The 144,179-nt window shown below is 33.6% G+C and overlaps 2 protein-coding genes across 2 annotated transcripts; both read left to right on the top strand.

Moving 5' to 3' along the window:
- The first annotated feature begins 25,111 nt into the window (after window positions 1–25,111).
- On the top strand, window positions 25,112–71,071 carry LOC118197147 (protein bicaudal C homolog 1-like). The gene is made up of 19 exons (XM_035368643.2): window positions 25,112–25,355; window positions 27,272–27,315; window positions 32,410–32,479; window positions 32,916–32,995; window positions 37,749–37,907; window positions 39,650–39,703; window positions 39,879–40,121; window positions 42,829–43,095; window positions 44,721–44,778; window positions 44,920–44,993; window positions 52,070–52,265; window positions 54,863–55,072; window positions 57,145–57,280; window positions 60,686–60,891; window positions 61,819–61,961; window positions 66,107–66,200; window positions 68,389–68,531; window positions 69,720–69,816; window positions 69,897–71,071. Exons 1-19 carry the CDS (start codon window positions 25,148–25,150, stop codon window positions 70,028–70,030), a joined length of 2,616 nt encoding a protein of 871 aa, XP_035224534.1. The 5' UTR covers window positions 25,112–25,147; the 3' UTR covers window positions 70,031–71,071.
- A 17,084-nt stretch (window positions 71,072–88,155) lies between these two features.
- LOC118197148 (mitochondrial inner membrane scaffold 1) lies at window positions 88,156–108,303 on the top strand. The gene is made up of 3 exons (XM_035368645.1): window positions 88,156–88,364; window positions 100,919–101,219; window positions 107,827–108,303. The coding sequence occupies exons 1-3, from the start codon at window positions 88,268–88,270 to the stop codon at window positions 108,101–108,103; spliced, it is 675 nt and encodes a 224-aa protein (XP_035224536.1). The 5' UTR covers window positions 88,156–88,267; the 3' UTR covers window positions 108,104–108,303.
- Window positions 108,304–144,179: the final 35,876 nt, after the last annotated feature.

Here is a 144,179-nt window from a genome sequence, read left to right as displayed (position 1 = left end):
GGTGTAAGGAATATATTGTTTTCTGTGTTAACTGGAATTTAAGACAATTTTTTTTTCGTTTATCGCGTTTAACCGGTTAATTTCAGTACATTAATACTAATTTATATTTTTAAATGAATATATCACGTTTAACCGGTTAGTTTTACACCTACATGCTTATTATCTGTGAATTTTTACTACCACATGCTTAATATATTGTTTTGTCTGCTAACTTGAATTTACGTGCACTAAAAATCACGTTAATAAAATATCACGTTTACGGCAAAGAATCTGTTTACGGCTCGGCTCATCGTCGATGAACCGCGAGCTTTACGAGTAAAAATGCAACGGCGCCAACGGGTTCTTTCCCGAAGCGCCAACGGGTTCTCTGCGGATGAAAATTATATTCCCTAATATTATAAACTAGTTTATTTCATATTTAAAGGGAAAAAATTCCCAGCGTACCCATACATTCTTCGATTTTTATACCGGATATTACGTTTTAAAAAGGTAATAAGATTATGACAGACATTCCGATTATTAAATTGAAAATTACAGACACTACATAGCAATAAAACAAATAAACATATGTTACAGGTAACCTTTTAAAACTGATATTTTATTATCTACTTTTCATATACTATGGATAATACTTTAGCTACACTCCTTGTAATTTAATTGCTTTTTCGCTCAAATATTTGAAACCAATCAACATAATCCCCCACATTCAAAATTATTATGCTGCAGAATTCCTAAAATAAATAATTATATACATATATCTTACCATCTTAGGTATTTACAGATTAATAAATGTAATAGACTGTAAATAATTTCATTTAAAAACAGACAAAGTAGATAAAGTCTTGTTTTGCACGAGCTAAGTCTTTCTGCACTGATGGGTGAAAAATCAAGCTTAGGTGCGAAGGAAAGGGCAATTTTGTATTTTAGAGGAGCGAAAAAAGGTACTTTGTACTCTTTATACGAGTTCGAAAGCCCAGGAACAAAAAATAGGACAAAATAAAATTAAAATAAATGGCCCAAAGTAATGAAGGGGAAAAAATAAATTAAAAAGGGCCTGAAAGATGTTTACCAATGACGAGTAGTATCGGTTATCTGACTCCATAACTGAATGAAAGAGCATTGATATAAAAATATATTTTATTATACACACAGGAATGAGTCTCGTACCGGGAGCGATCCTTTCACTCCAACGGCGTCGGCCAAAAAGAGGCTGTAAGGTGAGACAGAAGTTGGGACACAATAGGACAGCAGTTGAAATATTTTGAACTGTGTTCACAAATCGAAAAGCTGTTAAAGAATTCTTTATCTGCTGAATTACCAGAGAAGCGCAAATTTAAACTGCCGAAGATCAAACTAAAGAAATTCAACGACTGTTTGAGTAATACCAGCTACAACTCAACTCTGTTTTAGGTTTTATGTTTTGAAAATAAGTTCTATCGTTTCTGTAAGAATAACTGCATCTAAAATTTTTGGAAATATCTGCAATTAAAGTGTTTTTTTCACATCAAATCCATAGTTATTTTCGAATCCTTTAAAATATTGGCATCCGTGGGACAGGACTATGGATAATTTAAAACGGGAAAGAACACAATTACGGCGATATTTCACAACTTCTTTGAAAGAAGTGGACACTGTTCTAAGAGATGAAGCAGTAAGTAAGATTTATTTGATATCTGTATTTAATATATTTAGCGATAAAGCTGACAGATTATTTCAGTTAGATGAAAAAGTAAAATGGCTAGAAATGGAAAATTTTAATGAAGATGAATTTTCTAATGATATGGATTTAACGGAAAGCTATCGAAATCAGTGGGTTGCTATGAAAACGAAAGTTGATTTAATGTTATCAACCACTGCAAGGAAGAGCGATATTTCCAGTGTAGTAAATGAAACCAAGCGAAATTTCCGTCTTCCTAAGTTAGAATTGAAACGTTTTGATGGTAATATTAAAAACTGGCTAGGATTCTGGGGACAATTTAAAAAGATTCATGATGATGATAGCATTGATGCAGATGATAAATTTCAGTATCTTTTACAAGCAACTGAAGAAGGTTCATCGGCTAGAGATTTAGTTGCAAGTTTTCCACCATTTGACGAAAACTATTATAATGCTATAGAACAGCTAAAATCTCATTTTGCTAAAGATGAACTATTATTTCAAATTTATGTTCGTGAACTTTTAAATCTAGTTTTAAGGCAAGCGAAAAGTGGCGAAAATTTTACTTTGCGGATTCTTTATGATAACTTGGAGACTCAGCTGCGAGCATTAGAGACTTTAGGGGTAACGTCTGAAAAATATGAAGCAATGTTATATCCTTTAGTAGAATCAGCTCTGCCAGAAGCTCTTATCAAGGAGTGGGAACGCACACATAACCGTGTAGAAAATAAAGACAAGATGAACATGTTATGAAATTTATTAGAATTTCTTCGTTTGGAAGTCGAAAGTGAAGAGCGATTACAACTTGCTCGAGCAGGGTTTGTGAATGACCAAGTTGAAAAATTTAAAACGAAAGAAAAAATTCCTGCTGCAGCTTGTATTGTATCTAATGAAAAGCAAAGAGCTGAGAAAAATGACAAACATTGTTTATTTTGTAATAAGTCATTTCATAATACCTCAGAATGTTTTGAGGCTGCCGAGATATCATTGGAGGCGAAAAGGGAAACATTGAAGAAAAGGAGAGCTTGTTTCGTCTGTTTGAAACCAGGACACAATTCTAAGATCTGAAAAGCTTATTTAAAGTGTATTATATGCAAGAAAAAACACCATAGCATTATGTGTCCAAATATAAATCAATCAAAACAAGACAAACAATCTGAATCGGATGCACAGGTTCTTTTGTCACCAAAAAATCTCCAACGTTATTGTTAACTGTATTGGTGAAAATCATCAATGGTGACAAGTCCGGAATCGTTCGTGGATTATTTGATACTGGTGCTCAGAGATCTTTCATACGAAAAGATATTGCGGAGAAACTAGGATTGAAACTTGTAGATCAAGAAATGATGAGTCATGGACTTTTTGGGGGCAGTGAAACTAAACAAGAGTCCCATAATGTCTACAATATTACATTACAAAGCTTGTGTTCAAATTTCAAGAACACTATATCAGTTTTGGACGAAAAGAAGATATGTGGTGCGATTCCAAGTGTAGAAGGTCCTGATATTTATCCAATTTTGAAAAGGAAAAATATACGCTTAAGTGATAAAGGAGAATATGTGCCTGAAATAGGTTTATTAATAGCAGCTGATTATCTTGGCGCATTATTGACTGGGAGAATTGAGCCCATTGATAATAATTTGGTAGCTATTAAAACAAAACTTGGATGGACGCTTCAAGGTAAACAAAGATACTACTCAAAATCTTTGGAGAGTATTGTATATGCTAATAATTTAGATTTGACGGAATTATGCAGCCTAGATGTCATCGGTATAAGATGTCCTGCAGAAGTAAAGTCAAGGCAGGTAACCGATGAAGAAACGGTAGATTTTTTCCGTAACACTATTAAAAGAAACGAAGACAAAAGATATGAAGTATGTTTGCCATGGAAAAGTGGACGTCCAGAATTAGAAACGAATGAGGAATTAGCCACTAAACGGTTAAGGTCAACTACCAAAAATTTCATAAAATCTGGACATTTAAGAGAATACGATGATGTGTTTAGTGAGTGGGTTCAGGATGGAATTATTGAAATTGTAGATAAAGACGAGAAAAAGGGACACTATTTACCACATCATCCTGTGATAAAAACTAATGCAACAACAACAAAAATTCGTCCGGTTTTTGATGCGTCGACGAAAGATTCCAAAGGAAATTCCTTGAATAATTGTTTAGAAAAGGGCAGAATTTATTAGAATTGGTACCCAAATTGATAATGCAGGTTCGGAAAAACGCAATTGGCGTAACGTCAGACATCAAAAAAGCATTTTTACAAATCAGTTTGAATCGAAGGGATGAAAGTGCCTCTACGAATATGCCTCTACGCCCTGCAGCTAATGCTTCAGATTCTAGTGAAGATGATAATTCATCACCCAAAATCCCAGATTTTGTTACTAGAGCTGGTCGACGTGTTAAAATTCCCAATAGACTTGATTTATAACTTTTGTTGCAATTTATAGGTATCCTACAAATTGCAAGGTGGGAGGTTGTTTGAGTAATACCAGCTACAACTCAACTCTGTTTTAGGTTTTATGTTTTGAAAATAAGTTCTATCGTTTCTGTAAGAATAACTGCTTCTAAAATTTTTGGAAATATCTGCAATTAAAGTGTTTTTTCATATTAAATCCATAGTTATTTTCGAATCCTTTAAAAACGACGGAGCAAAGGAAATTTTGACGTTTTGTAGCCAGTTCTCGAAGATCCATGAAGATCCGATGATTCCAGATGAAGATAAATTCCAGTACCTTCTGCAAGCAGTTGTTCCTCAGTCCAGAACCGCACGAGTAGTGGAGAGCTTTCCGGCAACAGCGTCGAATTATCCGAAAGCGATCGCCCAGCTTCGAGAGAGGTTTGGAAGAGAAAATTTACTTGTACAGATATACGTAAGAGATCTTCTGAGCATGGTTATGTGTAATGCAAGCAGTGGACGTGTGAAGACGGATCTTTTTACTCTTTACGATGATTTAGAAACCAAGGTTATAGCTTTAGAAAGCCTTGGAAGAACGCAAGAGAAGTATGGTGATTTCTTGACGCCTTTAGTTGAATCCTGCCTGCCCGAAGAATTAGTTGCTTGGGAGAGAAACATAAATTTAAAAGAAGCATCTCAACCTGATGACCGATGCCTTGAAATTTGATGAATTTTATGAAAAATGATGTGAAAGGAGAAAAAATGGTCGTCTCTTAAAAAGTCTAGAAGTGACGTAACTGAAACGAGTACATTAGCTAATAAGTGTAGACTAGAAAATGCTTATTTAATGACTCTACTAGCTAAAATTAAATTTAAGAATATTGAGCTTAAAGTACGCACAATACTGGATACAGCTTCTCAGCATTCGTATGCCAGTAAAAAATTAGAGAATTTACATTTAAAACCATTAAGGCAAGTTAAATTGAAGCATTCGTTATTCGGGAAAAGAGAAACGCAAGCGCAGATTCACCATGTTTATAATTTGTGCATTTTGACATTAGATGAATCCAGGGGCGTAGCTAGAGGGGGGCAAGAAGGGACATCTGTCCCCGGCCGCAGAATCCAAGGGGCGTCAAAATGATATTACGACATTTTAGAATTAAATGTTTTCCATCCTTGGCAAGCAGTAGGGGGCTCGAAATCTTCAGTTATCCCTGGGCGCTGAAAACCCTAGCTACGACTCTGGATGAATCTTTCTCCTTTCAAATCGAAGCAATATCAGAGAGCAAAATTTATGGCACAGTTGCCAAAAGTAAACCATAGTAAAATTCTTAATGAACTGAAAGATAGAGGCGTCAGTTTGTCTGATTTGGGTTCCTCAGATCGTGAGATCGGTCTGCTTTTGGGAGCGAATATTGCCGGAGCTTTATTTACTGATAAATATGTTCTGTTGAAGTCAGGATTATTTTTGATTGAGACTTGTTTGGGACATGTGTTAACTGGGAAGCATGAGTCATTTGGCGATAGCAATGATGATACTGTTTTGAATGTAATTTCGTTGTATGTTAATAATTATTCGGTAAATGATTTATGGTCTTTAGAATCCATATGTATTTCAGATTCCATAGAAAATAATAAAATGAATTTAGAACATTCTAGAGTTTTGGAAGAGTTTAAAAAATAATGTGAAAATTCTTTCGGACAATAGATATGAACTTTATTTACATTTAAATTTGATATGGTCGATTTGCCGACAAATAAAAATTTAACATGGAAGCGGCATAAAGTGATCTGCCAGTGAACTCAAGATAAAGCATTTTTAGAAGAATATACTACGATTTTCTGGGAATGGAAAAAAATTGAATATGATTGAAAGGGTAACTGATAATATTGACACGAGGCATTTTTTACCTCATGAAGATGATGTTGATGTTAATGATGATGACAATGGCGACGATGATGATGATGTAGATGATGATCCAATCGTGAAGAATAATGAAGAAACTGTGCAAAATCAACTGAATAAATTTGAACAAGGACGTGCTGATCAAGCAAACGAGACAACGCCTGCTAAAAGTGCAGAAATTCCCAAAGAACAGAAACATAATTTAAGGAAAATACTTATCTCTGACATTCCATCTGACACTACAATTTCTCAAATTACCGAACTTTTTCCAAAAGCATATCAGATAACTCTTAATTTATCACCTGTACATCCAAATGCTACCATCAGTTACATACAGGAAAAAGATGCAGTTGAAGCTTTCGGGACAACAAAGAATGTTAAAAATCTTGGAAGAAAAATTACTGTTTCATACTTTTTAGCCGCTTCCCGCCCAAAGAAAAGCCAAAAAAGAGTCTGGAAGTATAAACGATGAACATTTAAACGGACTTCAAAGAAAATGAAATTACTGCCACAGCCAAATGATGAAAAGGCTGCATTATGCATTGAATCTCAACGGAACCTCCTCCATTTACAGCAAGCAAATATACGACAGTATAGGAAACGTCGAAAACCTGCCTGCAAATATAAACTTGGAGACCAAATGCCAATCCAACTTGGACTTCGACTTAAACTTGGACTTAAACTTCATCCCAAATTCTTCGATCCTTATAAGACAACGAAAGGACATCCATCTGATGGCTACGAAGTACGAGAGATACGCCATGAAAGCACCATTATCCTATCAACCTCTACTGATCAGATGAACTGGTAGTGCACAAAGTTATCATTCGCCGATTTTTTTATTCACTTTTTCTGTTTTTCCCCTCTTTCTTTTCAGATCCACCCCGATCTCCGGCCCCTACTGATGTTTCCGATATATGTGACAGTTCTAAGATCATAAAGACACGATCTGGTAGACCTGTTAAGATGCCACTAAGATGATAGACTAACTTGATAGACTTGAATATTTTGAGTAGCTATCCAGCAACTCAAAGGGGGAAGGACGTTGCGAATGGTATCACTATGCCAATGAATCAAAGGCTAGATAGAGACTGACGTCATGGGACGCCAAAGAAAAACGAGGAGTTCGGTTCAGAGAACTAAGGACGATGTTTGCACGATATACTTATATAGATATTTCTTATTCATTTAACTTGTACAAAAGTGTAAATAAACCTTCTCCTTTGAGTTTAAAAGATTTGAAGTGCTCCATCTATAATAAGATAGCTGTTAATTTGTCGGGTAGATGACTTATGCATCCTTCCTGAGCTAGCCATTGTTTTGAAACGTAATGCATTATGTAACAACATTCTTTTAATAATCCTACTTTACTACACGCATATATTTTTACTAATTGTATAAGTGTTCTGTTGCCACTTCCAAGAAACAAAACTAACAATAATTATTAGTGGCCCAAAAAATTAAGTAAATGAATGTACGTATCAAATACAAACTGCATGTCATCTGAAATCCAACAAGTGTAAGATATGTTAGTGTATGGTATGTATAGTTTTCATGTAATATGCAGTGTTTTATTAACATAACTGCGTAATATGTGTTTGAAATAGTCAACAAAGGCTGTTAAGATAGTTATAAATTTTCCCTGTGCTAATTTTTGCGGATACCATGAGCCACGTTTTATTTTATTTTGGTACACTTTAATAGTTTAAGGAGTCATGATGGCTGCCTATGTATGTAACACTCTTAAAAATCGGAATTTCATGGTAAATAACACTTTAACAAAGCTAATGCAGCCGATTCTAACGAAACTGAAATTTCTGCATCTACAAAAAATTTTTTTCATGTCAAGAAATTCATTTTCTCAGATTAAATGGCAATCAAATTAAAAGTATTACAGTTTCATAGTATTATTTTATCACTTGGCTGCCTGGAATGTTTGACAGTGAATCTGTTTTCTGATGAAAATGTACTGTTCGGTTTGGTTTCTACAAAGAATCCGTCAATGCAAACTATAAAGTTCAATATCCGGAGTGTCCAAAGGTTAGCGACGAAAATTTTAAGAAAAGACTAGCAGTTTATCCTATAAAAGCAAAATAACTTTTGCTGACGAAACATTTAACTTTTCTCAAAAGCAGAAAATACAAATAATTGTGTATCAAGTAGGAAAGAACTTTAAAATTAAAATTAAACCATCAGGATTTTTAAAAATCATAAAATGGTACATGTCATAATTTCCGTAGCGTATCAGTCACCAATTGTGAGTGATTTAAAAATTCAAAAGTTAAGAGTTGGTTTAAAAAACTCATATATTTACTCTAGCATAAAAGTGAATGTTGCATAAAAATGGATAGTTCCTTCACATAACAAAAGCTATTCGCAAACTACATGCTATTTACTATTGTGGTCCAAATGTGTGGCAGATATTTAGAGTTGCCGTAATTCTCCAGCATAGATGCGGGATGTTAGGCTAAATAAATAAAACATTAAAAAAGTGGGTATGTTATGGTTTAATTTACTCTGATAAGAAATCAATAAAGCAATCTATAAGATGAACACGTAGAATAATAAAAAGACGTAATGCTAAAATCTTTTTCGGGACAATCATATTACTGCGTGCGTACGGGTTCGTGATAGATTGAATGCACAAGTCTGATAAAAAGTTAATAAAATTTATTCTTATCATAAGAAATAAAAACAAAATGTTGAAATTTTTCCTCAGATATAGTCGTACCTTATCGCAATATCGCACAGTAGTTATATTTTAAACTACTAAAACGCTAAATAGAACGCAATCCAAAGGACAGAGAAAGCTAACCCAATCTCACCACGAATTCGCTACAATCAATAAATAACTAATGAGATTTAATTAAGTAAACAACTACTGAGATTTTTTCTCCGGCTTTTATAAACTTTTAAATCAGTCACTTTTGAGTCAGCTTCTCGTAATTTCTCGAGGTTTCTGGGAAGCAAAAGAGTAGAATTACAGATACAGCTAACGCACAATTGCATTATTTCAATTTAAATATAAATTAAATTACGACATATCTATTTATTAAATACGTGTGCTCCTGTATTTTTACTTTATGGGCGTACCTTTCTCTTAAAACTCGTCACGCGCTGCATTACGTAGGAAAATAAAACAATATCAAAAACAGCTAACTATATACAAAATCCGTAACAATATTTTAAAATAGATTTTGCTTTCTTAATTATATCATTATATTTTTTCTTATAATTATAAAATTGTGCGCTATCATTTTAAAGTTGTAATGTGAAATCAAAATTGTTTCACTTTTCTCCAAACGACAATCTATTTCTTTGACAACCTTCAACAATAACCTTCTTTCTGTCTATTTCAACCTATTTCTTCTATTTTCTTACCACGAACGTATGGATCTTTATTTCTATTGTAAATATGCAGTATTGCATCCTATTTCTTGCTTTTCAGGAAATTGCTTGAGAGTCATCCAGTTAAACGTTTGAGATAATTATAACCATTTCTCAATACATTCCACAGCGGTATCTAAGAAATAGCGTGTTTCGAAAGTTATCGATAACGTGTTTTGGAAAGTTTCCACTATAGTTCTGCTTTCGGAATCAAGCTCTAAAATATTCAAAACATTTTTTGCCGCCATTCCAATAAAATTTGATTTTTTACCTTTCTGATCACATTTTATTTTATCTCTTCTAATACAGACTTTGCTTTTAGGACTGTGATATTTGATTTTTCTATTGTTTTAAGGGATCATACTTCCCTTAAAAGGCTAAAACGTCGAGTAAATTGGACCATTTCAAACTACTGTATCTCATAATATATAAACAGGAAACAAATAAATTTTTTACAGAAGACACTTAAAATACTACTCTATCTGAAAATGTGACTAAGCTTATAAAATAGGAAAAAAATTATTTAATAATGCTGAAAACTATATGGCACTTTATGTAATCTGAAAATGTAATATCAGCTTGCGCGCAAGATTACTCTTAAATTATATGCTTTTTCAAAATATTTTCACCTGTAATATATTTATTATAGTCTTATTATACTTTTGAACCTTTAAAATTTTAAATATATATAAATTTTATATTTTTTAAAAACAGTGGTTTTATGTTACTGAAAATAGCATACTTTTTATTACTTTGAGAACACAGAAAAATAACAAAATGTAAATGGAAATTGTAAATTTTAGGTTCAAGTTGTAGCAAATTACATATTGTATCTGTGATACAACTTTCATTAGAATATATTGAATCTTTCAATTGTTATGATGCGCGCAATAATGAAAAATCATGTTTTGAGAAATATGACTTTAAAGTTTTTTTTACCACATATTACCTAATAACCATTATTATTGCACCTTAATTTTATATAAAATGAAAAACTTATCACCTGATATTGTTTTCTTTACTTATTTTGTATTTGATAGAAATTTCAACTGTTTACACAACATTCACACTAACACGACAATTCATGTCGTGATGTAAAATTACACCGAATAGCAAAAATGCACAAAATATATCAATTCAGATTCATCATATAATAATTATACACACACTATTAGCATTAAAATGCTCTTGAAAGGTATGTTACTCCTTCAGCTTTATGAGTTTTTTAATTTCACGCAGTTTTGCATGACGCTTGGCGCGACGAGCATCAATCGTACGAGCTATTACTCGTTTCTTCGAAGAAGTTACACGTTTATAGTCACTCCTGAATTGTGCAGTAATGCAATTAATTCCAGAGTGTATATTCAGGTATCTCAGAGTAGATAATCTACCCTTTCTACCATCATTAAAAAGAGTAACTGCTTCATGAACTGCTATTTCTGAGATGATTCTGCCACTATCAGATGTCTTTGGACATATTTGCCAAATCAAGGAGTTCAGTGACTCATTTGGATTTTGAGTATGAGCTCCAAGACAGCGTTTTAGGAGGTCTGGATGCGACAGTGAGTTGAAAACTGGTTTGATCACATCCATGACTGCCAGTGGTAAGGTTTCTTTATGGCGAAAATCATTCACAACCCCTTTCGCCGAAGCAATTTGGTACTTGCACCATGAGGACTCACCAGTTGGACAAAAAGTATGTAATGGGTCACTGTCTGTAGATCGAATATGAAAATACAAAGCCCAGATAGCATTTCGCACATCTCTCAGTGAATCTGCATGTTGGCGAATTGCATTTCCATAATACAATGACAGTCGGCTGATTGCACTATCTGTAAGTCGACCTTTTCCAGATAGACCTTTGCCATCTGAAATTTTCGTCCCTTATAATAGGCTTTCAGTTTACGTAAGCGAGTGCCCATCTTCTTCTGGATGTGCCCTACACACTCTAGTTTTGACACAGTCACACCTTCATATGGTTTGCTTTCTGTTATGGAAAGAAATGTTTTTGAATCCCCATCCCCTTGCACTTTGAGACCTCTGAAAAATTTTAACCATTCCGACAGCTTCCATTTTGGCAGATGAACCGAAATGATTTCTCCTGCAAGTGAGAGAATGGGTTTTTCTGCCCCTCATCAAAGGCTTCACCAGATCGAGGACCCTTCCACAATTCGCATCCTTTACATGCTACGGATAAAACCTCTACGTCGATAACTTTTCCATTCTTCAGCACCAATAACCGTACATACACCAATCTGAGATGTATGGCCTCTTGTTTTCCAGGTGCCATCACCACTTACACTTATGTCTGTAGAATTACTGAGTGATATTTCTTCTGCTGCTGCATTTTCATGCTTTCAATTGCAGTCATTTTTGTTGCATTATTGATTAAGTTACAGATTCTGTCATAAGTTTTTTGCATCACAAGAGGATCTAAATCCATTATTCCACAAAATGTTTTCAATGGTTCAAGATCTTGACCAATACAACGCATTGCATAAATTATAGAACGATTAATTTCTGCAATGTTCCTTTTCTCCTCAACAAGTTTAGTGTTGCTTGTCATCACAACATTTTTGCATGCTTGACACGTCAAGATCATTCTGGAACACAGACCTGCAGATCTTTTCGCAGTAAATTTTATTTACCATGGCATACCTTACACTTACACACAGTGTTTTCTTCCAAAAAAGAGCACAGAATATTTTTATCGACAATCATGTTGCCATCAAATCGATTGCTTTCACTTGAAAAATCAATGTCTGTTACATTTAACTTTTTACAAGAAGCACTTGTATTTAGTTCATCTGAATTTCCAGGGAAACTATATGCAGCTATAGTTTCACAAATAACAGCTTGGTTTGGGGAAGAAATAGAAAATCCATTATTTATTTCATTTAAAACTGTCGATTTGCCAGTTCCGGTGAACTGGTTTCCATGAAATTTGAGATTTAAACGCATTGAGCTGTGAATGTAAGAAACAAAAATAAGCTTCACTGACTGGATCATCAAATTCTTTTTCTAAATCATTAGAGATCGCCAAATTAGTTTTTGGCAGTCTCTAACGGAAAAAAAAAAAAAAAAAAAACTTTTAATGGCTGCTACAGTTTCAGTATTCTTTCAATAGAGGGTGAAAGTGATAACATCTGGGCCCAACGTAGATGATAAGTTTTGCACTCATATTGCACTCTGTGGGCAACACCATATTCTCAAATTTCTTTAAATTTTTCAGACTTCACAAAGTAAATGCTAAAGTACTTGAATATATTGACGGCTACTAATTCACATCGACAGTCAAAACATCAGAGGCTACTGATAGAGTGTTATGCAAAACTTGCACTGGACATGCTATGCATTTAATGGTTTAATTTACTCTGATTTTTACTGAACATGCAGTCTAAAAAACACTTTATTTCTTCCAGCTCGGGTTAGGACTCCGAAGTTAGTGTTCGTATTATTTGAAAAAAAAAAAAAAAAAAAAAAAAAAAAAAAAGCGATAATCTTATTCATTGGAATATTCAGAGTTTCGAGAAATATTCTACAATATTCAGCGGTTGTTTCAGAAGGATCATTACATAAAGAAGCTAATTTTAGTAATTTGGATTGCTGTCCTTTTTTTTTTTTTCATTGTGAATTAAATTACTAAGGAAAACGTCTTTTCAGCATTATTTTTACTGGCATCTGTAGCTATTCCGAAAGAAATGACGCCTCATTTAAATCTTTCACACATTGTTGCACACTGTCAGGGCGAGTATATTTTTCATGACTGTCGTGCTCTTAATTCTGGCAGCAGTATATTTAGTGGCTACTTTTGTGTCAGCATACTTCAATTCATTCGGTTTAGTAGTACTATCTAACAAATTAAATGATTGGAGGTGACATACTATACTGTTCGCCATAGTCAATTCAGTAACCGCATTTGAAATTCCTTCTTTCGAATATTTCTTTATCATAACACTAAAAATAATTATCTTTATAAATTGAATCGGTTTTAGTATTTGATTTATGATGATTTGTAGCAGTATGCTTTTGGACGTTGGATTTTCCATCATAACGGCAATATAAGAGTTACAAATAGAACATGGGACTTGAAAAATTCACTTCGTCCTTTTTCATAAATGTACCATTTTCGGTATATTTATCTTTAACTCTCACACAGGATTTTAGATCCGTCATGAAGACCGGTATTTAAACAGCATTTATTAATTGAGTTTATAAATTACTTATTGTAATCTGTATTTTCATAAACATACATTCATTAAGATGATATTTACATTCTTGAAAAAAGTAAGAAAGCAAAATATCTTAAATTATAAGCTAATATATGCCAAGTAGCAAAACTTCTGATGACCGGATAAAGCCGGTCATAACGCTCAGAGGGTTAATATGAGACTCCGTTTGGCATCTTCTATTATGAGCATAAAAATGAAGTTACGTAAAAGAGATTCGAAGTGCGGGAGAGAGAAATTATTTATTTTATCAAACACACGTGAAACAAATTAGCATTCTCTGAGTAATAATAGTTGAGAATGACTGAGAGATCCATTCGCGCAAAGCATTGCCTATTTCAATAGACTTTCAACAGCTGCGAGACTGCCGCGCGCCAGTAGTCTCACGCAAAGCTTAGGGAGAAAACGAGACAAATAGTAGTGCGAAACTGATTAGTGAAGTACGGTGACAGTTTTCCCGTATATATTAGTTGTAAGGCAATCCTATAGATATTTAATATTTCAGTACCCAGATGTTTACCGATCTCACTGAATTCTCGTTAATTTTCGGGAGATTGGTAATAAAAATACATACTTTCGTGCGCAAAATTAAGAGAATCTGCATATTATATCGAATTTATGAACAACTAAGGGACAGATTTTTAAGGAAATTTGGTAGGAATATATCTTTATGACAAAGATATATACCACTGAAAAGTCCGTTTTGTACGCATAATTATTAATACAGCTCATAGTGCAGGGATACTCAAAAATCCACCCTGTGATATCGAACTGATAATGAGTTTAATATGAGGTGTGATCCCCTATCACACCCAAACAGGTTGCGCAGAGTGACGTCATTCTGAACAGGAGGCAGTTAAGGAGTCTTTGTGGCCAGTGGAGTAGCGGGCATAACTGGCGCCCGGGGCAAAATACCTTTTTGGAGCCCCCCCCCGAAAAAAACACTTCGCTACGCCACTGCTCGTGGCATTCGTTCCCACTCCTGTAGAAAGGCAGTTTTCAACTCGGTGATGGTTCTCGGAAGGGGATGGCGAGATGAAATTGCGCTCCAAAATGCGTACCAGACATGAGCTATTGGATTAAGGTTAAGGGCTCTGGCTGGCCAATCTATACAGGGAATACTCTCACTTTCCAAGTAATCGTCGATAAGTTGAGCCATATATAGATAATTATTGTCGTCCATTAATAGGAACCCAGGACCAAGTGCTCGTCTGAACAACGGGCTTTAAGATCTATATAACATATAGCAGACAGGGAGCTTTTGTTAAAAACATTCAGGGATATGCGTTGGTCTAACACAACGCCTGCCCAAATCATTACATCTCCATCACCGTAATGATCCTTTTCCTTGATGTGGAAAGAATGATATCGTGTTCAAGGCTCTCTCCACGTACATGTACGCCAAGAATCAATGTTCAGGCTGAATCTTTACTCATCTGTAAAAAAGCACGGTGCTCCACTGAAGAGTAGTTGTGTGCATCACGCTAAATGCTCTCTCTTGTGTGCTGCAATGAGCGGGACGCAAACAACAGGTCTACTGGCATACAGCTGTATCTTATGAGGCCTTCAGAGAACTGTAGACCGAGAAACTCGTATTTCAGTGGCACTATACAGCTCACGTGAGAATGGTGAAGCTGTAGCAGTCGTGTGTCGCCGCGCTGAAAGTGCGAAATAATAGATCCTCATTCGTTGTGGGTCTTTGTTGACCTTGCCAAGATCTTCTTGATATGGATACAGTGTCCTCAAACTGTTGCCACAAATTGCAGACCACACTGAGCATTGCATTTACCTCTAATCACCTGCACTTTGCGATTGGCCTGTCAAAAATCTACTGACAATTCTCCATCTCCTTCTGCCATCCATACGTTCGTGGTTACTTATTTCGCCTGATACCTTATAAAATCTACCCAACTTTTGCGAGTAACAAGGCGAGAGTTGTGAAGAAGTACGAGTAGTTGTTGACACCTGATTATGGATCAGGCAATTTGTATCTAAAAATAAATTATTTAGCATATATAAATAGAATACTTAAAAGAGAATCGTTATTCAAACTTATATTTGAACTGCTTTTAATTTTAAGCTACATCATATAAATTAAAAGAACATTCATTTTTAAAATTTTCTCATCCTCCTTACCAGAATTAGCTTCTCTCTTCATGTTACTGCTTAAGGAGGGCTTGAAGTTCCTGAATGGTACTATTAAGAAATTGGGTACTTAGAATCATCCCGTCGACCGTAAAATTATCAATAAGCAGCGCGATTTAACACAAGTTATAAATATGCTTGACGTCACAACGCACTCATATCATCTGCATTTTCAACTGATTCTTGGTTTAGGTGAAATGCATTCACTGTTAATGGGCACCCGTAGCGTTCTAAACAGAGCTTTCCGTAAAATTCGAATGTTTAAAATTGAAATTGTTTTTCATAAGATATAATAAAAATTTTCAACGGGACTAATAAATCGATAAAAGCCTTTTTACGAAGCGGGTTGTGTACTTCCGCAGAAGTGCCCATTTGCTGGATTTTGCAGAGAGAGTGGATTTATTGTAAGAGTTCCAGATAAAAGTACGGCTCATAATTACGGAGGAATCTTTCAAGCAACATTAGCAAATGGTTAAATGGTAGCCAAATTTCAAGGGCGTTGAGATAATACATAAGTACAGAAATTTGTTCATTTGTCTGTTTCTCTGTTTTTGTTTATGCATATTTATTTTGTATTTACGCTTCGTTAATATAGAAAGTAAAACAAATTATTCCTTGTTTAACGTGGGTGATATCCAGAGAGCTTCTAAGTTCGCAATGCGTAATCAACATTATTATGAAGAATATTTTTTGGTCTTTATATTAGTTCTGCAGGGGTTCATTTTGGGAGGCATTCATTATACGAGGCATCATTAAGATCACCATCAAAATCTCTGATTTTAGTGTGAGCGTAAAATAATTTTAAGTCCTATTCAAGTAAGAAAATGCATCTGCAAAACTTAAAAAAAAAAAAAAAAAAAAAAAAAAAAAAAAAAAAGGGTGGGGGAGAATAAATAATTGATTATTTTTTAATCTTGGGTGCTCTCCTTGTCTCAGATAAGGGTAATTTATTATCCAGAACCTATTGTAATCCAACCCTTTTGAAATATAACATCAAATTCCTGAATTATTTATATTAATTTTTTCATTTCCTGTTTGCGTAGCTGGTAACATATCGGAAATATAACTTCAAAATTTTGAATGCACCAAAGACAATTCAAAAATTTAAAAGTTTGTTGATACCTCTGTTATTCTAACAAGCTAAATAAATTCTGCTGCAGGAAGCAGGTAATGAAATCGCGGCTATTTCTTCATTCGAAGCTCTAGATTTCATAAGTAATTTAAATTAATTTGGTACGATCCGATAAATAATAAGATCAGCGGTTCCCCAAACCTTTTGACTAACGAACACTTTTTAATTTATCTATCTGAACTTGGCAAAGGACTCGAACACTATCTGCCTCAAGGAAGGAATGATTTCGTAGAGGTGTTTCTCAGGGAAACTGGCTCGTACACATGTTACACATGGAAAAAACCATGAATACGTTCCTGCAGCCAGCCCATTTGCGTGGATTCTGGCACCTGACTGAACTACCAGTGTTCATTAACTTTACTGCTAAACTCGAAAACGTTTTAGAATCAATTTCTACGGTAGAGCTTTTTGGGTCTACTTTACGTTTTACAAATTAAAGGCACTTAGGAATAATGTTTAGGGGTAATAAAGAGGATATAGAGCGTAAATGAATATAAAGCAGCGGGATATATAAGCGATTACCTAATGTCTGCGCATTAAAATTATACTTTAAATATTTTGAAATTTACAATAATATTTCAAGTTGTTCTCAACCCGCACTAACGATATTGTCAAATCTTGGGCTTGCATAAAAGTTCTTCCAAAACTGAGTAAGTCAAACCATTTGTATTATAACAAATTTTACATTACTGGTGAAAGCAGCAATAAAAAACGATCATTACAATAAACCCAATTCCTCCAATTTAATCATTACATCCAGTTCAGCTCAGGTACATATCCGTTCATTACTTATTATTCGAAATTTTTATTATATCTTAGGGAAGAAATTATACTAACTCTCGTGATGGAAGCAGAGTGCTCTACAATGCAACAGAGGTTTAAATAAAACTTAAAATGAAGCATCAATGCTTAATGAAACGTATAATGGGTGCATTGTTTTGCACAATTTCATTATACAGTTGATGATTACCGTAGGCAAATATATTTTTAGTTTTGCATTTAAGGGGCTTTGTTTCGTTTTGTTTCCTGTAAAAGGAGAGAATCTCGCTTTACAGACATATAAGAGAAACAGGGGAATAACCCTCCATTTAGGTAAAAATGTCTGTAATTTGTATATTATGAACTTAAATTGCGTTATTTTATTGCTGTTTCTAAATGAACAAATATAAAACAGAATGGCAGGACGTTACACATGATAATTATAACAATTATGCTTAAAAATAGTTTTACACTGAGTGCTATCACTCGAACATGTAGGGAAAAACCGCTCATTGTAGCGAATAACTCCGTTGATTGTTCAGTGCCCTTCAATAATTAATATCACAACTCATTAGAGTTCTTTTATCTATCGTTTGAAGTTTCTGCATCCATTCATTATACAATCTACCTTCTGAGCTTCCAGCATAAATTCAGAAAAAAGCAGGGCAGTTTACTGTTTTTGTTCTTTACTGTACATCAGAGAAATCAGTTAATTTTAAATAACTTTTTAAAAACAATAATTTTTAAAATTTATTGTTTCTTAGGATGTTAAAAAAATTCTTTCTTTATCTTATCCATATGTTAGAGTTGGCTTCTAAAATAAACAAACATTGAAATACACATGCTGCTAAATGTATGCCCGTTTCATGACAATCGCATTCTTTGATCTCCACCCCCGAAAAATACCCTTTTAGCGAAAATCGTAACAAATAAAACTTTTGGGGGTAAGTAGACATTATCATTATGGAAACAAATTGCTCAGCCACATTCGGAATTAAATTAAAAGATTTCCGACTTTTTTCTTCTCGGTATTTATGAAGAGTTTTTCACAACAAGAAATTTCAGAATCCAGAAGTTTCTTCACATTTTACAAGATACTTAATATGTTTTAAAATGTACAAGCCTGAATCCTAGCAATGGATTTAAAATGTTCGTACCTTAATAACTAGCGCGAGAGAAAATTAAATGAAGTCTGTTAAAAAGGATTACAAAACGAGTTCAAAAACCATTTTACAGAAGGTTCGTCTAGGAAATCTTCAGCAATAGTCGCAAGAACGGCAGTTTCTATTTAGTGCATGAGATTAGTGATCAGATTTTAGGCCTATATTCATTTCATTATGCCCTAACATGTTAACTATGCAAGGATCATAAAGACAAATGTATTTGCCGAAACTTCTTTATCAATTAAAATCCCATTTTTATGCATCTTGCTCCCCTGCGCGTAGATAGTTAATAAAAGTGAGAATCTTCATATATATATAAAATATTTCAGATATAATATATATAAATATAATAATATTTATATATTTTATATCTGAATATAAAGTATAAAGAATATATACAGTTATCTGAAATTCCTATAAAGTATTTCAAATAACTGATAAAACCTTAAAATGTCACAAATATTTTTACATCTAAGTCTAAAATTTAAAGATTATCCTGCAAGTCGTATAAAAGATTATCCTGCAATCTTACAAAATTAAAAACAAAATTTTTAGAAAGCCATTCACTTAATTTTTGAAATATTAACTACTATTTTTCTTCAATAAATAAGGGCCAACCAGCGGCCGAGCGGTAAAACCGCTGAACACTGGTAGTTCGGTCCGAGGTTCGAATCCCGCGAACGGGCTGGCTGCATGGGCGTTTTCGTGGTTCTCCCCATGTGTAACGTGTATACGAGCCAGTTTCCCCCAGAAAGTCCTCCACGAAGGCATCCCTCCCCTTCGGCAGACAACCCTAGTGTGCTTTGTCGTATTCTCAATACACCAAAACACCAATCTTCAATAAATAAAACTTTTGCATAAATCTCCCGAAAAAATAATTATGTAAAATTTGATTAGCAGAAGATAAGTCGATAGAGAAAGGCGGAAGAAAATATTGATTTAGTGCAACGTAGAAAGCATGCGACATGCGACGGGGGACGTGGGCACCACCCCTTTACCGTCGGTTAATTGGTGTAGCGCCACGTCCACCAATATCTAGAGTTGAACCTTGAGTCTTTCAAAAGAGCAATTACATGGCCATAAAAGGGCTGTTAATATTTAGTATTACATTCTTGTTTGCTGGTTAACATATTCTATGGATAACGTGATTTACAGAGTTACATACTGACTTTGTCTCTCATTTCCGGCATACAATGCATATGCATTACCTGAATTACATTAATCTTACATTGCGTTGGATTACTTTTGTGTACAGTTACAGTTTTTAGCTGTACATTTCAATAAATATACCTACATTACTTGTAGATTGCATATAAATACAGTTTGCATGTACAGTTACATATGCCAATATTACATGTGCCTTGCGTTACATTATTTTTATATACATACATAGTCAGGCACGCCTGCTTCACATATTACTTAATTTTACCTACACTGCTTAACTTAGGTTACATATACTTGCAGTTGCATATAGATACATGCAGATACATTCTGATTAATTTTTTAGATACAAATATTTACAAACATAATAGTCTTACAGGTTACTTACATTACATGTTATTTGGGTACTTATTGCATAATTTTCCAGTACATGAAATAGACATTCCAATACATACATTGCTTTGCGTTAGACATCCTATATCCCTTATTCATAATACAAAACATATATGTTACCCATGCATTTTTATTAGACATTTATGCATTTATATTGCATTACTTTAAATTGCATAACTTACTTATACATAGCTTACTGATACACAAAAATATTTACATATATTACACTCCCTTACATTACTTTGCTTACAGATATATGCACTTTCATACATTCGTTATGCCTACATTATATATCGGTTCATTATATATGGTCTTACGGTATAATTTGCCGAAATTTATTTACACAGTACATGCACATTGTTAAATGCAACTGACTTTCCAGGTATGAATACAGGCAGTCTTTATACTGTGAGTGTCTAGTCTACATTATAGTTTCTTACAATTCACTTGAATGACAGTTTTCCTACATTGCAATACATGTCCTTTTTAAAATGCTTAAGTTGTTTTTACATGCTGGGTTGTTCTATGGCTGACACAAGTCTGTATCTAAGTCGGACAGTCTGTCCATCAACTGTACCAGCTTTTTAATAAAGTGCCGCTGTTTTATCATATATTTACAGAACGGCTGGCGATTTGTTTCAGGGAGATTGATATGCAGTCCTTCTGTTAATGGGCATGACGTTAGATAGTGCTCTGGTGAGCCTGAGTCGCCGCATGCACATTGACTTGTGTGACTTATGCCACGCTTGAAGAAATATTCCGGGTAGGGCCCATGCCCGGAAATGAACCTTACCAACTGTGCGTTCGCTACATTTCGGCTAGTGTCCACATAGCCGATGAAGTAGTGGGTCCTTCTCCCTGTGGTGCTTTGGTCCCATTCGTTCTGCCACATGCCAGTAGCCCTTAGGCGTAGTGTCTTCTTTAAATACGAATGCGGCCATGGGATGATAATTGGTGCATCAGGCAGGTCAGTTGTTGCCTCTTTGGCGAGTTGGTCGGCAAGTTCATTGCCATAGTGGCCAACATGAGCCTTTATCCACTCTAATTTTGTGCGGTACTGGGGGTTACTTCTAAGATCTCTCTGGATTCCCTGTATAATCTCCGAGGGATGATCTGCATTCCAAATGGCATATAACGATGATAAGCTGTCCGTTTTAATGGTGACATGGCTATGCTGGTGCGAGTGCAGGTAGCGAATCGCTTGTGAAATTGCCACTGCTTCGCTTTGAAAGACACTGTTATGTTGTCTTAACTGTCCCTTCCATTTCTCGATTGCGTTGTCTTGTTTCGTGGCGACATAGGCGCATCCCACTCTTTCGTCCAATCTAGACCCGTCTGTATAGATGGTCATTTTCCTTGAGTGATGAGTTGCAGTGGGATTAATTGAGATAAGTATCCCTTTGCCTTTCTCTGCCGGGTGGACGTCAAGAGGGCAGAAGTTTGTTTCGTACTCATCCGGGTAGTATGTTTCATCATCAAAAGTAACTGCCTTCTTAAGTTGCAAAATGTGTTGGCGTGCTGCCTCCTCCTCAACCCGGATGTGCAGGGTAAGGAGACCAGCAAGTACGTTAATGGCATCGGTGGAGGTGGTGCGGTAGGCCCGTGTGATTCCCAATGCGAATGGTCGTTGTATGCTGTTAAGATGTCTGACCTTCCTTCCTTGCATTGGGTAGGCCCATACTGCGGCAGCATGCGTCACTATCTTCTCAATGACTGTCGTGTACAATACCTTTTGAATATGGGGGTTAAGCCCCCATTTGTGACCATAAAAGAGTTTCATTTGTTTGGCTATGGCTGCCGTCCGGAGTTTGAGATCCTGCACGTGAGGGATCCAGGTCATCTTATGATCAAAAGTGACCCCTAAATATCTTAGCTGGTCCACTATCTGCAGACGTTGGTTGTTAATCTTTATGGTGGGGCGTCTTACTAAGGATCCTCCTTTTTTCGGAATTAAAAGGACTTTTGACTTATGTTCTGCAATTGTGAGTTTAAGTTTGGTACACTGGTCATGAAAGATCGCGCAAACTTCATTGCAATTTTTCTGTAATTTTTCTCGCGTGGTACACTTTACGATAAGCGCGGCGTCATCCGCGTATGCAATGATTTTAGTGTGCGCCGGCCACGTCGCTGTCAGTACTTCATTGAACGTTAAGTTTCATAAATGCGGCCCGGCGCACGATCCTTGCGGACATCCTCTAGTTTGCACCTTTTCGATAATGCCTGCATTATGCACCGCTAATAGCTTCCGATCCTGCAGGTAGTTGCTTATTATACTATATATGTTACTTGGGCAATTGGCCCTTCGTAATGCCTGCTTGATAGCCGGCCACCACAGCGTATCGAAAGCATTCTTTAGGTCTATGCTGACCATAGCCGTGTGGTGGCCGCTGTGTCTATTTTCCAGAATTGTCTCCTTTATATTATGGAGAGCATGCACCGTCGATGAACCAGTCCTGAAGCCATATTGGCTGCTGCTGAGATAACCGTTGAGATGCAAGTGGTGGCGCAGTCTGTTGATGATTAGCTTTTCCAACACCTTCCCCATCGCAGACAAAAGGCAGATGGGTCTGAATGATGAGGCTTCTGAAGGATCTCTGTTTTTCTTGAGGAATAATACCACTTGCCCTATTTTATATGGTGTTGGAAAAAGTCCTACTGACAGAAGCTTATTGAAATAGCTTGTATAGCGAGCACTGCTGTACTTCAGAAATAATATAAGATTAAACATCTAAGAAATAGATAGATGATGCAGATGATAGTAAAGCTAGGGAAAAAATTGAATTTTAACGAATTTTTGCTGTATAGAAGGGGTGGCTGTAGCGCAGCTTTTACAGGGAGTGGTGCGGGTCTTATGCAAATAATATATATATATATATGATATGTGGTAAACTAAAACTACTTAACATCTAAAAGAAAGTAATTAATTTGCTTCATTTCTTTTTACAAAGTTATAAGTAAACGTAAACTGATCAATGCCCAAACGTAATTATTTTATTTAATTTTTTTGTTAATTAAGAAACATAATGTGTTATTAAAACATTAAAAAATTAAAAGTGTTGTACTGATTATGTCAAACAATATTATAAGGAAAATCTTTAAAAATTAGATTTGCTTGTGGGTGCCTTATGAATGGATGGCTGAATGCTTTACAGGAAGGGTTAGCCGAATTTCTGAATCATTAGTTGAAATCTGGAAATTTATGATAAATCTGATGACAATCGTGGCTTAGAAGACTATGTTAGCTTAAAAAAATTTCGAGAATCAGTAGAATTTGAGGATAACAGATATATGGTTTGCTTGCTGTGGTACGAGTATGCAGGGTAATTTCAGGATAATTTTGAAGTAGCAGAAAAATCATTTGAGTCTCTGTGGCTCAGATTTAAGAAGAATCCGAAGTTTCATAAGCTTTACAAAGCTGTGATAGATGGTCGTGTACAAGAAGATATCGCGGAAAAATCGGAGTATTACTTTTGAAATGATGCAAATATGGACTTTTGAGTTTTGAAAAATCTTGTGGCAGCTCTTATTGATATGAAGTTCGGCCACCTCTCCTATATAGCAATGTAATATAAAGTCATTTTTTATGTACTGAAAGAGAAATAAGTCTTTTATGGAACTTTGTAATGAAAATTTTTAATTGCAGTCATTTTTGCTTGATAGCAATCCATTTATTAACAGAACACAAAATACTTCACAATCAATACTGAATGTAGCATCCATTACTAGTGAACTAGGCCTGAAGAAGAGCTAAGATGTATGAATATCAGAAACTCCTTTTCTATAGGAAAGAATGATACAAATCCTCGCACGTTATCTTGTCACAATGATACAAAGCCTCGCACATTATCTTGTCACATTTTCAGCGATGTTGGATGATTAGTAGATACCCTTGACTTCAGGTCGAAAGAAATGGGACTGGAGTTCTGGCAATCTCCATAGTCGTACGTATTAAAAATCATGACTTAATGTTTTAGCAATAGCTGTGAGAAAGAATTTCTCCATTCTAACAAAAGACAAACTTTGGTTTTTGTGACACCTATGAATATCACAAAACCCCAAACTCGCCTTCCTGCCAGATTATGAGTAATGTTGTTTTGTAGCAGGTTAGCATAATCTGACTTTTGCTAATTGCAGTTCAAATGCAAATTTACTTATTTAGGATTTCAAAGCATAGCGTGGTCTGGCGGATACAATCGCAGTTAAAAAATTTACAGAATGAAACTTTTTGAATACCTCCTATCTTCAGTTTTGTACTAATTACACTAAAATACTTCATAAATTAACTGATATATAAATTTTTAAAATCTTTTCTGAGATTTTTGGATTACGTGGTGATCTAGCGTATACAATCGCAATTAAAGATTTACATAATGAAACTTTTTTAAAATACCTCTATTTTCACACAGTTCTATATTAATTACGTTACCATACTTCATAAATTAACTGATATATAAATTTTTTAATGTTTTCTAATATTTTTGGATTATGTGACATTTATGCACTGGTGAATGTCCTGAGTGCTGTTTAATAATTTTTTTCAATTAAATTTCGAAAAGCTGTAAAACTTTCTGCTTAAATTTAAATCTTGTCCTGATACGAAGAATATGGATCTATATTTCTGCGACTAAGTTTTGGACTATTTCGATAAAATCAAAATTAAACGTTGCTGTCGGGAGTGAATTTTAAGTAGGTTTTTAAACGCTTAGCGCAACCGAAGAAGAGAGCATGCTCAGAACAGATTCAATATAACGGATAACAACGAGTTTGCTTTCTTTCGCGTGTTTGTTTCTAAAAGTGTGACTGCAAGTATGTTCAGTCCACCTTCAACGACCAGAGTGAGCGACTCACTTAGTAGTAACCCAGAATCACCGGCATCTCCTAACAAAGAAGTCCCAGCAACAGATGTTGATTTCAGTTCTAAATCCTACGTCAACGATCTCCTGGAATGTGGACTGAAAGAAGAACGATTTCGGATTGATAGGAAGAAATTGGAGGACATGCTTCAAGTTCAACAAAGTATGTTACATTTATTTCTCAAAGTGTTTTACACTTATCATGACCCGAAGAGTAGAATACGTTAGGTTTATAAGCTATCCAATATAAAATACATCGTGTAGAAGGAATTAAGAATATAAATGTAATTATTTCACGTCTGTTATCGCTGTTACATCAGCGCGAAACTGAAGCCCAGTAGAATTTTTTTAGTATATTTTCACATGCCTATTCGAATATTTTAAGAGGAGAAAAAATCACTATTAACATTAGTTCTTTAAATTTGGAAATTGACTTTTTTTTGCATTGAATATTGCGGCTCTCCATTTTGAAAAAGAACAAACTAAAAATAAACTGTTTAATTTTAAGAATTTGTTAGAAAATTAATGTAACGATTAAAAAACATGGTTCATTGCATAAACTTTATGCGACACAAGATAACGGGAGGTTATTCGTCAAACAATGAATAAATGCTTCAAGTTTAACTTACGCAGAAAGTTTTATAACTTTTGGGCTATGTTTTTATAGTCTAAGAAATTCAAGCAGAATTTTTTTATGTTAATAGAACAATGCATTCAAAATCCGAGTACTGTTATTAAGTTTACAGTAAGACTTTTGTGCGGATCTTATGAAAAAGGGAAACGTGTTTTTCTAACTGCTGTGTAGAGGCAAAACCATCCGAATTGCCCAAATGATTCATCTCGAAAATAGTTTACTATGGGACATCACTTCTCGAACATTGCAAAAATGTCTTGTACATTTAACTTCTGATTCGATTGAAAGATGTTTATGAAAATGCTTAGAGAAGGTGAGTCTCAGCATTTTAAGCTGGGAAAACGTTTCGACTAAAGATACTGAGTTTTGTGTATTCCCTTGGGAATTTCGTTTCATAATTTGAAGGAAATTTAGGCAGATATCTGAGATTTATTTTTGTTAACCTCTCACGAGGTCAAATTTTTAATTTTGATTTTATTCTTATACTTAAAAAATGTAATTAAATTTACAAAAAATAAGTTTGTTACTTCCAAATAAAGCTCTGTGCATTTAAAGCAAGTAAAATGTACAGTTCTGGTTGAGAAAACGGTTTCGCTGAAGATTTTCCAATTAAAGACTTGGCGAAGGGTTTGAAGTATACGAATGTAAACCGCATTAAACCTCTCAAAACAAAGAAACTGTGTTTTATGGATAGGTTTGAATAGTTTTGAGGAATTAATATTGACGAAATTAATAAATATTCGTTAATTTTTCTGCCACTGATGATTTTAACATTTCGTAACAGTATAGTCTTAAGAACTTCTCGAGAAATCATGTAACAAATACTCTTAATGAACGCAGAAATATTCATTTTTATGCAATTTCGTGTTAACTCTGTGTAAAATTTGAATAACAGTATGTTGGCTGTATTTTAAGTAGTTGATAACGCAAAAAACCAAAACCTATGAAGTTTGTCTTGTGAGTTAAAACTAGTTCGAAGAGTGAAAATTATGGATTTGATGCATCTGGGATTAGCATTTTTAGTTTCAAAATTACTCTAAAATGAAAACCGGTTAACATAAGCATATCTAAATGTGTTTAAGAAATATTTACTGTATGATAACATAAATTTATAAATACGTTGAAATTTTGGCGATATAACCTGCTACAATGAAGTATTGAAAATTCAAGTATTTTCTCACTTTTGGCCGTTTTTTTATTCTTTAAAATAGTTACTTATATGTGCATTAAAATATTGAAATAGTCCTGTGTTTTAATATACCTGGCACATTGTCTCTTAGTAATGAGTGTAACTCTAAATAAAACTGGGGAAATGGGAAGTGCGGAAACCTGCTTCTTAAATGTATGATTTTTGTATAAGACTTGCAGAAATACAAATTCGATCACTTCGACATTTAGCACTTTTCCATTTTAAGTTACAAAATGAGTTTCTTAATTTATTGCAGATGCAAATCCAGGCATTGAAAATGCTGAAGTTTTCTTCCAGAGGGTAAGTACCTAGGTTTCATTTTAAATACGCTTTAATTTTAGTCTTTAATTTAATGCATATACACAATGAGATTTATCTGAATTAAGTGCAATGATGCTAATAACTGTACAGAAAAATGTTATCTATTCTTCTCATCCATCATAAAATTGCAATTCCTTTTGTTTGACTATTTGTGCTGTCCAATTACTAGTGTTGTATCAAAATTGGTCAAGTGCTATTTACAAACCAGCCCCGCTAATGCCTGTGTGATGGGCTATCTGAGCATTGGTAGTTGTACCGCATTCAGCTCTCAACGCATGGCGTATTTAATAGGATTTCGTAGTGTTCGCCATGCATTTCAAAGCAAGCAGTTTCCCTAAAAAAGCCTTTTCTAAGGTAGATAGCCTCTTATTTTGGTGTAATCTATTAACCAAGCAAATTGCAGATAGAAGTGCAATCTGAAATATCTTAAAATAATTTCTGTGTAGTCGGTAATGTTACGCTTACTGCAATATGCGTTTTTAAAATGCGCAGATGGTCAATATTCAGGTCCCAGTAGTTATACTCAGTAGTGAATATTTTAATGGAATAATTTTCTCATATTTCAGCACATTTTCCATAAAATGAAGGATGATTTCGTTTTTGCTCCAAATTAAGTTGTGTCCAAAATTTGTTTAGTCTCGCAATTTCATTGTTTACAATATTAAACCCTTTGAGCCAATTTCTATCCTGTGTTTTGGTTTATTGCTTAAATAATTCCTTTCGAAAGTTTTATAATAGCTTCATATGCAAAGTGTAACCTAACGTTTTGAATGAATCTATTTTATTTTTGTAAATGGAATTACTTTTCTAAAAGGAACAGTAGATAGCCGCGTTTTTTTTATGTAATATATTTTAAATACCATGAAATAACCAGTGCTAGTGACCATCTCAGTCCTGCGTATGCGATTCATTTTGAGGAAATTAAATCGGCATTTTTCAGTTGTCTTTTTCCACTTTTGTAGCTGTCAAAATTCTATTAATTCCCCCCCCTTTTCTTTAAGTAAAACGTACATAGATATTTTAGTCAAAGACAAAACCTTGACCAACGCGTTCTCCGTTCTGCTAAACAGTTAAATTTAATTTTGTTATTTGTGTTAAAACATAAATTATCTAGGCCCACGAGGGCTGAGTAGTAAAATCGCTGAACACTGGTAATTTTGGCTGTAGGGGCGTTTTTGTGGTTTTCCCTATGTTTAACGTGGATACGAGCCAATTTCTCTCGGAAAGCCCTCCCTCCCCTTTTGCGAATAACTATAGTAGGCTTTGCCACAATCAGCTAAACTAAACCATGATATAAATTGCGATTTTCTTTTAAACTGTCAGATGGCGAAGTAATGTTACTTTTCAGAACTTATTTGTAGCTGCTTTTAAGCATAAGCCATGAAAGCGCTTAAGTATTAATTTTTATCCGATGAAATAGATAAAAAAGAAATTAAAACAAATAAAATTTCTTAATTTCCGTTATGCTTTTCTTTGTTTCATGTTTTTTGTAGATCGTTCATATTCCTAAAAATTCTTAAATTTGTTAATTTCTCTTACCTACTCATTGATCGTAATACATAAAACAATCTAATTCAAAAAACTCATTTAATCGAACTTCTTAAGAGAAATGTACAGAAGTGAATGATAGGGCCAAACTAAAAAATCTTGCGCGTCTGTTTCCATTGTGTAGATGCTCACTAAGCAAACACGTATGCTATAAATTTGCATGGTAGCTTATACATTTGATCATAAATTATTTTCTGAAAATAAATTTTGGAAATACAGTCCACGCATATCTGAACGATTAATGTAGCCAAACCGACAGGCAAGCTTGATAAATATTCATGATTTACTTAAATACAAACCACTGCCCCTTAGTCCTCCGCAAAGGTATATCTGTATTCAAACAAATTTATTTTTGAATGTGTCACCAAACTGGCTACTTCAACTGAAGATGCTTCAAGGTTGATAGTTTGTATCATAAAAACAATCATTTCAGGAAATTACCAAGATTATTAGCACGCCATATAATTTCTTTTGATCAAAGATGTGTCGTCAGAATAGTGAGGAATTAAGTAATACGAAAAGAAATGCTCAAGTCATGAATTTTCATTTGGTTTCGTATGATTCCCGTAGGCCCAAGTATATGCTGGCCAATAAATGCCAATAATGCCTGTGTATCTACAGAATGTCTATCTCTGTATATGGGTTACTTCATAATTATCAATAAGCATTGGATTTCATCTTTAGCTTTTAACCGATTGCATACAGGAAAGTGTTCTCGGAAATGTAACTATGCATCTCTAGGCTTTGATCTTACCAATTACATCCATTTTTCATTATATTAATTACGGTTGATAAACAAGTGAACGGTGACTTTCTGCTGACCTTCTCTTAAAAGGGGGGAGGCGATTTGTGATGTTTGTTGAGGCTGCAGATAGTCCAATGGTTTATTTAAACAGTTTTTAAGAATATATCAAGGAATTATGTCTTCACCTTGCAATATATGCAAGATAAAAACAATTGCATTTATTTTAAATTTATTGTTTGGAGTAGTAGTGATTAATTTCGAATTATCTTTAAATAATTGAGAGTAAAATAACACAGCTGTTAACCTAAATTCCAGCCATCCTGAGTAGGTTTTCAAAGAAATATTTTATGCTGTTTAATTTTATGGCACAGTAAAGTTTTATTTTAAAAATATTCTAATAAGAATGAAAGTTTATGTTCATGTGACAAAGATCTCCCAACTTGGTTTTGCCCTGCTGTTTTCCAAAATTTATACCCGCACTGTCTACTTCTTATTATTGTGCATTCTACATTGGAGAAATGTGTGCACATCAAGAAGTCTGTTATTAAATTTTATCTTTAGTCCACAGTCGATCACGATAAGCTGTAGGCCATCTGTAATTATGTAGCTAGAAATATCACAATCCACACACACTGATCGAATAGCTGGAAAAAACATATTTATCAATATAAGCAACAAAAAATGATTAAGCTTAGCTTCAAAGTTACTGAAGATTTTGAAATTTTGAGGATATGTGCTTTTCGATGAATATTCTATCAGCTTTCATTCTGACTCTTCAATAAGTTGGTATGTATGAGTATCAGCGTATTGGGAAGGAAGCGAATTCCGGCATTCCGAATATTCAAATGACTGAGAAATTTGTGTACTTAAAGTAATGATACTAAATACAAAAACCTGGCGATTCAAGGCTGGTTTTTAAAAATTGGTTCAGAACCCTAATCCAGTAGTAGAAATCGTTACTGAAAAACCTGAAATAAGTATAAAAATGCATAATTAATACTTTCGGTTAATAAGATGACACTTCGCGCCAAATGGAAGTGTTGGGGCTAAATTTTATTACAGACGGGAATGCCTTTGATGTCTGAAGAAAATTAATTACTATCAGAAAAGGAATGCCTACGAAACAACCCTTGTTCTGTAAATCTTTCTTTTCGTGACATGCAGAGTTAAATTACTTTTCATCTTATAGCCAATTGTAAAATCGCATAATTAAATTCTTAACTCTTCCATATTTTTGAAAAAATCCGCACTTCAACTAAAGGCAACAGAAAATATCGGAAGGGAAAATTGTAGAATCTATGTTCATTCCTCTCGCTTTTTCATAGTGATGTCATTGCACTTACTCGTAAGGTGAAATAAAGAAGTCACCACATTTGGCGCTCAATTAAGACTGGAATCGCCCTAACACAAATAACGAAAGATTTTTTAAATGCCTTAGGATATCCTTTAATGGAGGAATAAAAGGAAATCTTGTCTTTCTGTGAAAAGCTGATAAATAGGTATCAAAATGCTTGCAACGTCTTGAAAACAAAGTACCTTGCTAAATAATGAAAAATAATTCAAGAATTGTGTCTTGGTACAAAAATTGTTACACTCACGAGTCGTAGCTAGGGTTTTCAGCGCCCAGGGACAACTGAAGATTTCGCGCCCCCTACTGCTTGCCAAGGATGGAAAACATTTAATTCTAAAATATTGTAACATCAGTTTGGCGCCCCTTGGATTCTGCGCCCGGGGACAGGTGCCCCCTTGCCCCCCTCTAGCTACGCCCCTGCACTCCATGTGGAATTGAACAACTTATAAATTATTTGTTAAATTTTAAAGTTTTAATTTTTTGTCCAACTTGCATTTCGTTGATAAGGTCCGCTTTGCATTTGACTGGACTTTTTAAAGGTTTTTTTAGGTTTTATTTCCTACTTTGAGAACGAATGGTCATACAGTAGGAGGGCACATTTTTATTAAATTGGTGAAGGTATCAAATTTCTACATGTGGATTTAATTTTAGTTAATGCACTCGTTCCTGTTAACGTTAACGCAAAAATTGGAACAAAATGTTTTATTCTAATTGCATGTTTAATCATCTTTGAACTTTATTTTCAAAAGAAAGTACTTTTATGAAAGCATAACCGGAATGTTATGGAAACCGGATTCCGAAATGTATACTATATGTGTGTGTATATACACTTACACGCTTTTATACATGCGTACATGAACACGTACTTCCATAGACACGCACATTTCTGAATCCAATCCCGATAACGGAAGAGTACCAAATTATGTACCAATAGTTAACATACTTTTGAACGTGTAAAATTGGGAAAGAATTGTAACTGTAAACATACTAATGTTTTTAACATTTTTTCCAGTTTTCAACTATGAAAGCAAATATTGGCTGGAAGCAGACCTAATTATTGGCTTTAGACCCTAAAAAGTCTAGTCTTAAGCAGTTGGCAATTTTATACAAATCTCATTCAAAGAACTTCTAATTTTATCAAACAATTCTGTGAGTGAGAATTTTGCCGAAACATAACGTATACTAATGTTTTTTACTAACGCTTAACATTTTTACGTGCGAAGACGAAACAGCTTCTTGAAATTCAATTTGATTTGATTCTTTTAAGCCCAAAGATTGTTTAAAATAGACCACTTCCGTTTCTGCATTGTATATTGAATTCTTAACGTTGTCATCATAAAACTATATTTTATATTTACTTGAACATATTCTGAAGATTCTTTTCCCAACTAGAACTTTAACTAGCTAATATACGTTCTTTCCAAATCAGGTGATGATTGAGACTTCTACACAAATATCTTGGCCGTCAAAACTGAAAATAGGTGCCAAATCAAAGAAAGGTAAGCTGAAATATTTCCATCCGTAGAGAAAATAAACTTGAAATTTTGAATTCTGATAAAATGAAATGGTTAATTGAATAACTGACTAGGCTATAGAAATACGAAGCTAATTATTAAAGTACACTTTAGTCACTAGACTTTAGAGTTAGTACTAGACTTAAGTACTTTATAGTTTATCTTAAAGTTGCTATATATTCAACCATTCAGTTTTACGCACTGCTAAGAAAAATGTTTTGATAAATTGCATTCGAATGTCATATGAACTTAATGTGATTAAGGAAAATTCTGGTTAATATTAAATAAGGCCTATCTTCTAAATATTTGGATACAATGTGATAGTCAAGTATTTATTAAAGTTAATCTTTTGTCAATTATAGTTATGTGAAATGAATATTATAAACAAGCATTTCCTGTTGGATTTGAATTTTGTTTTCAGATCCTCATGTCAAGATTATTGGAAAACCAGAAGCTGTACAAATGGCCAAGGAAAAGATATTGGAAATACTTGATACAAAGGTAGAACCAAATTTAATTTTTTCATAGCTAATTACTTTTCTTCATGCATGAAGTTTGAATAGATTAAATGATTTAAATTAGGGGCATTAAGAATATGGATGAAACTTCTTTTAGTGTTTCTCCTGACAAAGTTATCCAATGATATGTGTGATCATTATTTTTAAATTTTCATCCTTAGACAATTAAAATTCAGATAAATGTTTTATAGAATCTATGAAATTAAAATTCGTAATTTATAATACCAGTATTCAATTAAAAAAGTGTGTATCCCTAAGTGGCATGAAACTTTAAAATTTCTCCTTCGAATTTAGAATATATTTCATCAAAGTGGCAAAGTGAATAAAAAAATAATTTAATTTGTCTGAAAATCGGCTTCCAGCGAGTTAATAATTCTTCCTGACTTTGGTTTAAAACGAACGAATGAATGAAGTCTTCTCTCTGGCAACATAAATACGGATTAATTTTCCATCTAAAAGCTTTTCCTAAGGAGAAGGGGGTGGAATCCTCTTTAACCCTTTGTTGCATACAAACAATCTAAAGTTAAACGAAAATTTTTGTATTTTATCTACTTAAAATATCCTTATTAATAAAAAATAATTTTATTCAAATTTAGTTTTAAATAATTGCTACAGTTCGTTCACTACAGTGGACAGCATACAAATCTCTTTCCAACGATTTATGGTCATTGCATTTGAAATCATTTCCTGCCTTGTTTTCAGTGATCATTACCATCTTCTAAATGGTAAATCTACAACTGACGTGTACATACAGATCCTCCAAAATACCTTCATTTCGTCGCTTGTGATTGAATTCAATTTGCTACAATTTTGTAACCTATACCTATTGGACTCAAATGTTCTAGAAATTCCTTGCCAAACAAACATTTCCAGTGGTGTTTTGGCTTGATAAGCAGTACATTTGGGTTTCAATTCACGCTTTTCGGTAGATCTTTGTCTACCCACTCCACAATTTTCTCAAACTGACATTTAAAATAAAACGTCTAAAATTAATAATTATTAATAAAAATGGCAGTGTAAGAAAATATAAGCAATATTATATGTTTACTATGAGAAATTGTACTAACTTGGAAACGGAAGTGGCAGTAATTTTCCAAATAACAATGTTTCACTTAGTTGTGCTATACAACCATCTATTATAGACAGCTGAAAGTTCTAATAATATAGAATGAATAAACACAGGAATGGAATCTGTTAAGGTATTTACAGAAGAATAAACAAATTTAAACTTTTGTCGACTAGAGTGGACATGATGCAACAAAGTTTTCGTATGCGTTATAAGCAATTAACTAACATTGGAAAAACATTTTATAGTAACTGAAAGAACAGTACACGTTACTTTAAATTTGATTTATGAACCAGTCACTGTTGGGCGAAACATATTAATAAGTAGCTGAACATTTTGTTTTAGGATATTGATGAAATGAATTTCTTTAGAAAAAATTAGACTAGATTTATGATATTAGTCATTAAACTGAAACTGGTTAAATTAATAGCTCAGTTATGTGCGATTCAATACTCTTCGTAATTTATTTTCAATTAGTATTTGTTCTTTGAAAATTAGAGTAGATGTAAATTTCAAATTGAATCACCAATTTGAAAAACGAAACAAACGCCGACTTGTTGAAAAAGGATTTTTTAAAACCTTGTTTCGATATACATCTCAAACGACAATACGAAATTTTTCGCGAATTTTGTAAAAGTTAGGATTGCTGTCTCTATTCACTTTGAAACCTATTAGTAGGTTAAAATACTTCAACTAAATCAGTCATGTACTCTCACTAATTTACAGCTTCTGATTTCGTTATTTTATAGTACAATCGTCACTCTCCCCAAGCAGCAAAAGGAATGAGGAACTTTCAAACAGGAAAGAGTAGTGAGCAATATTGAAAACTACTAGCCTTAATGATCCCCAGAGATTTCATAGATGGTCTTGGCGTTCCAGTGGCCAAGTGAATAATACTGGCACTTTGTTCGGTTCCTAATATACTATTTACATGACAAGAATAAAAGTAATTTTCTTAAATTGTTCCTCTAGGAAAACATTTCCTTTTTTGTAAAACGTTCGCCCTCACGTGCTTCGTTTTATTTTTAAAATCCAGTGATGGTCATCTAAAACACTCCTTTTCACTGCAGAAATCTAGCAGCGAAGTTTAACTTTCGTACAGAATCTGCAAAACATGCATTCCTTTTCCCGGGGGCTGAGACATATATGTCCCGCACTTTCACTACTTGAAATGTGTCTCAAGAAATTTCAGTAAACTATGGAGATTTAAAATTTACTCCTTAATATGGATTAGGAAGAGCAAGATCCTGTCGATTTGTTTTTCTGTTTCTTTCATTTAAACTAAGTCACTAAATGGCCAAAATACGTTCGAAATTGGCCCCTATAGCCCACGGGAAAAGGATAAATCACATTTAAACGAAATTTGTAGAATATTACTTCATTTTTTCCTGATTGATTGAAACCTTTTTATTGGAGCGCGGATCGTTGCCTTCACTGCCTATTTATTACCTATAGAGTACTAATTCGCTGAAACGTGGATTATGGCTCAATGCTTTATGGCTCCACACCAACTTCTGTATTACTGAAACTGGATCCTGTTTATCACCATGCTTTGCGGATATGGTTCGGAGCATTTATAATCTCCACATCGGTCTATGTTGATTGTTACTAGCCATCACTTCACTTGAGCAGTTGTCCATTAGCATGTATTTCAATGTACCTTTACTTCCTGACTATCTTTGTAAAATTGCGAAAATATTTAAATCTTTTTAAATATCTGCTTTGCATGGTGGCAGTGTTAGGTCTTGTTTGAAGCTTAACCATCTTTTTGGTCTCTAGCTGCTCACTGATTGAACAACATCAGAGATGCAAATACCCAGTAAAGCATTTCATTATTCCATCCTGGAAGAATGCGAAGATTTGGGTTTTTGACGTTTTCCAATACCATACCAGATACAAAAGAGGGCGTTACGTAGGCAGCTTTCTCTTCAACCCAGGCATAAGCATAGCGAGTATATTCCCATATTTAATAACTATGTTCGGCACATCATTTAGTATAACTGACAGCAGCATGGAGATTATATAGTTACATGAATATTGCTCAGTACTTTCTTCGGAATCGACTGCTATATACGATACGCTTTTATTACGTAAGCTGTGAAGGAGGTAGTTTATTATATGTACTGATTTCGCTTAGCACACTGAAAACTTTAGAGACCTCTTCTAAGACCCACAATTTTTTTGCAGTGGATATTCTAAAACATCAAATTAAAGAAGCTATGGATACCGTATCACCTAGATTCCCGGACACGTAGGGATTCACCAGTAAAGGATATGATATCCGCGGGTGGCAGAAATCGCTGCTAAATCTGCTATTGAGTTATCCAGTCAACTCCCCCCTCCTGGAGATACTATATAAAGACCATCAAGCAGAAAATCATCTAGCAGCAAACCTGGAATAAGTCGAGATATGTAAAATTGAAATGTGAAAACTAGAGTATTGTATTTAAAAGTGGGAAATATTAGTTTTTATTCTCATCTTGAAGTGCTGGGAAGATAACTAGAAACCGGATGGAAGAAGTCATGTTAATTCGTTTAAGAATAAGCCACTATTGAGTTACCCACAGCTACCTTTTAAAAGGCGTGAGTGAGCCTGTTTGTTCCATTTGCAAAGCAGTTCTCTCTGTGCGCTATTTTTTGATTCAATGCACGGATTTCGACAGACTTCTGTTGAAATACTTTAAGGCTGTGAACTGCCTCTTGAACATTTAGCTAGGAAAGGGGTTAATTCAAATTTATTTAAGGATTTAAGAACAAGATTATAAAATCTAATATGAATTGATAAAGTGTTTCATTAAACGTATTAAGTGTTATGTTTTATATGCTGAAATGTTATCTGGCTTTTATACTTGCATTCATACTCTGAATTTTATCTGATAATATAATCGATATAATCGATATAAATTTTTTTGAGGATTTATCTATTTTTAAACTTGCATTCATGTAACGAGTTTTATCTATTTTTAAACTTGCATTCATGTAACGAGTTTTATTCATTATTTCAACATGTTACTGAATCTTTATCAGAATACTGTATAATGTTTATTTAGTAAGGTGGGCTCTAATTATCACGCGTTTCGTTCATTATAACCCTGTGACATACTATTTAAACAACCAATCAACTATGCAATTTTATTGCATCTTATTCGGTTAACTACATGGTTTTATTGATGCTGATCATTAAGAATAGCCACTGCACTAGTAATTTTAAGTAAAACTTCAGAGATAATATTAAAAACTATTATACATTGCTGTTAAAGCCGCAGAGTGGCGCATAAAATGTGCCCTTTGTTTGCCACACTTAATCTATGAAAAAAAAATTAAAGTTTTAAACAGAACGAAGACTTCCATGGGAAATTATCGAACTGAAAATCATGTAAGCGATAAATTATTCTTCATTTGCTAGTGTCGGCATTTGGCATGGGAGGCGAAAATATTTAAAGATCTCTTTAAGTAAAGATAATGTTTAAATAAAGCAAAGAACATCTTTTCAAGAACAATTTTAGATTTTGTCTTCCGATAGAGAATTCAAAATTACGAATTTATAACTGAAGGAAATTTTATTGCATATAAATATTATAGTAATAAAAATGAAAGTGGTGTGAATAATTGTAGTTAGTTTAGGTATGTAGTGCTTTAGAATTCTAATGCTTTCGTTATGTTCACACAGAAAAATCGTGTTACTTTGAAGATGGACGTTTCCCATTCGGATCATTCATATATTATTGGAAAAAGTGGATTTAAAATCCAACAAGTCATGGAAGAAACTGGATGTCACATTCACTTTCCAGATTCTAACAGGAATAGTACTGCTGAAAAGAGCAACCAGGCATGTAATTTATATTTTACCTAATTTAACCTTTAAACCTTTTTTTGCTGTCTCTAGAAACTCGCTCATTCTTTTCTGCAGTTGGTCAGATTATTAGTTTTCAATTAATAATTGTAATATAGTTAAATATTATAAACGTTAGTTTTACAAAATTGCTAAAGAAAAGACTATCGTATATTTATAATATAGCAAAATAAACTCTTAAATTCTTCTTTTCAAATAGAAATGTTTAGAAGTTTGAGCAATATCTCTACATTTCACTTGAGAGAATGACTTGGCGAGTAACTGTCACTTGGGAAGATGCAAACTTCATGGTACTGAATTTCTCTGGCATGTCTTCAAAATGTAATTTCTCGATTTCTAATACATACTACTGGGCGGTAAAGTCGCAGAGCACTGTGAGTTCGAACTGGGTTTGATTGCAAATGAGTGGGCTAGCTGCATAGGCGTTTCCGTGATTTTGCCATGTGTAACGTGGATACGAGCTGGTGTCCCTTAAACAGTTCTTCACGAAGGCTTTCATGGCCTTGAGCAGATAGCTCTCCCGTGCTTTGCTATAATCAAATGTGAACGAAACCAAACTACTGTGAATGTTGGTAAGTAAGGTTGACTTGCTCACATAGAATGGAAGCCGAAGATTCTCGACCCTTAAATTCGTCGTAGCATTATGAAGAAAAACTTGCAAAGAGAATTTCCCGAGCTTATAGAATCAAACTTGACATAAACTATATAAAATTGCCTTAATTAGCATTTATATAGAACTGTAGTTTGTGTCTTATTAAGTATAAGATACTGTAGGCTATGGAGGGAATAAACACCTCAGTTGGACTAACAGCAAGGTCATTTTTTGTATATAAACGAGTCGAGAAGGTTTGGAACTTGACGATAGTTATATTTTCATGTGGAAAGTATATGCAGTACAAGAAATTATATTTTGCACGAAAAGTCGGAATTTAAAACGAGCACTGATGGCTGGGGCAGGAATAAGTATCGACGAACGCAAGAGCTGGCACATTTTCTAGAATGGCAGAATGACTGTAGAAGATGCATTGAGGTCCTTGGGCTGTTTAACAGATGATGCTGCTTGTCACGGAGCTTGTTCTGTGGTGGATTAATTGAAGCATAAAGCAGTGTAAGGAGTGGACGGCATCCTCACCCCTTTTGAAACCCAAAAAGCATTCATGTGACGCTGTATGAAGAGTTGTTGCTGCTTGACCAAGGATCTCCTGAGATTTCAAGAGCTATTCAGCGAGGAGTGGGGAAAAATTATCTGAGAATTTGCTGGATAACCTTCCAAATTCTCCGTTATGTAGTTTAGCTGCTTTAGCAGACCAGGCGTCCTATTTATACGGCACGCAATGGTAAAAAAGGAAATTTCTTCCAAATTAAACATTTGAAAATTTAGTATTGAATAAAGTAAACCTGTAAGCCAAATTTTCTAGTATCCTAAGTCTGTAGGATTGCATAGATACATCCCAAAAATGTCCAACATGTATATATTTCGTTCAATAAGCTGACCTTTTGAACAGGGTAGTTTAATTACAGTTAATTAACTTGGCGCTGTAGGGAAATGAGTCGCGAATTTAAACATTCTCATCGGTTTGATAGTGAAATATTAGGCTATTAAATTTTAATTCAGAGGTTGCTTTGATATTTAGAAAGCTACATAATTTTCATGAAATTTAATTCCAACTAAAATCTTGAGTTCTCCATTTTTAGAAACTTGTATTGACTTGTTTTAGGTATCCATTGCAGGCCAAGCGGCTGGTGTTGAATTAGCAAGGTCAAAGATAAGAGTGAGTTTATTTTATTTATTACAAATTCCAAAATTTATTACAGGAATTGTTTGCTTAAATTATTCTTACTCTCGTCTTACGAATTAAAGTACTTTAATACGCCTATAAAATTGTTAGTGTGCAAAACTTAAATTAGAAATTATAATTGTATTCATAATAGTACATTTCTTTTAAGGATTTATTGCCTCTGGTATTCATGTTCGAGTTGCCCAACGGCGAAAATGTTAATCCTGGAGAAGAATGTTCACCAGCCATTCAACACATCCAACAGACTTACAGCTTCAATGTCGCCTTCAGATCTATAGGACCTGTAGGTTTAGGCCGCACGCTGCTCATTGTCCGGGGTTGCCAAAGGCTTCTTTCTAGATTACGACAAGGGCTTGCTTTGCTTATGGAGTATCTCACAGGATCAAAAGCGGTTAAGTACTGTTTTACCTCTGGAAGATTTAATTAGAACTCATGTTTGTAAAATTCCGATGTGAAAACTTCGTAATGGTCTAAAGCCTATAAGAATTTAGTTAACTTTTTGAAAAAGTAAAAAATTAATTTTCAAAAATTTATTATGAAAATGTCAAAATTTGAGAAACTAATCTTGGTATGGAAATTTTACTGCAACACTTGAAAACGTTTTAAGCTTAGTCGCGATAGGTTTACTAATTTAAGAACGAATCCTCCAGAAATTGGACATGGAATATAAAACTGACGTTAAAATTAGCTTTTGAAATGCGATGGGTAAGAAAATTGCTATATTTCATCAATTCGTGTCGAATAGAAACTTGTGCTTTTAACACGTTAAGCGTCATTAGCCCGCTATACTAGTGGCTGGATATGTAGAATTCGATAGAATATAATTTTTTAAGCTGTATAATAAATGGCGCACTCAACAGATATAATACCAATCGTCGTTGACAGAGCACTTAACGTGTTAATAAAGAAGACTTGGTTATTTCAGACGCAGCTGTTCATTTGACTGGAACTGTTGCGCACAAGAATTGTACATCCATTAAACTGCAATACTCTTTTGCTAAGACGCAAAATCTGTGAAATGAGCTTAATAGTTGATTATTTTGGAAAAACTTTAGGGGTTGATAATGTAAAATTCGAAAAAATTTTATTTTACTCATTCAACAAAGTAGTCTTACTTCTATTAACTTGACTCAAGTTAAATTATTAAATTTATTTCTGAAATGCTTTAATTAAGTGGCTTATCTGTGACTAAAATCACAACTGGTATTCATCCATGTTGGGTTTCAGCTATTTCAGTTGACTGGCTACACGAATCTTTTTTTTTATTTTCTTTGTGCGCAGTGCGAATCTGAAACTGTTTACTGTCGATAGATTTTCAGGCATGCCGTATACCATAATAAATTCAACCTACGAATAGGATCCCATTCGCAAATATGAATAAACTATTGCATACGAAACAATTAAAAACTAGTTTTATTTCTTCTAATACCTATTGGCCGAAGGGTCAGAGAAGCAAGTGAGTAATGCGAAAATTTTCGAAAAATTTGGTTGCCTGAACACTTTTAAAACAAATATTTAAACATTCAGTTTATTGCACTTATAGTAGTCGATAGTTTTACAAGGACTATCAAATTATGTCCGTCAACTGTTCACATATGTTGATCCAAGTGATCTGTAGAATCATTTTTATTCAAACAGATCGAAAACAGATTACGATTAAATTTGAAAATTTTATTTGAATCCCCACATGCGTTTACATCTAGTGCATCCAGATGTTCTTTCAATATAAAATTTCCACAAGTTCTTATGAGGCTCTAATTTTTGCAATTTTGGTCGTTGACACAGATTCAGACTATAAAAATGTTTTAAACTACTTAAATATTTTGTAATTTTTAAAAAAGAATTGCATAAAAATAACGAAACGTTAATTTTTTATTCTCTCGGCCAATATAGTTAGTTATATTTAGGAAATAATTTTGACACGGACACAAGTTGATCGAGGTAATTTTAAAGATTGAAATCATATTTCGGCATTGCACTCATATTGCTGAGCAAAATGCTTGCATTTGCACGTAATTAAAACTGAAGTATCAGTTTAGTAAGACTTCCGATAACACTGACAACTATTATGTACGATGATTATAATAAGATTACTTTTTCAAAAGCTCTTTATTCAGACACTCGCAGAAATTACATTCCAGAAATGTGCCAGGCTTCAGTATTGATACACGACGCTCATAACCTTATTTGCATGAGTTAGAAATTAAGTTATTTCTAATTTAATGATTTTTCATGATTATTAGATTGCTTCTAAATAAATGAAACTCCATGGGAATATTAATGCATTTTTAGCTATTGTAAACTTGGACACTATGGTATGCTGAAAGAATTTTGGCAGAAATATGTAAAAAATTAAAGAATATTGCATACTAGTAAATCTCAAAAGTATCGCTGAATGACAATGAAAAAAAAATCGGCTTAAAAATCTCAGGTCGAAACTGATGTGAAAATTCCCAAATTTTGAAATTAAGTATCCGTTAATTTTTGTCGTACGGGAATCTGTTTCGTTTAATTTTTTAAAGAGTGCGGGTTTCGTAACTTTAAAAAAACTCGGTTTTTTAAAACTTAATTTAAAAAACAGGAATATTTGGAACATTTTTGTGATGCAATATGTGTGACAAACTTGTGAAAATAAGCCACACAAGTACATTTACGGATACTGTTCATTACAGTAAATGTTTGGAGAAATTCTTTGATTATTGCCATTGTGTTTCCATATCGCATGACAAGTTCTAACAATTCGCTATCATGCAAATACACTAGTTAAAACGCTAGTTTGTAAGCTTTTAGTCCGATCAGCTTCAAGACGTGTTACATTGTTGCATTGTTAGGGGAGTGCTTAGCAAATTTCGAAAACGAGAGTGTAGATAACTGAACTTCTCACCTTTTGACTGCATAAATTCCGGTTGATCTACACATGCTCATTTCAGTTATCTTGAAAAACCAAAATCAATAAAAATTTTATAATTTTTAAGATTTCGGAACTTCAGTGATTTAAACAGTTATTCCTCCTAACTGCATGTTATCCAATTAGAAATTCCAAATTCTGATATAAAACAATTTTATTTTAAGGTAGTAAAGCGATATCATTGTTGCAGATTCCTGTAATGGGTTTCATGAAAACTGAAATCGCTGCGCAACATCATCAGTTTGTAATGGGTGCTTGCAACGCTAATACGCAAATGATTACGAACAAGACGGGTGCAACTATTATATTCCCTGATTCATGTCCTTCTGGTTTTGGAAATGATAGTCCTACACAAGCTGGACCAATCATTGCTGGGCATAGCATTCTCAGAAGCAAATCTACGGTCATTATTCAAGGATCTTTCGATAGTGTTTGCCTGGCTTGGCAAGAACTGTTGGTAAGTAGTTTTAGTATTGTTATACTGTAATATTCCAAGGCGGTGAAACCTTTTATGATCTCTCGAAATGACTATTATTTCTGAACATAAATATTCGTAACAGAATATTGGATATTTTCTTGTCTAAGACGAGTAGCTATCTATACATATGAAAAAGGTTGAGTATGGAAAGTGGGTAGTCACCTAGGATTGCGTACATTAAATTGTTTGACTCTCAGCAAATCCCAAACACTGCAAAATTAGGTTATTTTGTGGTATCACGAGTCATAGAAAATGCCTAAGGTTTTCTATAAACAGCTAAAGGATTGAAAGACTCTGTATAGAAAACTTTTTTTAAAACATCGGTTTCAGTTTTCTGTTATAGTAACTTCAAGCCACTGTTTGAAGCAAAAATACAATAGGCATTTCCTTAAATAATATAAAACTCCTTTTTAGTGCGCTCTCTTAACATTGTTGACAGTATCCTATAAAACAAATAACGCTTCAACTCGAATACATTTCGATGTATATCTAAAACTTAAATGTTCTTGTTGAAATTATTTCAATAACAGGACATTTCTTTTTAAGGAGAATTTATCAGAATTACGACATGTCATTAATGATTTTGTGCGCAGCACATGCAACACTTTTAGACATTTTTTATTTTCCGTTGCCAATGTTTTCTTGACTGTACTATCATATTACTGGATTATCCCCCTGGTGGGGTAAAATAAGGAGTAGTGGCGTCCACGTAGATGTTGCAGATTGTGATCCTTGATTTTACTCCTATCAAATTATTTGCCACTTCAAGCAAGAATTTTATGCAACTTTTATTATAAGATCGTTTATTAAGCCTACCAGCTGAACTGATCACTGCAACTCGTTTTTATGATGCAAAACAGCCATTTATATTAAATTGATTTTAAGGGTAGACGTTTTACTGCAGATTTGAAATAAATCTTGGAAGAATACAAGATTCAAACTTCAGATATATTTCTGGTTTTCTTCTTGTGTATCATGAATACGAACAAATCTGTCCTTCACGAAAGCGACCTATCTTTTAGGCAGATAGCCCTAGGCTGCTTTCTTATTATCAGAGTAATTTTGATACTAATCTGGTAAGATTCATAACTGGAATCTAGTCTTTTTGATCCAACACATGAACCCCTTGCTGAAGGTTGTCTTGCATTGTTATTGTCAAAACCACAAGTGTCTATATTAATAAACTGCGAACATTTTATATAAAACTGATTACCAGCAACTATCGGATCTACTGGGAATTTACAACTGAAAATACTAAAAATTCATCACTATTTGCTTGATGCTGATCCTCCATTTGGATTGTTTAAAACTGAATTGTCTATAAAGCCCAATACACTGCAAACACAAAGTCAACCGAATATAATGTTTATTATTCAAATAGCGGTTCTGAATTAACGAGGTCCTATTTAAAAACTGAGTAAATGATTTGTGTTTGTAGTCTTCAGTGTTTGGCGTGAGGAAAATGATTAGCTTTCTTGTCGCGAATGTATTAAAATAGCATGAGGCATCATAAAATTTTCAGTATATTTGGTGGTCAATATAAATGTTGCATTTTTCATACTATTGGGAAAAACTATCCCTTATAAATGATGCTTTTTTTCCAGAAATGCTTGCCTCTGGTACTTATGTTTGATCTTAGGGAAGGCCAAGAATTGGATCCAGGTATTGTAATTTAAATACTTTCTAATTTAATATCGAATTGTGCATCTATCTTAATACTAAGTGAAACTGGATGCTAAAACTGCAGGTTTGATATTTTCTTTCATGTAATACAAGTGAAATTGAAGATATTTTTCTTTCCAGTTATGGTGAATAATTTTATGGAAGCATTCAACATAAATATCATGGTTCGACCAAAAATGAAGGAAAATACGAAAGTAAGGGTTATGCCCATTATTTCTTTTAATGACTTGGGAAAAATGATTAATTTTGGGTTAGAATTTGAAATATTAAGATGCATATAATTTTAATTACGGAACTACAGAGAAAGTAATATACCAGTAGAATATATAGTAGCTCATTTATTAGAGTATAATACGACAAATCCGTAACTTAGTGCATTTGGTGTTATACGATTTGTTTCATAGCGCATCGTATGGCATCATTAGATGGATTGAATAATACCGATATCTAGTAACTTAAATGATCATTTCAAGGTTTAGGCAAATTTTTTTCTAATTTTGAGTCTCTAGACTGTGCCTGTCAGAAGCCATATCAAAATGAGGAACAAGGCACGAATGTGTGCAACTTGTTATTTTCATCAGATGAGCAGGTGCACCTCCCTTAAGACATTCAGCTTTTACACCGAACCGCTGGAATCATCTACCAACTGCTATGCCAAGCCTCGGGACTGGCTCTGCGATCAGCGGCGTTTATTAAACAAATATATATACAGAACGTACATTGATGAATACAATAGTAGTGACGATATTACAATATTAACATTGATGAATGCAATAATAGTGCCGGTGGTACAATATTTACATTGATGAATTCAATAATAGTGACGATGTTACAATAGTTAAGATTATCTATTACACACATCTTAAATTTGCTAAATATTCGATCTCTGAGCCATAGCAGTCTACGGTTACCTACTGATGTGCAAGATCAACGATTTCGTAGGATTTTCCCCGCACATAATCCTTCAATCTGCTGTCTAACTGAAGACTTAAACGCAACTTGCCCAAAATAGGTTATTCGTTTTTTAGTTTAATAATGTCACAATTTTTGAGCTTAGGCGAGCTGCATAGCTTTGGGCTCGTGCATTCATCGTGTACTCTGCTTTCGGTATCTGCTAAAACCCATATTCATTATGCTGCGCGAGGTCCAATATTGAATTCTGATCTTACCCGAGATCATGTACCAATTTTACATGAAATTCTTGTTAGCTGATGCAGATCAATCTTCAATTATCTTTTATAGCCACTTTCACGAGCATAGTTTTGATAGAACTCTTTGCAATTGAGATGCCCTTGATATAGACCTATACATAAATCTATAATTCATCTCGATCTTTGAAATTCGGTATACCCTCTCGTGATCTCCAAAACTCATTAATCGCACAAATATTAAAGTCTTGTTTTTCTCAGGGCGAAAACGGCTGTAAAAATTTCTAGACGTTTAATCACTGCGCATTAATATAATCTAATCATATACGCATTGGCAAAGCTAACCAACCGTGTATAAATACTGCGTTACAATGTACTCTGTATGGCCAGTCTTCTGGTACTCCAATGCAGGTACCAAGATGTTTTTATATTGCTTTCTTCCGTATACCGTTGATTTTTTGGAAATATGTTAAGTAGAAAATTCTTTCATAAAATGAGATGTTTTAACTTAGTCAAGCTAAATAACCCTTAGTTATGTTTTTAACAACTTATGATTTGTCATTACATTTACATCACAAAAAATATAATCGTAAAGTATTTTATTCACAAAAATGTATAATTATTTTAAGTCTATTCTGGGATTATACCTAAAACAGACTGTTAAAATAGCATCCACCTTTCTTACTAATTTTTTGACGTTTACAAATTTCTTTGCTTTCAAGTGATATTAACACATCAATAAATCAACTGTGTCGCTGCATATAATTTACTACATTATTTAAGACTAAGTATTGTTTGCTTTCAAGAAAATGAATGCATAATATTGTTTGACGGTATTTTAGAAAAATTTGCTTTGTGTATTAGATACGACTGAAGGCTTCACTTTTAGAAAAGGCCAAATAGACAACCGTTCTCAAAATACGTATCACTCTTGATCTAGTTTATGCTTGATCGAATAATTGAGTTCTGCCTCTTTCTCATTCACTCGTTCCACTCCTGTTCTTGTTATGACTAATCTCACTTTGCCTGACCTAATCGGAAAGAGCCGAGGTGTAAAAGATTAAGTTTGTGTTATTAGCAAGAACAATAGAACGCCATGCAGATGACAGTATGACTTTGCTCAGTTCCGCCCAAATTTTGAGAGCACCCAGGGAACGGGTCCGAGGGTCTTCAACTCTTCTTCCCCTAACACCAAACTACATGAGGACTTTACTGTGTCTATCAAGTGCGGCTATGCTTTATCTGCGATTCGAATCTGGGTTCTTGATACGGTAGTCTGTCACTAATTATTATGCTGTTGGGTGCCGGGTTTTTAGTTTGACTTAATCCGATGAATATATGTGCTTTGTATTAATTTCAATCCAGTATGCGTAAAGAATTTAATATTAAAAATAGTATGATAGATTAAATAAAAGCCATGATATTTCGTGTAAAATATGAAGAGTAATAGATAACTCGCAAGGTAAGCTTAACATAAGAACTACAAAAAATGACATGCACATTTAATTAACATTAGATTGCCACGGTTTTGAATAACTTGAGTCCGTAATGAAACTTTATACGCAAAATGGTCAAAACTCGCTTCACGAGCACCTCCCATAAGGGCCGATTCCCATAATAAGCAAAACAAAATATAAAGAAATGAATTGACGTGCTATGTTTCATAGAACGAGCGAGAGGAGAAATCGTGACGTCACAAGTCCTGTTTGCATTTCGGCTATCAGATTGTGCTCAACACTTGTTCAGCTATAATCTTACTATCGCTTGTGAAAGTTGCAATTAGGCACATTGTCTAATTTTTTGTGTACGAAGTTACATGTTTGCCCTCAAAGAAAATGCCGTAAGAAGACGGGAATAAGAGGAGAAAAATCCCAGAAGTCAAAACACCAAATTGTTTAAAGGAAGGAACGAGGTGTGAGAGGTGGTTGACTTGACTCTTCGCACATATAAATTAGTCTACATCTAATGTTTGTGGTGTTCTTTAAAGCAAAAGATAAGATTAGAGACTGATGTTTCAAAGAGAGTCGAAAGAATTTCTATGCAACGTATTCTGGACAATGTTGAAAATTGCTTGGCATATATGGATCAACGAGAAGCAAATGCAAGGCGACATTATTAACGTAAATTCATTTGTGAGAATCCGAAACTAAATTTTGCAGATCTCCTTAACATGTCAGGATCGTCAAAGGACGAAGCATAATTAAACGGAAACTGGTAGATGACTTTAAAATATCAAGAGAAGAATGTGTATCCACCTCATTGTGAGGTACTGAGAAGCAGAAAGCTCAGGCATGAAAGGCAGCCGAGAATTTCAATGGGTATTCAGGAAGCTTGTGAATTCTTAGCGTTATCTGCCGCAGCAGTTTAATTTTGATGAGGTGTCTTTTCTGAAAAATGTAAGCGAACACATATTGCAACAGAAAAGAAGGAATTTCCGAGCCACAGCCAGTTAAAGGTCGGCTCAAGCTAGATTGGCAAATGCAACGGGTAACTTGAAAATGAAACCGCTGCTCATTTACCATTCGGGCAATCCACGAACTTTCAAGTATGTATTCCAAAAGAGTGGGTTAAATGTCATGTGCAAGTCCAAAAAGGTTTGGGGTGACGAATCTTTTGACAAACTGGATCAAGTGTTTGATTTGTCTGTAGAACATATTTGCTTAAAATGAATTTGCTACTCTGTGCCTTGCTTGTTATGGACAAAGCTCCTGCGCATATTCCAGGCCTAAAAGATGACCTCCTTGAATTTAAATTCATCAGAATCCAGCACCGGCCTCCCTAAATGACCTCTTTACTGCAGTGTCCCATAGAACATTTTTACATCTTTTACATCTCGTAGAACATTTTTACATTGTGGTCATTTCAAATTTTGAAAAGCTTTACACTAAAGTGCTCATCTGCAGGAACCAGTTCCTCTTAGAGTTTGTGAAAGACTTTCTCATCTTGCCTGCCTCAAGATAATCGACAAGGTATGGAAGGGTCACCAAAGAACCTTCATTTCTGCATGGAAGATTTGTCCGCACAGCGTTGTCGCATGCTACTTTGAGAGGTTGGATCAAGTACCTGTCGAGCCTGTAATCCACGAGATATTGTCTGGCTAAAATTGACATCTAGAAGCTAGTGGAAAAGCATAGGGGCTGAACACAGAAGAGCTTTTAGAGCTGCATTCTGTGTCACAGCAAGAGGTGGAAGAAACTTCGCCAGGGAAGGGGATAAAAGCCTCGGTCGAACCCCATTCGAATCCAATATAAAAGATGCGGAAAGCATGGGGAAACTGTTACATCGTACGTTGAGAAGCATCGCCGTAATAAGGCAGGAAATTTAAAAGCTAAAATTTTATTTAACTATTATGCCATCTCATTTTCTCCAAGTTTTGAAGCGTACGCAAAAACAAATGTGTTCAGGCAACATTCTTGTAAAAAAGATGCATTATGAATTTGAGTGTTTATTTCGGAATGGAACGTGTTTATATTACATAGACTTCTATGGGGAAAACGTTCTTTATTACAAGCAAGATACAGGAACAAATTACGCTCGTTAAGCGAGGTTCCGCTGTAGTTTTCTACAGTATTAAAGCTAGAACAAGTATTTTCTACTAGCACCATTTAATCGTGCGTTTTTCGCAGTAATTATAGTCAATGTTGTCTACAAGTTGTCTACTGTTTTCGTTTATTGGAATAACATTCGAAATGAACTGCAAAGGGTTTTTAGCCGAATTCATGTAGAGTTGGTTAACGTCGTTAGGGAAAATACAAACCAATTAGAATTAAACCATTATCAAGCATTGCCTGAAGACGAGGTAAGATGTGCCCAGTATAAAAAAATTTCAGTGTAGATCTAAAATTCTCTGAAAGAACGTTTATCATTGTCAACGGCATTGCGTGATTTCTATGTAGCCCGACTCAAGTGGCCACATAAAATCACAGGGATTTTAACCTTATAATTAAAGTGACGGTTTAAGACCATTATCTCAAAACTTGAGTATTGTGTGCATGATTAACAATAGGGAATGCATGAAATTGTTAATGTTAAGAAATCCAGTCATGACTTTGCTTGTAGGCTTGGGATAGTACTGTGTTGCGATTCGTTAGCATAATGGTAATTTGTACCGAGGATGCTTTCAAAAGTTCTGTGAATTCATTATTTTAAGATAGTGTCATATGATAAATATAAATTCTGTGCATTTTAGAACATTTCATACGCTTATGTACCAATTGTATTATGAATTCACTAAAATAAAAATTTGGTTTCTGGATTTGATATTCAGTTATCTGGATCCGACGCAAGCATTGTGGTTTAATATTCAAAATAGATAATTACTCCGAATTTTTTGAATTCATCAGAAATTGGGCAATTTTTTACTAAATTGGCATACATTTACTTTTTATCCTAATCATGCCTGTTTTTGGCCACATCACATCATGATATGGCCCACCAGCAGCCGAGTGGTAAAGTGTCTGAACATTGGTAGTTCGGTCCGATGTTCGAATCCTGACGAATGGTCTGGCTGCTTAGGTGTTTTCGTTCTTTTCCTCAAGAGTAACGTGTATACGAGTTTGGTTTCCCTTAGAAAGTTCTCCACGAGGTCATCCCTCCCCTTAGGCAGATAGCTGTCGAGTGCTTTGCTATAATTAAATGAACCACATGAATTCTGAATGTTTATTTTGCAATGGTTGCTTGACGTTGTTTTTATTTCGGAACAGTGTAAGTGAAATTGTTATTTCCCTTTTATAAACTGAACTTTAAATAGAATTTAGGAGATGTAAAAAGTAAAAGTTCAAGGCAAAATACCTTTACCGTTCACGCAAATCATTTGCAAATACAGGTTACAAAATGCTCATTGAAAAGGCGCAAAAAGCACTATTTAAAATATAAATTAAACTCGTAAATTCCATAAACTTATTTTATTCGATCCTTATGAAAAATTTATATTTATTTGAAACAAATTCGTCTTCAACGAAGATGGTTAGTCTGCAACTAGTCTTTTTTTTAAATCGCTGGTTGTCATCTTTTCAGACTGAAACCATCGATCAAAACTACGGTAAATGCCTATTTCTCTGGAGTTTTCCCAATGCCAGCTATAAGATTGGCAATTTATTGAATAAAGAACATATTACGAACGAGTTCCAGTACAAAGAAGGTATTTAGTCTTATTTTTAATATCACTCGCACTTTAACGTTGCGGTCATTTACAAACTACTTGAAAAAGGTCTATGGAAAAACTTTATTTCCTGGGTTAATTAGAACAAAAAACTGTTATTTTTCTGAATATTTCTTTTTGAGATAAGAGGGTATGAATACTCAGTTTTTCAAAGAGTAATTTATGCATCGTTCAATGCTCGCTTAACCTTTCATTGGGAAAACAAATTTCTTTCAGAGCTCCGTTTAAAAACTGATCATATTTTAGTGGCCTGTTGCCAGTGTTGAAAAGAGTATGTATTTGATATCTTTAATTGTAAGAGTAAGCTACAATTGCATTACATATTAATGAATCAGATATAGCATTTTATTCTAGAATCCACTTTTGTTCCTTTAAACTTGTATTTCATATACAGGTGGTCGTGCGTTCCACAGACTTTACGACAATTCTAAATAAAAAATTAAGGGGACGAGATTTCAATTTTATGCCGTTGTTGAATTTCTCAAAATTGCGCATTGCTTGCAGCTGTTGCCCAACTTCGCCATTCAGTCGGTACGTATGCGTAAAGTTTCGCGACAAATCTTTTCTTTCGTGTTTATGCAGTTTTATGACTATTATATAAAATGGCTACAAGGAGGAAATGGGCATTCTCTTGCAATCAAGTTAAAGGAATATGAAAATGATTAAGCAACGTGAAGTATTTTAGAGAAATTTATTCATAAATTCTAAGTTACTAATATTGGAAATGCAAAGAATGTCGGCTTCTTATTTTGAGTTCTTAAAACAAATTGCTAAATATTTCGGAGTAGCGCAATGCTCTAGTGTTGGTGAGGTTTTTCCTAATTCCACATCTTCACACATTCTGTTATTTCATCTAATTTAACGATTTCAGTTATTGACTCTGCATTTAAACGCATATTCTTAATATAAAACTATTGCTAAGTTGACACTAAAGTTTTTTATATTTATTGATTTTATTTAGTCTGTTTTGATAAGAGGGGCTGAAAAGGATTGCAAAATCCTCTTTCAAGTGCGAAAGGAAATCCTTGGACTTGAAGATGATTCGTGCCCTTTCTCACCTAGCAGCAAGGCGTCAAGCTTTCGACTACCAACAATCCAGACCTTTGGAAAAGTATCACAATCGCAAATTGATCTAAATGACCCGATCAAAAGGACTGGTATGGTTTCCACTGAAGTTACTCTGTCAAGTTTTTGATTTTCTTTATATTATATAAAGCTTGGAAAATATACTCATCTATTAAGAGTATTGGAAAATAAAACCAAAATCTTAAGATTTTAAATAAAAATTTAGATTAGCATTTTTAAAATCTGAATATAAATTCCACGCGCGACACAAATGTATCATATGAAGCTTGCAAAAATATTTAACATTACAGGCATTAATAAAAAATAACAGCAGTTTGAAGTTCTCAAATAGAAAATCACTGGTGAAGTCTAAATTTTTTCAATGATTTTGCGAGCGAATCTAAGGCCATGATGAATAAGCAGGTAAAACCTAAATGTTTCTCATCTTGAAGCGCATTTTTCGAATGCTCGATGAGGTTACTTGATATATTAAAATGAAACAAGTAACTTTCAAATTTACCGTGACCACATAAAAATGATAATACTCTAAAATATATAAAGATGAGAGATTATGAATTTACGTAAAGTAACAAACCTAAAGATGTAATTTTAGAACAATTTTCTGCAAAACATTAGTTGGAGTTTGTTCTGTGTATTATTCATTCGAATTTTATAACTGCATCAATAAGTGAAATTTGTCATAGGATTAACTAATTTCTATGGATTTTTTAATATTTGCCCATCAGAAATATCAATGTTTTTAATTCCTCTGCAGAAAAAAAAATTAAGAGTTTTAAGTTCATTAAGCGTTTTTAATCGAACTAAGATTTGGGCACCTATGACATTTCTTTAGAAATTTTTGCCGAGTTGCCGAGCATGGTATGATATTTTCCTGTATTTAGACTATCGTCGCCTATTAACGGGCCAAATAACAAATGCTGGTAAACCGTAGACTGAAACTATGAAGTTCTTCTTTAATTGGTCGTGACAATGACAAGTTTGACACCGTGCGTAAATCGTACTTAGCACCAATTCACCTTCATTTAAGCAACTGCAAAATGTTTAGATGTTTGAAAATCATGTCTATTTTTACGTTAAGACCGTTCTGAATTGATTTTTTTCATTATTTGAAAAAGCTTTCTATGTACCTGATATTGCAGTTTTCGCCACTTTTATCTTCAATTAGATTTGTCACGCCAAGTACTTTTTCGCTTTAAAATATTATAAATTGCTGCATGCACCTTCGTAGATGCTAAAGCAAGTAAAATTTGTCGTTGACTAATTAATGCTAAATGGAAACTGCTTTCAATCCGTGAAGACTTTCATAGCCCATTTATTTCTACAATGTTTACAGAATTTGAAGAACTTCGGTTTCTGTGTCAAGACTTGTTAAATCTTACTCTTTCAGCATCTAAAATCAGCACATACTTCATAAAAAGCTAATGAAGAAGCAATTTCTTGACTTTGGCGTAATGAACCACTAAAATGACTTCAAAGTTTGCATATAACATATGGAATTGCCGCTTTTGACCACGGAATGCTCTTGTGGTGTATCAAGTAGCACGTCTATTTGGTAATCTTAAGATTCTTTGTTTAAATATCGATGAAGTCACAGTTGATGTGTGACATTTTACAGCCTTGAAAAAATTTGAGCACCACAATGGCATAAAAAATAATTTGGTTTTATTACCTGAATTTGAGATCCCGGTCTCGAGTCTCCTTTTTAAATGGGGAAGAATATAAATTATTCTGTTTCCTCTTGTGTGTTCTAATGGTAACTAGCAGCAGGTCCAGCTGGCAGTATGGGGATCTTGGTTCCAATTTTTGCTGGGGCATAGCTGATTTTTCCCTTTTTCTGCTCTAAAAACCTAATTTTGCAATATCAGTTTCGTGCTTTTTGAAGTTTAATCTTTTCAAATGCATTTTTAATGAGTTTCAAGCGTAATTTATGTTAGTCTTTATTAGAAAATGCCTGGTGTTCAAATGAGACAAACGAATACTTTGATAGAAAATGTGTTAGTACTTAGTGCTGAGTACTGATGTATAGAACTTAAATATTAGGAGTGTACTTATAATTTTTGAGTGTATTAAAGATGAAATATGTGCAGAACAAATTTTTCAATGAATGATGTTCAAAGTTAGCCCGTTGGTGACCCCTGAATAGAAGCTTTGAACCCACATTCAGGTAAAAGGAATGACTAAATGTTGGAGATCTAAACGACTTTCCTTATGGTGTTCTCAAAGGAAGGTATCCGTTCTTTTAGACAGGCAGACTTTGCTCTAACGAATTACCAAGTTTGTGTTTTGTTTGATTGAAATGGTATTCTGTTTTACAAACTTCATACTCAGGACCTGAAAGATGCAGTACTATGTTTCAAGGTTTTCGCACAGTATGCATGTAATTTGTTTCCGCAATTACTAAGAAAATGCGCTTCTAATTTTTTTCAGTATTTTCTTGGCCGTATATTTGATAACGTCTTTGCCGCATACTTGGTAACGTGATAACGTCTTTGCCACTTACTTGGTAACGTATGCGCCTATAGAACAAAGTAGTTCTTGTTGAAAATGCTATAGATTTATCGTGAATACTTTTAAAATTTTTCTAATTTAAATTATTAGCTGTCCTAACAAACTTAATAGGTTTTAATACTACCTTTTATGTGAATTATTTCTGATATACTAATTACAGCTCAAAATATGTCAGCAGCAGAATCCTTGAGCCTTCTGACTAACATCATTCAACAGAATCCTCAGATTGTGGGACTCTTGAATAACTTGTCTTCAGCGTTTCCGCCTGCTAGCGCCCCGGAACTAGTGCAGTCTCAGCTTACCTCTACATTTCGAAATACTGTTGCACATAATTCCCAACACGGGCCTCTGAATCATTACTCTGCAAAAAGTAAGTTGTCATATTTTCAATTAGTGTTCAAAATTTAATGACAAATATAGATTTGAGATTTTTGATAACATAAATTATCTAAAATTGGATCATTTCTGCTTTTGGTGTTTATAATAAATTGCAATGGCAGTCTGAATGAAGCGTCCAAATAATTTATTTACAGGTAAAATTGAGAAACTTTTTAAAGGAATTTCGTTGGGTAAAAGCTCTGCCTGTTAGCCGAAGGAAAGTAGTTTTTAAAATACCTAAAATTTTGCAGAACTGCCATCAATTTGACTCCTTGGCGTACATCTAGTATGTTCGTGCCGTTCCAATAACTTTGGTCAAAAGTCGCGCAATTCCGTTTTCACATTCTCTGCATCAACAAATGTTTAGACAGCAAGGATATTGTGTAATGATCGAAAAAAAAAATGGTAATAGATGTAAGATTTAGGGAACGTGTCGGATGACAAGTAATTCAGCTCAGAAAGCAATGCAATACCATACCAACTCTCTGTACACTGCTCTGCAGAAAGTGGGCAATTCGCTAATAAAGCTGTGGTAAGTTCAACAGCCAGCATTCGTCTTTTGACTGCTTTATTTATCGATAATTCTCCTATAATCGACTGGATAGTGATAATTCACTTTGGATAGCTCAAAAAACTTCAGAAAGCATTATTTCAGAAAGGAGACTATCTTCACGCTTACCACTGCTTTGGAATTTCCGAAACTAATAGTGGCATTTAGCATGAACTGTTCTCCGCGTACGTTGACAAACATTGCTTCAAGCTGCTTCTGCAATACTGCCTTAATTAAACTTGTACAATAAATGGCTTGTCGGACTGCTCCTTACCATAAGCTATTTTTAATCGTTAAACGTATGTGTTATTGGTAACTCGGAAAAATTACATGTTCGATGCTTTATGAATTGAATTTGTCATAACCGTACCCTATGTAACATTAATTTTCCAACCGAAATTTACTTATAAAATGGGTAGAAAGTATTGCGTTTCGCTAATCATAGATGTAGCCTAATATCAAGAGTGTTTAATTTGCCAAATCGTATAAATTATGTACATTTGGAAATTACTCTTCATGTGGATGTCCATCTATTTTTAATCTAGCTTCATACAGTACATTACTTTATATACATAACATCAGCTACCAAGATTGTCTTGAAGCATTTTCTGTTTAAGTCTATGTAACTGAAATGTATACGGAATTCAACAAATTTTAGTTACTTAGAGTATTCACAGGAATAATCATCGCGTTTTAAAGGGTGTTCCTCAAACGTTGATGCCTCATTACAAATAAATGCCAATAAAATGTTTTATTCCCTGCTAAGTATTTTAAACCTTCATTTCATTAAGGTTTTTCCTTGAACGAATTTTCTGTTTAAATTTATTCACTCCTTTAAAGAGTATTTCAAATTTCAATTCTGAGCAAATTTATAAAATTCATTGATTTAACCTGGTATGAATGAAGTTATGAGAGCGTCAAAATTTTGCATAATTTTAAACAAATAACATAATCAGAAAGGGAAATCTCTCTTGTCGTTGGTCCTTGAAATCATTTTGATTTTATTAACTAGTTGAAGGTTTCAACTGTTGAAGTGCATTATTTTTAATCCTTAAATATGTATTAAATTTAATAGTTAATGATGCTCATTTCAATCTCTTGGAAATTTCATGCTAATTTCGTAATTATTTATTTCATTCTATGAAGAGAAGTTAAGATTATAGTTTATCTTATATGTTTAAATTACGTATTTTCGTCTTTCAGCTCGTATCTTTCGCCTGCAAAGAAACTTGTCTTTCTCAAATGTACAACATCTAATTAAAGCTGATTTTAGCTATTCAAAAATCTGCATCTTGAGCGATTTAAATATTTAAAGAATTAAATTATAGAATATAAAATGTTTATATTTTAGACTAATTCTGAGCTTAACTTATGGCAGCTCGCTTGTAAACTCATTCACTTCCTGTTGTAAAATCAGACTTTTTTAGTTACACACTAAAGATAAAACGCTAAGTGGCTCAATAAGTACTGTTTTGTTGATAAAGTAACTTTTCTAAAATGAGGTTATCTTTCAGATATTGAAAACTGGATAAATCGTCCTGACAAAAGTTATGCCTTGCCCTCTGCATCGAATCTGCAGAACTACCTACCAAAGGATAAGAATGGAGCAGACGATGGAGATTCGGGAATATTTCTTCCTTCTCACAACAGGTGATTCCATATTAACTCTAAACGGAAAATAATCCTTTTCAAATTAACTGTTCACTCCCCAATAGAACGTTGCGTTCGAGGCCGACCGATGGCCGAGTTATAAAATCGCTACTAGTGTCTTGAACAAAAAAAAAATGTTTCTAGCGTCAGAGAATGGCTAGGTTGCATGTGTTTAACTAGTATAAGAGTACACGTCAGTTTGCCACAAACTTCATGAAGGCATCCACTCCCAAGACCGATTATTTACAGCAAAGCACAGGAGAGCTAACTAGTTCGAAATAAAAAAATATGGATTAGAAACAGATTCATCTAACTAGATGACATGTAAATCTTAGTTTAAATTTGTTTTGATTTTTTAGAAATTCAGAATTAAAAAAAAAAAAAAATACATAAATTATATTTTGTTTTTAAAACAATTATGTTAATTTCGGTTAAGTCAGAAGCTAGTAATTACTTTTATTCCAAGATCAATATAATGTATCGTAACCTCAATCAATTCGATAAACAGAATGAAATACTTACCATCTATACATTCATATGCCTTTTCATTAACGATACCCATACATCTTTATTATGACTAAATGGAATTATTTTTGTAAAGCACATAGGAAATAATGTGTATAGTATAAAGGTGTTGGATGTTTTCATGAAAGTTTTTTTTGAGGGAAATAGGCTCGCAATTACGTGGAGGGGGAGGGGAAGACCCTTTCCCTCTTTGTCAAGATTTGAATCTGTAGAAATATCAGCACTCGGCAGTTTTATTGCACTTAGTCGTTAGCGGAAGATTACGTATGACTATTTGATCTAAAGGGTCAGTTATTTGACATTTAGCACTTCAGATAAGAGTAAACCAAAAACAACTTTTACCGATTTGTTACACCGCGCTTCTTTCTAAACAAATCTGATCAGTAATATCTTAATTTTAGCATTGTAAAATAAGTCGAAATGCTGAACACTACGAAATCCCAAGAAAAGGTAATATTTCCAGAAGCAATTGAATTTCATTCTTGAATACAATTGTCTTGTTAACATTTTGCATAATACGCATTAGGTTTAGGTGATTAGGGAGAAGATCGGGAATTTCAGATTGATTTCTTATAGAGTTGAAACTTTTAGGACGAACTAGTTTAGTCCCAAATTAGCAGTACCAGAATAATAACCAGTTCCGTTATTCATACAATTTTAACGAATAGAACAGTTTTAAAAAAATTGCAAGGGGACACTGTGTTCATGACTGAATCTAATTATTCACAATTGATATTTTCTGGAAGTAGCTGAAAATCGAAAGAGAACTGACCAGAATCTCTGAGTAGAAAAGATCATGAAGTTGTAATTTGAAATGGAAAAATGATACGCGAAATGGTTGTTGGTCATTTGAATACGACAAAGCACACGAGTGCTATCTGCCTAAAGGAGGGATATTTTCGTAGAGGATTGTCTAAGAAATTCACTCATATTCAACTTAAACATCGAGGGGGCGGACCACGAAAATCAACCATACAAAGCCAGCCCGTTCACTGAGGATTTGAGTGGAAATCCCTGTATTCAGTGGTCTTAACCACTAGCTCTCTGGTAGGGTTACGAAAGGTTGTAATTTGTTTTAAGTGATACTATCGCATATTCATAAAGGATCTCTGAAAGTTGGGGAACGATAGTTTACTCCAATTTCGATCGAGAAGCAACCTGGTTCTTCCTAAACGGTTGTTTCCACGGGTTTCTTCGTGTAATAACACAGGCCTGTTTCCTTTTAGAAAGTACCTCGCAAATACTCAATCGTTACTACTAAATATTGGTGGTTTGTGCAGGGTTGGAGACACGCGAACGGACTGGTTGAATGGTTCGTTTTCGAATGTTTAACATAAGTGAGCTAGTTTTCCTTAATCTCCAATGAAGGCATTCCTTCCCTTGTATACATGGCCTCTATGTGCGTTATATTCCGTTAACGCGACTTAAGTCCTCCATGATCCTCCTTTTTCGGATCTAATATGCTTTAGGCCTTCCAAGGGCCAAGTCTCTGAAAACTGCTGGTTTGATCTGAGGTTCAAATCCCGCGAATGGGCTGCCTGCCTTGGCTCTTTCGAGGTTTTCCTCATGTGTAACGTGTATACGTGTCAGTTTCCCTCAAACTCTTCGATGAATTCACCCCTCCTCTTGGGCAGATAGCCTTCCAGGCTTTGTCGTAAGCACTTAAACCAAGCATCATATGCTGTAAATTTCAACAATAGTTCTGAAGAATACCCCTAAGTTTGTATAGAAATTTAGTCGTCAATGTAAGGGCTTACAAGAATGCTCAGGCTACCGAAGGGTTTATACTGTTGCGTGCGTACGGGTTCGTTATGAAATGAATGCACAAGTCCGATGAAAAATGAACAAAAATTTATTATTATCACAACAAAAATGCTTAAATTTTCTCAAATTATCATGCAGTGTTACAATATCTCACAGTAGTTATCTTTTAACTACTCAAATGTCCAATAGAACGTAATTCAAAACGGCTAAAGAACGCTAATCCGCGAATTCGCTACAATCAACAACGGCAGTTTTCTAAACAACAACAAACTAAGCAACTCCTACAAACTGAGATGTTTTCCTCCTTTTATAAGATTTTAAAATCACGCGCTAGAATTTTCCAGCACTTTCTCGAAATCAAAAAGAGATATTTATTTATTTAACGCACGCGCTCTTGTATTTTTAATTTTTCCGGCTTAGCTTTCTTTTAATATTCGTCACGCGCTGCACTGCGCGAGAAATAAAACCATTTAATTTATAATTGAACTAACATTAGCTTTTTAAATACCAAATTCGTAACAATAGAAACACTATCTCTGAAAGATGAAGACTTTTCTACCCTTTTAGACTTAAATTTTTATAAATAATTAGCTTTGTCAAAATTCAGGTTCATACCGTTCTTGTTTCGGATTTTAAAAATTTAAAGGACAACAGAAAAAAAATTGTCGAAGCTAATAGTGACATTTTAGAAAGATAAAAAAATGCATTAAGGTATTAAGGTTCCCATATTGAATGTGTGTAAAACTCAGAACTTCTGAGATTAAATTATAGACTAACAGTTTGTTCATTTAAAGTTGCTCACATCACGGAATATTGCATTGTGGCGCATAACGGTGCATTCGCGATAATTTTCTAATTGAAATAATCTTAGTCAGTTACCACTTTCTGCTTTGGAAGTTTAAATTTTATTTTCAATTTTTATCAGTTTTAATAATTTAAGTATGTTTCTTCATGCGTGATTGTTAGCTCTTATGAAGTTTCCATTCAGCTTTTACTTATTAAAAGTGGTTTCTAAAATTGTCACTGTATGTAACCCATTTGAATACAGTATAGTCAAGGAAAAGTTTTATCCATTCTGTTTTATCATAGTTCATATAATTTTGTACCTTTTTCTAGATTTATGAGCAATGGTGCCGAGTCCAAGAGTGATATGAGCAGCCAGCCTGAATCTTCGGCCTCTTCGACGTCTTCTAATGAAACTCCAGATCATAAATCATCCAGATTCACTAGAAAAATGTCTCAAGTTTCAGAACTATCTATGAACACAGACGTTCATCAACTTCTTGCAGAATATGGAAACAAGAAAGTAACTGCAAACAAAGGTTATTTAACTTGCATTTACAATAAAATTGCAAAAAGTTAGTCATTTTTAATTTAACTGCTTACTATCTGTCACGTCATCCACTGGTCTTGTAGCAACAGCAGAGTGTATTGTTTTAATTAGGCAATGGCTATCTAATTCTACTGGCTGTATAATGATCAGATCCTCAGCATGGAAAATTGTTTAGCTGTTATTTTAGTTCTGTTAATGCATTACCTTTAACTGCTTGATTGCTAACCGAGCCAACAGCAAAGAGCTTTCTATCATTCGATTTTTAAATTAAATTCATCAAATATTTAGTTTTTAAGCAGAAGGGATATATGTGCAAAAAGAGTAAATTGCTTTGCCTTAATTGTTAATTTGCTAATTAGTAACTAAAGAGTAAATTGCTTTGCCTTAATTGTTAATTTGCTAATTAGTAACTAAAGAGTAAATTGCTTTGCCTTAATTGTTAATTTGCTTAAACTGAGATACAAACGTCCACGAAGATGTTCACTTTAACTGAGTCACGTGTCCTGAACTGAAGATGGGTAAAACATCTGTTAAAAAAATAATCGCTTCATTGTGGATCATCTTTATTTTTTCCTCAAGTTCTTCAGGCTATTTAAAGCGCAATTTCAAAATGCCTTCAGTTTTGCATCAGAATATGTTGAGCAGGGCGAGAGATGATGCTTAATTACGACAAAAAAGGGCTATCGCTGGAAAACGGGAAGCTTTCTTTCAAGAGAGCAACAATATACGAAATTATCTGTTATATGGTTCATGCCAAATCGAATATTTTGGAAATTTGAAGAATAACTTAAATGGTTCTCTAAAATGTATTTGGTTTTCATTTCACATTGAAAGAGTTTCTTGTTATATACATAACTTTTCTTACGGTAGAGTACGATTTTACTTTAATTATTTAAACAGTGAATTACTCTTTCAGCGATGCAGCAACCAATCGGAGAAGGTGTTCGAACTCCAACTTTGTTGTGGTCGGGCTATGGATTCTCTAAATCAATGCCGGATTTCATTGCCAGGGGAAAACTAACAGCTGCAAATTCCGGTTCGATATCTGAATTTCTTGAGGTACTGTATCAAAATGCTGTGATTTAATGTTACGTTTTTCAAATCGGTAACTTGATGGGATCCCTATTAAGGGAAGGCTCCAGAGAGCAAAATAAGCTTTTAATATTGCCAAAAATCAGCTTTAATGAACATAAAAGCTTTAACTCTTTAATTAAATTTTCTGGTTACGTTGCTGAGTGAATCGGTCACCTTTACAAAAATTCTGTTACTTTATTGCTTCAAAGCCGGACTCTGTTGTAATAATTTTTAGTTCTTTTATTATGCAACGATTTTCTATTGTATAATTCTTGGAAAACTGAAGAATATTGTAAGTGTTTGGGTCACTTTGAGTTAAACTACTAATAAATCCTTAATTGTTTTTTCTGAAAATAAGCTCTAAGCATCCATTTTAGTTGCTTGTAATTTCTTGTTTGTCAAGACGTAGGTAGAATTTTTTAAAATCTACTTATGTACCAACTTTGACATGTGAATGTATAATACCAAACTAACAAATGCATTTATTACGTTAAATGCAGAATTTATTTTAATATTGAAAAATATAGGATCAGTAAATTTCGTTAATTACCATACAACCTGTTTAAAATCGTCTACCTTAAGTTGTCAGAGCTGGAAGCGAGCCATTAATACTAGTATTAGCATTTAATGTACATATGCTCAATATTTATGGAGACACTGAGCTAATCCTGTTTTAAAAAGTTAGGTTTTTATAAGACTTTAAACTGGTATATAGAATATTGTGCAATCGATGTAGAAGTCTTTGTGTTTAAATTAAAATAATTTAGTAACTGCTTCATAGTTCAGTGCTGATTTATAAAATTAAATATTCATTATAGAAGATAATTCAAATTTAACTTTATGAACTCTAATCTAAATGAATGTACTATAGGCTAAAATATTCTGAAATTAAGAACATAAAAATCGGTGTTTAATGAAACACTAGTTCATCTTTTGCAAGTTTCTTGCATTAAACTCGACTGATAAATGAGGTTAATGATTGGTGCTGCATCTAAGCATCTTCTATGTCTTGGTTCCTGTATAGGTGGAGAATTCCACTTTATGGCCATTATAATTGTGAAAAGCAACGTTAGTAATTTTGCATTTTTTCAGACTAAATTCTGAATTCATATTATAAATGCAGCTCAAACTCTGGTAGACTATGGCTTTGAAACGTAATTTTTAATATGCTACGAGATTTCAGATCTGCAGACCTCGTGTTCAGCTTTGTTTAAGCTGCATGGTTTTTTTAATGTTGAAACACCGAGTACTCATTTTTAAAACCACTATAGGCTTTCTCTGGAGCTGTTGGAAAACTAACCCAAAGTTTCGAGGTGCGTTTGAATATTCTGATTTTTCTTAAATTTAATGTTATTTTCTTCAAAAAATCTTGTAAAACGAAAGGAGTGTATTTTTCTCTTAAAAGAAGACATTTTGGCATTTGTGTCAAAATCTGGCCTTTTTTACCTTTTAATATTTTATTCAGTTAACTAAAAAATCCTGGTTGCCCAAATGCTCTATACAAGGGGTTCTCAACCAGGGAAAATTCCTTCCTGGATAGGAATTTCATAGGGGTAAATGCGTTCAACCTTTTTATTTAGCTGTTAAGTATTTAGTTTTAATTCATGAATGTAAACTACTTTTACTCTAGTTTTGGTATTTATCAAAAATTTCTACACTTTTGTTTACTTTATAAAATGTTAAAAATCATTTAAATCTATATGTTTACAGTTTTGGAAAGGAAGGGTCAAATCCTCTTCCAGCAGCAGTGAAAGGGGGGGCATGTGCAAAAAAAGGTTGAGAATCCTGCTCTATTCTCCTGAAAATTTTCTAGTAAATGAAGTTGGAGTTGCATTGCTTCATTTTTTCCTGCCGGCTTTTATGGAGGTTGAATGCAGCGAACGTCGTTTCTAATACTTGCTTGAAGCCTGCGACCAGTGTCTAAAGCGATAACGCATAGGCATGAGGATAACCAACTTTATTTTCTGTAAGCCAAGTTACTAAATTAAGCATTTTTTAAAACTTACTTGCTTTTTTTCTTGAAAACCAATAAAGGCATACGAATCAATTGTAACATTTTCTGCTAAAATGGTATCTCAGCATTTCAAGAATCAAACTTATTTTTTAAGTAGTACGGAAAAACTTTTATTAATACTTGCCAAATGTACAATTAAATTTCGAGCCGAGAGCAGCAGCGCAGAAAATTCTAAGAAGAATCTCTTAAGAAATCGCTATGGCAGCCTCTGTTTATATGGGAATAAATTTTTGGAAGCTTTGAGCGGATTTCTGAAATTCTCGAAGGGTCGAGAATGAGATAGCCGCTACTAGAAAGTGCAGGGTAAGAAAATCCCTTGGACATTTAGGAGAAACCATTAAAATGTGAGAAAGGGTGACACCCCACTTAGCCTTGTCTGTTATTTTCTAGTTGCAGTAGTTTTAGAGCTAGCAGATCAAACATTGTCTACTGGAGAACACCCAAAATTAAATGGTGAACTTCCATTTAGAATGTAATTTAATTTTCCTACTTTAATTCCACATTTTCTTTAATTTCATTTCATTTTTATTTTGTTGAGCGGCCGCGAAGCCTCTAGAAAACTGATGCGCTGCTACTAAGAGCTCCGCGGAGCATAGATTGAACACTACTGTTCTGAAGCCTCTGCATAAATAATTTAAATTTTTTCAAAAAATACCTTGAGCCTTAGTGCTGTTTTTTCGTATGTAGCTCCCCGGTAATTCCCTAAGCGGGAATGAATCGCGCCCGCATGCATTTCCTGTGACATACTTTACTTTGACAGAAGACGCTGTCACATAATGTATTAAACTTTTTCTTAATCGTAAAAAATTACTTTCGTTTGATTTTCTTTTCTAAAATTCTCTTAATGTGGGTAAGATTTGTATGAATCGTTTGAATGTAAGTCATCAGGAAAGGGCTAAAACAGGAAATGTTTCCCGGTGCGTTACCGGAATCTCAAAAGTTTTACCCCGAAGTTTCGCAGTTTCCTCGATATGCTTCATAAATCTGAGTTTTTCCTCAATCCTTTCTGTCTGTTCCTCCTTGGAAGATGCTACTTTTACATTTCACAGCTATCGATCAGCTCGACTATGAAAACTTCTATTTGAATCTGATTACTTATTCTTAAATTTACCCTTCAAGTTATTAAAATTTCATAATTATGTATTCAGATTGACAAAATTCTACTTTTATTTAGGTAAGAAAAACTTATAAAATGAAGTTAATAGCAATTACGTTTATTATAACACCACACAAGAAGTGAAATTGTTATTTAAAACTTGTACGCTGCTTTTGCATTAAGTTAAATATTGTTTTCAGAAAATTAGCTATACAAGTTCTTTGAACGTTTCCTTTTTCAAACCATTCTTTAAATAAGGGCTCGATAATTTTGAAAAGTTTAAAGTGCTGAATGTTTTCTGAAGTCTTAATTCTTATTCTACATATCAAACGACTTTTTAAATATTAATATACATCGTATAACAATGTCGAGATGTAGGTTTATTAGTATTTATAATAAGTTAGTTTACTTCAATACTAATTTTGTCTTATTGACAATATAAACTGCCATTCGAAATTAGAATACATTCATATGTATTATAGCATTAATAGACTAATATTCCGATTATAGTTTCACGACTGATGGTAATTTTTTGTTACTTTATAAGGTATTTCTCCCACTTCCCTAGTGTACCTTCGTAATGTAACGGTAGCACGCTGGGCCGGTATTCCGGAGGTCCGTGGTTCGATTCCCGGCGAAGGCAGTTGCATATTCATCTTTTCTGCTTCCAATTAACCTAATGACTCTACAACTTTAATTCAAACTGTAAGCTTCGCTGAGCGAAATCTTTCTTTGAAGCATGAAGCATGAAATTTTATGCTGATGTTTCAGTATTTTAAGATTTTAAAAATGCAATGGCTATTCCGAACTATAGTTAAATGAATAGCGCATAGTAATAAGTGAGTTGAAGTTCTTCCAAATGTCAAGGCACTTATGCTGAGTTCTGACAATTTGAGATCTCTTAATCAGTTATTAATATTTAGAATGAATGAAATCCTAATTTTGATGCTATGTTGTTTAGCATAACATTTTCTATGGAAACATTTAAATCTAACCAAGCATTGTACCGTTTCTTTTTAGAGGGAGAATTCGAGAGTATCCGATGTTGAAGCAGCGGCTGCAAAGGCTTGGAATACAGAATTGCCAGAGAAAATCGACAGTCCGCTAGATAAAGGTTGGGTACTATTTCATTCCATTACATAAATATATTTTCCATAATCGCAGGTATTGTAGAAAAAACAAATTACATTTTAAAGCATCTAATTTTTTAACTGTTATGTTGTATCCAGACATTTGATAGGTATCAAGGTAATTACTACGATCCTAAATGTTGGTTGCTTCAAAACCTAATTATAGCGACGGTTTTAGCATTTTTCATGTAGATACTTGGTCTTTATTGACCCAAATTCATGCATGAAGAAAATCTAAATTATGTGGGAGTATTCAACGCGAAATTGCGTGCTCAAGTTAAGGGTACGACTGCAAAAGGAAGATATCCAAGTTTTAGCCATTATGCATATTTATTGGAAGTTACGGGACTGGAGGAAAGGATGCTATTGCGGGGGAACTTATTGTCCGAGGAATAACATAAATAGAAAAGTGCAGCCAACCTTTACGCCGGGATTTGAGTATCTGTTTTGGTAGTCTCTGCTACTGGCAGGTCAGACTAATTATAAAGTTAGGAATCAATAGTAATTTTGCGTGCGACTTGTTATTAGATGAACATATGATTCAGTGTTTCTAAGGACTTGTCTCCTAATAGCTTCCAGTTCATTTGTAAATATAGAGTGGCGCAAAAGGAACTTGTTTTTGTAGCTTTTGCATAGAGCTTAACTAGATTTTTTAAGGCCAAGATTCCTTCATAAAGATTTTTTTGGGTTTAGAAATCCTTTGTTTTAATAAGACTTAATATCTATGTATAGGCAACTAGTGGTTGAGCGATGAAGTAGTTTTAATACTGGTAGTTCGACCTGAATTCAATTGCAGGCGAACGGGCTGGTTGCATATGCGGTTTTTGTGGTTTCCTCATTTTTAACGTAGATAAAAGCCAGTTTACCCTAGAAAGCCCTCCAAAAGTCATTCTTCTCTTTTAGTCAGTCTCCCGTGATTTGTATAATCAAATAAACCAAACCCTTAACACGTAAGTAGCGAGTCGCTACAAATCTTCAAAATTTGAAGCCATAAATCGTTGCATCAGTAAACGTCCTTCACTCGCAATCGTATCTGACAAGTGCCTACAGTTTCTTGCGTCAAAATGTTGTTTGGAAATCGGTCTCCTATTCTCACTTCCTTCCGAATGTATTTTTTTAAGTACGCTCATAGTAGTTGCGGTTTTAATATACTTCTATACCTTATAATAATACCTTCCAAATATTTTTAACAATTTGCTTTTTCTTTTGGCTCAGTAGTAGTTTAGAGGAAGATAGCTGTAACAGTAATTAATTCCGAGTTGGCTGAATAGGATTTTAGCGGTTTTCCACCAAAATGTGTAATACGAATAAGAAAGTTTCCGTTGTATTTCTGTGCGCTGGTTAGATAGTCGTATGTTTTTCCATAATTAACTAATCCCTTTTGGTTTTCTTTTACAAACTAATTCCAGTGTTTATGTAGTTCAAGTTAAGTAATGTTGAAAGATGCTTTATAATTAGAATGCAGGATTCGGTTCAGGATATTTTAACCCGCAATGGCGATAGCAATGGAAATAATGTCTATGAAAATGAAAACTTAAGTTTTGCCGGTAGTAAAAAGGTGGAAAATTGTTTTAATTGGAGGAAAAAATTAAGACTTGTAACATGTCTTCTGTCATTGTGTTTATAATGTCTTCTAAAAAGGCTGTAAAAATACTGGAAATGTGAATCCATTTTTGTTATAGCCAGCATTCCTTATGTCCTTTACTGTAGGATACCGGCAGCTTTAATAAGTTGGTTGTATTTGATAACTATTGCTTATTGGTAAAACTTAATTATAAAGTGCCATGATATGTATATGGATAATTAAAACACTACTTCCATCGTCAGCAACCATGTTTAATTAGATTTTTCCTGGTAAAAGTTTAATTTTAACCTAGAATTAGCTTGTTGAATCATCAAACAGTTTTTATTTTGCCATGCAAGATATCCTAGGCAATTCTTCCTAGTTTCCAAGTAAATAAATTGAATATCATTCAACTGATCGTAAATTCTGATGAGTGAAGACCTTGCATTTCTCAAGCTAATCTCAAATTGACTTAGTTTCTTTCTATATATATAGCTAAATATTTCTATATGTAGCTTAAATTTAGGTCAATTCTCAGTGTATTTTAAGTAAATATTCCTAACGTAAATGAAGTTGGTATAAATTTTATTTATCTTGTTTTCTTTTAGTTTCTTCCCCCTTCAGCTTGAGTAACTTCTGGGAGAACATTCCTCAGCAGCCCACTGTTAATTATGGTTCTTTGAAACATTTGGATCAACTTCTAAGTCTGCTAGACCTTGAAAAATATTCTGACGTGTTCTTGCATCATGAGGTAAATTTAAGTTCCATTTCAGTTTATATAGTTGGAGGTACTTAAGACATCCCTATTAGCACTTGAGGTACGAAAATGTTCCAACCTTTGAGGTCGTTTTAAGTTTGTACGTTGAGTATCATGATGCTCGGAATTAATTTTCGTTGAATAAACAGTAATACACAATACACAAGATTATGAAGCTTGTCAACTTAATATAAGATCAGTACATTTCCTTGCTGTAGTGGCTGAGAGCAGCTATACTACTGGAAGGGTAAAAAAGCTTTGGTATTGAATGTAACTTAAGGCCTCAAAGGGTTAAACTGCATATTTCGTATGAACTTAAAATTTATGTAAATTCGAATTTCTTTTTTAATTTTGCTAGTGGGCTCAAGAAATTATACTAAATGTAGCCTATAGAACATCTTCAAACATAGTTTAAAAGTTCTGTATTTAAAGATGAAACTTTTAAGCCATTATTAGACTTTCTATTAATTTCAACTTTAATTAAATCTGAAAGCAAAGCTGAGTTTAGTATTTCTCCAAACAAAAATAAATTCGCAGTGAAATTTAATATTAATGGGCAGCAGCTTAAAACGATTAAATATTATTTCACTTGTGATTGACTTAACATGGTAGATTCCAAAACTCTTGTGTGCAAATTAAAGCAAATATTTGACAAGGAAATCAAAATTAATGATTTTGAAACAAGATTTATCCATTTTTATACCCTTTCCGAGGAGCAACATTTTCACAACATGAATTTCTAAATTTTTTGTGGGTAATTTGTTGAAGATATTGGTGAGGTTTCCTGTTTGTTACTGTTAAATATTCTTTTTCACAAAAATTAATTTAACCTTTAAATTTTCATTTGGATGTTCTTCCTTTCGGCTTATTAAGTACTAAATATCGTTCAAAATATTGCTTCGGACATTAAAATGTTGAATAGTTTTAAAAATGTTAAATTTTTTCTTTAGAAATTACATATCTAAGAATAAATTAGTGGTATCTAAAATTTTCCGGAAAATTCCAAAATATGCTATTATCTGACACAAGTGTATTGTTTGAGAACTGAAACACTTTGCTGCTAATGTGAAAATACATAACGCAGATCTATTACTAAGAATGCATTTTAAATTCAGCTTTGACATTTTGCTTATAACTTTCGGCTACTCGAATATAGCTGTCTAATAAACCAGTTTTCCTTAGATTGATTTATCCACATTCATCACTCTAACTGAAAGTGATCTTCAGCAACTGAGTATCAGTTATGGAGCTAGAAGGAAGATGCTCGCAGCCATAGCAGGTACATTATAATCTAGTCGTACAACTCAAATCCTTAATTTTCGAATCTTGTTCTAATGCTTCCAATTTCTCTTTTGTCAGCAATTCGAGAACAACAATTTGGAGACAGATCATTGAAACATTTTCGAGCTGCTCCAGGTGCCGAGCGCCGAACTTACTTCTCGAGATTCTCAAACGGGTCGGCGATCCCAGAAGAGAATACCGAAAGGCTGTAAATGTTCAAATTTTTGTTAAAACGTTGAATGCATAATGTGAGTCTTCTATCCCCTTCTTTCTCAGTATCTAAGCCTGTTCCTTGAACAGTTGAGAAATTTCTGCAGGAAAATAATTTTCCTCTTAAAAATAACTTTTCGCAATGAAAGCGACCTAACAAAACATATTAACGGCATATTTATACCGCTTATTTGATATATTTAGTTATTATCCGCAAGGAATTGTGAAGTTCTGTTTCAGATGTATATTGAATCTACTTATAATGAAAGTAGAATTAGTCTAATTTTGTCTCTTGCTATGAATAATTCAAATACCCTGAAAATGATCTAAATATGCATGCCTTCTTTGATCTGCAAAATCCATAATTGTGAATGTATTTTATTGACTTATTTAAGCTAGACACTGCTGTTTCCTGCATACATGTTTTAAATTATTTATTCCCTTTAGTGCATAACATGTTTTATCTTTTAGTACTAATACCACCAATTTCCTATAGTTTTAAAATGCTAGAGTTTATGTTCTAATCTGTGTTTAAGTAAAAAAATTAAATAGTGATAATAGTTTTCAAGTAGTTAAATTTCGAATGTTTACCATGTATGTTTTTCATTATCGATTAAAGTGTTTCAGCATTTAATTTTTTAATTAAAAAAGAACGCTATGTTCAAATTTTTCGTTTATAACTTCTGTGAGACATCTTGTTTCTGTGTTTTATAAATTATCTAACTTTTAAAGTTTTCAGCTCTGTTTTATTAACCGTTTCAAAAAGATTTTTAAACAGAGCTGGTATTTCAAAAAATGTTCGTTTGAAATGTTTATGCTTTACTGAACTGCTGACTTGTTTCAAAAGTCGCATATTAAATTTTTCGGATATTTTGAAACTTGGTTATGCATTTGTTTTCAGAGCCAGAATGGCAAAGAACGTTTTACCACAATATATGTATGGTTTAACTTCCCTCAAACTGCAGAAATATTTTTTGTACGAATATTTTAAAAATCTCCATGAAAATTTTATCTGAAAAATTTCAATAAAGTTCTCAGACCTATGTTTCGATATTTTATTCAGTTTTATACACCTTGTAAATTTCACACTTGATGAACATGGATCATATTTGGTTAGACAGTTTATCTTAAAATTGAGTTTCGTATTGTTACAAATTTTTAGCTTTGTTCTTCCTTGAAACGCGTGATGAAGCTTTGATCTGCAAACTGTTTTATAGTGATAAAATTTCACACTGGATAATCATGAATTTTCCACTCCATAAAATTTTTAAATGTGGACTACTAAATTTATTTTCAATTAAACTCAGTTCATGATATTTAGTCTTGGTCCAATCAAAATAGAATCTGATAACATTTAAGTTACTGAACTAAAATGTAGATTCGGAATGATAAAGAGGAAAAAAAAATTCGGGAGAGGGTATTATAATAATTAAAATTTATTTTAATATCTTAATTTATATTTAAGAAAAGGAAATGCTCCAGAAGATTGAAATTAGAACTTTTTGCTTTGAAATTAAAGAAATCTGTTTCTATTACAGGTGTGGTTGGACACATCAGTCTTACAAAAGAATTCAAGGTACTTGTTGCGACCAAAGAAACAAATGTCGCCAACTTTTGGCGACATATAAAGCCCTTTCATATGTAATTTTAACAAAAGTAAAATATTTTCCAAAGCACAGATTAATATTTTAAAGAATTGTTCATGCTCCATTTCACAAATTCAGGTAGACGGTAAAATACTTTTTTAATGCAATATCTTCATTTTTATTTAAGTTGAAATAAAAAAGCAACGATTTTTTTTTGTTATGATCTTCGTTGCTAGAATGCCATCGCCTGTCGCCAGCAAAATCGATAAATAGTATACTTGGTATGCAATTGATATCTATCCTATATCCTCGTACTTGGTATGTAATCTATATCTATCCTAGAAACGATATGCTACTTCAGAAAATTGTGATATTCAAATAGGAATTTTGTAAGTTCCCTTAGTTTCAGAGTACCGATTCCTGAATATAGGTAATTCGTCGCAGGATCTGTGCTTAATGGGTTGCCCTTTTCTAAAAGGAAATTTAGGAAATTTCTCTTGGGGGAACCTAGCCGGAGCTTAATTTCGCTTAACCTCATTCAATCCATGTTCCGTGAAATTGTTCCATGAAGTTCAGAAGTTTCCAAGAAGGCATTCCTCAGACAATTATAGAGCGCTTTGTCTTAATATAACTTCGTCTTAACAATTTCGTTAAGTAAATATTATTTGAAATGAAGCAAATTAAGAAATTTTGTATACTTAGTAAAATTCTAACAATTTCATTTACTATATAGAGTTGTACGGAAACCTTCCATTGTTTTATATTAAGTAAATTAAACTTACCTTGCCTACTTCCAAGAAACAAATTTTTAGACTTAATATTTTCTTTGAATAAAAGAACAGTGATAAATTTATCTTTTCGGGAAAACCGCATGGAAGCTTTTAAATTATTCACTTAGCTCCATTTTAAGCAAAAAATCCTTCAAACGCGTTTGGAATTCAATCTACAGAATTACTTGCGTGTAATGGGTTTTTGATTTGTACAGATATTGTCATTGAGAACTGATTACTTCACTTTATTGATTAGGCAGGCAGCCTTAGTGTGCTTTGCTGTAGAAAAGATTCTTTTGTGAAGGACTTTCGAAGGGTCGTTTTCATGTTGCGCATAAAGAAAACCGCGAAAATGGCCGAACAAGTTTACATTTTTCATTTTTTTAAATGGCAAAAATCAAATATCATAACAAAAAATTAAATTTTCTGCAAATAAATAAATGAAAACAATTAATAAAGTTATTCCTTAATGGCTTAATTTTTTCCTTTATGGTTTATTTACTTAAGAAAACTTTAATGCCTTAATGATTTTCTTGATGCACTTTGCAGTTATATCTGCAATCATATTCCCTTTCTTATTCGCTGGATACGATATACTTTTGAAACATCTTGTTTTTGGCGACATTGTTATGAGTAAAAGATGTCTCCTTCTGTTTCATCAATAACTGATTAGCGCAAAATTGTTTTGTCCATGATGCTGAACGATTTCCTTTAGAAGCTAGGCATTTTGAAGGCATGAAAGAAAGACTACATTCATCAACAGTGAAAATATTTTTAGTTGATATTCACGCATTTAATTCATGAATTTTGCGAATCTTTAAAGTTCGGCTGAGACATCTTTGAATTTTTCATTTCAGATATATAATGGTATAATTTAAAGTTGCACAGTCCTTCAGTATAAAAACAGTCGCCCTTCGCAATGTAATTTCTTCTCCTTTTTGCTGGTATAGGCCCGTTGGCTGAAACAGTATTTGACTCGCTACACAGAGTGAAAACCTCGGCAAAATAAAATTTAAACCTTCCAGGTATTTCGCAAATATATCTCCTTGAATACGAAAGTTCTTTGAGGCAGTTTTTTGCAAACTAACATTCTTCTCACTTTCCTTCTCTGAGAAGCATTTACTTTTCAGTACTGGCATAATGTAGTTTTTAGTTATAATTCTATAAATTTATTATAGCATTTTGTAACTTTTAAGTTTCAGGGAGACTGCTTTTCATTTTCTAGATATTTTAAGCATAAAATAAGCTTAAAGTAAAACCCCGAGAACAATATTTTAATTAAAAACTGCTTCCCGAACAGTTTTGGTGAAATGAATCCAGCGTTTGTGTCCTCTTTTATTAAATCGATTTTCAACAAAACCGTAAGGAGGAAGTGGGCAGCTTCTTTCGGTCAAAAAGACTGGAGCCCACGAGAATTTTCTTCCACTTTGGTCTGAAATCCACTGCAGACAAGCAAACTCATAATGAAGACCTTCTTAGGCACCTGGCTTTGGAAATTATTTGCATTCCTAAAAAAAAGGATTCAGTGCAGGTCTATACTGATGGTACTAGTACACAGAAGGTCGTACTGGTAGCGGTATCTTTATTAGGATCACTCATTTTGAAACTAAAAGCAACGCAACCTTGACGCTTGCTCTGTGTTCAGCGAGTTAATTGCAATTAATGTGAGCCTTGATGCTATCTTGACTTATGATTGTGATTTTGGGGAACTATGGACTTTATCGAACAGCCGGAGGGCATTACAACATCTTGGTGGCTAGTCGTCCGCAAACTATGAAACTAGCATGTCTATTCTGCTGAAACTGAGGAAGATCTCTGACCCACGACGTCCATCCTCCAGTGGATCCCATCACATGTTAATATTAATGGTAATGAGGTCTCTGATAGACTGGAGTAGGGAAGTCAAAATGAAACGGTCACTGGCTCTTCGGTTACTTGCCAAGAACTTTACTCAAATGAAAGATCTAAACTCGGTATAATATGGCGTATTCCACCTACGCACCAGTGGTACACAAGAAAATTCCCTGGCTTCCTGTTGGAAATCAAATGTAATCATGGTACCCAGACTGTTCTGGCTAGACTAACAAGTGGCTACTTTAAATGTATTCCCTTTGATAGTGGCAGAAAATCCACCCCGCTTGTAAAAAATACTGTGACCATCTAGCTTCATTGGATCACATACTGGGTTGCATCGGACTTTCTAAGGGGAGCTTAACGTCCGATCCCCTCACTGTTACTTTTTTGGCGGTCAACAACCTTCTGGAGCTGATCTGACATATGTCGGATCTTTTGAGGATAAGCAGCAACAGCAAGCTGATTTTAGTATCGGGTGCAAAGATCCTAATTTTTACAATTTTTAAGACTGGTAAATAACATTGTAGAGACTACTTTATGATATGGGTACATCGTGCTTAAGGTTTTCGATTTTATGGAAAAAGAAAGCGAAACATTAATATAAATAAGTTTAAATAAATCGAAATTGAGAGAACTCTCTTCAAAACAAAAAAAAAAAAAAGTTTAAAAGTCTACTTTGAATCGGTAATGCTTTCGAATGTTATGTTTCGATATTCACTCTTGATTTACTTTCAGATTTCAAGTTTCAATAATCATTCCTTCAAAAATTTTCGACTAACTGAATTTCAAGTATTCGAAGTTTTGATTCAAGTTCATAGTATGGCAATCGGAGTGTATTAAAAGAACAGAAATGTTGTAGAGTTTTCATTGATGCAACTACCTATCTTAATACAAATACCACAGGTAATTAAAGAGAAATCTATTTCTGGCACTGCTCTAAGAATAGAATGCCACATTTCTTTTATCTCTTCCACGTCAGGAAAAACTTCCTTTGAAAGGACACTTGAGTTTGGGGAAGCGAAAAATAATCGCAAGGAGACAAATCTATATAGAATACGCTGGATGACTAAGTACACATTTTCAGGGCGGAGGACAGAGCGAGAGCGTTTCTATAAAATGCTTACTGACAAGTGGGAAGATTAATTGCCTGCAATACAAGTTTCCGAAAGGAAGATTAAAAATCGTCTGCTTAATTCTCAACTACATAAGTTAGATGCTGAACAAAACATTTAAAACTACAGTGTCGTTTTGGCACAACTTATAAGATAAACCTAATGTCATTTAATTTAAAAACCTCTTTAAGCTTCCCGTAGTGAATAACGCAAGGCGATAATCAACTCATCTTTAGCTCAGATTCCTAGAACAAATGAGTACAACAGTATATCTAATTGAACGCTAATCTGCACTACGGCTTGGTAGTTTAAAAACTACAGGATTAATAAAACTGTTATTTGTGCCTGAAAATATAATAGTTCGATTATTTGCAAATCTAATAGTAAACTGGAATCTGTAGGGTTGCTCTTATAATTGGAAGCTAAAGTTAAAATCCTGCAGAGCCTACTAGACAGGTAACGAGTTATCGCTACATCAAATAACTCAAAATGCAGAAGGAAGTTTAAGTAACCTTTTTATTTCAGTCTCAATTTAAACATAAGGCACAACTTGTGTTACAGACGAAATTTTCTTCACTTTTGGATGTTTTTAAACTAACAGAAAAGACAAGTGAATTCGAACGTCCGAAACGTAGTTTTAGACTACACATTAAATATAATAAGCTGGTTCGTATAATTTCACCGGTACGTATTTAAAGAATCGGCTAACAAGAATGCTAAAACCGTAATATAAATTTTTAAGAGCTGGCGAAAATACTTGCATCAAGACGCGATTTCCAGATAAATCATAACTGGTTTAATTAACATAAGATATTTTAGTTTAATAACTTGGCTCTTAATTCAAGGGGTTCTACTAGTGGCCGAACAGTTAGACTGTTGGAAGTTCCTCCCTGAAGAAAAATCCCGGTGAAGGAGCTGGCTGTATGATTTTCCCCATGTGAATCGTGAATATCAGCCAATTATTCTTAGAAAAGTCCTCCACGAAGGCATTTATCTCCTAAAGCAGTTTGCCTGTATGTGCTTTGCCTTATTTAAATATGTAGTCAGCCTAATTTACGCGCTTTTTCTAAATTAAAAATTTAAACTCGTAGAAGCCTAGTTATCATATCGGGAGGAGTATTGGGATTAGATGGAGTGCTAGTGTCACTCACTTAATTTGTACTTTTTGACAAAGTTGACGGAAAGAGTACATGTTCAGGCATTAGAAATTTGATTGATAAAAAATTAGCAATATATCCTCAGAGAAGGAAAACTGTTTAAATTTTTGAAATTATTTTACAAGAATTTTAATGCGACAGAATGTACCAAAAATAATGTAAAAATAAATGTAACAGTTATCATGTATTATGATTAATTATTAGAACTCGGGTCTTGACAAATCAGTTTGATTTTAAAAATGTGTTTATTGTAAGTTTAGTGTTTTAATAAAAATATGTAGTATGTATGAAAAAATGTCTATGGATCCACATGATTTCTCTGTACAGAATATTAAATTATACGCATTTTTTGCTGCATTTCATTTAAACTCATTTCCTCAAATTTTATTGGATGTATTTCTCATTCGATTAATTCAGTTATCATTGCGCGGCAAGGCAAAAAAACAATCTCAAAACATCTTTATTAAAACTTGAAAAATATAAAACACAAAATGCAGTCAAAAGAATTAAAAAAACAATTTTTACAATTAAAATTAGAGTTTCTATGCAAAAACAAGCAATTCGGCCAGCGGGGAAAAAAGGCAGATTTTCAGTGCAGAAAACTGGAAGCTTCCTTTAGGTCCCACTCGGCAAAAAGGCCCTGAAGGTGCAGAAACTGACTTAATTCACTATTCTGCGGAGTTCCAAATGTAAACAAATAGGACTGCTAGAGCGAAAAGGTTAGGCTTAGCCGCACTTAAATAATTTTTAAATTGTCGATAATTCTAAAACTATTAATGCATATTAACTAAAGGTGTTGATTTTCCCACTAAATCTTATGTGATATATCTGACTTCGAATCTAAAATTTTCTGAAGAACACAAAAACCTTGTCTAAAACTTAAAGGTTTATTTAACTGGAACTTCAACACTGATGAAAACTTAACATCTTGGGCGGAAAACATTCAAAGTGCTTTAAAGTAACAGCTATGCCGGCACGGTGAAGAACACTTTCCTTTAAAAGACAGAATCCATCTAGCCCTTTCGGCATATATCTCCATTCGCTGGATTCAGACATCCGCTCCTACGTGTTTTGGACTTAAACGGCCGGACTGGAACTGAAATAGGACTGGATCAGGACCGGAACAGGACTGGAACCAGACGGGAACCGGAACAGGACTGGATCCGCAACAAGACGGGAACCGGAGCAGGGCGGGAACCGGAATCTCTCATCCCCTGGCTTCTCCCCGGGCAGGTCTATTCTGGCTCGAACTAAAAGGAACTGCGGTGCCACTAAGGAAAGCACCTCCTTTTATTGCCGGCAGATGCCGTTACTACAGGCGATTATGCAAATATTTAACAAAAGGCATAAAAACCTTAACTAGGAGATAAGAACAACATAATTCAATATTTTTTTCAGCAAAAATTCACAATTTACAAACATATAAGAATAAAAAAACTGAGCTTATGGAGCCGAGTAACAGAGTCGGTATGTATATATACACATACTTTTGGTGCAGCCGATTGCAACCAAAAAGGGAGTTGCACAACTACATGTTATAGCAGTCTTGTATACAAAATTTTAACGTTCTGAGGCTACTCGTTTTTGAGTTATGCTAGATACATACATACATGCGAACGTACCGACGCCACAAAAAAATTTCTTCTGAATCCATTTTAAATCAGTTTTATAATTCTTTTGGGGCAAGAGAGTCCTTTATTATATCCTTACGTACAGATGTCACGTAAAAATATCGTTAAATTTCATTCGATAGGAGTCAAAATGGATATTTTCGTTGAAAAATGATACCCGGAATTTTTCGTGATTACAGTACTTCCTTTACTTCGTGCAAGGAACTAAAAACAGATGAAGGGGTTAAATTATTCCTCAGGAAAAGCGACAATCTTTGACCTTGCCGAAAGATAATGTTATCTTAAGAGTGTCTTCTTATGAAAGAGAAGAAGATAGTAACTCCTTTTAATTCGTAGCCAAAAGCGCTTTACATTTTCCAGAAAGTGGAAGTTCTAAATATTGCCACTAAGGAAGCAAGTAATAAGATAAGGTACGAAAAGAATGCATCTGAAACGAAAACAGTCCAGCTGAAACTAGTTCGAGATATTTCAATTCGTTTGGTTTATTTAATTACGGCAAAGCACACTAGGGCTCTCAGCCTAAGGGAAGGGATGCCTTCGCGGAGGACTTTCTAAGGGAAACTGGCTCATATACAAGTTACACATGGGGAAAAACCACGAAAACGCTCATGCAGTCAGCCCGTTCGCAGAATTCGAACCTCGGACCGAACTACCAGTGTTCAGCGACTTTACCGCTCGGCCGCTGGTGAGCGATATTTCAATTCGAAAATTCCTTGTGCGTGTTGTCCCTGAAAATGTGTTCAGGTAATGACTATGCGCAACTTCTTCCACGGGAATATAGCAAATGTATTAGAATTTCGAAACAGACGAAGAGATTACTTGAATGTTTTTGCATTAATCAAATAGAAATAAAAATCAATATAAGACCTTAAAGCATTGAATCATAATTTCAGATAAGTTTCAAATTCATATAATTTAATTTAAATTCTCATAAATTTCTTCCGATAATGTCTTATTAATTTTAACACAGCTTTAAAGAATTTTTACTTATTATTCATTTTAAGGAGTTCTTATTAAATAATCGCTGACGAAGTAAATTTGAGAGGATGAAGCAAACTTTTGTGAGTGACTGCGAAAATATCCGATGTTTATTCCTAAAAATGAATATGAAAAAGCAGCTTTTTTTTTTTGCTTAGTAGAAACAAGTTTCAAAATTTCAAAAATCAAATTATCTACATTTATCACGTAGTAATTTTAATACAATAATCAATCTTTCTTTTATTCAAAAGAAATAAGCATTGCACTTACCTTGAATGAAAATTTTTTGAGCGAATCGTTTCCATTATCTTACCCCTTACTATTGGGGGGGGGAACTACGTCTAAACATACAAATTTGAAAACGTGTTTTAATATTTATCGTATCAGCGGTTATTAAGGAATACTTTTTAAAAGCCATTCAGTAAAACGTGCTTGCGGAAAGATTTATGAGAATATGTCTGATGAAGTTACCAAAATCAAGGGCGCAAAATATACGGCTAAGTTACTAGTTCCTTTAAATAATAGGAAGCACGAAAGATCCTTTTACTTTCACGATTCATCCCAGATACCTTCCCAATATCATTTCATTATAGTCTTGAATACTAATAAAAAGAAACTGTTTTTAACTACGATTCGAACTACTTCGCAACCGAAGTAAAGCCATTTGACATTGAACACATTGAAGAATCGAATGACTAGTTTAAAAAAATGAGTACTAAACTACAAAGGACTTTTTGGTATTTTTTCGTTTCGCCGGCGCAAATCTCGCCAAGCAGACTTTAATGGCGACAACATACAGTATACACATAAAAAATGTTAACAAATGTTAGTTCTAAGAATTTTTTATTTTGAAGGCATAAACATTAGCGTTTAAAATTTTGTAAAAAGCCAATAAATGAAGACAATAAATTTGTAAGAAGACACCAAGAATTTACTATGCTTTCATGGTTCAACATCCTGATTCGTCGGTTTGTATCACGTGACCCCAAGTGATCTCATTACCCAAGTATATCACGTGATCCCAAGTGATTACGCTACAGAAATCTAATTAATCTCTCAGTAATTATTTACATTAATTTCAAGTTAAATCTTAGTTTGGAATACAAGTTTAAATGCAAGAATTATTTCAATTCGAACGAATAGCTTACTGAGAAATTATGTAAAACTGCAGTGCTTTACTTCGTTAGTGCATTCTCATTAGAACTGATTAATTTAACACTTGACTTTGTCTTTTCTATATTTTCGTCTTCGGGTGAACGGCGCGATTTGCAACCTAATTAACTTAATTACCAAAAATGACCTTATCTCATACAATTAAACTATCTGGTAAAAGTTCTATGTATTTGTCTGCCAGTATTGAAAGCAACAATATTTTTGATAAGAAAGGGCTGCGATTTGTTTTGAAAATGAGGCATAAAAGGTTACCAGCGAGGATATTCGGTTTAGCATCAGTTGTACTATTATTTGCGACTTTATCGCCTGAGCCGGCAAAATAGAAAAGTACCTTCATTACTTTCGAAACATCAAATAGCTATTATTTTACACCAAAATTGCTTTCTCACATATATTTTGATTGCGAATGCAATGCCACAAAACATTTCTTACACAAGTCTAACATGAATAATAGATCAAGTACTAACAGTTACTCCAAATGTTATTATAATTTTGAAAATGCTATCATATGATCAGTCTGAGGGGTAGAAAAAACATTTATTAGTACCTTTATAGTAGCCTTAGTAGCTTTACCCTTTATAGTAGCAGTAGTAGCTATGAAGAAAGGTTAAATATGTAAGAGAAAGAATTTAAGGAAGTGTTTTCTTCAGGTTTGGGCAGCTGGTTGTGGAATTCGGCACATGCTATTCGCACCAACATTAACCACGCATTCGTATTGAGTTGTCGGATCCGTCCCAATCGAAAAGAACGGATTCTACGTACGCGAACTACCTAAGTGTCGAAGTGAATCTTTCTTTTTTTTTTTTTTTTTTTTTTTTTTTTTTTAAGGCGGGTTATTAACTTGTCTTAGTTTATCATCTTTTAAGCGTTGGCGACTTTCAAAAGTTTAGAAAGGAAAATGAGTTTCTTTTATTAAAAGAAGATTCCTTATATTAAAAGAAGGAACACATTTCCTTTTATAAAAGTATATAAAAAGGGCAGATTTTTATGTTCACAATGTTTATCGTTTTCCTGAACGGTTGGAATAGTTTAAATGACTGATTTGAGAAGGGGGACAAAAGCTTGTTTACATTTTTTGTACTTCTTAGAATAGATTTATCTTCAAAGATGTATTTTGCACGATCAAGACTTTAATTCATTCCTCTTTGAAAATTGTCTAAAAAAGATAATAAAAATTAGACAGAGGATTTCTGTGTAGAAAATTTAGACATGAAATAACTTAAAAGTGATTAAATCAACTATTAAATAAATAATTAATCATAATATGCTGGTTATTAATAATTTTGTATGCCTGTTTATTTTTTTATGGAAATACTTGGCATTTTCAGGACACAAAAAGTATTTCAAAGTTTGAAATATTACCACAAACACATCAATAAATTAAATTGAAATAAATAATGGGATGTAATTTAAAAGACAGAAATAATTTAATGTAAGAAATGTAGATTTAAAAATTTGCACACACAAATGATTTATCAGATATTATAAGGTTACTTTTATAAGATTTTATAAGTAACTTTGATTTTGAAATATGGCATTTGAACCTATAAACATGTGTGGATACTGAAAAAGTGATGAATATATAAGAATACACTGACTACCAATAATTATTTGGACACCTATGCAAATGACGATATCTGCGGTCCTAAGGTACGTCACGGACTCCGCCGGTATATATCGTGTAGGAAACAGCATCGGCTTTAGCCGCATGCAAGATGCCTCGCAGTTCGGAGCTCTCTGATTTCGAGAAAGGTATAATTATCGGGTATCACAAATGTGGCCGATCCTTAAGAGACATATCTAGCGATCTGAAGTATCCAAAACCGACAGTGTCCCACGTGATTAAGAAGTGGAAGGTGAGAGGTGATTGTCGGAATGTTTCCGAGTGGGCAGACCAACGAAACTGGGAGATAGAGACCGACGAGTGCTGTCCAGAAAAATTCGGAAGAACCGCACCCAACCGATGGCCCTCATTCGCGAGGAGTTTCAACAGGCATCCGGGAGTATTGTTTCAATGAATACCATCCGTAAGGAAGCATATCTGCTTGGTTTTCATGGTTGTGCTGCTGCCCATAAGCTTTTGATCACAAAGTCCAACCGCGCTGCTCGGTTAATGTGGTGCAAAGCACATCGAAATTGGACCGTAAATCAGTGGAAACGGGTTCTTTGGAGTGACGAATCAAGGTTCACCCTTTACCGTTCGGATGGCAGGGTCTGAGTCTGGCGTCTACCTGGAGAACGTCTCCTGCCAGAATGCATTGTGCCAACAGTCAAGTTCGGCGGAGGTGGAATTATGGTCTGGGGGTGTTTCTCCTGGTATGGGTTGCGACGCTTGGTATTCATGGTACCCCATTCATGGTAAGCTCAACTCCGATGCCTACTGCACTATTTTGGATGACAATGTGCTTCCTACGTTGTGGCAGTTTTACGGGTTGGACCTATGTTACTTTCAGGACGACAATGCTAGTTGTCATGTTTCGACGTTAACCAAAGCTTGGTATGGTGCCAATGGAGTTCATCGAATGGACTGGCCTGCCCAGAGTCCAGACCTGAACCCTATCAAGAACCTCTGGGACGAGTTGCATCGCCGAATTCAGGGGTGCACTACCCGTGCAAAATCGGTGAAGGAACTTCTATGTCTTCTCCAAGCCGAGTGGAAGAAAATACCAGTAGCTGTCATACAAAGACTTGTGGAAAGTATGCCCCGGAGGGTCCACGCTGTAATTACCTCTCGTGGAGGCTCTACCAACTATAGATTTTGAATAAAGTTAGTTTTTCTTTTCTATCACAGGTGTCCAAATACTTATTGGTAGTCAGTGTATTAATAACGTTCAGTATGTTTTCTTAAGAATAATAAATTCTGACAGTCCTATGCTATAAGACTAGGGACTAAGTTTGCATAAAAATTCCTCAGTTAAATAAAAGAATTTAATTAATTTCTATAGCCTTTTTGTCAATACATTAAAGATTTTTTAACTAATTACTCGTCCTCGCTTGCAATTAGAACCATCATTAAATCCTTATTTTATCTAATCATTTCCTGAACATTATCATGTATATAGATTGGCCTCGTCTTTGTAACTGATAATTATTACTTGCAAATTACTCTCTTGCTGGTCAACTATTAACAATCCTTGCTATTGCAGAGTTAGGGTTAACAACCTTCGCTTTCGCTACCGCCTGCCCACGGAGTATAATGCCTTACTCCGTGCGCCTGCCTTACGGAAATCGGCATAAAATGCTGGTACCCGAGTTGATTGTGCGCATGCGTGAACGTAGGTGGTGTGAATAGCCTCTTAGCTAATCGCACCGTCGATGCGATTAGCCACTGCGGTGGAATTTTTTATAACCAGGCAAAGAATTCGATAATTTCACAGAAATTAACAAGTTTATGAACAGAACGTTAACATAAGCCAATTCAATTCAAAAAAACTTCTTTTCTTTTATTCAGGAATTATTAGAGTTTTTGATGCGGATACTTCAATTAAATAAGGCCTTATTTCGTAATAGTAGTCCATATTATGTGCTTCGCAAATCGAAACAATTCGACAATCACATATCAGAGAAATTTTGTAACTTATAGGAACGCGATTGTCTCTAAAATAACTTATAATAGAGTAATAACAATAACTTATAAAAATACTTGAGTACTCTAAAATAACAATAACTTATAACAGAGTAATTTTGTAACTTAAAGGAACGCAATTGTCTCTAAAATAAAAACAACTCATTCATTAGATTAAGTCATTCATTTGCACTAACTTACTCCTTTATCTGCAATATGATATAAATTCGTTCATTATATTTAAGTATTCATTTACACTAATGTCCATAAATTAAGGATAACGCAAAATTAGGCAAAGGAAGAGTTAAAAGCAAAACCAATTTGACTTATTCGTAAAGCTTATTTATTAAACATAAGGTAAAGAGCAAAAAAAAAGATGCTATATGTTTGATATTATTAAAAAAATTAGCGATTTTTTCTCCCTTGAGCAAATTACAAGAAAAAAAAACTATTTACAAAAAACCAATATTACATGGTTGGTATGATTGTTAATACATTGTATGTCTCCCAGACGATTCAATACAGTCCGTACAACACCTAGGCATGCTGAGTATCAAATTATCGATCTGATCTTGGGGGATATTACACCACTCAAAAAGCAATGCTCTCCGAAGTTCCGGTAGACATGTAGGAGGAGGTTGACGGGCTGCAACTCGTCGGCCAAGCATATCCCACACGTACTCTACTGGATTCAAGTCCGGTGAGAATGCTGTCCATACGGGTCCATACGGGTGATATCCTCCGATTGAAGGCATTCGCTTACGAAGTTTGCACGGTGAGAATGGGCGTTGTCATCTATAAACACTAATTGTGCGCCCATAGCGCCCCGAAACAAACGTACATGTTGTTCCAGAATGACGACCCGATAGATTTGGCGTGTCATGATTCCAATTTGAACATGCAGGTCAGTTCTGGAACCCAGAATGATTCCACCCCAAACGAGCACTCCTGCACCATCGTAACGGTGTCGTTCAATGATGTTTTCATGATGGTAACGGGTACCTGGAGCTCTCCATATGAAAGTCCGGCGAGAATCAGACTGCAAACTAAACCTGGACTCGTCGGAAAACATCACATAAGCCCACTGTTGCGGTGCCCACAATGCATGCTCTCTCCTCCAGGCTAACCACAGGCGACAGTAAGTCGCAGTAAGTGGAACGCATCTGACAGGTCTACGAGCATATAGACCAATCTGCCCTAAGCGTGCGTACACGGTCTGCCTTGAAATTGTCGTACCAGTAGCTGAAGAGAGCTGACGAGACAGGTCTGAGGCTGTGCTCCGCCTGTTTCTTTTGGCAGTAACTGCCAAATACCGGTCCTCATTCGGCGTTATAACTCTGGGGCGACCTGTGCTGTAACGTCTACTCACATTACCATCATCTTGGAATCGTTGCCAAAGCCTGGAGATGACACTCTGGGCAATTCCAAGTTCGTCTGATACTTCCAGTTGGGTACGCCCACATTCCAGACGGCCGATTATTCTACCACGTAAAAAATCATCCAAATGCGTCCTTTGTATCATAACTATTCAGTTATTGCACTGAAATCCTTATAAAGCGCCTGCGAACAATTTTACTTCTTTGCCTGTATTCCTTGTACATCACTCTCTTACACTCTCGTGATTGTGACGTACCATCGGTGTCATCTGGTTACTTCCTGAAATTTGCATATGATTCTTGAAGATATGTGTAGTGATTTTACAGGTGATATATTTATTTTAGAGTTCGATTTCCGCTTGACTCCGAATTATCCTTAATTTATGGACATGAGTGTATATCAACTCATATACTTATCACTGATCACCAATTCCTTGCCACGCTTAAGCTGGTTGCCGAATATATTAGCTCCTTAAAGCCCAGAAAAGCTCCTGGTGTTGATGGTATTTCTACCAAAGCGTCGAAACATCTTCCAATCAATGCCATCACTTGTTTTACTAAGATAATCAACTCTATCATCAAACTCTCTTACTTTCCTAATATATGGAAACATGCTATCATCGTCGTCTTCCCAAAACCGATTCAAAATTTAACGTTTCCCCAGAACTACCGTCCAGCCAGCCTTCTCGGTCAACTTTCTAAAATAGCTGAAAAAGTTATTCTTTATTATCTTAATCAAATTATTCCACAGAGCTCCTACATTCCAGAAGAACAGTTTGGCTTCCGTCATCTTCACAGTACTAATCACCAGCTGCTTCGTGTCATCAACTATATTACTGGTTTCAATTGTAAGTTCCCTACCGGAGCCATTTTCCTTGATATTGCGAAAGCTTTTCATATGGTATGGCACCGGGGACATATATACAAACTTATGAAGTTAAACTTCCCGATCATTGTATTAGACTTATTGCTTCCTATTTCCAAGACAGAATCTTTGCAGTGAAAATTGGCAGTTCTGTTTCTTTCACGAGAAAACTTTCGCTGGAGTGCCTCAAGGATTTGTGCTTTCTCCATATTTATATAACATTTACGTTCCTAAGGACCTAAGAATATTCCTAAGGATCCACAAATTACCATCGTTCTTTTCGCTGATGGTACTGCAATTATGACCCAAGCTTCTACTGTTACTGTTGTCCAGCTCCTTCTTCAACATTACCTCAATCATCTAAAAAATTGGCTCACTCTTTGGAGGACTGCAGTTAATACCGAAAAATCAAAAGCAATAATTTTTCGCAAAGGCCAAACAAATTTCACTCCACCTAGACATCTTCTGTTTGATGAAGAAATTGACTGGGTTGACAAAGTTAAATATCTGGAGTCATTCTTGATAAAAAATTGACTTTTCAGAAACATTTCAGGGAAACTGTGAAAAAAATCAATATCACGCTTGCAACTATGCGCCCACTTCTTGGCAGAAGAAATCATATGTTCGTTTCCAACAAATTCCTCTTATACAAATCTATACTTCGACCAGCATTATTCTATGCTAGTCCTCTCTGCGGCAAAGCTGTCAAAACTCACCTTCAACACACCCAAGTCCTTCAAAGCAAAGCACTCAGAGAGATCATCAACGCGCCATGGTTCATTCCAAATTCGTATATCCACCGTGATCTCAAAGTTGATACAATTCAAGATTATAATCAAGAACTTGTCAGAAATTACTTCTATTCAGTTCTCACTCATCCTAACAACTGCATCATCTCTCTTAGAGGTTCTCCATTTCCCAAAGAAAAGCACAAATATATATCTGACATTCTCCCTCCTTAACATTTTTTACTTATACTAAATTCTTCAGTTCACTGATTCAGACTTTCGACCTGACACTCACCTTTTTCGTCGACTGATGGCGGCCACCTGACTTTTACTTTTCTCTTTTTGTTTTACTGATGTTCTTCACGTGATACAGAAAGGAGGCGCTGCTTTCTGAAACTCAAATTCATTATATTGTTACGAAATCTACAGGCGTGGTATGATGGCTTCCCCGCAAAGCAGTTTTCGGGTTGCCATAAAATGGCATAGAAAAACAGGGTCGCCACATTTGGCGAGAAATCGCCCATTTGGCAACACAATTGGCGATATGCCATGGACAGATGGAGAACCTTCTGGAACGAATTCTTACCGGTTTAGCCCAGAATGTCCTCGAACACAAGCAGAAAGCTATATAAACCCTGCTGGTCCGCTGTCAGAGAGTAAGTGTGCTTTATCGAGAGGGCAAGTGTGTGTGCCTCGTCTAGAGTGCGAGTTAGTTAGTATCAAGTTGGTGTCTCGTTTAGCGAGTCAATGCCTGCGGAGTCGATCAAGAGGACAGCCGGGCAGCGAGTGCCGAGTGGGTCCTCGAGTGCATCGAAAGAGTCTCGTAGTGTATCGCGGTCAGTGCATCGTCGAGAGAGCGTGTTGAGCTTCGGGAACGACTGAACCGAAGAGTCGGGAGCTGCGCTCGTGTGTCATCGGGTGCATAGCGAATTGTAGCGTGGAGAGTCTCGAGAGTACGTGGAGTTCCGAGAACGACCAAACAGAGTCGGAAGCTGTACTCTAGTGCTTTGCCGTGAAGTTATCTCCACCGTGATAGTCTGATAACCTGGAGGCTGTGTCGTTGATCGTGTCAGGGTGTTTATAGTAGTTCATCGACGACTGTAAAAATGTGTTTTGGAGCTGTCCTGTCAATACTGGCTAATAATTCGATACTTCATCAAGTAGTGTCGTCAGTATTCACTCCAAATCCATACGAAGACCGCACGAATGTGAAGGTAGAAAAAAACATAACAACTGGTGTCGAAAAACAAAAACGCAACAATATGTTCTTAGCACTGATCAAGATTAGAGGAAGGTATAATCTATATAGTTTGTAATATGAACGTCTGGATCTGGCAACTTGTATCTGCGGCATGGTGTTTGTGCCGCAACAATGTAACTACTGTAAATATGTAAATACCGAATTTTATTATTTATATATTTTAATAAGCCTTACAAGTGCAAAATGGTACTACTGACATTTTCAAACATGTGTCGACACATGAATTTATTTAAATATCCTATTAGGACATCTTATTTTTTGACATGTGGTCAGTATAATGGTAAGTTTATAAAGATCTGTTTTCTTAATACTAATGAAATTTTTATTTTCCAGACTTCCTTGTTATATATTCAATAAGAAGAGTAAGTTTTAAATATTATATTGCCTCTAAAAATACTTTTGTTTTGCGATTTGAACCAAAATTCATTTTAATAAAGTCATTATTTTCGTAATTTTGTCGAAAAGTACTTAATGCAGTGTTAAGTTTTATTAAATATAACCATCTTGTTTTTGAGGCAGGTTCTAATAAAAATTTTGAGATTTTAAATTGGGAAATTAGTTTATTTAATTCCTGGCATTAATTAAATATAATAGAAAGAAAATATTGCATCATTTATGACATTAACCGTGATGCAGTAATTCAGGGCATTATTACATCAGAATCTTAAACTATTTCATTATACACTACAGTAGGGATTCTAAACTGGTGGTACGCCAGGAAGCAAAGTATTTTTAACTCTTAAATTCAAAACCCCAACATCCTGATTGAGTTTTTTCTCTAACATTCGTAAATTTATGTGATCTGAGCTTTGTTCAAGAGTGGTGTGGTATTAGTATTTTGTAGTGGTGGTACTAAAAGTTTTCAATTTTTGTTCAGTTGGTATGCATTAGTCAAAAGGTTGAGAACCGCTGGGTTGAATCCTAGCAGAGCCCATACCCTTGGCACGCCCACCTATATGGCGTGTATCGATGTGTATATGGACAAAGTCAAGGCAGTGTGCAATGCCAAGTTTGTGCAATTCTGCGATGTTTTTTTAAGTGAAAATAGATCGATGTGCACATAGATACCGAGTTTATGCAATTCTTTTACTTGTTATTTTCAAGTTAGTGATTTTGAGAAACGTGCGAAGCAGTGGGCGATTCTGCACTTTCTAGTTTGTTGCCAAGGGTGTAAGCTGTCCTAGGATTTTACCAAACTGCTGCACTACAGCATCTCCATTATCATTATCAATGAACTTAATTTGAATAATTTAAGTTTGAAACACGCAATGTATTTAGAATCTCAAAATAGATGTTTAGAATTGTGTGCGTGTACTACTAAATATTTTTTTAAATTTTACTGTGGACAGCACCATGGCAGTGAGAGCCTTTGAAGTTTGAAATATTTACTCTTGCTGTCGAAATTTTAATTGCATTTTTACCAACTTTGAAGAGAAATTTTACATTATGCTCCATTAATAGATTGCTGTGTTTCTCAACGGCATACATTTAATGATTATCCCAGCAAAATAAAATTTATTCTGAACTTAAAAAATACTTTGATGTTCCTTCCCACCATTTTAAACAAGTATTGACAATTAAGAAAAATATCTGCTCAAAAATATAAACTACTATTTATTGTAAATTATAGTATTTTTATGGGAACTGTAGTTATTTTATAGGGAGACAACAAAAGAAGTGCAGTTAACTCTCCAATGATAAGGGTTATTCCAGAGACAATATGCACAATTAACTTAAAATCTGTACTTACATATTATTGCAACCATCTTGTCAAAAATCACCAAAGCTTCAGAATACACAATACTTTGGAAACCACGCATAACAATTATTCAGGCAGCCATGCATATGACAAACATTCAGTTCTGGACATCACTATTTCTATATGCCAGGGTTGGCCAAATTTCATGTCAGTAAGGCCCATATCACACGGCGTTTGTTTCAGACGAACAACTGTTTCGGACAATTTTTCTGCCTGGTTTACTATTGAAAGAAAGACGTGTGACTTTTTCCTGCCTTTCAAAAAAAAAAAAAAAAAAAAAAAAAAAAAAAATTGGGGTGATCTTTGGAATATGGTAACTGGTAGTTTGGCGACATTTTGGAGGCGATAAAGGTTACTACCTAGGACTTCGGTAATGATGTGAGAAGTACTCAGTTTCGATTACGCATTATTTTGTGTGAGGAAAATGAGAGATCGTGAGATATGTCATGTGACATTAATGGACGAATTACAGTTCTTTAATTGGTAAAGGGGGGAAATCTGGAAATTTTGTATTTAGCTTTATTCTGTGTTAAACAGTGTTGGTTAATTTTTGGATCCTATGGCCCTAACTAAAGTGAATTCGAAATGGGTATTTAGTGGGATTGAAAGGGGTAGTAATAAGTGTTTTTTTAAGGTTGTGCAAGATAGAGGTAAAGATTTCTTATTAAGTTTTATTAAACAGTATATTCTACTGGGTACAATAATCATATCTGATTGCGGGAAATCATATGCATGTTTGGAGGATGAAGGTTTTCAACATCTTGCTGTGAACCATAAATATTATTTTAAAGCTCTTTAAAAAGGTGCAGATACGAATACAATAGAGGGTACGTGGTGTGCTATAAAAAGCGCCATTCCGAGGCATTGTGATAAAGAGAATTTTGCTTTTTATTTAGCGGAGGAAGTATGGAGGAAAAATTCGCAGAAAAAATCTTTCAATAATTTTATTGAATGAATTAGAAAAGTGTATCCGCCACGTAATCAAGATTCTGAAGAAGATTAGGTAAGTTAGTATTTTTAGTTATTTGAGGATACAGTCAAAAGTTGTTAATTCGGACACCCATAATCTGGAATGATCTATAATCCGGACCTCAAAGCTAAAATCTTTCTGCGCATGCGCCACGTTGACGCATGCACATAGGCGTTTTACATGTGCGTGCAAGATATTTACGACTGCGCATATGGGTCTGCATAAGTGCAGAATACGTTTTCGCGTGCGCGTTTAATGTATAACGGACAGTATAAGCTAAAATTATCTAATTGTCTATTTCAGTTAATGTTGATGATTGCGTTGTTCCTTAATCTTCGAATTCGATCCGGCTTATTATTTTTTGCAGACTGAAAGAGCAATTTTATAAAAGTAAGCTTGAACTTTCAATTATGTCAAATAGAATTTCTGATGCTGGAGCTCCTGAAGGATCTAGAAAACGAAAGTATGCTTCGATGTCCATCAAACAAAAAGCGAATTGTTATGAAAAATGGATAAAGGCATATCCTTTGTTTATCTAACCGTTCCGAAATCTGTTTATCAATTTCACGCTGCTCTGTGCAGGGGGGGGGGGTACGTCGCGGCGCGCAATGAACTGGAAGTTGATCTGTCTGTTTATCGTTATCTTCAGGGCAGATGTTTTTATTTTTTTCAGCTTATAATTCCTTACTAAATGTAGTATTTAATCTCGACGTACTCCGTCTTTGATATGATTTAAATCAAATTCCTCGTCATTATAAATATCACGAATACAAATCGAATAGTTTTCTGGTTGCAATTTTCTAATTTCGGCTATGCGTAAGGTATGCTTTACGCATGCGCACGTTGAAAGAAATGTTTAATAAAGTAAACAAATAAATATTAAGCTTCTTTTTTTTGTAAATTTTGATATCCTTTAGATCATAATTGCTCATTATTTTATAAATTACGTTTTCATATTTTAAATTTTATAATTTCTGCATGCCATCTTACCAGATTTAAACTGATGATTTATAATCCGGAAAAATCGATAATCCGGAATCGCCCGAAGTCCCGATGAGTCCGGATTAAAGACTTTTGACTGTATTATTTTTATGCATTGTTCTAAACGTAAGGAGTAAATAAAGTAATATGGTATTATTGGAAAATTGTTATTAGCAATGATTTAGTTTAAAGTAATTAGGATTGTAAGCTAATTTTTATTAATTTAATGTATGTGCTTATTTATATTTTAAGTAGTGTTTATGAATTTAATTATATTTTAATTAAATGATAGTTATTTTGTGAATTATATGTTATATGTTTGTAGGAATTTGGTATACGTTTATATTGTATATTATATTTGGTAAACGTATATTGAATATTATACGTTTGTGGGAATTTGGTATACGTTTCAGTTGAAGTAAACGTGCATGGAAATAATTTAAATATTTGACACTAAGTATTTGTAACCATTTGTGATGTTTGTGGTATGAATTCGTTGGTGACGTTTATAATATAATAGATAATTTAGAGGTAAAAGTTTTTGGATATTTTATTTATTTTATACGTGGAAATGTTCATCTTTGTAAAGGGTATATACTTTTCGCGATAAGGTAATTTCATATATGTGCTTTTTACCGAGTTTAAAGATTCACAGAATTTTTTTGCATTTTCGTGCAAATTTTTGTAATTTATGAGAAAAAAGCAGTGTACATGGATATAGTAAAGAGTGTGCGCAATGCCATTTTTGTGCAATTCTAGGATGTTTTTTTAAGTAAAAATAAGTCGACGTGTACATGGTTTAGTGATATTTTAATTAAATGATAGTTATTTTGTGAATTTTATGTTTGTAGGAATTTGGTATACGTTTCAGTTGAAGTAAACGTGCATGGAAATAATCTAAATATTTGACACTAAGTATTTGTAACCATTTGTAATGTTTGTGGTATGAATTCGTTGGTGACGTTTATAATATAATAGATAATTTAGAGGTAAAAGTTTTTGGATATTTTATTTATTTTATACGTGGAAATGTTCATCTTTGGAAAGGGTATATACTTTTCGCTATCAGGTAATTTCATATATGTACTTTTTACCGAGTTTAAAGATTCACAGAATTTTTTTGCATTTTCGTGCAAATTTTTGTAATTTATGAGAAAAAAGCAGTGTAGATGGATAAAGTTAAGAGTGTGTGCAATGCGATTTTTGTGCAATTCTGGGATGTTTTTTTAAGTAAGAGTAAGTCGACGTGTAAATGGTTTATGTGTATGTGCTATTCTGAAAAATGCGCAAGGAGTTTGGGATTGTGCACTTTTTCCCAATTTTGCAGTTAATATTTGTCATGATTAAGCAGTTTTGTTACATAAAATTTCTAGCATAAGTGTAATTCGGCTAGTAGATTGTTAGAAAAAGTGTTCAATAAATAAAAAGAAAAAAAACATGTCTTTACTTCGTGAAGACAAAATGCCGGCGAAAAAAAATAGAGGATTGCTGTAGCAGAGTTGGTCGCCAAATTTTCGACAAAAAATCGCCAAGTTACCATAATCCAAAGATCAACCAAATATTGCAAGTTGTTCGTTTTCAACCAATCAGCTATCAGCTTCGAATGCTATCAGCTTGTTTGTAATGACGAACCAGTTTCCCCCTGTGTTAACCCCAAAGCGATCTATGGTGATTGGCTGTTGTGACAAAGCAGAAGAATTGTTCCAAACAGTTGTTCTTCCGAAACAAAACGACGTGTGATAGCAGCCTAAGAGCCGCACGTTTGAATTCAGGAATGTTCAAGAGCCGCATCTAGATTTTCTAAAAGCCACAAGTTCATATTTACATGATTGTACAAGTAGTGGAAGAGGTTTTAAATAGAAAGAAATCCCTGATAACTTTGTAAAAAGAGTCTAAACTAATTAATTACTTTCTTTTAAACACTGAATAGTTTTAGTTTACCATATTTCATTCATATATTTTATATGCATGAGCCGCACTTTGGCCACCCCTGCTGTATGCGTTCTTTTTGTTGTAATCCAAGTTCTAATGGCTTTTATAGAAAAATTATGATTATTTTTCATCATAAACTCAATTTTAAAATTTGTACTGGTTAAGATTTTCCTATAATATAAGAAAGAGAGTCGAAATTTCTGCAGGGGTACATTATTTTTTCGTTACAGGAACAATGCTTTGAATTATGTCTCGAAGCTATGCAAATTCCACAACAACAAAAACACATTTGTAACTAGTTTTACTGATTACCTTTTGAAATAAATATATAGTTGAAACATAAGAATATGAACATAATATTGTGTATGTGTGTAATACGTAATTTTTTAGAGAAAACTCAGATAAGCGGCACTTGGCGCAATGTTTTCCGCCATCTTGAATTGCGAAACATTACCATATCCTCGAGAAGAATTTTTTAACGCCAAGAGGGAAATGGCATCGAAAGGTGCTTTCCGAAAATTCCCTCTTCAGCCCAATGCCGGGGAAAAAACTCTGCTGGGCGAAAATCGCGTTTGCATTAAGATGGTAAACCATACACATAGAAGAAATTGTAAATGATTAGTTATTGTTGTGATTATGTAAATTTATGTATCTTTTTTCATATTAGTATTTTGTATTATGATTATATATAATTCCAGCTTTATTAACTTTTATGCTTCTCATTTTTAATTCTTACTATTAATTTGAACAATTATCTGCAATAATGGTTATATATGTTTGAAAGCATGTTCTTTATATAAATGCAGTAATGATCACAAAAATGCAATATATATCACATAGTTAATAATGAAAGTTAAAAAAATAAAATATGTATGTATTTCCACAATAATAACACATCCTTAAAATGTATTCTAGGCTATTCAATCATCCAGTTAGGTTTATACAGTACAAAGTCCGTAATCCGGACTTCGGCGATTCCGGATTAGGAGTTTTCTGGATTATAGATCACCAATTTAAATCTGGGAAGATGGCATGCAGAAATAATACAATTTAAATATGAAACTGTAATTTATGAAATAAAGAGCAATCATGATCTAAAGGGTATCAAAATTTACAAAAAAAAAAAAAAAAAAAAAGCTTAATATTTGATTATTTTAGTAAAAATTTCTATCAATGTAAGTTGTTTAAGTTGCTTCGTTTTTTGTGCTAATACTTTCTTTTTAATTTTATAAACAGACATAATTTCTTGTTCAATTACAAAGTTCTACTGTTCAAGTTCTGTAATTGCTGCGTCGAGAATACCGACTAACTTGTCAATCGAAATTTTTTCGTTTTCAATAACATTCTCTGTTACTTTCTTCACTATCGGAAGCGTGCATGGGTAAACGCTTTACTGGCTTTACACGCATGCGTAAGTTTGTGGCTTAGAGGTATGGATTATAGATCATTTCAGATAATGGACGTCCAGATTAGAGACATTGTACTGTATTTTACATTCCGGATTCTTTAATGCACATAATTTTGATAAATAAGGTTAAGAAGGTTATTTTTATTCTTTTTTTCTTATTTAAGTGCAAAAATAGTTTTCATGTAGGTAACCAAAGAAATGTAATCCTGAAATGCATAACTGAAGGGAAACAGAATTTGTAACAAGTGCTTCTGTGGCTTTTCACATCATTATGCAATTGTGTCAATTTCAGAAAGAGACCAATCGAATAGAATAGGATAAGGTTATTTGAATGTATCTGTATTTATTCCATGAAAAGTGAAATCCTAAAATATTATTTTTGTGCAATTTGAACATTGTCTATAATAGTGGTTTCAAACTGGCAGCCCCCGAAGCAATTTTATGTGGTTGGCGAATGTATTTCAGTTATGCATTTGTTGCAAATACAGTGATACAAAGATTTCTCTGTCTTACTTATTTGAAGTTTCAGTTTATTTTACATTCATTACTATTAAACATGAACATGAGTAACACGTCAGAAAAATGTATAAATATAAATCTTATTCAACAATTTGAAGATACAAATTGAATTAACCTTTATTCATTTTGTGAAAAAATAAAGAAATGCTTATGTTTTGTCTAATGGTTTAGATTTTTTACTGATATACCCAACTTTTAATCCCTAAAATCCTCTATATAAAGAAATCAGGAGAATAATGTTTGTTTAATATTTTATACTAACTTATTAGCATTTTAAAGTTTGATTATCAATTTGTTGCATTTTTAATAATTATATTTGAATATAAATTTGATTATGAGGGGTTAAAAAACTGTTTTTATGATACATGGTGTATTTAGCGGCTGAAGGGTAAAACTGTTGCACACTGGTAGTTCGCCTCGAAGTCAAGCCATGGCTAACGGACTTCCCTTTCCTTAAGCAAATAGCCTGGGAGTGTTCTTGATATTTTAAATAATCGTAATCGTATTTATACATGGATATAATTAGAAAAAAGGCGGAACTACTCTTACATACGCCCTCAGGTCGCCAAATTTCTCGCCAAACATTTTTGGTGAGAAACACCACGCTGCCATATAACTATATAAATTTGTTGTCTACATTTCAAACTTTAAGCCTAAAATGTCTCCAAAAACGCGGTTTTCGCACATGCAAAAACCACGTTTTGAACACAATTTAAGCTAAAAATCTGAAACAAAAACAAAAAATTTAGATAGCAAAAACGTAAAGTTTCTAACCAAAAATATTTGACAAGAGTCCATGTACACAGCAATATGTTTTAACTTAAAAAAACATCTATGAATTGCACAATATAGGCATCAAAAGAATCTACGAACTATGCACACCTCGCTTTAATGAATTAACATAGCAACAATAAATTTCAAAGAATACCGTGTACACAGCATTCTGTTTAAACTTTAAAAAAAATCTACGAATTGCGCAATCTAGGCATTGCGTGCAAGTTAATAAAATAACTAAAATAAATTACAAATAATTCATGTTGCCATATTACTTATCTCAATCTTTTGTCTACATTTCAAACTTTAAGCCTAAAATGTCTCCAAAAACGTGGTTTTCGCAAATGCAAAAACCACATTTTAAGCTAAAATTCTGAAAAAAAAAAAAAAAATTAGATAAGAAAAACGTAAAGTTTCTAACCAAAAATATTTGACAAGAATCCATGTACACAGTGATATGTTTTAACTTTAAAAAAAAAATCTACGAATTGCACAATATAGTCATCGAAGGAATCTACGAACTACGCACACCTCTCTTTAATGAATTAACATAACAATAAATTTCAAAGAATACCATGTGCACAGCATTTTGTTTAAACTTTAAAAAAATTTTTAAATTGCACAATCTAGGCATTGCACACAAATCAACAAAATAAGCTAAAATAACTAAAATAAATTACAAATAATTCAAAAAACAACAAAACCAACGGAAATTCATAGTAAAAACATAGTAAAAAAACAATGAACATAGCATTCTACAAAGTAAAAACAATAAAATAAAAAGCACTAACCATAATGGATGTTTTTTCGGACAGCAGAATGTAGCTTTAACATACCGCCACGTACTCTCTATGGTATTTATATGACAGCCAGACTCGCTATCCAAAAATTCATACTATGGTTCACAAATAAATGTTCAAAACCTTCTTTTCCTAAATCCTTGTAAGATTTCCAGCCATCCGAAAAAATAGTTGTACAAGACTCAATTACTCAATCCACTCTGTAATAAATACACTGCATCTCCGTTTCCTTACTTCTATCATGCACAGCCACTAAAAATAATCTCCCACACCCTCTTGCAACCACATCTTGCATTGCAACATAGGCCATTAGAAAACACGCACGACACGAACCATCGAGCAATTAAACCAGTCCATTTTTAATTTTCATCTTTATGAATTTATGTGGCAATGAAGTATACAGATTCTAGTTCAGATAGTTTTAACAGTTTCTTGAATGCTGTTAAGGAATTCTGTGTGCCACACACTGGAGACACAGAAATTTCTCAATAAAGTAAGTTGATTTTTACTTTTCGTACTGCGCAGATTAGATAACATGTATTTTCACTTATATGTTATTTCCTTGTTTTATTTTGATTTAAAATGCAGTTTCTTGAGATTATAATTTTTTACGCTTTAATTATGTTTTTGGATCCTATTTTACTTGGGAGGGCATTGCACATAAACAGGAATAGTGCCCAAAAATTGCCAATTTTCACCAAGGGGTATATTTTCCCCCAGTTTTCTTACTAAGATGACTTTATGAAACTTTTTTTTGTCTTTTTATTATTGTTTTTGTGTGTTAATGTTACTGTGAAAGACCGAAATTGGTGAATGTCAACACATACCAAATACGTCGGTGAAAGACGGAATATTCGGTTATATTCTTGCACATTTGGACCATCACTGGTGTATGTCTGTGTACCTTTGCTCTGCAGTGATTGAAGTTATGTAGCATGTATTTGTTATACTCTGGAACACTGTTTGTCAGTCATATGCTAGGTTTGATGGTACGTGCAACGTTTTCTTAAATATATATATATATTTTATCCAATACCCTAATTTATGTTGAATAGATATTGCAGTGAATCATGAACTTTTCCTTGGAAAGTTAAATGCATTAATGGCGAGTATACGAGAAGACAATTGTTTTTATTTTTCAAACACAGCTTTCAAACACATCTCTCCTCATTAGGCTTGATTACTCCTTATGAATCTATGTTTGGCATTCAACCAAGAAGAGGCGTCTTTTTTTGCCTGGCGAACAAATCGCAAATATTGAAACCAAAGAATAACTCTTAAGAAATTGCTAATACTTTTGAAACCAAAGAACAGCTTGAAGAAACTGTTAATACTTTTGAAGAAAATCTGAGCAGTAGCCATACCGAAAACCGTATTCCAAAGAAAAATATTGAGGAGGACCTGCAACCTACCACATCTTCATATCAAGCCTGGACTGAACAACATGAGTTAATTTCTATAAAAAGATTGGCCGCGAAAGAGAATCTTTTACTGCAAGCAACGAAAATGTTACGAACCTCAAAAAAAATTTTTTCCTGCTCAAATTGGTGATACCGTCAAGTCCCTGATGTTGACCATGGTCGTACTGATGGCTGAAATATGTTGGCAGTTGTTGGAATAAGCCTCTGGCTTTTATAAACTAGCAAATAAAAATGACAGCTTCAAGCAGCTTTATACCCGTAATCAGTTCATAATTTTTAAAGAAAAGTTACTTTTCATAGATGAGATTCCTTCTCAAGTAATGTCGCTGAGAGAAGCAGCTGCAGCTAATTCGAGAAGTAGAGGACAAGCCTATACACGCTGTCACTGCAAAAGAAAGTGTTCCACAACTAAATGCAGTTGTAAAAGCAAGGGACTCTTGTGCAATTCAAAATGTCATAAAAGTTTATGTTGTAAAAGTTTATAATGTCATAAAAGTTTATAAATAAGATTTTAATCACATAATTAAGTTTTTTTTTGTATTACTTTTTTTCATTTAGAATGTATTGTTTAAGTTCAAAAGTTTATTTACATGTGCTGTTACTTAAGCTTTTTCATATTTTGACGTATATGGTATAAATGCGAAAGTAAAAAAAAAAAAAAAATTTTTTATTGATTAAATTTAAAACTAAATGCTTAACATTTATCCAAGCACAACCGCTGTCACTGTTAAGAAGGCAAGTAATATCGAGTTTCTCAGGTGAGAATCCTAAAGCTACATGTCATGCAATAAAAATGTCTCTATAGAGTTACGAACAACCCTCCTCACTGGGATTGGTTACTGCTCTCAGCAAGACAGGCAAAAATGTTATGTCACCTTCTGAAGGTTTATCGTACCTGAAAAACTGAGAACAAAATGCAAATGTCTGACATATTCAACATTCACCATTAGTGCATGATGAATGTCGACATTTGCCGGTGTAAGTTAGAAATAATGATATTTGGCATATACTTTGGACGTACACCAAGCGACTATGTGACTATGTGAATGTGGACTATGTGAATGCTGGCATTAACCAGTGAACGTCGACATTCTCCAAATCTCGGTCTTTCACAGTAACATTTACACAAATTAGGAAAAAGCTCTTGTTGCAATCATGCTACTTTTGAGTTCTATAATTTCTTTAATAATGTAACATTGGAGATAAATAAAAGCTAACCAAATGTGCCATTTTGTATGTAGTTAATTTTAACAGTAATCATGAAAATAAAATCTCAACAATACTTCTATTTTGACAGCTGGTGGATACTGTTCATTTGTTTTAAATTTAGTTAATTTATTGCTGTTTTATGTAATTTTCATTGTTTCATTATTGATGTTCCCCTATGTATTCAACATTTTTTTGGTCATTAAAAGATAAACTCCACCCAGGGAATATGTTTCATTATGGGGGAAGGGGGTGCTATGCACACTAATCACAACAAGCAGCAGCCACAAAGATGATTGTTGAATTTCAAAAGACAATTTTTTTTTAATCCTATGCCATACCTAGGCATGACTGTCATTAGTCTGTAATGGGCAGCCCAATACAATTTAGAAACATTAAAAAAAGGGCAATAATTTCTGACAGCATTAGCCGATGTCACATCATTAAGTCCAGAACAAGTGTCCAAATGGTTCTCTCTCATGTCGTCAGTATCACATAATGGGCAAGATGGAGAGTCTGCTAATACAAATCTGTGTAGGTGTTCAATGAGGTAGTGTTGTCCAGTTTTTAATTTAAAGTTTCCAACACTGACAGGTCTAGGAAGATCACAAGGAATGGAATCCCAAATCTTCCCTTTCACCGAGTTCCCATTCTTCTCTCAAAGATGAGCTCCACATCTGGCTCCAATGATTAGCACTGTTAGCACTGTGATAACAAACAGAAAGATTGGGTTGAGGAAGGACAGATCCAGTTTTGGCCAGAGTGTCAGCAAACTCATTACTCGTGATTCCACAATGACTTAGGATTCACTGCAGAGTAACATTGGGATCGTTATTTACTAGAAAATTTATCACAAGCTGACAATTTAACCCATTGTTTGAAAATGACAAATTCGGCATAGGTGTAATGCATGTTCAACCATACAGAAGTTGCCAGACATTTACCGAAATAAGTATTGCTTACAAAAGAGTAAAGAAGTTTTTCTAAAAATATAATATTGATTTTTTAAAAAAAAATTTGTATTAAACAGTATTTGCTTTTCATTATTGACATTTTTCTTACAGGAAATAAGTTCTTAGCAAACTGTATTCAGCCATCGACTAGAAGAGTTTTATTTTTGACTCCTAAAATCAATTATAATCAACTGATCAGTGCTGTTTGCAAGCCTTCTGTGTTAAACCGACACAAACACAATGCCTCCAGTTCTGAGAAGAGTACTTCAGAAATTACTGAAGAGCCTCCTGAGAAACTGTCTTTGTTTAAACGTTACCACAAAATGCTAAAGGAATACTGGTATGTGTTAATACCAGTACATATGGCTACATCTGCTTTTTGGTTTGGTGGTTTTTACTATGCAGCTAAGAGGTAAAATTATTTTCCCCCCTTTCATATTATTTGGTAATTGAAAATATGTTAAACCATGTTTAATCACACCTTTCTCTCCTTTTTCCTATTAATTTTACTTGAAAACTAGGAGGAGAAAATACTATTTCTGAAGAGATGACTTATTATGCATTTCAAATATTTACCATCTTCAATCATATTCCTTTTACTCACAGAAATTATTTTCCTATCTGTGCATATATTTTACAATATATCATAAATCCAAAGTTTCTATATCATATACTGAACAATCTGGGGGGGGGAAGAAGTATGCAAAGGGGAGAAATATATGAATATGGTATGTCACTTGTAGAAAATATCATATGAATAAATTATTTATAAACTTAGTTATTGCATTTAAGAACTTTCTGTTTTTGAAGATTTCCAAACTTTGTTTGAATTAGGAATGGGAATCCTGAATTTTTGTCAGTTTACCACACATAATATATAACTTTGTTCCCAGTGTATCATGTATGATGCATATTAGTTTTTCCATTTTGGTCCCACCTTATCAAAGGGGATATGGGAGCGAGGTACAAGATGAGCTCATAAAGTAATTTGACAATTTCTTATAAATAAGAAAAAGATTATTACTAACTTTCAAATAAATTTATCCTTCAAATTAATCATTGAAACTAACCGTTTGCAAAATATGCATAATATTTGAAGTTTAAGAATATTTATTTCATCTTCATTTGCTTTTGGACCCATATTTAAAACTCTTGTACCACTTCTTGATAACAATTCTTTACCATATGCTACAGTACAAAGTCCAAAATCCAGACGTTCATTATCCGAAATGATCTAAAATCCAGACCTCAAAGCCACACACTTTTTTTTTTAATATGCTTTACGCATGCGCATTTGATTTTTCCTTTCATAATTAAACGTGGTGATTTTCACTGAAAAATTCAGATTCGTAAATTCACTTAGGCACTAAATAAAATACCTCGTTATGGAAAAACAATCATGTAAGCATAAATTTGTGAGATTAATAATTTGGCTCCGTAGCTGAGTATCTGCTTGGCATACAGCTCAAACTGAAACATTCACCTGTTTTATATTCCTGACACCGACCTGCGAGTCATTATTTATTATATTTTGCTTTCATCATTGCATGTTTATCAATACATGGCAGCTTCAGTAATAACTCATGCAGTGATGTCTAAACTTTTTTTATATTAGTAATTGAATAACAAGAGTATGGCAACCTTTTATGCTAACAGTATGCTTGGCGATGATTATAGATTTTTAAATGCTCTAAGAAATGTTGACGAGGAAATATTCAACAAAACTTTCTTTTCATACGTTAAAAATAGATTTTTATTAATGAAATTCATAGGCCAAAAGATTACATTTAGTGCTATTTTAATTAAGAATAACTGATATGTTATTCACCATAAACCCAGAAGCAGCGGCAGAATATGGCACCGGACGGCAGAATTTAGGGAAGACAAAATTTTTGGAATTTGGGGAAGCACCGAGTGGCAAAATTAAGGGATGAGAAGTTTTTCATGATTTAGGGAAAGCACTGGAATGCAAAGTTTAGGTGCGGTGAAAATTTAGAACTGAAGAAAACTGAAGAAATGAAGGCACTTTGTAGCAGAATTCAGGACCCGTAGAGACTGCAACAGGCGGTGTTTACCGCTGGCCCTAGATAAAGCATTAAGCATATGTGAGAGTTTATTTATTTAGGACTTGGATTAGTTTTAAGCATGTACAAGAAATAAACCTAGGTATAGTAAATAACTAAACTAATACAATTCAAGCTTAATTCAGTATACAATAGGAGCAAGACAAACTGTAGCAAAACAAATTGGCTTTCATCGCCAGTCTTGTGATACACAGCCAATAATGTATAACAGACGCTATTAAGCTAGGCTAAAATTATCTTTACTGATTGTAAAGCATTTTAGTTAATATAGTGGACTGCACTGCTCCCTAATTTTCTAGTTTGATCCAGTTTATTATTTTTTGCAGACTGTTATTATTATGGCAATTTTATAAAAACTAAACTTCAACTTTCGATTATGTCGGAAAGAGTTTCCAATTTTAGAGCTGCCAAAGGATCTACAAAGTGAAACCATGTATCGATGTCCATTAAACAAAAAGTGGAATTACTGCAAAAAATGGATAAAGGCATATATCTGTCTCAAAATTATGCGAGGAGTATGGCATTAGAAAGTTAACTGTATATAACATAAAAAAGAAAAAGGAATTTTTTGTGGAACCAACTTAAACAACTTGCATTGAAAAAAATGTTTAATAAAGTAAACAAATAAATATTAAGCTTTTTTTTTCGTGAATTTTGATACCATTTAGATCACAATTGTTCTTTATTTCATAAATTATGATTTCATATTTTTAATTGTATAATTTCTGCATGCTATCTTACCAGATTTAAATTATTAATTTAAATCAATTATTCATTCATCTAATATCCGGAAAAATCCGAAATCCAGAATCGCCGAAGTCCTGACAGGGCTGGGTTTCGGACTTTGTACTGTATTCAAATCATCTCTAATGTTTTAGTAACATATTTACCTAATTTGTAGTAACAAAATTTAATGATATAACATTGTTCTGTCTTGAAGCAATTTTTTTGGGCAATATATTCAGAGTAAATTGAAATGACTAAAGTGTTTTGATATGGAAACAAAATAACCAATTTAACATGGGTTTAATAAGAGTTGAGATGTCGCTTTCTAAATATAAATTTATTCTTTCACTTTTTTGTTGTATTGTTTGGTCTTTTAATTTAGAGTAATTGGTGTGCCCTTAAAATGATCGTCCAATTACTTTAAATTCACACCATGTATTATTGGTGATTCAATATACTATATTTGATATGCTGAAATACAACATTTATTTCAAATTTTAAATGTGCATAAATTATGTCAGAGTGTTGGGAAACCTTATTTAATAGAATCTCTTGAACTGTGCCTTGTTGTTGTGAATAGTACATGTTGTTTTATCTTACAAATCTAAAACACCTGATGCTTACAGCACACATTCAGAATCTAGAAACTGTTGGTGCAGTGAAAGTGATTTAAAATGTTTTGTATAAATATGGTAGTATGATATAATGGGCACTGTTTTTAATTATCATACGAAAAAAACTCTTTCGCAAAAAAATCAAAGCACCACGAAGGACTTTTGCGATCGTATGGTATGCAAAAACATCTTGATTGAACATGCAAATGATCAATGTTTCAAGGCAAATGAACAGGAATTGCCATCATAGCGTGTATTTCTGGGGTGCAATTTGCAAAATATAAAATCAGTAACAGAGGCGTAAAATTTATCTTTTTTTGTTGCTACCTTTGTAATTCCGTAATGAAGCAACTAAAGATGCCATTACAATGATATCGAAGACCTTACAGACAACTAAACAACTTCGAACGTGGTCGCATTGTAGGTTTGCGTGAAGCTGGGTGGTCATACTGAGCAATAGGCCGCCACCTGCAGCATGCAGACACTGCTGTGCAAAGATGTTGGCAGTGATAGTTGCTACAAGGGAATTGCAGATGAAATGAAGGCTCTGGAAGGCCAAGGAGCACAAACGCGAGGCAAGATAGGATGATTGTTCGCCAGGCCCGAACCACCCCAACCATTGAACACACATTGTCGACTATTCAACACACTGCAGCCACGTCTATACCTCCCGTGGTACCGTCCACCATTTCACGGCACATGTCTGAGGCGGGGTTACGCTCACAGATGCCTTTAAAACGTTTGCCTTTGACCCCACAACATCGGCAGAGTTGTCTGGAGTGGTGTCTCAGCCAATCATCACAGGTGCCATCAGACTGGCTTCGTATAGTGTTCAGCAATGAATCCCACTTCACTCTTAATGCAGATGACCACTGTGTTCGTGTGGCTGCATTCAGAAATGTATGAATGTGTGTTTGTATGTACGTACATATATGTGTATACACACATACATTTGTACTTACACATATACATGCTTATATGAACACATGCTTAATACATACATTTCTGAACCCCCATGATAGCAGAACAGTACCAGTTTTTCTTAAGAATCGTTGGTACTTCTGGATAGCATATCGTTAGTTTCACTGTCAGTTTTAGCATCCATAGCTTCATTAATACTTTCTGTAATACATTTTATTGGCCTCACCAAGAGCATCAGTGACTTGCTTTTTTCAGTGATGGACTTATTTATTTAAATTTCCTGCTATATAATTTAATTAAATCAACTCTGGGGCCTGACTAATGTCGTGTAAATCGTAGTGTAACTAATACTGACATCATACAGTGAAGCTTCTCATATCACCTAAATTTCCAGAACTTTATGTATCACTAGCTGCTGCCAACACACCTCTCTCCCGAATGCTTTTTGAAAAAAAAAAAAAAAAAGCTGTGTCTTTGTGTTACATCAACATCATCATTACTTCCAGTGTACTCCAATAGTGCATTTTCATAACTTTCATTGCTTATATTCTTAATACTTGTTATAGCTTGTATTTCCTCTGAAGATACTCTAAATAGAAGCCATATTTTCTAAAGAAATTTCTAATTGTGTTTTCAATAATTTCCTCAAATGCATTGACTATAATATGTGTGACATCTAGCAAATATATTGTCTTAATTATGCCTTTTGGAGTACTTTCATTTTTACTAGATTCAAACTTGTTTTTCATTTGAGCAACATATTTTCTGAGTAACATTTGAAAACTCTTATATTGCCCTGCTTGAATGGTTGAGTAATCAAAGTTGTTTTTCAGTAAAAAATATTAATTATATGATTTTCAGAATATTAAATGAGAGCCAAACATAGTTATCAAATAGTTAAACTATGCTATCATTTTGCTATTTTATATAAAAAACATTAAAAATACTATTAATCTTTTACAAGTTTTTATTGTTATGGTAAGTTACATGGGTACTATTCCGTTTTGAGGACCATAAAAAATCGCCAAAAGGATATAATATTAAATAACTATCTAAAGATTATTGTTTTAATTTATATGAAAGGTTAATTTTATGTAATACTTTTTTATTATTATAATTTATATAAAAAAGGCTAAACATAACTGAATAGAAGCATAAGAGTAAATAACTATTTCAGGTCATTATTGTAATTTATATAAAAAAAGGCTAAACAGAATGGATTCCAGCATCGCTATTTCGCTACCGAGTTATCGCTAAAGCATAATTTCATTTCATTGGTTTTTCAAACGTAATTTTCTATAATGAATGATGCCTTTTCTTTGAAAAAATTCTATTGCAGTCTTTTCGTCATGGGCAATTCCCAAATTATTAAATCCATAGGATATCAAAAAAGGATTTTAAAATTAAACTAGTATTTCAGTGGCATCTTAAGAAATATAGAACTATGTAAACTTATGAAATTTGAAATCAGCGCGTACGCTAAATTTTGGCGCTTTTGCACATACATTTTCACTGCAGTTTTTTACTGTCCTCAAAACAGAATAGTACCATACATGTAATTTTTTTATTCCTTTTAAATATAAATATTTTTAATGTTTACAAATAATTTGTGCTGTTTGACTGTTATTTTACTCTTAAAAAATTAATGTGTTTGTAGAAATGCTGTGTAAAACAAGTTTCACCTGTTTTGTAAATTCAAAATGGTTTGCTTTGTGTTAACAATTCACATAAAACTCTTTTCAGCACCTTTTTATCGCAGCATGCAATTTCCCTATGAACAATGTCATTTGTTTCTGTTTTATTCTTTTGCTATAGTTAAAACAAAATTTCTGAATGCTTTAGTGAATTTCACAATTTTCACTCAAGAAATAGAGGAAGTTTTTAATTTAGTTTTAAAGAACTGTAATTTCATAGATCAAAATCATTTTAGATAAATTTCAGCGTGTCTTGATTTTCAATTCTTTTTACTTTTCCTTGGTATATTTGCATTCTTTTTATTACTTTCTTATAAATTTTAGGTTTTTAATCCTCTGAGTAGCACAACTTTTCAGATGTTCTTATCAAAAATTCTATTTAAATGTTATTTGTTTACTAAATTTGTATAATTAATTATTTTAGTCTCTTTTCATAAACTCTCATTCATTAAGATAATATTTAGATCATTAAATTTTTTTTAAAAGTGTTTTTAATAATAAGGTAATCCACACCAAAATACCCCTCCCCCCAAAAAAAAAAAACATATATGTCATCATTGGAGAAAGACAGTCATGATATTGAGGCAGGTAAGTTAACTGCTCAAAGCTGTGTAATTAATTTGGAATAGAAATGCAGCTTCTCTTTTGCTACACTTGCCAATACAGCGTCATAATCTATTAACAATTTATTATCCTCTTTCAGACATAATTCTTTGTGCTTAGATATTGATGCTAATATTTCTTCATCATTTGCATGTACATTTTGTATTATTTGCCTGTGTAATAACTGATGATAAATAAATTTATTACTGATTCTGACAAAACATGTTATATAATAATTTGAATTCTTTTTAAAGTTATTTAATAATTTATTTATGAAATGAATTTTTGTATATAAGTAACTACCTTAAATGTATTAATAATTTTTTTTATAATATTTGTTAAAAGTATCTTTTATTATAACTTTTTTCTTTTTCCAGTGGTTTAGATATTGTGCCATTTCTTGAGTACATCAATATTCCTGATAAATTCATAAATCCTCTACGGAACTCTTCTCTTGGTCACATAGCTGTTGCTTCTGCATTATATAAACTGGCTACTCCAGCTAGGTATATGGTAACATTAGGTGGAACAACATTTGCTGTGAAATTCCTGACAAAACGTGGACTTCTCCGGCCAGTTCCTACTAAGGATGAAATAAAAACTATCATTAGGAACAAATTGAAAAAGGATCCTATTTCTGAAAAGGAAAAGTGATCTTAGATTGAGCTATTTATAACTGACAGTTTAGTTAGACACAATATAATTCATGTTTTCTGCTATATTTAAGATATAACTTCCAGGGATGTATAAAGACAAAATCACATGAAGAAATATTTTGTGCATTCTATGTTAATTTTTGGAGAATGTCTAGAAGCAGTTGTATGGTTGAAGCTAATAAATCAGAAGTGGTTTTATATATGTTTCTTTTATACATATATGTGTGTGATTCTCATGATAAAATGCTGTTTGAAATAACTGAAATGAAATAATAATTTTGAATTTTTATTTAAATTTTTGCTATTAATAATAATACACTGAATGGTTTAATTAAATGATTGCTGAGGGACTATTAAAATTTAACTCCATAACTGGAGAATCATTTAAATTTAATTTTAAATATGAAAATACGTTACAAAATGCTAAATTTTTTATTTCTACTTGCCATTTATCCAGCTGTTTTAAATATATATACTGCAGAACTATTGCTTTAAAAAAATTTAATGTGGGACAATTTTTCATTTGTTTTATATGAGTAATAGTGTTTACAAAGACCTAGTTTGGGCTGTAATGAACATAGGACTATCTGACTTGTTAGCTGTAGTGAGGAAATAATGTGGAAACATTTTATATTAGCAACAAATTTGGTTATAGTTTTTACCTACAAAAAAAAAAAAAAAAAAAAAAAAAAAAAAAAAAAAAAAAACTGTGGTGGTGTTCAAGAACAGCATTTTATACCAGTCATCGTTTGACCAGCCATCGTATTTTGTTAAAAGAAGGTTGCAAGGAAGGTATACTGCTGCCTAAAAGAAATGAGAAGGCTCATGTCAGTAATTGGTTTGATATAGTGATAAATTTATAAGTGCATATAACTTGAATATGGCACCAGGAAAAGGAAGGTGATTCATGTATATCATATTCTTCAAGCAGTGCATGGGAGTTGCCTATCCTGTGGTCAACTGTCTGTAAATTTCTTTAATTACCCAAGTACCACTGTAAGAGCCCATCCTATTCAGCAAATGAAGCTTCGTGATCAACAACAATGCTGTGATTCTGCGATTAAGTTTTTGGCATAGATGGAAATTTACAATGTGCAGTCATAGAATATGTTGTGAAATGACAAGGCATATTGTATACTGGAAAGTACAGTGAGACTGACAGTTTCATAATTAGTTTCAGTTATAGAATGTCTCATATAAAATGTATGAAACTCATATATAGAATATGTAAAACTCTCACATATGGAATATGTTTTAGCTGTCACATATAAGCTTCAGTTAATCTGCCTGTTACATATGTAAGCCATATCTTGTGTAATATGGATTCACAAACAATTCATTCATCATTTCATGTTTTTTCATTTTTTGCATTTATATTCAAAATTTAAATCAAAATTTTATATTTTTTCAAAAAATATTTTTCTTTGCACTCTTTAATGCTTTTTCATTTTTTTGCATCATTCTTCATTTGGTTTCCTTTGACAAAATTAACACCCTTAGGCTTAGCATGTGGTGTTGTCTGTACTTTTTAGGTGTTTTCATGTTTTTCCTGCTACAAGCCTGAACAATCCAATACTTAGCCTGCACACATTGGTATCTGGTTGTGAGGATATCTGGAAGATAATGTCTACAAAGGATATGTCCAGTCTTCTGTGTGTTGTCTGAAGGCCAGCATCCAGTATCATGTTAGTTAGATCTTTCCAGAATTCTTGCAACTATTGATTTTAATCAAATGGAAAAGAACACCTTTTGTAAAATTTTAAAATAAGCAAAAACGTTGCCCTGGTATAAATTTCGAAACTCTGTCGATGTCAAAGTTGATCAGACCGAGGTCTCTTTTCTTCAGTAGGGAAAAAAGTGTGAAATGTTTGCAGATGTTTTTTCTTTTCTTTTCTTTTCTTTCTTTCTTTCTTTATTATTATTATTTTTTTAATTTTGATGAAGAGGGTCTGTATCTTATTGCTCTTGTAATCCTGCATCAAACTAACATTCCTTTTTTACCTAATTTTAAATAATGATTGCAATGTTTTACAGATGCAGAATGTTAATGTTATCTCAGGTGGTTATGGTGAATGTATGTTGCAGCAATAACCATTTGGTAAACAATTGTTTATCACATTGTTTTATGGATGCAGACTAATATCAATATTTCTCTGGCAGTTTTGACTGCCATCAGTAAACATCATTTATTAATAAATTTGGTTTTAGCTTCGGTAGATTATGGCAAAGCACACTAGGACAGTATCTATGTATTGGGACGGATGCTTGTTGGAGAACCATTTAAGAGAAATTCATTTGTATTCTCATTACTCAGGGAGAAAATTGCAAAAACATTCATAACAACCATTCATTCAGATTTAAAGCTGCTAATAAAGTTGCTAACATTTTTCTTCTTTCATATGTTTTGCCATTCCTGTGTACATACTTTAAGTACCATGTATCTCTAAATCCAAGATGACCCCACCAATGGCCTAATAGTTAAGACCACTGAACACTGATAGTTTGACTTGGTTTGGGTTCAATCTCAGGTGAATGGGTTGGCTGTAAAGTTGATTTTCATAGTTTTCCCCCATTTGTGATGTGAGTATGGGTCAGTATCCTTTAAAAAGTCTTTCATGAAGGCATACCTCCTCTTAGGCAGATAGCCATTATGGCTTTACCATATTCAAATTACCTAACCTGATCTGGATCAAAGACAGCATATTTTTTTCTTTAAATTTCCCACTGAAAAGTGTGAGGTCATCTTGCATTCGTAACATACAATATGGAGTTTTTGAACTTTTACAATGATTTCCTGAAACATTTAGAATAGTTTACAGTTTTTCAGAAAAAAAGAATGATATTGCAAAATTTTAAAATTGGATTGAAATTTTCAATAAAACTTAAAATTTTATACTCATTGGTCAAAAGTGCAAAGTCTGAGATCCGGACGTCCAATATCCGGAATGATCTAAATTCCCTGGACCTTAAAGCCATCACCAACTTTTTAAAATTTTAAGTTTTTGTGTGTGCTTTATGTATGCGCTATTGATCCCCCCTTGTGCATAATAAAACATGTGGAGAGTCCCAAATCTTAATTTCGATTCGGCACTAAAGAAAATAGCTTGTTATTGAAGAAACAATAAATTTCTTTGTATGATCAATAATTTGGCTCCGTAGCTGCATATCATCTTGGCATACATCTCAACCGAAAACATTCTACATAGAAAAATCCTTGATTTTACACCTACTAATATTTTATATCCTTGATGCCAACCTGGAGAATCATTATTTATTATATTTTGCTTTCATCATCGTATGTTTATCAACACATGACAACTTGAGTAATGGTTCACATAGCAATGCCTAAACAATTTTTTATATAAGTAATGTAAAAAATTGTTATTGAAGAAACAATCATTTTAGCATAAATTTGTATAATCAATAATTTGGCTCCGTACCTGCGTAACATCTTGGCATGCATCTCAACCCAAAACATTCTACATAGAAACATCCTTGATTTTACACCTACTAATATTTTATATCCCTGACACCAACCTGGAGAATCATTATTTATTATATTTTGCTTTTATCACCGCATGTTTATTAACACATGACAACTTGAGTAATGGATCACGTAACAATGCCTAAACAATTTTTATATTAGTAATTGAATAACAATAAATATGGTAACCTTTTATGTTGACATTACCCTTGGCAGTGTTTACAGATTTAAGTTAAACGCGCTAAAATGTTGACAGAAAAAATTTAACAATAACTATAAAATAACATTAAAAGACAATACAGACAGAGGAAAAAAAATCTAAAAGGTTTAAGATTTTAAATTCTGACAAAGGGGCATAGTTTTAATGGTTTGTGTGTTACTTTTATTTATTAATGCACTTAAACCATAAAATTCAGTTCAATAGCAATGTCACAGAATAATTTTAAAATGAGCCTATCTTTACAGTTCCGCGTGCTGGAGATAAAAAAGGTTTATTTCTCCCGTAGAGTGTTGCCATTACTTGTTTTTGAATCCTTGAGTTTGTTACTTAAAAATTCGTTAAAGTTTTACAAAATATGAAATCGATAATAAAACAGATTCCAAAATTCAAATTTGGTCTTCCACATGTCCATATTTGTAGGAGGATTACATCATTCGAAATTTGTTGGCTCTATGTACCATTATTTTATCACGATGCAAGAAATATACATACATTTATGCAGATTTTTCATTATTTATTTTCTTCAAATATAATGCAGGACTCTAACATTTGGTGGCAACAGTTTGAAAAGTGAAACGGACATGTATAGTGATTCAACGCAAAATCGCAAAATGAAAACAATAGTCCTTCAGGAACAAAGCCCCTTTGTACCAAAAATATGTTTCCATATGCTAAAAATTGATTTTTTTAATGATACACATAGGCAAAAATAATGGGAATTTATTTATTCAGGACTCGGATAAGCCTTAAGCATATGCAAGGAATAGGCATAAGTATAATAAATAACTAAACTAATACAATTTTTTCAGGCTTAATTGTCTCGGCGTGATAGAAGCAAGAAAATTTAGTGGAACAACTTGTCTTTAGTCGCCAATCTCATGATACATAGCCAAATATGTATAGTGAACAATAGCTAAATTTTATGATGATAGCCGCGAATCTGAAGATTTTTGGATATCGCAAACCAAAGGTGAAATTCTCTAATTAACGGATTTTGTAAAGAAATGTGCAGAAGCGGTAATAAATGAAGATGTTATAAAAGGAGTTTTTCACTGTGATGGTAATGCTCCTTAGTCATCAACCAACGAATGGTGAAATCTGTAGTATGGTTCTAGATCCAGAAAATACCGCTAACGATAGCGAAGAAAGTGACAGAGAGATTACTGAAAATAGAAAAATTTCGATTGACAAGTTAATCAGAATACTCGACACAGCAATTACAGGACTTCAACAATGTAACTAAACAAGAAATTATATCTGTCTACAGAATTAAAGAGAAAGTATTAACACAAAAAATGAAGCAACTTAAAAGAAATGTTTAATAAAGTAAAAAAAAAAATATTAAGCATTTTTTCTAAATTTTTGATACTCTTTAGATCATAAATGCTTCATTATTTCATAAATTACGATGTCATATTTTTAATTTTATTATTTCTACATACCATCTTACTAGATTTAAACTGATGATCTAATATCCGGAAAAATCCGGAAATTTTGTAATTTTTCAGAAAATTATATTTTTTTTTGCTATGCTTACTCTGTAATGATTTTTCTAAATAGGCTTTTCTGTAGCCAAGTGGTTTTCTGTTTCAAGAGAGGAATTTGTAAGATATAAAATATGAAAGAAAATTATTTACTTTATCTGGCAATAGTTCTTTATATTCTACTTTTTAATTTGGCTATGTCCTCTTTCTGTTCTAAATTGTGTGAAGTAATTTTTCTGGACTGCATTTTTCCAAATTAATTCTTTTATGCTTGCTTTTGTAATCCTGTAGCATTGCGGATGGCTCTCATACAGTCACGTATCTCAAAATTAAAAAAAAAGAACCAAATCTTTAATTACTACTTATTATTTTGCAGCCATTTTTTCCCTTCACTTCACTTGTGGCACTGTAGGATCTGTATTTCTGTGCTTGTTCATTACTTAAAAGATGTAAATCGCAATACAAAATTGTGGGAATGCATATCTCATAAATGATGATGCGTTAATTTATTTAGGCATATCAAAGCTTGCTTCATTATGAAATAAAATTATTTATTTCGGTCCCTTAAATACTGCTGTTACTATTGTGCAGCCTTTTTTTTTCTTACCCACTTCGTTTGCTGCTAGCAATTTGTGCTTTGTTCATCATTTAAAGATGTAAACTGGAATACAAAATTGTAGTGTGCGTATCACTCCTAGAGATGATGATACGTTAATTTATTTATGCATATCAAGGCATGCTGCATTACGAAAATAATGAATTTCTTGGGCCTCCTCTGATTTCAGAGACCTGATCTGATGTTAGTGTCAATTAGGTAGTAAAAGTCACAACAACAAATGATGTGTTTAAATCAGTGGCCATGCTTGAAAGATTTTCTTCTCCGTTCTGTCATTTTAAGTATCCACGCAGCTGTTTCTCTAATGCAAAGATATGTAGAGAATTTATATTACGTACATATAATAATCATCTCATATATATATATAGAGAGAGAGACATACGAGGTTCATACGGAAAGTAAGTTTCCTGCAAACCGAAAAGCGAAGGCACAAGCCAGGAAGTTTGCAGGTGGTTTATTGTATGCGGCAGTTGTAATTTCCCGATCGCTTACAGTAATTCTCCATCCCTTCAAGAGGAGGCAAAGGTATTCCACCTATTAGCTGCTTCCATAATAAAGTGATCACAATTTCTTGTCTTAGTTGTGGTTAAGTCAGCTATGGACCCACCATAGAGAAGAAAAAATACTGTCTGTTATTTATTTAAAATTTTTACATTGTTGTATGTCTTAAAATTAGAAATTAAAGTTAATGACCTTAAACTGCATTAGTGTATTACAGTACAAGTGCAAAAATTGACAGTTTCACTCACGCGTGTGTCGGATTTTTGCTATACTTATATATATTGTGGGAATTATACAAAATTATACAATTTTGTATAATTTTGTATACAGTCCCACAAAAATTTTGTAAATATTATGGGGTCCAAGGGATCGCGAAAAATCTCAGTGATAAAAGAGGGTCGCGACGGAAAAAAGTTTTAAGAAACCCTGGTATAGATGCATTGGAATGAGGGTTTGTTAACTAGACCAGAACGATATTTTTTGAATGTGAAACGTCTCTTAGAATCTAATTCACCAATGGAAGATGCTTTTTTGAATAATTTCGTTTGCAGAAAAATGGAAAGCGTGATTTTTCTGAGCAACCATGCTTGGAAACAGATGATTTCTCTGTTACCTTTTCCCTAACATATGCCTCACGATCTGCAATGCGAAATTTTAAGGCTCTTTTTAGTTTGACCCATAAAAATCAAATTACACTGGCAAGGAATCCTGTAAATACTCCAGGAATTCATATCCAGAACGGGGTCCTTACATATGGAACTGGAAATTTTATAGATAGAAGAAAAAAAAAGATCTAAAAATTGAATTTCTTTAAAATACGTACAGTTTTATAGCTAATCAATGAAAAGAAAAGAATGACAACAGGATTCTTATAATCTGCTGAAACAAGAGGGGGCCTTTTGATATGCTGAGATGAATATTTTCTAACTGCTTGGTTAATGACGCTGGTTGAAATGCCCCTGTTGATAGCAACTGCTTTTAAGTAATTTAATTTGTGATGAAGAGCCAATTTGGAGAAGCAAACTTGAAATGCACGGAAAACAATAAGATAAAGCTGACTTCTGTCTACTCAAATGACATGATTTGAAGTGTAGTGGAAGGCAAACCGACAAAGGTTTACGGTCAACAATAGTACTGAAGTTGGATACATTACGTGTGACCAAAATGTCGAGGAGAGGAAGGGAATTGTTTGTCTCAAGTTCAAGTCTTTGTCAAGTTCATAGTTATATATAGGGTTGGATAAAGTTACACATATAGGGATCAGACAGATTACAGTTAAACAGGGATCGGACCAAAATGTTCCCAAATGTTAGCCAAGTATGGCGACTTTTGGCGCTTTCTAGCCAGATTTGGCGAAAAAAATCAGTCACGTAAACCATCGTTAGCTTGGCGCTATTCGCCAATTTGGCGAGACAGCAATTTATCTCACTGTTAAATGTAAATGCTCCTGTAATCTTATTTTTCCGGCGAAGCTTCACAGTCTTGAGGCCTTTCATGTTAACATTATACAAGAAATGCTACAATTTTAAGCATAATTTCACTAAAATTATTTACATATGTACAAAATTCGTAACAGTACTGTGTATTAATACAGATTTATATCTACTAGAGGTATCGTATTTTAATTTAGTAGTTGAGTGAGGAAATTTAGAACTTGATTGAAATAGGAAAATGACGTATTTAATGAGAGCTAAATACGACGAACTAGTGCAATTAACTGAGGGTTTTTATCTTGATGCAGATCCCAGAATGAGGAGAGTGAGTTTAAGCAATATAATTCTAAATAGCGAAATTTATGAAGAAAAAAGGTTAAGACTGCTGTTTATTGTTACTGAGAGAGAAAGATGTGAAAGGAGTGAAGAAAGACAGTTTAAGCTAGAGAGGTAAGAATTCCCAGGCAGAATTTTATTCGTAAATTGCGCACAAAATGTAGGTGCAAATTACAAATGGTCGGTATGAAAAACGTAATACTTGAATGTTAATCAAACATGTCCGGGAAAAAATAGAAGTTTATGTATATTGTTTACGTTATAATATACGCAAGTAATGCGTAAAATTTAAGTATGTTCATGCGAATGATTGCACTTTATTCGTAGCCTTTACGAATAATATACGTAAATTTCTATATTTTACGTATATTTTTGGTAAAAATTTGAGTATATTTATTGCATATACGTAAATCTTCCCAATTTTTTTTACTTTATATATTTTTAATGAAATTTTACATAAATGTGTGTAATTTACTCAACATAAACGTGTTCTTTTAGTAAAAATTTACGTTGATTTTCCATATTTTTTTACTTTATGTAATTTTGGTAAAAATTCAGGTAAATCCCTTGTAGTTTTTATAGTGTATTAACATGCATTTTAGGCAAACAAAATTGTGTAAATCGTTTACTTTCTTACTAAATCTACTACTGCGTTTATACGTGAATTTTTCATAAAATCTACGCATATTTTTATGAGATTTTTCATTTACATACATATATACGTACATATATACATGTATATATATATATTAAAAAGAAGTAAGAGTAGGAAGGTAAATTAAATATAAATTTAGTTCCTAAAATTAAAAAGGTCTATCTAATTCTCTCTCCAGAAAAATCTTAACTAAAACTGAGTGAACATCAACGGAGGTAACAATTAAAAACGGAATTGTTAAAAGAAAATTAAATATATATATATATATATATATGTATATATATTTAGTACCATGTTTCTTCTATAAATATATGCACATTACAAATGTAAAAAAGAGCTGATGTGTACACCACATAACTTCCTTGTGCGGAATATTAAATTATGAGCATTTTTTTCGGCATTATATTTAAATTTATTGAATTCTACTTCGTCGATAGCGCGTAAATTACAATAGAATAAATGCACTCTCTAAAATTCTCTATTATTTATTTACCATAGCGACACTCTGGCGCTAGCTTCATTTAACAAGCGTTACGTCTCATTCATTTTATAACTCAGAACACACAAAAATTATATCATCTGAAAAATTATCTAATCGTTGCCACATGTTTTATTCAAATACTATAATGAATCTAAAACGATGTATAAAAGAAATTAAACAAATAAAAAAAGGAAACAGTTTTCACAGACGAATTCAGCGCCACTTACCTAATGCGTATGCGTTACTCATAAACATTTTCTTCTGTCCGAGACAGAATGACGACAGTATTTACTGCTAATACGAAATACTTATTTCCTCGAATTTCATTAGCGATATATTTCTCATTCAATTAATTTAGTTCTCACTTCGCGATAAGACAAAAATACATAAAGCATTAAAATATTTTTATTAAAAATTGAAAAATATAAAACATAAATATAGTTAAAACAGTTTAAAGAACAATTTTTACAATTAAAATTAGATTTTCTAAGCAAAAACCATCAATTCGGCGAGCGGGCAAGAAAGCGAGAATTTTTGGTGCACAAAACTGAAAAGTATACTTGTGGTTCCACTTGGCCAAAAAAACACTTAAAAATCGATTTAATATGTTGTGGACTCAATGCGAAGACAATATATGAGATAATTTAATAATTTAAATGATAATTCCAGAATGAATTAAACATGGTTTAATTCGCAATAATAAAAGAAGACGTTATCTTTGTTGCTGCGAAGTTCAGTTTCTCTAGGTTGGCAACAAATCCACTATTCTGCTAAGTTTCATATGTAAACAAATATGGCTGCTATGGTAAGAAAAATTAGGCTTAGCCGCACCTAAACAACTTTTAAATTGTTGATAATTCTACAACTATAGCATGGAGATTAACCAAAGGCATAAAAACCTTGACCGGAAGATAAAAGCAACACAATTCAGTCATATTTAAAGCAAAAAATGCGCAATTTACCAACATATAAGAATAAAAAAACTGAGCTCACGGGGCCAAGTAACAGAGTGAATATATATATACTTTTGGTGTGGCTGATTGCAACCAAAAAGGGAGGTGCACAACTACATGTTACAGCAGTCCTGTATACAAAATTTCAACGTTCTGAAACTATTCGTTTTTCAGTTATGCGAGATACATACATACGTACATGCGTACGCACATACACGAAACAATTTCTTCTGAATCCATTTTAAATCAGTTTTATATTTCGTTTGGGGAAAAGAGTCCGTTATTCTGTCCTTACATACAGATGTCACGCAAAAGCATTGTGAAATTTCATTCGATAGTGGTCAAAATGCATATTTTCGTTGAAATATGGTATTCGGAATTTTTCGTAATTACAATACGTCCTTTACTTCGTACAAGGAAGTAAAAAAGCCGTTTGGAACGCATATGATTTTCATATGCCAGCGTTTTTAGTTAACATAACAGTAAAATAAAATGCGTATCAGTCATATTTATACTTCAAGAGTATTCATAAAATAGCACTGACACATTTTTTTTCATTCATGTGTTGAAATTTTTCACAGTTTATCAGCTGAAATAAGAAACCAAAAAGTTCATCAAGTATATAACTTTTTAAAAAAAATTACGAATTTAACATTGCAGAATTTTGTATTACAGCTGTAGAGTCATTAGGTTAATTGGAAGCAGAGAAGATGAAAAATATGCAACCGCCTTCGCCGGGAATCGAACCACGAACATCTGGAATAGCGGCCCAGCGTGCAGAACCACTACACTACGAAGGCACGCTAGGGAAATGAGAGAAATACCTTATACAGCAATTACTGCAATGATAAGTAGAAATAATTGTAAAGTCACTGAAAAATATAAAATTTATTTAATATTACGTACCCTATGACTAAGGAAATTTCGAAAATAAATAACTCGTATGTTTTACCTTAACACTAGAAAGACTGAAATTTAATATATACCTATATTGCCCAAAAGCAGTCAAAATGACTGCATTGTGAAAGAATAACTAATGTGTATAGAAATTTGTTTAAAATTAATTTTTAATATTATTTACAGTTATATGACAAGTTATTAGTAAATATTAACAATAAAAAATTACTTCACTTGGAAAAAAATAATTTATGCATTATTATTTGTACATATTTTGCAAATGAAAGTGAAAATCTTTTTATATGAACGTCTTCCACAAGCATATTTTAGACATTTTTTATATATATTATTTGTTTTATTGTTGTGGCAAACTCGGGTTGACGAATTTTTCTTTTGTTAGAATGGGTTGCATTTGATAATGTTGCAGCTGATCTTTGTGAGTCTTCATGTTCTGATGACTTTTTCTGTCTTGCAGCTCTGTATTCGGTGGAAAGCTGTTATGCTAATTGAAACAAGAATTCTTTTCGTCTTATTTGTATTCCTGTCGTTTTTTTGTAAAGGATCCAAGCATTTATAGCAACAAAATCTAAAATATTGAAAAATATTTGGAGGGACCATCTCCGAGAACTAGCTTTTACTGTAAATTTTCTGGCTATTTGATCCGTCATATCTACTCCAAATTTTGTGCTGTTATAAAATTGAATAGATTCCGGTAGCATTTTTATTACTTTTATAAATTTTAAAGTCACTGAAAAATATTTTTCGTGAATTCAGTGTTATTATGATTTCTTCGTTACACTTTTTTAGTTATTCATAAGTTAAAAAATTTCGGTTCTAACTAAAGCTTAAAAATTTAATTATTAATGGTCATCCAACTAACATTCTTAAAAATTGTCCTCCAACCATGATAAATAAAAAGTTTATGCTTGGAACTTATAACAGCCACTCTTTTATTTGGTTTGCTTTTTTTGGTTGCAGATTTTGATACTGACGATGATGTCATTGAAGCAGACTTATCTGAAACTCTCCCTTCATTGTGAGGTTCCAAATCTTTCACCTATCTTTCGTATTAACATAATTTATCACATTAAGTACGGTTTATCCTTCGTATTAACATAATTTATCACACATTAAGTACGGTTCACATTAAAATAAAATAAATCTACTTAGTTTGACCTCAAAAATGATGTTTATGATTCGTCGAAAATGAGATTATCCGCAAGTCTCTTAATATTGACTATATTAAAGGTCATATTCACAGGCTGCATGAATTTTCTTCTGTAAGGCAGCAGATAAAGAGTTCATGCACTTTATATAATTAAAATTTATTTCCTTCTTGAAATTATTCAGTTTTGGAGATTCACTCCAGATCTTGCATTGATAGTATTCCAATCGGAAATCCTCCAAGACGCGAGTATAACACAATAACTTTTTGCTTTAAAACGAGCATAGGAAAAAGTATCAAACCATCAATATGATATTTAGACTACCTAATTATCTTTTCTACAGGTAATCTTCAATTTGCTGATGCCATTCATACTTTGCTAAAACGGTCTGTGCACGGATAGTGAGAAGAAGATCGTACTGAGGAAACTATTAAAAATATTTTTCGTGAATTCAGTGTAATTATGATTCCTTCGTTACACTTTTAGTTATTCATGCAATATAAGTTAAAGCATTTCATTAACTTAAAAATTTAATCATTAATGGTCATCCAACCACCATTCTTAAAAATTGTCCTCCAACCATGATAAATTTTTATTACCTACGGCAGGATTTCATAATGATTTACAATTTGTTATTTTATCAAAATATTTCTGTAAGCAAAAGAAAAATACTTACCTACACAATTTATAACGTACTCTAAATTTAAAAATACTTACCTACACAATTTATAACGTACTCTAAATTTAAAAATACTTACCTACACAATTTATAACGTACTCTAAATTTAAAAATACTTACCTACACAATTTATAACGTACTCTAAATTTAAAAATACTTACCTACACAATTTATAACGTACTCTAAATTTAAAAATACTTACCTACACAATTTATAACGTACTCTAAATTTAAAAATACTTACCTACACAATTTATAACGTACTCTAAATTTAAAAATACTTACCTACACAATTTATAACGTACTCTAAATTTAAAAATACTTACCTACACAATTTATAACGTACTCTAAATTTAAAAATACTTACCTACACAATTTATAACGTACTCTAAATTTAAAAATACTTACCTACACAATTTATAACGTACTCTAAATTTAAAAATACTTACCTACACAATTTATAACGTACTCTAAATTTTTTTCGCAGCCATAAATTACATGCTGAAATTAGTAATTACGTCATCACTTGGATATTTATTGAGCTTACAGAGATTATGTCAACTAACATAATAATTGGAGAAAATAAGTCAACAACAATTATTTTATTTTGCAAGTTCCAAAACGAATTGCAGTTATCAGTTCTAAAATAGCACTGCGAAAAGTACAGCAATAGATATTCTGAGATGTTATGTAATATGTTATGTGAGAATAGCTTAGCTCTTGCATTAAAAATGGGAGATCCATTCACTGAGATTTATAATTATCATTAATAAAATTTTTATCAATTTATTCCACAAGCAGGCTCATATTCTTATATATAGGTAACTCAGAATGTGGTTAAAGAATATTCTAATGCTCTTTCAAACAACGTTTAGCCTGACATTCTTCAAGTCAAAGTAAGACTCTTCGTGACTTATTCGCAGTTTTCCTTGCATCAAAGGTACTAAAATCTTCAGAAGATTGATGGCCAGTGGAGGATTAGACCTTTGAACATCCTCCAAATCCCTTGGCTGCTTTAATTAGACATAAGGCTGAGGACGCCTTATAAACGAAGAAATTTTTTCTTCCCCTTCCGTTCCAGCTCAAAATGATGAATGAGACCCAACAATAAAATTGGAACACATGGATCATCTATTATCATAAGATAAGGTTTTAGATAGCAAATTGTGAATGCAACCTTTTTCATTGCCTCGCGTTAAAATATTTTACATCTTTTTCTTTAGTTGTTAACGTTGCAGATATACAGACAGTTTAATACCCCGTATTTTCATCTTTTGTCCTTTCAGGAACAAAATTAAATAGAGGATATCTGTTTTTGCAAACTTTAAGGAGAACCTTAATAATTCAAATTTAAATTCCTTAATTTCGACGGATTTTATACGTAAGGGAGAATGTTTGCATCATAATGGGGTATTTGATTAATGACATTTCTGAAGGATTTATCGCATTTTGATTGAAGATTTTCTCGCCTGCATAGTTTTTCCACAATCTAGAATTTCTTTCTTTTTTAAAAATGAAAGTGAAGTGATGATTAAAATGAGGCTCTATCATTATCAGAAGTAACATAGTAACGCAAAAGTTTATATAAGTATAAGATGTTTATTGTTATTTATGTTCCCATTACTTTTGGTAAATATCATATCATGCTAATTGAGATAGTTATACATCAAGCACCTGAATTTCTTTCTATTTTGAAAAAAACTAATCATATCAGCAAGTATATAATTCATTAGGAAACTAACTGGTGGTTGTTTAAGTGATATGTAAATACGAGAACGTATGGTTCAAGTGCAGATTGGATGTGCATATTAACGTGGCATGCATTTGTAAACTTTGATACAAATATACACTGGTGTGCAAAAATTAAGGACGAGACGGTTTTTTCAATATAACATTGTACAAAAGCTTTCCAAATCAACACATTTAATACCGTAAGATCCCCAATACGTAAGGACATGAGTAATGTAAGCAACACTTACTAAAAGAGAAATCAGAGGGATAAAAAGAAGCTTTATTGAAAAAGTAGCATGGAGCGCAATGCGACTGAAGGCCGAAACATCCCTGTGATGGGTGTCCAGCAAGAAACATACGGTCATTAATAGGGGATATGATCTCCCCTGATTGCTAGGCAGGTTTCACAGCGTCTGCCCATGCTGAGAATGAGGGTGTCAATGAGTTGCTCAGGCATTGCTGCCCATTCGTCTTGCAGCGCCAATCGAAGCTCCAGAATCGTTACTGGTGGTAAGGTTAGAGCTGCCAAGCGTCTGCCTAGAAAATTCCTTACATGCTCGATGGGATTGAGATCTGGAGATCGTGCCGGCCAATCCATACGTTCAATATCCTCACTCTCTAAGAGTTGTTCGGCAGCTACTCTGCGATGACATGGTGTATTGTCGTCCATGAAAAGGAACTGCGGACGCATAGCGCTTCTAAAAAGACGCACATATGGAAGAAGAATCTCGTTACAATAACGGGTCCCGTTGACTGAACCTGCGTCGAAGATGTGAAGGTCTGTACGACTACCAAGCATGATGCCTCCCCAAACAAGAACACCACCACCTCCATACCTGTCCCTTTCAATGATGTTCGAGGGATGATTGCGGCTTCCCCGCTCTCTCCAGATGAGTATGCGATGAGAATCGCTACTCAGACTGAATCTGCTCTCATCTGTAAAGAGTACTCGTCCCCATTCATTGTCTCTCCAATTCCGGTGTTCCCGGCACCACAGAGAACGCATTCTCCGATGGGCAAGCGTTAGAGGTACACACCGTACAAGGCGTCGTGCAAACAGACCACCACCGTGTAGTCTTCTGGCCACGGTAAAACGCGATATCGGTCGTTCAGTCGCCTGTGTCGTGCGTCTAGCGACTTCTCTCGCTGTCTGCCGCCTGTTTCTTCTGGCTTGTAAGGCAATATACCGGTCATCTGCGGGTGTGGTTCCTCGTGGACGACCACTACTAAACCCCCGGATAGCTGTTCCTGTAGTTTGAAATTGTCTCCAAAGTCGTGAAAAGATGCTGTGAGCAATTCGGAACTCTGCAGCCACACTTGTCACACTGCGGCCTTTCTCCAACTTCCCAATGATTCGACCTCGGGTAAAAGCATCCAGATGTCGTCTAACAGATTGATTATTCGCCATTTCTCGCTGAGGCAGCAACTCGGTGTGATTTTAACTGCTATACGGCGTGCAGTCTCTTTGCCAGAAATACTGATCTTACACCGACAACATGCTTTATGCGACATGCTTTACCGACAACATGCAGGTACTCCCCCATTACGTCTACCTGCATATCTGCGCATGTGCTACCGTACATCACCTTACTTAATCTCCTGATTGGTCTTTCTGTCCGCTCTGCCTCTTCGTTCAGCTGATATGCTAATTTTTCGACTTCGTCCTTAATTTTTGCACACCAGTGTATATGGGTATCTCTAGCCTATAACTTATAACCTCATCATGTGGCGTAGCTTATGACACTTGATTACTAATGAAACAGTGTGTCGATAAGCCCTTCATATATGTAGAATAATCACGAGCTAACACTACCTACAAAGTAAGAACAAAAAACTACTATCATCATAAAGAAATACTCTGTATGAATTTTAAAGTAATTTTGAGCTACCTTTAAAGTTCTCCATTAATTCTGTAACTTACATGGCGATCTTCAGTTTGTCTGGAGACTTAGAAGTCTTCAGTGATTTTATAAGGTCAGCATCACTAGAAATGAGGTTCATCATAGCCAGGGATTTAAGGCTTGAAATTTTGTTCTTTTCTCTTAGGTATTTTCCACGGGTTGAACTTCAGAATTCGTTAGTTTCATCTTTTCCAAAATTAGGGAAGTGCTCAGTGTTTTCTTAAATTCCGATGTCTTTATTTTTTTCAGAATTTGATTTTGTTTTGGGAATTTAACGCAAGCCCTGTATAGTCAACTACACTGACGTTTTTCCCAATGAACATTTCTACAAGTTCATGTGAATATACCTACTTGCTCAAGAATCGAATATTTAAAATTTATTTACTCGCGAGCTGTTGTTTTTAGATTTAACCTAATTTGCATTAATTAGTCAATAAGTTGGTTTACAAATTAGCACTTCAGGATTATCTGCTTAAAACTTGTAAAGTATTTTCTCCTTCTTTACCGCCTGTCTTCGTGGTGTAGTTGAAAGCACGTCTCGCTAGCAATCGGGGGCTCCGGAGTTGGAATCCAGGCGAGGGCGTCGTTAATTTCTTTGGTTTCCTGTCTTCTAAACGTTCTTGTAACTCTATAAATTGTCCAATTCAACCGATTTTTATTTATATGTTCAAAAATTATTTGTTCAAGTACTACATATGCACGCATCTTGAAATGTATCTAGGCATTAAGGTCATATAGTGGAAAGAAAAAACAATCTAGTTAGAAAGTGACGGATGGCCATTTGGAATTATAATTAAGAAAGTACGTCTTTGTCATGACCTTTCTGAGAACTTCATGCAATCTGAAAGGAATACTTGACTAATTGGACTGTTTAGAGCATGCGGACTACTTGCTGAAGAAAATATACTCGTTTTATGTTACACATGGAAACACATGCATGCAGCCAGCCTCTTAGAAAAAGAATGAAGGGCCGAAATAGAGATTTTCGTTGGCTTTAACAAAACTCATAATAAAGTTAGAAAAATTTCAGTAATAACCAGAAACATTATTTGCTATAGTGGACAAACTCCAACTTGCTTTATTTGCCGCGATTAACCTGCGAAATCGCAGGTTGTGTTCCGGCTATCGAACTTTGGTGCTTCTAGGAGCGCTGCAGGTAAGGAAATGCCGAACGTAGTTCTCGTGGAGACAGGATAGCAGATGCAGGGGGTGTGACCAATGTCACGTGATGAGCGATAAGACATCTGGTTGGCGATGAGGTATCCAAGCATTGTAGCGCTGTAAATCTGAAGTTTTACTATAGTTATACATAAAATAGTACTAAATCAGTTCATAAAAGATGTGTGTTGCAGTCATAAATGCAGAAAATAAAATACGATTCCAAAAAGTAAAATAGTATATACAGGAAAAATATAAGTAATATCTTGTGGGCGTGGCTGTGTGTGTCACATGATCATCCGGCTAAGATTTCTAAACATCATTATTTACAAGTCAAATAAGGTTTTCAGAGTACTACATACTTAAAAACACAAATTATGTTGGAAAATCCTGGTTTCTACTGAGTAGAAAAGCGGCATATGGACGGAGGTGCCTGTCCTCGTGTAAAATTTCATAGTGAAATAGGTTGAAAATGTCCATATGTTGGCACTCCTTAGCGGCGTCATAAAATGCCGTGTTAGTTCTTCTTAAATATTCCACTATTGTATCCATTTTTAAATCTTCATGGAGACGTTTGTTCTTCACATACGGGTGTGCATTTGTGATAATTCTTAAAAATTGGTTTTGCACAACTTGTAATTTTTGGATTTCACCCTTCGTAGCGTTAGTCCATGCTGGCGAAGCGTACGTCATGATGGGTCGGATTGTGGCTAGATAAATAAGTCGTTTCTTGTCCAACGAAAGTTTTGAATATTTCCCTATCATAGGATATAAACATTTCATGACTTTAATCGTTTTATCCCTGATTTGTTGGATGTGATGCTGCCATGTGAGCTTGTCGTTGATGGTGATGCCCAGATATTTGGCTTTTTTCACGATAGGCACAGCCTCGTTAAAAAGATAAACACTTTGCCTGATCGGAACATTTTTCTTCCTTTTCCTTATGAGTAGGAGCTGCGATTTTTGAGCGTTAATTTGTATCTTCCAATATCCACACCATTGTTCTATGGAGGGAATAGTGTCTTGGAGTTTCCGAATAGCATGATTGATGTTAGCAGACTTCACTGCCAGGGCAGTGTCGTCTGCATAACAGGCTAGCATAGAATTATGATTTAAATGCAATCTCGGAAAGTCTGAAACGTAGAATAGATAGAGTATAGGGCCAGTCACAGAACCCTGTGGAACACCGCTAGTCATTATTTTAGTGCTGGATAATTCATTTTTTACCGAGACTCTGAATGTCCGATCCCTGATAAAAGAATGGATTAGCAGAATGAGTTCTCTGTCCAGTTGAAGGTCAATTAATTTAGCAATTAAGCCCTCATGCCAGACGCGGTCGAATGCTTTCGCCACGTCTAGCATGAGTATAGCAACATTAAGTTTGCAGTGCAGAGCTGCACAGCGAATTCGGTTATTCGGACAAGTTGCTTCGTTGTTGAGAGGCGAGCACGGAACCCAAATTGTTCCGGCGGAAGATGCTGAAAATATGGTTTCAGTCTATTCAAGATAATTCTCTCAAAAATTTTGCCTAAGCCCGGCAGTAGACTAATAGGACGATATCCGTCTGGTCGGGTGTGATCTTTAGCCGGTTTAGGTAGTAAAATAATTTTAGCAATTTTCCAAGGTGTTGGAAAGTAAGAAAGAGCAAGACAAGCATTAAAAATACTTGTCAGGCTGCAGATGATGTTAGGCGGCAAATTTTTAATTGCTGTATTGCTGATTTCATCAATTCCTGGAGATTTCTTTTGTCTCAGGTGTTTGATAATATTAGTCGTTTCAGTAGGAGTGGCATATTTAATCGGAAGTCTGACTGAAGGGGCGTTGAGCCAATCCCTCACTCGTAGGAGGGTCTTTAATTCGAAATCAGAGTCATTTGGCCAATCATTTGGCGAGAACTGTTCTTGGAGGTGTTATAGTGGACTCCAACTCCAACTTGCTTTATTTGCCGCGATTAACCTGCGAAATCGCAGGTTGTGTTCCGGCTATTGAACTTTGGTGCTTCTAGGAGCGCTGCAGGTAAGGAAATGCCGAACGTAGTTCTCGTGGAGACAGGATAGCAGATGCAGGGGGTGTGACCAATGTCACGTGATGAGCGATAAGACATCTGGTTGGCGATGAGGTATCCAGGCATCGTAGCGCTGTAAATCTGAAGTTTTACAATAGTTATACATAAAATAGTACTAAATCAGTTCATAAAAGGTGTGTGTTGCAGTCATAAATGCAGAAAATAAAATACGATTCCAAAAAGTAAAATAGTATATGTTATAGTGGACAGCTGTTGTACTTGAAGTAGTCTAGAAATAATATATTAATAAACTGGTGAGTAAGAGCTGTTGGAAGGTGACGACTATCTGAAAACACGCTTTACAGAAATAATGAAACAGTTACATTACGAAAAAATATTACTTTTTGTTATTAAGACATAACTAAATTATTACGCAGCTCCCATCTTCTCTATCTCTATCTTCTCTTAAGTAATATTTAAAACAAAAATTTTAAGATATGAGCTCCAAATTAATTTTTTTCTTTTCTTTCTCTTTTTGCAATATAATTTAACTGTAGCTTACAACCCTTCAAAAAAGTGTACCTCTTTTTTTTTTTTTTTTTTTTTTTTTCATTATGGAACATATGTGAAGTAAATAGAAGCACTCTGTGATCGGAGAAACAGAAAACAGGAAACAAGAAGAAATGAGAAGGAAAGAACGAAAATAAGCAACACAATTAGATTTAGCTGGTCCAAATTTCTCAGTTTTCCAATAGAAATAAATACTGCTGTGGCATCAGCACAGAGAATTACCACCACGAAGTCTTACCAGCTGTATGATGCGCTCTGAAGAAAAAAGGAAGCCATTGTAGAAGGATATAGAAAAGTTCTATAGTAGCAGTTTCTACTTCTAATTACATTCTATCCTTAAAAGTCTATCGAAATGTACTCAAAAATAAAAAATAGCGAAGAAGATTGTGGTGTTTGGTACACAATCTCATTATTTGTTGTAGTTTCCGAGTCCATATTTCATGGAAGTAGGGTTGCCACAGCTTTCAAGAAGATGGCCATACTTTCCACGCCAGTTTTGAGTAAGTGAACAACGCGGGATAGTTCGAAGATCCCCCATCACTCTTTCCTACCACCAAACCACACGAGAGGATTTTCGTCTCACCATAGACTGCAGTCATGCCGCAAAGGCTCTATACATTTGCAAACATCCATGCCTTCTCCGGAATTCGAATCCGGGTCCTTCGGTATGGCCAGTCAGAACCACTAAACACTATTCCGTCTGGGGGGGGGAATCTTATTAGTAATATGATATATGAATCGACATTTTTAATATAAGATTTATCACTTGGAACATTATTCGGTGCTAGCCTGCTGAAACATTCTAAGAATCTGACATTTGACCACTTTAACCATGAAATACTACCAGTATTTCTTTCTTGCTGTTTTTCGAAGAATGCTAGCCTTCTTTTAAAAGCTATCTTCTGTTTTACGAGAAAGGCGTTTTTCGTACCTGTGAGTTATAGCTTAGGCAGAATCTCACTGGGACTTTGATCAGTTGCTGTGGAAAAATGCGTTCTTTCGAACAGCATATCATTGCTACAAGAAGCTTTTAAAAGCTGCCAGAGCTACTTTCCCAGACATTGGCAGAAAATAATTCTTTTCCGAGTAGCAAATGTGAATAGTTTCTGCCTAATATTTTCTGTGGTTTCTGTTGTGTTAAATAATGAAGGTGAAAAAAATTGACTCCAGGCTTTATATTTTTTGAATATTGATCTTGGACATGCACTTCCAGTAACTAACTATACCAAAATTAAGAACAGTTTAAATAAATGAAAACAGTTTCTCTATCAGTTGAAGAATTCTCCAAATGTAAAATTAAAACTTTTATACAATCCACTTACGTAAGCATAATTTGAATTAATATATATATATATATATATTTGCATTAACAAAAATCTTATTATGTTAGTGTTGCTCGTCATGCTCATTAAGTTAAATACAAAATATTCCGTATCATATCGTGCTGAATTCTGAATAATGAAGAAGGAAACATTTAAGTCAGTTTTTAACACTAATTACAGACAGATTTTGATCACATTTTGAACAGAGAAGAATTACAAAATATAAGTTTTGGGTATTAATGACTCCTATTTTGTGAAACAAATTTTATGTTAACTTTGTATGGTCTTATGAAACTACTAATTATTAATACTTTCATAATTTTTATACAGAAAGGCAAGAAACTTCTTACATATCGTTTAGCAAAGCCTGATGAACATTATAACATTGATTGTATTTCTTTGTTGTGGGGAGACATATAAAAATCTAGATTTAGAATAGTTTTCATAATGAAGTTCACTTTGTCCTAAAGTTTTCGCTAACCTTCGTAGTTTTTTTTTCCAGTATCAATGGTCATTGGTATCAACGGCCGCTACTTTTTCCCCCCTCACTGTGCACAGTCATTTTAACGTTACCTTATCATGGTTTTCAAAAATGCACATTTTTCTAACATTTGGCACTTGCATCGGTCTAATCAAAGCTTGACGAAATTTCTTCCCTTTTTTCAGGATTGTTGATAAACTATCTTGCAAAATACGGAATTTTATGGCAATGTCTTTCTTCGTTTCACCTTTGCTCACTTCATTGAGAATCAGCACTTTTTCTTTAAGAGTCAGATACTTTCGTTTCAGCATTTCTATAATGTGCATGTAGCATTCAGAAGAAGCTTGGGAGACAGAGTCAAAAAGTTCGGTTATTAACGGAAATCTTATTCAGGGATTGACCAAAAAGTATCTTCATTGCAGTGTTGCGTAAGATAACATAATGTTGATTAATTTTGAAACGACGCCGTTTATAGTGATATATTACAAATAGTTACTATTTTTAGGACAGAGTGGAGAAGTACTCTAATTAAAATAAGGATTAAAGGTGCTATTGCAAAATTAAAGTTAGCAGTTTGCTTTCATATTTTATATATTACATAAATATATTGCACTGCATTATATTTTGTATTATTTAAAGCAATAATAATGCTAAACGGATAAAGAAACAACCGGAAACAAGAAAATGAGAAGAAAAGCAACGGGATAATTGGAGATGCCTTGCTGATTGAATTCTTTTATTGTATAACGGTATTGTTTCTGTTAGATGTCTTTCTTAAAGTAACTTATCAGAATAATTTTAAAGTATCTTGGGAAAAATGGGCATTTAGTATAAATATCGCACTAGATTAAAATGGTGTCTCGTATGCTTAATTTTTGTCTTTTTAAATTATACTTTTGCAAAAATGTTTTTGCAAAAAGCTGACAGAGTATCTCTTATTTTACTTTCGGAACTTGTATTCAACTTTTCTTGAAAGTAATTTACCTTTCTTGAATTTCTTACAGACCGAATTACGGTTTGTTCATCTCATCCTGATACCCCTGCTATACTGACCTGCTTTAGGTTTACATCATTAATCGATGTTTAAACTTTAAATAAACATCTTTCTTTCAAAATAAATGATGAATCCGCTTTTTTCGGTCCATTTATACGTCTACTAAAAAGTGAAGCAATGAAATGCGAATGCTCATTTCGTGGTAATTTCTGAAATCGCGAAAAATGAAAGGTAAATCTAGCTTAACGACGTTGCTGTGTCGTTACACAAATCATCGAATATATAATCTTGCGCTTGGCTGATAGAAACACGTTTCTCGACGCGAACAGCAATAATTTGGTTGCACAGAAGCATGAAATTAATCTGAAAAATATTAGAGCGACGTTAATGTTTTAATACTGACGGTAGTTTTAGGTTTAAATTATAACGAGGAAAACTTATGGCAAACAGCACTTTCGGATGTTTCTGATACATTAAATAAAACTGAACTTTTGAAAGATTTTTTACATGTTTATTTGACCTTCAAACTTTTCTTTAATAAGCTATTTCGAGTTGATTGATTTTGTTGTTTTGTTTGTGGCTTCTGCTTTTTTTAATGAATTTTGCAAGTGCTATTACGAATGTGATTAAGTATATTTTGTAAAAGTCTGGGATAAGCAAAAATATGTAATATTTTGGTTTAAAATTAGACAGTAGTTTTTCTTTCACGGGAATGTTTCTTCGCACAAATAAATGAAGACTTTGTGAACTTTTCACAATAATAAAATATTCCTTATTTAATTGAATGACTTTTAGACTGTCTATAAAAAACCATTGAAAACTTCAAGTTCACCTATATCACAAAAAGAACAACATTAAAAGCAATTTTTTGCAAAGAAAATTCAAAACACTCAAGCTCGTAATCGTTTGCGATTAAGTAGACTGATGCCAGTGCGTTTATTATGTGAAAAATGCTGCTATATATCTTCTTAAAAATAAGATAAACAGACAAAAAATAAGACAATAGACTTCTTAAAAATAAGACAGCAATAAGAAACGTCTGAAACTATCAAACAATACAAACAATACAAACCTATTAAATTAGCCTATACCTATTAAATAATACGAACTTAACTATTTAAAACTAAGATTCGTCTGGAAGGTAAGCCCCTCCAATGAAAAAAAAAAAAAAAAAAAAAAAAAAAAAGCTTGCGTTTATTCAATGCAATATTCATTGCCTTGCTGCTTAAAGCACTGTACTGCTGTGTTTATGGAATTGCTTTGTCTGTTTCTTAAGAAATTGCTTACACAGCGAATACCTGCCATATCTGTGTCTACATCATTAGAAATTGAAATATTAAAAAAATCAACATTATAGTATGTTTTTAAAAAATATATATAGTATTATTCGAAGAAAAGTCCGTAGCAATCCTTTTTTGTTGCAATCAAACATCCCAGTCTGTACACATAGGTCGCAGACAACGACGCTAACCACTATGCGGGTTGGGCGGCGTTCTAATATTTGGATGGAAGGTAATCAGGAGTAAAAACACAGCATTTGTTCAAGAAACGTGGTTTTTGTTTCAGAACAATCCTCGTTCGTATTTTCTCCTGTAGCATTAGCATCTGACTGAAACTGGTATTGCAACACTAAACCATTCTCCACATAGCCTACACTTAGCTTTGTGTGACTTTCGGGCATTTCGAACACAGAAAAGAAAACTGCGTGGAAAGAAGTTCTCTTTAGATAATAAGCGAAAAACGCTATACCTCTATAACACTAAAAAAGTCCTGAAACATATTCTTTTATGAGTTTCAGTTTTTCATAAAACGTAAAATACATTAAGTGAGAACGACGCTATTTTGAAGGGGCGGAGTAGAATCTATACAATCACCAGGATTCTAAATAAAAGAATTAGTCTTAAATGTTTTCAGTGGAGAGGGTGTTTACATAGTGTTACGGATTTGATATTTAAATAGCTAATGTTAGTTGAATTGTAAATTAAATGGTTTTATTTCCCGCGCAGTGCAGCGCGTGACAAATATTAAAAGAAAGCTAAGCCGGAAAATTGAAAATACAAGAGCGCGTGCATGTAACATTTAATAAATATCTCTTTTTGATTTCGAGAAAGTTCGAGAAAGTTCTCGCGCGCGATTTAAAAATCTTATAAAAAGGAGGAAAACCTCTCAGTTCAGTTAGTCAGTTATTTTAGTTTGTTTGTTGTTGTTTTAGGAGTTTGTTTAGAAAACTGCTCTTGTTGATTGTAGCGAATTCGTGGATTAGCTTTCTTCAGCTGTTTTGAATTACGTTCTATTGAACGTTTGAGTAGTTAAAAGATAACTACTGCGAGATATTGTAATACTGCAGGATAATTTGAGGAAATTTAAGCATATTTGTTGTGATAATAACAAATTTTTGTTCATTTTTCATCTGATTTGTGCATTCATTTCGTAACGAACCCGTACGCACGCAACAATATTTTAGAAAGATTTCGGGCCGTTTAACTAAAGTTTAAAATGTATTATTTATAAATGTCCGATCTGATAGCCGTTTTTCTGCAGTAAAAGACTGCACTGTGATTTCTATATTAGAAGGGCTTTTGTAAAATTTCCAGGGGTATTGATGTGCATTCCTTTTCCGCTATTTTCTAGCGTCCATCAATCGTGATGGATTTGTGCTTAGAGAGAGTTCTTTTCAAAAAAAAAAAAAAATATATATATATATATATATATAGGTGAAACAATTAGGGAGCTTCCCAGAAATGCGTTGAAGAAGTATATATGCAAAAATTTACAATTTTGTGTGAGTCTGAATTTGATAAGTCAAGCAGTGGTACTTTTCGAAGTGTGACTTGATGCTTTGTCTTGATGAAATTTTACTTTTTGAAACTAATTGGGATAAAGAAATGGAACTTCTTCTTTAAATATCGGGTCTAAAACTTTCTCTTAATAGAATAGTACTTAAATTTGATTTAAAATTTGTTTACACTCCCTTTTTTTTAATTTCCCATTGTAAGAGAACCTGCGACAGTCATAAACTTTCTTTTCGTTGAGAGAACCAGGTTTATACATTTTTCTTCTTCTTTTTTGATAATAAATAGACCTTTTTCGCTGCAGTTATGTTGGTAATCCCATGCTTCATCAAAGATCCACTCGTATTTCCATTTATCACCCACTAAATTGTTTTCATACAGCGTTCTACAAATTGCTGTGCGTTAAGCCATATGCGTTGGCGAAAATTGCTGAGCATTATGTTTTATTAGATTCTTTAAGTTGTAAATTTTGGTGTATTTTATTTTATTTATTTTTGCTACAGGTGTAGACTTTGCAATTACTTCTGAGTCGGCGGATTTACTCTTGTTACCAACGATTTAACTTAAGAGTCATTAGAAATGGTACGTACCTTTTTGGAGTTTTGTTTGAAGTCTTCTTTTCTATTAGATGTAATTATTAGCTTTCCCATTAATAATATTACTTAAGCATTAGCGTGGTGTAAGATTGACGGAATTAACGAAAACTTACGGCCATTCGACATCAATGATCTGCACTATTCTGAAGAAGAAAGAAGAAATTAAAGAGACTTTATGTGGCCAAAGTGGTTACCGTTATATCCAAGCACCGTCCAACACAAGAAAGTGTTGAGAAACTCTTGTTGGTGTGGATTAACGAGAAGCAGTTAACAGGCGATTCGGTGTCGGAAGATATCATTTTCACTAAGGCTAAGAATCTGTACTTTGATTTTCTCCAAAAAACACCAGGTCGTCGACTGAAAACAAGATGGCAATGAGATTTTTGGGGTGCGGAACGGTATAACCGGATTTCTATTATTTTCCAATGGGGAAGTTTGTTTCTAGATACGAAAAAATTCGGTATACGAGCTCAATGCTGTAACCAATTAAACTCGTATCTGGAGGTTCCACTGTTATTGACATAAAAATAAATTATAGATATTAACTGTAATTAATAAGAAACATTTCTAATGCCAAATATTACGTATCTGCTACCGTGTCGCTTGACTTTATTTATGTAATTTTCTGACTGAAATGTCTAAAAATGAAGTTTAGCATTTTAAAAGTGAAATAGGACAACACAGAATTCTTAGCAGAATTATATTTACCTTCAAAACAGAAAATATAATGCACTCAGCATTAAATTTATATAGCTAGAATTACATTTAAAAAAGAAAAACTTTTGTACAAGATACAGTAACAGACTAATTTCAGCAAATATTTTTTCCCAGCATTTTCACATTAATATTTAATTTACCACATTTTAATTTTATGTAATCTCCCGTTTTTACTTCCTTGTACGATGTACTGTGATCCCGAAAAATTTCGGGTATCGTATTTCGACTGAAATCTCCGTTTTGACTTTTTTTTTTTTTTTCCCTTTTTTACGTGATGTCTATATGGACGGACAGAATAAATGTCTCTTATTTCCCAAACGGATTGTTGAAGGGATTTAAAAGGAAATTTTTTGTGACGTCTGTACGTATGTACCCATGTATGTCGCAAAACTCTAAACGATTAGCTGCAGTATATTAAATTTAGTATATGGGTCTGCTATAGCACCTAGTTGCGCACCTCCCTTTTTTATTGCCTTTGGCAGTACCAGGAAGTGTATAGATACATAGATCCACCCCTTTACCCAGCCTTTATTTTTCATTATCGTTGGTCGTAGTTATGTACTTCGAAAATGCAGAGGCATTTTAAATGACGGAAATATTTATGTTTTGGCAAAGTCAAATTTAAAACAAATAACTTTCCGATAAATAACGAAATCTAACATTTAATGCAATTTCCCGATTCCTATACTTATATTCGGAAAAGTTTTACAATCCTTTTGAAAAAATAAAATTATAAGAAGTTTGATTCCCGTACGATAAAAACAGACGGGGATATTTAATTTAAAAATTTACAATTTTGTATGTTTTGAAGGATCGGTTAAGGGGGCTCGTACACCTTAAACCCCTTATGAGCTTCGAATTATGTGACTGTTGCAAGAATTGAGATATTTTATTTATTTTATAATTACCTCCAACTTTTTACAGCTGACTACATAATATAGCTGCTTTGGAAACTAGTAACCAGAAAGTTTGTGTTGCCGCAAATATTTTTGTAATTTAATCCGCTTTGTGACAAAAGTTTTCGTCATTTTTCCATCTTGCGCGCATGATATTTTAAAAATGGCTAATGGTACATACTTGAAATTGGATGGAATTCTTTATATGGGCACTATTTTCTAACTGAACCAAAAATCTGATAAATATTTTAATATTGAAAAAATTTTTGCACGAAAACATTATAGATTTTTTTAATAAAATACATTTTATAAATTAAACTCCAAATAAAATAAAACTTTAACATGAAATTCTCAGTTTTTTTGGTTTGCAGTAGTTTTCAAATGTTATAAAAGCTATATATAAACTATGGAATTAAATAATGCAACAAATAATTATAAACTGTGCGCGCAAGGTGGAAACATGACGAAAATTTTTGCCACAAAGCGAATTAAATTATAAAAATATTTGTGGCAACACAACCTTTCTGATTACGATTTCAGAACGCAGCTATATTAAGTAGTCAGCCATGAAAAGTTGGAAGTAATTGCTTTTAAAATAAATAAGTTATCCCAATTCTTGCAACAGCCACATATTCGAAGATAAGGGGTTTAAGGTGTATGAGTCCCCTTAATAAGTTTAGAATAATTGGAGGAAATAAGTTTAAATGAAATGAAGCAAAAAATGTGTATAATTTAACAGGTCGTGAAAGGAAGTCATGTTTTGTCGACATCAGATTTTTAATTTAAGGTAAGTACCACACTCGTTGCATTCTCGATAAATGCAGGGTTTTGGAATAAAAAATGGCTGTAGACTTTGTTTCATTAAATGGTGCAAAATATTATGAGAACAGTTTTGATACCATACATGAAAATAGTTTTGAAATTCAAAATTTAACTTTACAGTTGGCACATCCTACAATACTTGATTCAGATGCTATGATATTGGACCAAAAAGCCATACTATTATTTTGAACTTTATGTAATGTTGCGAACAACAGCAGAACACTGAATTAGTTGTGCGTCCTGATTTTTGAGAACATTTTAATTTTCGACAGAATTATACAATTTACCAAGTTTAATTTTATTCTTGTAGAAATATATACTTTTAGGTGAGTTTTAGGTGGGGTGAGTTGTAGCTCGTTAAATTAAAACTGCAAAGCCTTTTAACTTAAGATCAGAAAACCTCGCAAACTCATTCGAAAAATGAATAGAACATGAACGATTTTTACAGTATTGGTCTTTCTGCAGTAAATTTTACAAGAATACTGAATGCTTTTTTTAAAGAAAAATATATAAAAATAAAAAGAGGATCTTATTATATGATCACTTGCTATTTGCTAAAGTTACTACTAAAATGAGTTGAGAGTTGATAAGAACCAATTCAACCACTAGATGGCAGCACCATGAATTTTCATTGCATGATATCTTTGTTTTGTATTGAAACATTTTCTTTTGCTCCCTCGCTGCAACTTTACTCGATGTTTCTTACAGATTTCGCATTGCTGATTCCAAAGAAAGTATATATTTTTTATCATAGAACTGCAACAAATAATTTATTAAAGCTTACTTTTAAGTGAAGCTGAGGATAATATAGCTTTCTTTTGTGTAAAAAAAATTTTTGATGCGATATTTGTTTCGTCCAAGCACAATATGTTTACTAATAAGTAATATTTTGCAATGTAATAATTGTCCTTTTCTAAACTATTCTATTTGTATAAAAATAATATTTGCGAAAACCAGCTGGCTTTGCTATCAAAAGCGTCATAACCGTTAAATCAGCACAGTGATTCAAATGATGGCTTGAAAGAGCATACTGTAGAGATATTAGGTATTTTTTTGGAAGCAGAAAAGATGAAAAATGAGCAACGCCTTTGCCGGGAATTGAACCACGGACCTCATGAATACGCGCCTAGCGTGCAGACCACCACACCACGAAGGCATGTCAAGAAGGCGAGAGAAATACTTTACATACTCCCTTTTAAAGGGCTACTGGGGTTTTTAGGGAATCCTATCGCCAAATCCTGGATGATGGACAATCATCATCCAACACACTTTTAGTTCGGGCGCCACTGTAGAGACATTAGGTATTTTTTTGGAAGCAGGAAAGATGAAAAATGAGCAGCGCCTTCGCCGGGAATCGAACCACGGAACTCTGGAATACGCGCCCAGCGTGCAGAACACCACACCACGAAGTCATGCCAAGAAGGCGGGAGAAATACCCTACAATACTTTAGAGCAAAATTTGAATCTGTTATTCATTTTCTTCATGTTTACAATGTAAATACATTTAATTTCTGATGAGAATGAATACAAGGAAATTCATTTATATTAGAAATGCACAGGTGATTCAAAGGGAAAACCTTAAATTTGTGCGATTCTGAAAAGCTGTACCTTTGGTTTATAAGTTGCCAGGAGTTATCTTTGTCGGTCAGAGAGTGACCAACAGTTGACAATATGATACTGTATTATACGAAAAGAGAAAGCAACATCAGTGGAAAGATCATCGCCCCACTATTGACTTGACCCTCGTTAAGGCTCTCTGTGAGCGGTTTTTGAGTAGCGAAGGTTTAAAAAAAATTGAAATTCATTGCAGGATGAAAACGTAGTTCGGGGATTCGTATATATCCCTGCACTAAGTGTACGAGTAGTGAAGGAAGTTTAAAAAAGGCTAAAAACTGTGTCATTTCTTTGGAAAAGTTAGCTCACTCCCTTTTGGGATAAGAATTGGATTATTTTGGAACATTACATGAAAAGGGAATGATAGTGCCTTGTAATTCTTATGCAGGTCTGTTTTAAAATTATCTTCGTCTTGCAATCAAGAGTAAACAATACATTTCTAACTTCAGATGTATTGTTACTGTATAACAATGCGTGGCAGCATACTGCCCGTTTAATGATTGCAATGACTCAGAATATGAAATTTGAATATTTCATACATCCATCACTCCCAGTGAACTGCACGTGTTCTGGCCGCTAAAAGAGGCGAAGAGAAAGAAACATATCTGAAGAAATGGAAACTGCGAAACACAAGTGGCTATAGTCACCTTTTGTATCAAATGTCTGCATTTGTGTTATCATCTAAATCATAATCATAATCAGTGGCGTAGCTAGGGTGGGGCAAGGGGGGCATCTGTCTACGGGCGCAGCATCCAAGGGGCGCCAAATTGATGCTACGAAATTTTTTAATGAAATGTTTTCCATTCTTGGCACATAGAAATACTTCAGATATCCCAGGGCGGTGGAAACTCTATCTACGTCCCTGATCATAATCGACTAGATTATTCAGAAAAAAAAAAAAAAAAAAAAAAAAAAAAAAAAAAAAAATTACAGAACGAATGGGCTTGTAGGAAATCCCATAATCTTTAAAACTTCGAGAAGTTTAGTGTTTTTTAGGATTACCACGTTTAGAAAGTTGTTCCCAAAGACTCACCTTGATTAACTGTGCAATGAATTAAAAACAAAACAGTGAGGTAAGAACTGATATTTTAAATTATCTAAATTGTCTGACTACAACAGCGGAATAAGTCCACGAATTTTATCGTGGACAGGAGTGCAGGACTGTGTCTATCGCTGGCATAAACCTTAGGCATCTTATGGGTTACACAACGGCTTTACCTAATTTTGAAGGAGAATCCCCTGGTGAACTGCTCCAAGGATCTGCCATGACTCTTTCCTTTATAACCAAGCCAACCCACGAAAGGGCTTTCGGCTTGCCATATATAAAGTGCCCCCATGCTGAAAAGACACTTTTAAGCTTCTCTGCCTTCTCCAGGATTCGAGCTCAGGCTTATTGATACGGTAGCCAGCAACGCTACCCGCAATACAGGTCAAGGCGGCCGAAGATAAAGATAAAATCTTTATGCTTTTCACTACTTCTTTGCATGATGAATAACATAGTAACACATGGATCATTTATAAGGTTTCTACAGTGATACAAAGGAAGTCTTAACTTTAACAGCTTTTAAAATTAAAACGTTTTTTACTTTTCTTTCAAATTAAGGTAAATATACTTTGAAATAAATATAGTACAATCTGAAAACTTCAGATTTCAATTTAAAACCTCGAAGAAGAATTTTCAGCTGAAAATTCAGTGTGATTGGAAGAAAGGGAAGTGTAGAATATAGAATGAGAGTGAAGAGTTTAGAATTTTGCGAAGCTGGAAAACCTCAGAAATGTGCAGTGCTCTCGCCGGAATTCGAACTCCCGTTCTTCCGAGTGCTAGCTGTACGTGCTTTACAATTACATCCTGAAGGCAGGAGGTAAGGAGGGAGAAAATACTTTACGAGGGAATGAAAGAGATGTTCTGTACCAGTTACAAAACTTACGGTGCTAGAAACATCTTTTATTCATTACTGAAAATATTCATAAAAATTAAGAATTAGATATATTATAAATTAAATTTATTTTAATGTATATTTAGGTACATTATAAAAAATAAAATAAACATTTGAATTATTTATAAGTGTTCCTTTTATTGATTTTAAATTACGCACTTTGTTACTTCAGCTGAATAATCCGAATCAACATTCTGTAATTTGCTGTGCGCCAGGATACCTGAAAAGATGAGTTAAACTTCTCCTGTTTGCGGCAGTGGTAACACTTATCAAAAAGCGCAGATGTGCAGAAATTCTGCTTCTAGATTCCTTCTATTCCTCGCTCAGTTTCCGAGATATAACCTTGTCCATTGATTTTATTTTACCAAGACATGATTCGAAAAATAATACGTCATCTTCAACGTTATAAAAAATAACATTTTGATTTCTTCCCAAAACACATATTCTAAGAAACTGCGGTAACATATTTCTATTGGTTTTACGTTACGTTATCAATTCAAAAAAAAAAAAAAAAAAAAAAAAAAAAAAAAAAAAAAAACTGAAAGGTTTTAGATTTTAAATTACGTCCAAAGGGGCGTTTTTTTAACGTTTTGTGTATTACCTTTATTTATTAAATATCATGTTCTTTGCACTTAAACCATAAAATTCAGTTCAAGAGCAATGGCGCAAAATAATTTTAAAATGAGCATATCTTTAAAATTCCCGATACATAGTTCCGCGCCCTGGAGATAAAAAAATTCCCCCCCCCCGTAATTGAAATCCTTGAGTTTGTTAATCAAAAGTTCGTTAAAGTTTTACAAAATAGGAAATCGATCATAAAATAAAATACAAATTTCAAATTTGGTCTTCCACATGCCCATGTTCGTAGGAGAATTACGTCTTTCAAAATTCGATGGCTCTATGTACCGTTGTTTTATCACAATGCGAGAAATATACATACATTTATGCAGATTTTTCATTATTTAATTTCTTCAAATATAATGCAGAACTCTTTATGCAGAACTCTTAATAATATAACATTTGGTGGCAACAGTTTGAAAAGTGAAACGGACATTTATAGTAATTCAACGCAAAATCGCAAAACGAAAACAATAGTCCTTCAGGAACAAAGCCCCTTTGGACTAATAACAGAAGGGAAAATTATAGGGATAACACGAGTATCATGAACAAGGAAAAAGAATTAAAACTGCGTGGCTTAGTTTTCATAGCACAGCAGATTTAAGGTTACTGAAGAATTTCTGAAGTCATAGATTGCTTCAGTCAAATAAAAAGAGCTTTGAGATAGGCATTAAAGATAAAAATAAAAATGGGTAGAATCATCTTGTTTTACATTTCTGAACGTTATCGACTTCTCAACCATTACTCAGTAATTTCTTCTCTTAAAATATCCGATCAGAATAGGCTGGTTAGTTAATCAATTTTAATTAAAGCAAAGCAAGCCAGAGCTATTTGCCTAGGGAAAGGATGCCTTTGTATTGGACTGTTTAAAGCAAACTTTGCCAAATATAGGTATAGGAACTGGGAGACGTATTAAAAGTTATAATTCGTTATTTGGCAAAAATTAAATAAAATTAAAAAAAAAAAAAAAAAACTTGACAGTGCCCAAACAGGAATATTTTTGTCATTTAAAATACTTCTGTAATCGGAAATATATGACTACGACCAAGGTTATATATATATGTAAGATATAATAAAATACTAATGGGATGTTAAGAAATAATTGGCAACCTCAAAATTAACTGATCTAAATTTGGTGTTCTCCGCCCTAAATTCATCCGTTTTCCTAGATTCGAGATCTTTCAAAATTACATAACACTACTTGAAAAAGGTAACTAAAAGTAAAATTGACCAATCTGACTAATCGCGGCTTGGCTTTGCATTTGCATCTACGTAGTATAAATGCTGCTTCGAGCAATTACGCCTCCCTTTTTTTCCTAGCTTCCGCCATGCCAACGCCTCCATACTGTTTATGCTTTCCTGCCTGTAATGGCGTCGTATAATTCTACCTTTGTATATAAAAATTATTTGTATTCAGCCATGATTGAAAAGTAATTTGTCAGCCAAAGGGATGATTTGAAACATGTAAATATAAAAATGATCGATCGGCGAAATTGGTTTTGTTAACGTCATCTTCATGCCTTCACGACTACTCAGTAAAATTATTACATATATAATTTTGGTATTGCCGACTGCATTAAAAAAGAAAGGTTCTGAACTAGATGTTACAGCAATCCCATATACAAAATTTCAACATTCTACGGATAATCGGTTTTGAGTAATGCAAGATATAATGCAAGGTACGTACGTATGTACTGACGTCACGAAAAAAATCCTTTTTGAATCGACGCTTTAAATCTAATTTTTGACCGGTTTTGGGAAACAAAAAACAGTCTTTTATTCTGTGCGTACATACAGACGTCATGCAAAAGAATCGTCCAACTGGATTCGGGAACAGTCAAAATACATATTTTTGCTGAAATATCATACCCGAAATTTTTCGCGTTTACAATACAATAATTCCTTTACCTTGTATAAGGAAGTAAAAAAAAATACGCCGCGCATCAAGATCAGCAGTTACTAAAATTCATAATAATAAAGCATTTGATCTTTTCGAAGATAAAATGAGTACTAATAATAAAATTAATAAGGACACTGAAATGTCTTGTATCGCTAAACATTATTGTCTCAAGCATTCTCGCAATGACTTCTAATTAAACAAACGAATAACAGTAGGAAGAATTAATACATGTTCTATCTCTAAATATCATTTGATTTTCAAATATTCTTCCTATGAATTTATTTTCTGTCAGAAACATCTAATAAGAATACGAGACATTAGTAAATATTCTACTATAAATCGAATTTTGGCGTCTTAAACATTTTAGAAATTACTCGTTCTGTTAAAACAATGACTGAAACTATTCAGTTGGATTAAAAGTTACAATTGTACTGTGGCTAAACAGTATCGATCTTTCAAATGTTCTTACAATTATTTCTTCTGTTAAAACTATCAACTCAATCTCCTGTTGTCAAGAGTCATTGGACTATCACACTTTCTTCTCATTCTTACATATGCTAAAATTATTCTCTTGTAATAGTTGAAAGAAATGTCTTTTATTGATAATCTTATCGGTCTTTCGAATATTTCGTCAATTATTTTTCCCGCTAAACTTTGCCTCCAGAAACATTAAAACGTCTTACGGCTTTAACCATTGTTTATCTCTCAAACATTATTCCAACTATTTCTTCTACTAAAATTATAGAGTCAGTGCAGGAGAAATTAATCGACCATTAATTATGGTTGTTCTCTCAGCTATTCCTTTAATTTATTTTTATGTTAACATTATTTAAATAGCATAAGCAGCATTGAAATTGTTTTTAATCTTTAGTAATTAACTTTTGGATTTTCAAGTAGTATTCTAACTATTAATTCTGTTAATAACTTTTTAGAGCCACTATATGTAAATTCAATAAAACTTCTACTTTTAATCATTGTTGGCCTCTTAAATAGACTTTTTACTATTTTTCAGTTCATACTGTATAACTTCAAAACATTAATACATTTTCTATTTTAGAAACATTTTTCTAATTATTTCTTCTAAAGTAATGCAGTCAGAATATGATAAATTTAAAA

The sequence above is a fragment of the Stegodyphus dumicola genome, chromosome 3 (assembly GCF_044657685.1).
Source record: "Stegodyphus dumicola isolate Sdum_Otavi_A_Nest chromosome 3, ASM4465768v1".
NCBI lineage: Eukaryota > Metazoa > Arthropoda > Arachnida > Araneae > Eresidae > Stegodyphus > Stegodyphus dumicola.
This window is presented reverse-complemented; position numbering and strand designations above follow the sequence as displayed.

Bases quoted from the DNA above. Each gene is read 5' to 3' on its own strand.
- LOC118197147 (XM_035368643.2), top strand. From the start codon at position 25,148: ATGTTCAGTCCACCTTCAACGACCAGAGTGAGCGACTCACTTAGTAGT. The intron at 27,316-32,409 runs GTAAGTACCTAG...TTTCCAAATCAG, and splicing joins CTGAAGTTTTCTTCCAGAGG to GTGATGATTGAGACTTCTAC. The intron at 68,532-69,719 runs GTAAATTTAAGT...AGTTTTCCTTAG, and splicing joins ACGTGTTCTTGCATCATGAG to ATTGATTTATCCACATTCAT.
- LOC118197148 (XM_035368645.1), top strand. From the start codon at position 88,268: ATGGTACTACTGACATTTTCAAACATGTGTCGACACATGAATTTATTT. The intron at 88,365-100,918 runs GTAAGTTTATAA...TTTTTCTTACAG, and splicing joins GACATGTGGTCAGTATAATG to GAAATAAGTTCTTAGCAAAC. The intron at 101,220-107,826 runs GTAAAATTATTT...TTCTTTTTCCAG, and splicing joins TTTTACTATGCAGCTAAGAG to TGGTTTAGATATTGTGCCAT.